At 36.9% G+C, this 144,179-nt stretch overlaps 11 protein-coding genes across 16 annotated transcripts in view; 6 read left to right on the top strand and 5 right to left on the bottom strand.

The window, feature by feature from the left end:
- The first annotated feature begins 25,918 nt into the window (after positions 1 to 25,918).
- Positions 25,919 to 42,884, top strand: LOC124630673. Of its 2 annotated transcripts, XM_047164640.1 has the most exons (6): positions 25,919 to 26,149; positions 35,501 to 35,567; positions 37,927 to 38,164; positions 38,285 to 41,194; positions 41,305 to 41,422; positions 41,642 to 42,884. In XM_047164640.1, exons 3-6 carry the CDS (start codon positions 37,975 to 37,977, stop codon positions 41,703 to 41,705), a joined length of 3,282 nt encoding a protein of 1,093 aa, XP_047020596.1. In that variant the 5' UTR covers positions 25,919 to 26,149; positions 35,501 to 35,567; positions 37,927 to 37,974; the 3' UTR covers positions 41,706 to 42,884. The 2 variants fall into 2 exon arrangements, with proteins under 2 accessions (XP_047020596.1, XP_047020600.1); XM_047164644.1 differs by lacking the exon at positions 35,501 to 35,567.
- Positions 42,885 to 43,791: 907 nt separating this feature from the next.
- Positions 43,792 to 74,218, bottom strand: LOC124646356 (dynein axonemal heavy chain 8-like). Its single transcript, XM_047186485.1, has 91 exons — positions 73,931 to 74,218; positions 73,742 to 73,852; positions 73,373 to 73,484; positions 72,967 to 73,109; positions 72,663 to 72,864; positions 72,032 to 72,195; positions 71,405 to 71,581; positions 70,801 to 70,904; positions 70,222 to 70,441; positions 69,886 to 70,032; positions 69,609 to 69,748; positions 69,241 to 69,325; positions 68,956 to 69,101; positions 68,593 to 68,737; positions 67,755 to 67,853; positions 66,084 to 66,210; positions 65,898 to 66,000; positions 65,660 to 65,825; positions 65,447 to 65,582; positions 65,266 to 65,377; positions 65,109 to 65,173; positions 64,855 to 65,014; positions 64,637 to 64,769; positions 64,439 to 64,556; positions 64,224 to 64,363; positions 63,945 to 64,125; positions 63,659 to 63,866; positions 63,455 to 63,584; positions 63,111 to 63,274; positions 62,855 to 62,998; positions 62,634 to 62,744; positions 62,370 to 62,524; positions 62,201 to 62,286; positions 61,924 to 62,123; positions 61,674 to 61,845; positions 61,300 to 61,548; positions 61,068 to 61,202; positions 60,840 to 60,968; positions 60,493 to 60,698; positions 60,283 to 60,421; positions 59,963 to 60,173; positions 59,528 to 59,684; positions 59,250 to 59,443; positions 59,019 to 59,184; positions 58,824 to 58,925; positions 58,529 to 58,751; positions 58,258 to 58,387; positions 57,960 to 58,177; positions 56,625 to 56,761; positions 56,499 to 56,551; positions 56,168 to 56,375; positions 55,821 to 56,082; positions 55,585 to 55,707; positions 55,378 to 55,495; positions 54,988 to 55,083; positions 54,732 to 54,838; positions 54,488 to 54,651; positions 54,214 to 54,414; positions 53,948 to 54,088; positions 53,769 to 53,873; positions 53,513 to 53,697; positions 53,311 to 53,444; positions 53,070 to 53,201; positions 52,766 to 52,968; positions 52,273 to 52,387; positions 52,018 to 52,194; positions 51,777 to 51,944; positions 51,424 to 51,524; positions 51,151 to 51,349; positions 50,869 to 51,080; positions 50,654 to 50,792; positions 50,273 to 50,457; positions 50,059 to 50,185; positions 49,669 to 49,804; positions 49,301 to 49,518; positions 48,973 to 49,215; positions 48,590 to 48,725; positions 48,350 to 48,503; positions 47,894 to 48,013; positions 47,658 to 47,718; positions 47,406 to 47,585; positions 47,214 to 47,326; positions 47,054 to 47,139; positions 46,717 to 46,978; positions 46,396 to 46,635; positions 46,154 to 46,321; positions 45,861 to 46,002; positions 45,594 to 45,783; positions 45,392 to 45,513; positions 45,145 to 45,306; positions 43,792 to 43,917 (listed from the first exon to the last, which is right to left on the bottom strand). The coding sequence occupies exons 1-91, from the start codon at positions 74,216 to 74,218 to the stop codon at positions 43,792 to 43,794; spliced, it is 14,004 nt and encodes a 4,667-aa protein (XP_047042441.1).
- A 485-nt stretch (positions 74,219 to 74,703) lies between these two features.
- Positions 74,704 to 82,667, top strand: LOC124632126 (DNA helicase MCM8-like). Of its 3 annotated transcripts, none has more exons than XM_047166823.1 (15): positions 74,704 to 75,032; positions 75,108 to 75,139; positions 75,405 to 75,492; positions 76,114 to 76,245; positions 76,372 to 76,487; positions 76,620 to 76,724; positions 76,808 to 76,954; positions 77,024 to 77,243; positions 77,324 to 77,466; positions 80,577 to 80,716; positions 81,305 to 81,395; positions 81,522 to 81,652; positions 81,891 to 82,119; positions 82,208 to 82,369; positions 82,449 to 82,667. In XM_047166823.1, exons 1-15 carry the CDS (start codon positions 74,816 to 74,818, stop codon positions 82,641 to 82,643), a joined length of 2,148 nt encoding a protein of 715 aa, XP_047022779.1. In that variant the 5' UTR covers positions 74,704 to 74,815; the 3' UTR covers positions 82,644 to 82,667. The 3 variants fall into 3 exon arrangements, with proteins under 3 accessions (XP_047022779.1, XP_047022770.1, XP_047022763.1); XM_047166814.1 differs by having other exon boundaries at positions 75,108 to 75,226; XM_047166807.1 differs by having other exon boundaries at positions 75,108 to 75,340.
- On the bottom strand, positions 82,652 to 84,950 carry LOC124632144 (protein-cysteine N-palmitoyltransferase Rasp). Its single transcript, XM_047166834.1, has 4 exons — positions 84,727 to 84,950; positions 83,856 to 84,643; positions 83,564 to 83,781; positions 82,652 to 83,489 (listed from the first exon to the last, which is right to left on the bottom strand). Exons 1-4 carry the CDS (start codon positions 84,824 to 84,826, stop codon positions 83,000 to 83,002), a joined length of 1,596 nt encoding a protein of 531 aa, XP_047022790.1. The 5' UTR covers positions 84,827 to 84,950; the 3' UTR covers positions 82,652 to 82,999.
- An 804-nt stretch (positions 84,951 to 85,754) lies between these two features.
- On the top strand, positions 85,755 to 90,553 carry LOC124633499 (endoribonuclease CG2145-like). The gene is made up of 7 exons (XM_047168742.1): positions 85,755 to 85,969; positions 86,691 to 87,723; positions 87,906 to 88,017; positions 88,822 to 88,906; positions 89,590 to 89,733; positions 89,829 to 89,917; positions 90,136 to 90,553. The coding sequence occupies exons 1-7, from the start codon at positions 85,909 to 85,911 to the stop codon at positions 90,367 to 90,369; spliced, it is 1,758 nt and encodes a 585-aa protein (XP_047024698.1). The 5' UTR covers positions 85,755 to 85,908; the 3' UTR covers positions 90,370 to 90,553.
- Positions 90,554 to 92,491: 1,938 nt separating this feature from the next.
- LOC124646345 lies at positions 92,492 to 98,563 on the bottom strand. Its single transcript, XM_047186473.1, has 5 exons — positions 96,986 to 98,563; positions 96,341 to 96,541; positions 94,059 to 94,293; positions 92,851 to 92,957; positions 92,492 to 92,590 (listed from the first exon to the last, which is right to left on the bottom strand). The coding sequence occupies exons 1-5, from the start codon at positions 98,561 to 98,563 to the stop codon at positions 92,492 to 92,494; spliced, it is 2,220 nt and encodes a 739-aa protein (XP_047042429.1).
- Positions 98,564 to 98,757: 194 nt separating this feature from the next.
- On the bottom strand, positions 98,758 to 100,054 carry LOC124633929. Its single transcript, XM_047169344.1, has one exon. It carries the CDS (start codon positions 100,052 to 100,054, stop codon positions 98,936 to 98,938), a length of 1,119 nt encoding a protein of 372 aa, XP_047025300.1. The 3' UTR covers positions 98,758 to 98,935.
- A 2,491-nt stretch (positions 100,055 to 102,545) lies between these two features.
- LOC124645748 (5'-nucleotidase domain-containing protein 3) lies at positions 102,546 to 108,872 on the top strand. Of its 2 annotated transcripts, XR_006986269.1 has the most exons (10): positions 102,546 to 102,926; positions 103,006 to 103,181; positions 103,381 to 103,608; positions 104,360 to 104,494; positions 104,587 to 104,744; positions 105,129 to 105,315; positions 105,594 to 105,734; positions 106,474 to 106,625; positions 106,965 to 107,682; positions 108,080 to 108,872. XR_006986269.1 is itself a non-coding variant. In XM_047185625.1 (9 exons), the coding sequence occupies exons 1-9, from the start codon at positions 102,758 to 102,760 to the stop codon at positions 107,167 to 107,169; spliced, it is 1,551 nt and encodes a 516-aa protein (XP_047041581.1). In that variant the 5' UTR covers positions 102,546 to 102,757; the 3' UTR covers positions 107,170 to 107,797. The 2 variants fall into 2 exon arrangements, 1 of the variants encoding a protein (XP_047041581.1); XM_047185625.1 differs by lacking the exon at positions 108,080 to 108,872 and having other exon boundaries at positions 106,965 to 107,797.
- LOC124645760 (endoribonuclease CG2145-like) lies at positions 108,862 to 115,568 on the bottom strand. Its single transcript, XM_047185638.1, has 6 exons — positions 115,135 to 115,568; positions 114,846 to 114,957; positions 114,644 to 114,728; positions 110,268 to 110,420; positions 109,803 to 109,891; positions 108,862 to 109,387 (listed from the first exon to the last, which is right to left on the bottom strand). The coding sequence occupies exons 1-6, from the start codon at positions 115,506 to 115,508 to the stop codon at positions 109,151 to 109,153; spliced, it is 1,050 nt and encodes a 349-aa protein (XP_047041594.1). The 5' UTR covers positions 115,509 to 115,568; the 3' UTR covers positions 108,862 to 109,150.
- Positions 115,569 to 117,951: 2,383 nt separating this feature from the next.
- LOC124645769 (alpha carbonic anhydrase 8-like) lies at positions 117,952 to 118,962 on the top strand. The gene is made up of 2 exons (XM_047185650.1): positions 117,952 to 118,154; positions 118,423 to 118,962. Exons 1-2 carry the CDS (start codon positions 118,106 to 118,108, stop codon positions 118,827 to 118,829), a joined length of 456 nt encoding a protein of 151 aa, XP_047041606.1. The 5' UTR covers positions 117,952 to 118,105; the 3' UTR covers positions 118,830 to 118,962.
- Positions 118,963 to 126,284: 7,322 nt separating this feature from the next.
- The window catches only part of LOC124633713 (cuticlin-4), a 27,863-nt gene continuing 9,968 nt past the window's right edge, over positions 126,285 to 144,179 (top strand). The window contains exons 1-2 of one of the 2 annotated variants that reach the window (XM_047169027.1): positions 126,285 to 126,424; positions 134,710 to 134,758. The gene's annotated coding sequence lies outside the window, so the exon portion shown is untranslated. Of the gene's footprint in view, positions 126,425 to 134,709; positions 134,759 to 138,750; positions 138,850 to 144,179 lie in introns of those variants that run through there. The other variant, XM_047169033.1, reaches the window with a different exon arrangement.

Genomic DNA, 144,179 nt, shown 5'->3' with positions numbered 1-144,179 from the left:
ATATTTGGCACAGCGAATATCATAAAATGGATGTTATTGGTAGGCAAAAAGCTAAGTCGGTTCAACGGGAAGTAGCACATACGTGACATCCGGACGGGGCCGCGGGGCGCACGAAGCGACCAAATCAATCGGAAGCGGGCTCTTCTTGTGGCTTCTAACGTACTTACGCGACGCGTCAATCATTTGATACGTGCTCAGTACTTCGCAGACATTCGCTATTGACAATGCTTACAAAATTATATCTCAATTTTTTATTTCATTCGTATTTTTATGAAAAATATCAAGTCATCCCGTCCGTTACAAGTAGGCTGTATAAACAGTCTTGTTGGTTTTATTTCTTGTTCTTTTAAGATAAAGAACAAGCTTTTTTAATTGGCTCGTTATTATAAAATCGTTAATATTGGAAAGTAACATTTCGTAACAGAGAAACTGCTGATTTTGCTTTTATTTTTATTATCGGTGTCAATATACATTTACTTTGCAATGAGGTGTAATAACGTTGGAGTTCCATCATCTTCGCGAGGACTTTCTTGTTCGCTAAGCCTAGGGTTCTCAACCCAAACTTGCGCTTCCACAAGATTTATGTGCACCCAAAAGTTTTTAACAGTGTTTTTATGTCTTTGATGTTGAAATTAGTTTTATGCCTTTCCCTGGCGGGCCTTATAACCTTATTTAATACTCCTAAGTAGATCCAGCGAACGTGAGTTGAAAGTAGAGCCTCTTTTATGGGGACTTTCGTGGATCCAATAAGAAGGAATGCTTTAGGTCGTTTGATGCGTTTCGGAGATATTGGTACCGGTACTATGTCAATAACATTTTCTCAAAGTTCTCTAAAGGCACCGCTGTTACTTGAGAAGCTTGTTGCTTTTGTTTGTGAGCTTTAACTTCAATGTGTTTATCGATATTGGAATAATATTTAACTAGCAACAAGGTATTTAGCCTGTGGTGGGTAGAAGCTTCCTACCGCGTAAGGTAACTTGTTAATAACCTTACTAGGAAGATCTAAGTTGTGTACATTTATAATATTTTCTTATGTAAATTCAGAATGTTATGTTTACAGTATTATTACCCGGCTTTCTGTAACTTAATTTACGTATAATATACAAGAGCACATTTTCTACCATATTAATCGATTTGAATCTGAAGTTAGAACTATAAACCTATATACATAATACTGGTTTATGTACTGTAGGTATTATGTATTAGCCAGTAAAACGTCTACTGTGATCCAAGGTTGGCGATCATTCGATTCACCACATTAGTTTTAATGTAGCGAACGAAGATTTAATGAGATCCGAACTCACGATCTCCGATTGAGTATTCTTGACTTAACTTTGACTTGATAATGCCTAATTCAAATGAACTTGACCTTAAGACAAACTATGTTTGTTATTTTAATTATGACCGGTTAAAAAAATACCTCGATTCAAAACAATAAGCACTTGGAACTGTATTTGGAATAAGTCCATGACGTTACATGGACTGACCTCGCCCTTTCTTGAGCGGAATGCGTTTCAGTTACTATTCTATATCAAAAGTGGGTATGTCTGTTAGACAGCCTGGCGCCGACAGAGGTTCACTCATCCATTTATCAAAAGTATCCATCTGTTATCGGCTGGCAGCGATCCACGGTCCACGAGCGTCCCGAGCGAAATCTATTCTATTGTTGACCGACAAACTCGTATCAATTGAGCAGATCCGATCAATTTCATAACTCGCATTCGGTTTCACGGAAAACGAAAACAAACAACAATGATACAGCATTTGAGATGAGCCACTTATTTCTGTTTGCTGTACCAATTACCTCGGTTATGTTTGCCGCAAGGGTCGATTTTAGGTCCATTTTTGTTTCTTGTATACATTAATGACTTGCCATATTATTTAAAATCATTGTGTGATGTAGTATTGTTTGCTGATGACACGTCTCTAATTTTTAAAGTTGATAGGAATAGAGTAGATTTTGATGACGTGAATTCTTGTCTTTCACTAGTAACGCAATGGTTTACAGCCAATAATTTAGTTTTGAATACGAAGAAAACAAAATGTATTAAATTTGCTTTGCCCAATGTAAAAAATCTCGGTCCCGGTGTAATTTTGAACAATGAGGAACTTGAAACGGTACATGCTACGACTTTTCTAGGGATAACAGTAGACTCCAAAATTCAATGGGGTGAGCATATAACTGGCATCACGGGTAAATTAAGCTCTGCTGCGTACGCTGTCAGGAAAGTAAGAGCTCTCACCGATGTAGCCACGGCGCGTTTAGTGTACTTTAGCTATTTTCACTGCATCATGTCCTACGGAATTCTTATGTGGGGCAATGCTGCCGATATCGAGAATGTTTTCGTACTACAGAAGCGCGCTGTCCGTGCTATATACAAACTTGGTGCTAGAGTCTCCCTTAGGGAAAGGTTTAAGGATATTGGTATTCTGACTGTGGCGTCTCAATACATTTATGCCAATATAATATACGTAAGGCAAAACCTAGATTCATATAGTAAAAACAGCGACGTACATCATTTTAATACTAGAAATAAACACAAGTTAACCGCACCTAATTATCGTTTACATAAGGTACACGGTTCATTTGTGGGGCTTTGTGTACGCATTTATAACAGAATTCCGGTTCATCTGTTGGAATTAACGGACAGTTCTTTTAAAAATAAAATTAAAGAAATTCTTGTTAAAAAGGCATATTATAATGTTAATGATTATTTCACAGATAAACGCAGATGGCAGCTCTGAAGTGGAACAAAAGTGCTTTATTTTATTTTGTATTATTCGGTGTTTTAAATTAATAATAAATAAAATTGAATTGTATAACTGTAAAATAAATTATATAATAATAATTAAATTGTAATAGACAGCTGTGTTGCTGGGAAGTTTGTTCTTCACCGCTTCTTCTTTCCAGCCATAACACTAGGAAGTGGTGAAAGGGGGGCGTTTTGGGGGTGCTGTCATTCTTGTAAAATTTTGACGTTAAAAAGTGCTAATCGTATTAGCCTATTTTAATAAATGATTTTGACTTTGACTTTGACTTTGACTTTGCCGCGGTAAAGAAACGTATCTATTAGCTGTAATTACACTTATTTATTTACAGATGTAGATTTTTTAAGGTTTTGCGGAAAACTAAAACAAATTACTTGTTACATAATTATTACCAATGTATGCCATATAGGCACCGCACACATTAAAAAATATAATAATCATGCAGCTATCTATTTAATACACATACTTTTTTATACATTAACATATGCTTATTTGTAAATAGAAATTGCTTAAAAGACGAATTTCTACCCCTCTTTTTTTCTTTTATATTGTATTTTTTATCTTTGTTATGTCTTTTTGTTTGTGCCGAATAAACGCTTTATCTGTCTATCTACATGTACAGAAGCTGCTATTTCTATATGTTAGTCATAAATATGTCTGAAGATCGCAGTAGGTTATAAGGGCAATGGTTTCGCTAAATATCAGTTAGCACTTACTCACTTATGAATTTGCAAGCCACTCGGTAATTCGACATGTTAGTAGTTGAGTGTCAATTGATATTGACCACTTCGGAATTCAGGAGTGTATTTATATAGTGTATCTAAATGGATCAACTCTATTTTTCGTAGGCATTCAAAGTAAATAACTTTCATAATACTTTTTGGTATTTTGATAAGAGGTTTCATTACTCATCCAATTTGATTGGTCAGGTTGAAAGAAATGTTAGTAAAACTCTAGTTTTAAGTTATAATTTCATACAAGCATATTATTTAGGTACAGTTAAGTAGTAAACCTACGTACGCACATACTCCTTATATAAATATGTACGTAGATATAAAAAATTTACCCCCATATCCTTATTTTGGTGGTCTATAATAAAAATGTTGATGTTCGTTTCGCCAATAAACTTGATAACGTCAATTCGTCGAAGCGAAGCGTCGTTACTTTACAAATGCATCGGCTTTATAGTGTCGCACTTAAAGTTCAATATTAGACAAATCTTGAATAACCAAGAAATTGAAAAGTGGTCTAAAAGTCCTGGCTTTTGCAGAAATCATAAAGGACATAACTTATTTTCTACGGGAAAATGGTATTTGAAGATACAATCGGACAATCTGACCTTATCAAATGTAAAGAAAACAGCAATTTTCTTTTCATTTATCTCCTTGTTTTGTCGTATTTCTGGTAAACAACCAATATGACATTATGTTTGACTTTTACGGTAACATAATATAAGTGATATTAACCGACCCATAATCATAACTCAATCATTCCCAACATAAACGTTTCACATTCATTTACTTACGAGTTTTATGAGAACAAACTTGCATGAATAAAATTAATGGCACTTATAACAGAAAAAGAGTTTATTGTTCACCTTCGTACGTAAATGCTAACGACATAGTAATACTGTTTGATAACTATAAATTATGGTGTCACTTCGGGTAGGGACTACAGATACATACAATGAAAGAACCATATCATTATAGTTCAATAATCTGTGGCAGCTAAAATAAGCTTTCAGTAATCACCTATAACACTGGTCAACAAATTAAAATATTTTTTTTGGTGCAAAGGTGAAATATACAATTTCTTGTAGAATATTTGACACGTAGTCAAAGTCCAGAACATAAAGTTGCACTAGCACGTAGGGATTTAGAGATATACCCCTCCTAAAGTACCAAAAACGCGTTTTTTATGAAATTTGATGTAATTTTTTGGGGACAGAAGAATTATATAGGAATTTCTAACTAAAGCATCATATAGTACTACTTTCCCCGCATTAACCCCATTTTAATTTATATTTTTGCGAGTTTTATTTCCTAATATATACCATTTTATAACTAAAGTGGAGTGTTTTCATACTAACAGGCCAAATAAAATGTAGGGAAGATCGAACTATCGTAGCTGTATACATATTTCATGAAAATTTAAACTCTTAGCGTTCGAAATAAAAATGAATTTCAATCGGGAAGAGTAGTACTATATAATGCTATAGCTAGAAACTAAAAATCAATTTTGCTGTCCTTCAAAAAAATCGTCAAATATCGTTAAAAAGCGCGTTTTTGGTACTTTAGGAGGGGTATATCTCTAGATCCCTACGTGCTAGTGCAACTTTATGTTCTGGACTTCGATTACGTATCAAATAATCTATAAGAAACAATATATTTCACCTTTGCACCAAAAATGCTGTTGACCAGTGTAATTGGAGAAGTAATTCCAGAGACCACATTTTTTTTTACAAATTTGTGGTAGTAAACGAAAAGATGTTTTGATCTACTGAAAATAAGAAAATGACGGCGATCTCTACCCAGGACCTAAAAGGCGGACTTTATTAGAGCTCACTTATATCATCGCACAATAAAATAAACGATAGGTGAAGGGAAACACTCCAGAACAGACTTCTAAATACTTCAAGTGATTACCGAAGCCCTAGACTATAAATCGATAAAACTGTCAGCACAACAGTTTGCTCTCAATATCGTTCACAGCAAATAACTTTAATTAAATAAACAGAAGTAGTTATGTTAATAAACAGACAATTCATTAAAGTGTCGAATCACATCCTGCGGGGGTATTTTATCGAGTGTTTTTGTAATCGACCACGTATCGACTGGGGCTAGTGCGAGCTCGATACTCGATGCCCGAGCCGGACAACGCACTGCCCACATAAGGACATCCCTGGGAAATAAATAGATACGAGGTCCTTTTAGAACACACGCGTACTATTGTCAGTAGTTGGTAACGATGTTTATTATTATTATACTATATCAGTGGATGTTGGCGTAGCGTGGCGAAAGAATATGCAAGGGTTGGACAATCATACTATCCTTTACTTCAACAATTTTGCTAGGAAAACAAAATACTTAAGAGAAAAGATGAAGAGAAGTGTCTATAATAAGCTCTTTAATATCTCGGTCCCAGTGTTAAAAAATATTCTGCCTACAATCCATTTAGCATTATATTTATCTATGATGAAGTAAGTCCCAGTTAAGTGGGATCCCAAGGGACGGGACGTTCAATCCTGCCTCACTTAAAAGGGACATACCCATCTCACTTTCCCAAAATCATATTTATTTCAATGATAACTCAATTTGTCAAGTGGTGTTAGGTGGCAGCTTTAAAAAAAAAGCTTTAAAGTGAATTGAGAAGTATTTACTTGTAATAAAGACAGTTTGAGTCATAATCTTTGCCAATGGACTATATATGCCAGGATGATTCATTGCAATAACCGGCTGATATTTCTCTGCAATAAAGCTGAGCAGTTCACAGCATAGAGCACGCGATCGCGCCACACTCGACATCATAATAAACAAGCCCAAAGTAACACTTTGTATGTCAGCGTTAGTCCGCCGACTGCCAAGTATGGCGAAGGTTCCGGGAACTTTAATGCCTCAACATCTTCTGCGGAATATAAAGTACATAACGTAACTCGTCCTTCCGCCTGTATGCACTCGAGACACACTACAATACATATTTTATCACATCAGCCACACCGCCCACAATAACTTACTATATCAGCTAAATTATTATCTCGTTTACAGAACAATTAATTGTTTTAGAATTCCTAATCGCCCGATTAAGACTACATAAATGGTAGCCTTGTATGACAGAGAGGTTTCTTAATCAAATAGACAAGCAGTTTGTTTAGCTAATTATCTATGAACATAAACTTCGTAATAGATATTATATGTAAATTAGTGGCAGCATTCTTTGATAAATTATGAGATGACTATTATAGGCATTGATATAGATGTACCAGAATGTCCAGACCCGCGTTTCATTTAGTACTTTGGACAAATAAGACCTGTTTCATAAAGTTGATGTGTGGATTTACCAAACGTGTTTGTTAACGTCAGAGATTTAGTATTAGCACTGTAACGTTAAATATTTGTTTGAATTATATTTGCCAATTCAGATAGAGTTTAAACTACACCATAAGAAATACCTTAGAATATTACGAACCGTTTGTGGGTACATTTGTCAAATTAAATTCGTAATGGAGTATTGTTTACCTGAATGCGCAAATGCAACAGTAACCGCGGTATGTGCAATATCATTCGAAGAATAAATAAGTATGAAGTGTCAAGAAACGAGTACCTGTGCCTGAGGTATGCGTGTAGGGTCCTGCAGTACATTACCGCGTTAACCATTAAAGTCCATAGTTTTAATAGTGGAGTCACGCTCCCGCGGCGCGGCACACGAGTTTGTTTTACAATGATGTTCACATACAGTTACTGGTTAAATTAAACGTGCACAGTATGGACACTGTATAAGTAATTAGTCAGGCGACTGTAATATTCATCTGTGAAACTTGTACCTACCATCAGGTAATTTATATTAACTACCGTAGCTCGGAACTGTTACAACTTAATTAACCATATCTATGACTTTATGAATTCTAATGGATTAATATTAAAAATGCTGTGGCAACGATTAAAAACGGCTTTTACCTTCATGTTTCTTTTTCGTTTTTCCCTCTAATCCTTTCCTGATTTCGTGACTTTTATTTTAAAGCTGAAGCTGAAATAAAAATGTTCAATTTAGCGGAAAATCTCTCTGAAAGGCGACGATCATAAAGTCTGACATTTTGACAAAGCAATTTAAAGCTTTATAGTAAAGTACGTAGGCTTTGTTGTCCTCGTCCTTGTCGTCTCTATAAAAAAATTAATTGTGTGTTAATCGTGGGCGAGAGATGGGAGCGATAAGATTCAGCCAATGATAATCTTGATATAAGTTAGTATTGAGCCATGAATAACTCGATTTATATTCGACCATTTTAGAATGCCGTCTAAACAAATGAATCCGATTGCACAGACAGAGAATTGGGGTAATAGTCGCTACGAATAAAAGGATAATAGCGTGTGGAGGTAATTTGGCTCCATAAAAGGCGAATGTATTCATCAAAACCAAAACAATAGAAACAATAATGAAATTCGCAGTTCCCCCGCGTTCCAATTCCGTGACAGCCCTCGCAATCGTTTGGTGAAATAAATGGTGCACGAAAAATTTATGTCGTCTGCGATTCTTTTCGGCCCAGATTTTGTCGGCCCAGTTCCTAACACCCTTCGCCTTCCCTTTGTCACAGCTTTTTCCTAACTAGTGCCACCCTTTCATATATCAAGTTTTTGGGTTCAAATGCTGGCGACTGGAACTTTGATTATTGAGCTTGGTAGTAGATCGATTCAGAATAAATAGCGAAAAAAAGTTCTGTTCTTACATGACATCAAGTTAAACCAATTTAACACGCCAGAACCAATAAGTATGTAGGTAGGGCAGCGCTCCCCAATATCGTGTTTTCTTTAGTTTCTTCAATAATATAATATAAGACGTTCTGTAATTAAAAACTAGTTCAAATATGGTGTGTGTGCGCTGTCACCGCTGAGTCAATATTATGTGTGGACGTAGCCCGACTGTTGTTCAAACAACTCGTACCCCAACCTAATTTATAACACACGTACACGTGGAGCCAAAATCAACTTAATTGTGCGTTTCCATTGTCGACTCTTTCCTTGAAGATCGACCAACTTGTGATCAATCAGTTACTATGGATCTGCGACTGTCGTCAAATTCCTATTCATAAGGAATTGGGTCACATGTTAGCTTATATTTCTCATTCTGGTTAATGTTTACTTTCGTAAAAGATACTGGTACCGTGGCAACTATTTTGATAAATGAATAAATAAATAAAGGTTAACCGTTTTACGCCGAAGAAAACCACACCGTGACCTAAAAACACAGACCGCGATACAAACTAATACAATAAGCACAAAAAATATCTGACCGTCACTAAGAATAGACGTACCGACGACGCGGTTATAAAAGGAAACCGTTCCCGAATCGTCTGTTGTATGCAGTTGTGTCACACGGCGCGCTCGCTGCGTGCACGCATGTTTACCCGTTGCTTTTAATTATCCACGAGCCGTAAATCTCGAGGTGTAGTTCAGCATTACCTTAATGTACAAACTCTTGATAAATATCTAACACGAAGCCGCATGCTAACATTATGTCATACAGAGAATTATGAAACGATGCAGTATCTCTACATAATACACAAGTCGCGCTGTTACACTTTTAACGAACTGGTTATCGGAACACAAGGCAGCTATAAGCGACCTGAGCCAGTGCATTTTTATCTTGTTCACTGATAAACCGAGCGGAGGACATCTGGTGTCGAGCAGGGTTTCGAGTGTCGTAACTTGAATAAAAAACTTCTCATACTGAGACTGTAACTTTAAAGACCTTGTGTTCCGATCAATTATCTCATTGGATACATCGATTAGAGTCGAATAAAATTATGAACGGTTACGGCTTAATTCATGATCATGTGAATATACAAATATCGATAGGTCTGTGGGCGGCATCGAAGAGTGAGTCACGCGCGTGGCTGCAGTGGGCCAGTAGGCGCGGTGATGAGATGGCACTCGTACCTGGCTGGGGAGTAGGCAGCAATTAGGAAGTGCAGCGCTGGTGGCGCGCACGCCAGGCGGCACATCGAGGTCGTCGCTCGGGCGCTGGCAGCGCGCCAACGACACACACTCTTCCATAATTTTAACAATTTGCACTTAAATCCCACCCCGCCGCGGGGACGTGGAATAACTAGGCGTACTACGGTAGCCTTGGTTGCCAACTAACGCAAAATTTCAGTATCGGTTATAATTACACTCGGTGCCAATTAGAGCCAGATGCTAGATATTATTTTTCCTTATTAGTACTAATTTGTCGCTTAAGCGTATAGTTTGTATGGGATTGTCGGGTATACCGATCAAGTTATTGCGACTTTTCACGGTAAATCCCGGCAGTCATTCTATCTGCATGAATATGAGAGTGGCCACATCATCCATGTTGAACATAATACTTGATCAAAAGCCGATGAAAGCATAATTGAAACCTGAGCTTGTGCTCCGTTCGGTTAGTGCAAATGAGCGCCTCTCCGTGTGTTCTCGCCTTACTGTAATGTTAATCTTGCTAAGTCAGGCCTCGGAATGTATTTTGATTACTTGTGCCAACATAATATTACTATTACACACGTCTTTTATTACTTAGGTATTATCACATAGTTTTTTATTTCGTGACATTGTACGTAAGTACTCAATCATAATAAAAACTATCATTTGCAAGTGAATAATTATTTGTAATAGTTATAGTTTGACATATTAGCATGCCATGTTTATACTTGTAGTTATCAATATTATTACCACATGCACAATAGGTTGTGCATGTGCATCGTTGGTAAATAATTCGCCTACGTTTACTAAATACTATTTCTATGGTTTTTATTATCTTTTCCACTGCTTCGTCTATCTACTCAACAAATGGCGTGGGCGTATAAAAGAATGATTCACATCTAACAATACATAAAGAGACTTGTATGTTTTGAGATACAATAACACAATGGTTAAGAAGAAATAATGGACGAAATTATTTAAAAAACTGTATTTATCTTACTTAAATTAGCGCAGATTAAGGTCGTGTTTCGTTCACAGCACATTGGGTCGAGTACAGCGATGTAACAGGAGTCCCGGGCTATTAGCGCACATGACTTGCCGGTTTACTGGCTCCGGAACACCATGGCGTTACAACCGACCCCACCGAAACTGCATCATAATCAACCTTAATGTGGACGAGGGCATCACCAAAATACCTTATCACTCACAGTCATTGTTGCACTCAGGATGTAAAAGCACGTGCGTGAGTACATTCAAATTTAAAAAAGATGTCGCATTTTATTCAAAATGAGGTTCTTTTCAAGAAGAGTGCAAGAGTGCAATATAAACAAATATATTCAACCTCTATAATGGGCTCGGTAATGGCTTGTCATTTAAGGCGAGCTGGCTCTTTAGTTACAGACGAAGAACAAAGACTCGCCACGCTCCTGTTAATTCCTCGACACTTTCCCAGTGCTCTGACGTTAAAAAGGAAGTCACGGCCCAAGGTTCGTTGCTCCGTGACTTAATAACCCCCGTCGTGAACCCTGTCACACATGAAAATGAAAGTCGAGTTCTGCTTAGAAGAAAGTGCACATGATTATCGCGAGACGCGGAAAAAACAAATGATTCGTTAACCGTCTTTTCATCATGGTTCGTTCAGATAACATTAAAGACAAGTAACTGTAAAGATTTGAAAGGTTTACTCAAAGTGAAAAAGTTGCAATGCTTTAAGAATGATATTATCTCTACGTTTTTATTTTATGTACATGTACTTCTGTTTAACATACTTTTATACTCGGCATAGACGGCGTTCAATATCCATAACAATTTGCATTCGAGAAGAAATAACACTGCAGTTAAAACGAAGAATTAAAATTGAAATAAATGGTGGTAAATTGATTCTAAGTATTCATTAGCATTATTTAGTTTATTCAAGAAATAACAGAGTGCCTTGTAAAGTACGCAAGTAATGTACCTACATAGTACGAATACAATCAACGTCAATTGCTATCAATTCTTTAAATTAGTTATTTCAATTACCTTTATCTGTACAGAAGTTATTCACTTAATTATAAACGATATTACGGCGTATTATCCATAAATTATCGGGAGCTACAGTAATCGTCTCATTTGCAGAATCTTACAGCTCAATGTCAGCGGGGAGTCTCGTAGTCGCCGAGCACGAGATGAATACAAATACACGCCTTGTTTTTGTTGGAAATCCAATGCTTCGATTTAGATGAAGTGTTTTTCTTGTAGGCGTAATTGATACACAGTTTTGAAAAAAATACGAATTGTGTTTTCACACGTAACAATATGACTTTATACAGCGCAGGTTTTGGTTACACTCACAGACACCGTAGGCGTTGCGTAGGCACCGCGTAAAAGCTTTTTGAAAATTGTATTCCCTCGTGCGAATTTTCGTGCATTAGTATTTTACCGTAGACTACAACCATTTGAGTTAAAACCTTTTGTGTCTCACATTGCAGTTTGGGCATTACATAGTTATTTTAATTTATTTAAGTTTGATTTTTTCCTCTTATTAAAGTCGACCCTGGATTAAATCTAGATTTCTGGTTAAAAAAAAAGTTATGAAAGCTAGTTATGCAACATTATTAACATGATCGTTTATTACCAATTTTACCTTTGCTCGTAATATATGTTTTACATTGCTGAATTTTATATTAATGTCGTATTTTGTTAACGTTACAAAATTAATTGCAAATAAATTTTGGAAATGTAGGCCGCGAGCTCAAAATTTTTATGAAATATTTTAGATCAAATATTTCGACTAAGCATATTTCATATTTGCATTCTGCAAGATCAAATCTCTATTAGCTACCAGAGATGAGAGATGAAATTGTGAGTTTAAATCAGGTTTTTCAGTAACGTAGCTCAGAAAATCTAAAATGAAATAGGTGGGGAAAAGCGAATTGTTAACAGTTGACACTTTGTTTTTATTGGCTATAGAAATTATCTTTTTATTTCACTTTACCACAAAGCTTTCACTATTTATTTCGTAATTATGAGCACTTTTCTCGCGTGTCAATATCAGCCATCAATCATATAAAGTGATTGTCATCCCACCTGATCAATATCGACAATAGACGGTAATTTGAAATTCTGAATACTGGCAAGTCTCATGTATTACTTGCAACATTTCCAAGTACTTCAACTTTTTATACACACTAATGTGATATCATGATAATATTACATATCTATAAGAAGTAGTCAATTGAACTTCTTCCCGCAGTTTCTCACAATTCAAAATCCTCTCCTGAAGACCTTTGGTTTTCAATTTTGTAAAAACAAGCTTTCGCCAGTGTCCTTAGGGACTCCGCCGCTTTGAAACTAACGAACAAATTGTTTAGCTTTATAATATAACTCTAGATTCACTCCAAAATTAGTTCGATATTATTGAGATGATGTTTAGTGTACCTACAACGACCATAATTTAGGTTGTGAGAGAACGTCGCTAGTTTGGCTAATGCGCACAGAGTGCATCTAAATAGCTATAGAAAATGCTCCAACTTCAAACGTTCAGCAACTTAAATGCCATGGGAATAAGAAGTGTTAGTTAGTGGCCTTGGGATAAACCGCAGCACAAACAACTTGGAACTAAATCAACAGTATTTCTCAGGTGTACAAGTAACAAGATCAAAGTGTTTAGCAGCAAACCAACAATTAACCGGTAGTCATAAAGCACTAGTTAGCAGCTGTAGGCGATTTAAATTATCCTTTATAATATCGCCCGTAGAGGGCAACTGGTTTTGTATACTCTTGAATTGTTATTTTGAAACAATTTGTTGGTATATCCAACTAATTGGTACTAAAATTAGTCATTTGTGTCCGCTCTTCGTATTATTCTATTATGAGAAATTGAATAAGACGTACTGAATCCCTATTTATGGCAGTCATAAAGTTATTACGCATGTTCTGTCTTTTTATCCTTTGGGAACCATTTTCATAAAATATTGTGGACATATTGATATCGAATCAGAGTATATGGAGCAAATTCCTTTGTGTCATTTTCTTTTGTTTGTTTACCCAGAAATCTGAGCCATGGATTATTGTGTTATGTGTATTGTAGGATAAATAAATATATAAGTATACATTACGTTTATTATTGATCGTTTCAGCGACATTTCTGGTGTGTAATTTAGTTAAATAATGCATACATTTTCGTCGTCTATGAGCAATGTGAAGAAACTTTGAGCACTGAGCTCGAAACCTCTCTATTTGTGCAACACTTAGATTTATAGACCTCCGGCATATCCAACATTAGATGATTTATTTATTGCAAAACCATTTATTATTAAGACTACGCTTAGGCTATAACAATCATATTAAATCTCTTGTTTGAAGTTTTTTAATAGATTCCATTCCTATTTCACGCTTTGTTTGTACATCAAATGCCGAAATTCATTTAATGTGTCCCCATCACGGAACAAAATTGAATGAAAGAAGTAATAGAGCGGGAAACCAAATTAGAGGGAAAGTTTCTATTTATTAACGGAAAGATGGTCGCCTCTCGAGTGTTTTCATCAAAATGACAAAACTTTTGAGATTCACGCAAAGGACTGTCTTTATTTATAACAATTGTGTGAAGTTTGTTATTTATAAAAAATTTCTTTAGATTCAAGATAGGACTTTAATAAAAACAGTGACTTCATACTTTATAGTACGTTTAAGTACTGTTATGAAAATGTTTATAGTCCACTTCAATCAAGCTGTGTCGTTTTAAACACCATCGTGGAAGGCATCGCCATAGAACGTGAGTGGACAACTCAGGAGGCTCGCTGAGGCTAAACCAGTACCCATTAGTGAGTGCCTAGCCGCAAAAACAACAGGGAACGAATCGGGAATGCGCCCTGGATCAGGCTCCACGCAAGTGTTGCTACATACTAACGATTATCCTTGACTGCTGGAAAATTTCTTGCAAATTATAAATATCAAATTATCTTCCAACTTCAGTTTATGACTTTTTAATTAAGGAACTTGCTGATTAAAATTTCTTCAGAAGAAAGACATCGTCGGAACTTTTCGGGTAGCTAAAAGTTGTGCGTTGAATATCAATTTTCGACAGATCGTGTCAGATATTGTCGAGTCATCTCCCTGATCGGACCCAGGATAATGAAGTTTCCTTGTGTGAGCAGCAGGGACCACCGAGCGCTGGTTAAATTTAGGATCTCGATTGAATACAAGTGACCTTTAATATTTTATTACATACGCATTCTTATCCACCAATACTTGAAGGATAAGAATTTAATTCCAGCATCATTTGAGATAACTAATTGGGGCTGTTAATTAAAAACATCGTTTAGTTAATCGAGATAATAAGACGAGTTCGGAACGTAAAAAGACGTGGACGACGCGCAAGAATTGGACGATCGCCCTCAGAATCTATGTTATACAGGACCTGTAGCAGTTATTTAATGGTTATTGCTGAGCTATAATCTTATCACTTAAGTTCGTAGTACTACTATACTACCATATCATAGGAGAAAAGTTTAGCTGGGAAGCAAAGTTTAGTGTTTAAATGTTTTTATAGGCTGGCACCCCGATAACGTTTCCATTAGGTAGTGAAATAGCACACGTCTCCGCAAGGACCTCATTTACGATGAATAGCCATCCGATCATGAACGATCCGGTTCTATGGTTTAATTACGCGTTCTTGAACGTAAGTTACGCATTGTTTCGTATCTAAATGTACTTGCTGTGAATAACATGGATGTCTTTGAGCCTTCACGGAATATAGAGGTATTGCTTTTTACGATGCAGCACTGCGCACAAAACTGCAGTCACTATGCATCCAGTCCCGCATTACTTTTGTACGCTGCGACTAAATGCAGAAGGGCTTTTTATATTTGTACTCCGGTTTTATCACTAAGTGCTCATTCTTCTTACCTTATTGATAAAGTAGCTATGTAGCTACGTTTTTGTACCGTTTATTTAAATTTTATTTTGCCACCATTGTAAACATTGCGCAATGATAAACCGGATAGTAGTCCAAAGGTTTCTTTAAGCTTCCTGCAATTTTTAATAAAAAAATATTGGTGTCTAATATGTATCGGTTACGGTGTTACGCAACGAATCGCGTAGACGAATCGAAAACGTTCGACCGAATCAAGTTGACGTTCCCATACATCGTGAGATCGCACAGAATCCAGCGAAGTGAATGACCAATTACATCTGAGGGCGGATGTGCGTCGGCGATTCCACTCGAAATGTAATCTAAAGGCGCCATTACCTTCACGTGGCTCCGGCTGCCTCATCAGCTACGTAATTCGTGTAATAAAAGCAATCTGTTGACACTCGCAACCCTTTACACCGAACAAATTGTTACTGGTCGGTGACCCTGATCGACTTCTAACGATCTGGCCTTATTGATTTCAAATGTTATAAGTTACATTTGATTTGTCATGTAACCGATGTTTAATGTACATGACTGGATATCCCTGTATTTACTTGATGAATGCTTCGTTATTAGTGTACCATTTAGAATAATAACAGGACTAATGATTTTGAACTGTGCGTACAGTTGTAAATCGCGGTAGAGGCGCGCTGCTGCCGAGGTAACTAATGTCATCCCGCTCAGAGTTCCCGGTAATACAACCATTAACAATAAATGATTTACTGGCGCCTCTATTCCTTGAAATTTTAATTAGTAATCAATCAATAACAAGTTGCTTGTTGACGGAAATTCCGGTGTTATGTTATGAGTATTTAGAATTTTAGTTATGTGGACGCAAAAATTATGTAATCTTGGCAGAAGCTACAAATGTGTGATGGTAGCAAAAAGATAAGAACATGGTGTAATTAAGTAATGTGCAATTTCTCTCGCTTGGTTGTTCCCATTACAGAGTGCGAGTGTAGTGCGTGGCGGGTGGAACTAGAACGACCTCGAAGGACGGAGTGCGCGGGGCTGCGCGCGCGCATTGTACTCGCCGCGGTTGCGCTATATCCGCATAACTCGCTTGACCGCCCGCCACAGCTAATTAAAGAGTTGTTACGCAGAATTGCTAACATCTAAATGTTTTTTGCTACATGGGATCATATTTTGTAAATTCTAGGAAATTATGAGCCGGTCGGCCCTAATTGTAGAATTGATTCTTGTTTACTTCTTCCTATTCACAGCCTACTTTAGGAATAATGTTTATAATGTACATTTCATTTCATCTTCAAGCTTTTAGTTCATACCTAAATGCTAAATAATTTTAAGTGCCAAGCTGCATACATGTATTAAAACAATAAGTAAAAGCGCCTGAAGAGCGCTTTATGTTATATTGAAACTAATCATTGCGTAACTTTTGTTCAATCAATTCTTCTGACAAATATCGCCTACTAAAGGCAATCAATGACCGTTTCAGGAAACTATGGCATTCCAACGTTCGGCTGAGTCACCGGGATGGACGGCGAACACGCGCCGAGCCTTTAAGACCTCAATCAAATGTCTTGCGCAGCTATCTACTATTTGCGGACAAGTAATAATTGCCTTATAATTCTCGGAAGAATTCTAAAGTAAGTTCCATCGCTTTAGACTTTCTTCTATCTAAATTGAAAAGAATTTACCACAAACGAGCGGCGAGCCATTTAAGTCTCAATGAACACGGCTCATAGATCACATTCTTTAGACTTAGATATCTCTTTACTTCCTTGTTAAAAAATGTGCGTGGAAATGTTTGTGAAGATAAACAGATGTACGGAGATATTTTGTCATTCTCAGGATTGTCATGAAAACAAACAAATGACAATAAAAATATATTTGGAGACCGTTACTGCGGTACGAGGGACGGATTGGGAAGATTACTCCCAACGTTTGGGTAATGTAATAACTGCATAACATAAAATATGTAGGTCGGAGGTTCTGCCAAATAGGCTGGTCTTCAGCACTACCGCTGTTTTATTTCCACAAATTAGGATTTTATGCCGATATAAAATGAACAAGTACTTTGATCTAATAAGATGGGTCTTGTAAAAGAGCTATTCTTATGATATATGAAATTCATATGTGCATACGAACTTTTTCCTGTGGTCAAACAAAGACTTTGCGTCAATGCAAAATAAACCTACGTCAATAAATGTATCTTTCAGGTTTCCATCAGCCTCATTTGATCAGCTGCTTGAAGCGTAATTCAATGTCAATGTAGAAATACGTCACGAGACCTACAGTCTGAATGAGAAGAATTTTACTTATCATCCACCATCATCATGAAGGTATGATGGCATATTTTCATGCATATGCCGCGTTTACATTTGCGGTAATTAAGTATAGGCACATGCACGTATAATCATACATTTGTAGTGAAAGTGCGGCACGTCGATATGACCAAATGCCGCAACAATACGCAACTTGAATACATTGTCTCAAATTATAATGGCAGCTAATAGCTCTGTGGTGTTACAGTAATTTCTTAAAGTACCACTCCTAAAATTAATTCATTTGGTTTGATTACGAGCGAATCTTCACGAGGCAAGAATTCGTTTTGTTTTTTTTCTTTCTTCGAAGCACGATTCACTTGAGATTTAGGTAGTCCGGATGTTGTTCGACATATCTAAAGGTTCTTGTTAAAGTTTGACACTTTCAGAATGGCATCGTTTTTTAATTCAGTTTTGCTGAAAACTTTTAGAGAAGTTTGTGTTTCCAAACGGAGTAATTGAAAAGGATTTCTAAGTCTAAACCAAGTACGCCTCGGTCGCAGTAATAATACAATGGCAATGAGTAGGATATAGTTGATAGCTAAATCATTAGCTTTTACTCAATAGTAGTAAAAGTGGTACACATATTCTTTCCACATATTGGAGAAACCGTCAGTCACCACAACAAGCATATCATCGGAAATGCTAATAGGTAGGTACATCATGCAATAAATACCATTATAAAAATTGCATGACTCGTAACAAGAGTAAAGTGTGTCGCGTGCGCAGACAAAGATGCTCTCCGCCCGCCAATCATTCTGTTAATTGGAGAGAATCATTGTAGAAAGTCCGGTGGTGCGCGGGCGCAGCGAGCGTCGCGTCCCCCGCGCCGGTCGCGCGGTCGCCGGGACGCGGCACGTCAACTGGTGACGAGTGCGGCGCAGTGTCAACGCACACGGCCGCGCGAGTGCAACAAACTACGCCGGACGGTCGTTCACGTCACCATTAATTTGTACACTGTAATACCTCGCTACTACGCTTGACACTAACCAAATTACTGAAACACTAACATGTTTGAAATGTGCGACACGTATGTGACACATGGCTCACGTGCGCTCAGTAATCTGTTTTGTCCGGTGCCAATATCGCTTGATCACGACCTCGTTCAAGTCAGCATGCCGCTGAAAATGAAAATGTACTACCTACCTTATTACTAGTGCGCAACAAAAGTAAATGGCAATTACAAATTCAAGCCAAAATAACTCTCGGATTCAGATTACATAAGTGATCTGTTTTGAATGACTGCGGTTATGTGGATGACAGGTAGAATCGCATAATACTCCACCTGCCGACACCTGACATGACCGAACAAGGTAGTGTCGATAGATGCAAATCAATAATGATTGCGTCATGTCGTTTGTAAAGGTCTATTGAGTATCGTGAAAGGCGCGTGGGGCGCGCACTGCGCTCATAAGGTCGCTGAGTCAGTGGCCCTTCCTGCGCGCGCGCCTTTTGGGGAAATGTTACGTGAGCGGTGGGACGCGACCAGCACGCCAATGCTACGCAGCATTGTCTGACGGGCCTTGGCTGCTAACGAACCACCCAACTGAACTGACAGGATCTGCACTAGGAATTCTTTATTGTTCTAGCCAAACACAGCAACAATATTCATGCATCTAGGGTACGTACCTGTATCAGTGTATTGAAGATTGTGCGTTAAAATTATTCCGTATATTCCATATAGGTAATGTTCAGTCCAGTAATTAATCAATTATGCGCATTAATCTTGCTCTGGTTGGTAAAAACAAATCGGTTATTGTTTACAGTGCAACACAGCAACATAAACAAAGAATTCCAATCAATGAGTGTGAAGTTTATTTAGAGATACGGTTAACGAAAGTATGCGCAGTGACCGATAGCCGAGTGTCTCGATTTTCGTAGCCTATCATGCGTTGGAACAGGTATTCACATCATAAAGATAACAGAGTAACTCGATATATCCTTAAATAGTTCTACATATAAACGACTACCACAGTTATGCATGCGTATAACCAGATAATTTAATTAGGGTAAATATCCACATTAGTACCTATACTAGATATATACCTAATGAGATTCGTTTGTAATGACGATTAAAATTAATTGTAATGTTGCCATTACAATACATAATTCTCGACACATGTAAAAGAGCCGTATCATCTCAGTAATTGCTATTAGGTATTCAAGTTCTTGTACAGGCATTCATACATATTGTACATGTTGTAGATATTTATCTTTATATAGTAAAGGCACGTAAGGACTGTAATGTCGCGATGTGGTCGTCTCTCGATTTGTCAACGTCGCGGGACATCGGAGCGGCTGTCAACCACAAATAATAAGCAAAGAAAACATCACAAAATGGATGAACTTGACGAGAAAAAGTATTGACACGTGATTTGATTATGTGTTTCGATGTTCGTCGGTAATAATGAATAATGAGATGCATCTACGTCTCGACAGTCTGCTCGGGAGGAACATTTATATGTTGAATTAAATTGCCTTGTTATAATGTAAGTCATTAATTAGAATACAGGTGACAGTAGAGACGCCCATGAATTAATTAATTGCTGTGAGAAGAGTGACTTATAAAACTAGTTCCCACAGTAATCCAAAAAAATCTGTAACAAGAATGTTTAAATAGTACGTACAAAGCTGAAATACTCGTTATTAGTCGCTTAAGAGCAGGACAGGTGGCCAGATATGTTTTATTTTCTGAGGATGTCGAGTGACATTTTTCAGCCGGTTAATTGTAGAGACTGTCGATCCCGCAAATAAACCCTAGTTTTTTGATGGACCACTGGAGGAATCCTGTTAACATTCGTACACCTGTCGCACCATGCAGCAAACAACCCTCACAGTTGCCTAATTTTATTTCTCAACCAGTCAACCAATACATTGTCTGACATTAACGTCGATTGAAATCAAAAACCTAATCTAGACGTTAATTGTGCGTGCAACAAAAACACTGGCGCAATAAAACGGACGGATAAAAAAATATAGGACTGCTATTTGAACATCGTACCTATAAATTATTTGAAACGCATTCCTCGTCGATCAAATAAACATCAATCTTTCGTCATTGATTTTTACGAACGTAGCCTCAATCCGACTGCCATTCGTTGTGCTGGAATATAACCTGACCAGCCGCCATGACGAGTGCTTGCGCATTATTAGAAATATGTACAATCACACGTTGAATCGCGAAATTGAACGCTTTGCGAGGTGTATGCAAACATGTTATGTTACACACAGATGGTTAATTACTGCTCCGACAATCTTAGTAAGCCATCTCATACGCATTGTAATTTGCGCACATGTTGTATTTATTGTTAATGCATTAAATAACGTAACTTGATATCTACTAACGCATACCGATGCATTAAGCAAAACGTGCAACACCTTGAAGACGCAAAAATTCGCAACTATCTCACGTGTACGTTGTTTGCTTATCCTTTGAGCGATAATTGAAATAATAAGAACAGTTAACATGCATATGTTGTGCAACAGTAAATAAATGTTATGGTGCCACTAATAAAAGGAACGTTATGCAATGCGCAGTGTAACCTTAGGACACTATTGCACCGGTAAGAGGCTTACAAAAGGCTTAGTTCATATTAGTATAATAACGCCTGTCCAAGTAAATTGGATTGTACAGTTGTACACAGTGCGTGCAGAACGGACATAAATCAGGATTTAATGCTTCACTTATCCTATGCAATGATGACCTAAATAGTGCTGCAGTGCGAAGTCGCAGACGTAAACACTTAAATTGAATTGCTCATGTTTGCCAATACTGGTAACTCGGTTCAGCGAATAGGTACGTGTACCTACTTGGGAAATACGCAGGATTTCATAGTACTTTATGTAGGTTGAGGAGGCGCCCGGACGGTTCCCATGGTGACACGAATAAATATTCAGGTATGCTAATAAAGTAGGAGGCCTCCATTTTTTCTTCACGCTCTATTTTGTGCCTCTCAAGGGATTAGAGTTTGTATACAAGATGTTTTATTGTTTATTATCTAGTCTTAACTATTGTCCCTACAAAGCAGTTTATGTAACCTAATGTACCTGCATAATGTTTACGTATTGTCTTTGTAACAACAACAATAGAAAAGGTTTAAATACAAAACAGCACGGTCAAACCGTTACTATATTAGGTTTGTTTCTTGAATTCCTAACTTTTTAAAACATCTGCTGACTCCGATCTTGATTTCGAAATCCTTTAAACATGTGGCTTCATTATAAACTCAAAATTTAAATAATACTTAAAATACTTGAACGATGAAGAAAAATAATTACAAAAATAGAAATTAATTTGTTGCAATGTAAAATGTAGAGGATATCAATATATCGCAGGCAAGGTGAGTCCGCGTCCGGAGTTGCAAAACTTTCATAGGAAGCCACCGTTAACATAGATGTGCGTTAAGCAACATTTGTTATTAGTGCTACAGTATGTAATTTATTATACAGATATAACTCTAATTATGCGTTACTGCACTCTGAAGAATTCAGTACGTCCTCGACGCACACGGTTTCCCAAATCGCTCGTATTATTCAGGATATTTACGATTATGTGTGGATGTCTTGCACAAAATTCCAATCGCAATATTGCCAAAATCATTTACACTGAATTATTCTCGACTGCGTGTGCGCAAAATGTTTCATGGTTCATTGCGTAAATTGTGTTTTTTATGTGACAAAGTTCAAGAATTTGTTAACAAACGAAAGCAAATATTAGCTAAAGAAATTGTGGTGTTTTTTGGTTGTCTATGTAGCAACTGTTGGCTCGTACGACGACCCTGTGGGTGTGCCAACTGGGTAAATACCATCATAAATGTAGCTGCCTAGGATAGCCGAAACATTCCCGTGAAATGTTATTATGAATGCGTGCATCACGGTGCTTTTGTCTTGTTACAGCGCGGTGTGGGATAAATGCCGGCCAAATTGGTAAAGTTCTGCTGTGCTAAGCAATTAGCGGAACATGCTGTTTTTTCTCTGTCGGCCGCGTTCCGTAAACGTGCCTCGTTCAGAAACGTGTCGCGTTTTATTGTACAAATTGAACATGCTCACCGGTCACAGTATTTCATTCTTCGTATAAACATCCAGTAATATAGTGCATTTTAATTTTATTTTACGTAAATATCGGGTCCATTACGTTCTCGTGATTTTATTATGCCTGTGCATTAAGATAAAGGTTTTATAAAAAGTTTCAAGGTAAGATAATCGCGTAATTGATATAAACGTAATAACTTATGTACTTCGAAAATATCAAGTTTATTGTTATCATTCACATCGGCTTTCAGACGTGCGGGCAAGAAATGCTTTCCAATACTTTATATTATTTTTTTGCTGTTTCTAGAGCTGGGCAACAATATGTTTTCACATTGCGCACATTTTTGTATAGGTACCTACCTACTGTAAGATCTAGGCTTCCTGACTATGGATTTCGTGGCAGAAATTGGCTGTTGGGTAGTATAAAATATGGCCGAGTACCGACTATTTTAAAATAATTTTAGAAAGAGCATTTGCCAAATATTAAATTTTTAGCCTTAAAGGCCTTGATCATCGTCATCTTAATGCAACTGGGTCACAATAGCACAGTGTTGAGAAAGTACAAACTGAATAAAAATATCACGTGCTAACAGCATCAACAACGTAGTAAGTAAATAATAGATCAAGGGTATGTAGTAAATCGTGTTAATGTATTAGCTTGATATTAACCATATCCGTGTCAAGCTCAAGCCGGGTGAGGGCCAAACAAATCTAATTACTTGAGGTAAACGCAGCTTTGATCCACTGCCTGTCACATAATATCATGTAGAGTATTTAATTAATAGCTACTTGCATAAAACTATGGCGTTTAATAATGTAAAAACTACACGTGCTTGGTTATGATCATTATGTATAAGGTCATATTATACGCAATTGCTGTACATGACTAAAAATATAGCTTTTCCTCTACTTCATTTCAATTTTCTAGAGACGAACACCATAGCAACAAAACTTACATTTACATTTTAATTTTATGGTCTCTGGAAAAAAATATTTCATTCAAATCCTCTTACATGGCTTAATATGAATTGAACGGGTTCAGTTGTGTTCAGAATCACAATACTTTGGTTATTTCCCAACATCAATCACTGCGACACTTGATAGAACTCCTATCCGGAGGAAATGGCATCAGTAAATATAATATGTCCGAGCTCCTGAAATATAGAAAGTAGTATTTTTTGGGTATTAAGTTTTTTTTAATATCAGTTAATGTTTCAGTGGTTATGTACTAGAACCTCAAACTTCCACAGTAACACATTGATGCACAAATAATCTTATGCATATTATTATGAATATGGAAGCATTAATTAACCGACCAGTTTACACTTTATGATAATATTGTTTTGTTTACTCGTAGTTTGTAACTGACTATAACTGTACACCGTTCCAGTTTACTTACGAATATATGTATAAAACGCAGACAGAATAAAAACTCCAGTCATGTTGGTTTTCCAAAATGTTCCAAAGCCGCGAGTTAGTTAATTCGCGGACTTACAGTTATCATCACCGTACGAGGTAAGAATTGTGAATTATATAAAAAGTAATTATTCATCTTACACTTGTTCGTATATGAGTGTGAGTAATTAAAGAATAACGGTTAAAAAACGCTCTGGACCATGTAGTTTGTGAGATATGTATGAAACAGAATTAAATTATAGCATTCTAAGACATATTCATTTTTCTCGAACACTATTATTTATTTCATTGCAAGTAGGTCCACCTACATAAGAAATAATAATGAATGCATGTGGCTATATCATTTGTGATTGTTAATTACAAATAACATTATTTCCCTATGCTCTGCAAGAACTTGTGGTTGTTTTGTTATATAGTTTTGATAAAAAGTGCAGACGACCGGAAAAACCATGGAGCCGCAAAAGCTGTCAATGAAAACATAGTATATACATATATGCATTTCCTACGTAATATGTATTATCTACTAAAATGTGATTTTCATTTCAAGTTGTTAGGTGAAAGGCATTTGTTAACAATTTCACACCAATTAAATGACACTAGGTCCGCTTAATTTGAATATTTTAATTAGAAAATTGGAAAATCTTGCGAAAAAGGAAACTGTAAACATAATCATCACTTCGAGCAGTTAACAAAGATAATAAAAGGTACTATTAAAGTATCATTAAATGGATGCTTAAGTTTAACGATCACTATCGTAAAGATTGGCTGCTGTATTAACTGCGGAAACTTTCTACATGTTGATTTAAGACGAGATATTGAAGCCTTATGTAATACTTTGGGAGAAGGTATCTAGGAAATCGTCACAATAGTACTTAAATATATTTATGAATGTTGTGAAAAAGGGTAACGTCTTATTTGAAAAGACAAAATAATAAAATATATTTTTTCATAAATTAGGGACGACGCCGATTTTGGATAAGACTACGGCGTAGCAGACTACGGCGTAGAAAATGTAGAAAAATGTATGTACACTAAATTAAATCTGTGTTATCTTTTTTATAAATTGTATAGGTAATAGGTATATAAGGTATATATAATAGGTATATAAGCCAGCGCCAAATTAAACGTGCGTATTGATTTATTAGATGAGAAGAATAGGTGCCTATTATATTAGAAGGGCTTTTTTTAAGTTTTCCTTTGTAAATGCTGGCTGTTACTGGGGTAACTTGGCTTTCCTGGATAACATATATGTGTTGTGTTTTCGTACCAGTCTATCCCTGATATCTCAATACTCATCAAAAATATTACGGGATCCATCAATTTTAGTTATACATAATGGCACATTACCTCACACTTAATTGACAATAATAACGAAGATATTTTTTAAAATAAAAGAAACTATTTTAGCTTATTAAGGAGTTTTAGTTATCAATATGCATACGTAAGCTTTAGTCGAATACGTGATCGTATGAACGTATTGTGTTATCATTTGTGGGAGAGGAAATATGTAGAATATAAACAACCTCGAAATGATTCATTATTCATATTTTATTCAGTTCTACAATACCAATATGAGTAATTAATAAATAAGCTGTCATTCATTCTGAAATGAATGTTGCGGTTGGCGTGAGGCTTGTTTACGAAAACACAACGCGCACCGAAAACAATAGGCCTAGGTCGTTATCATTGGCTTTATTCATAAAGCTATTGTTTGAATCGTTAAATCGGGGGAGTGTAACCGCGTGGAATGAATGGATGCACTTGTCGCATGGAGCCGGGCCGGCTTATCACGAGCTGGTGCGGCGGGCGCTGCGGCGCGCGGCGGCAGTCCGTCGCGCCGCGCGCACCGAGCCCCACGCTCCGCAGCGCCCGCCGCGCCCGCTTATCAAAACATTCCCGCATTGGGATCGATCCGCATGTCTTTACGCGCCGACCACTGATAATGACTCTGTGCCCCGAGTGCTGCTGGATACACTCCCTAAATACTGACGTGTTTGTGTTTGCCATGTGATTTGCCTTCTGATTTTTTAATTAGACAGTTCAGGATAATTACTGAGTTTCAAGTTTTATAATCAAGTATCAATGTGAGTACTTACTTCAATTAATTTGTTTTTAAGTTTCTTAATTGCAAATAATTTCTAAAGTAATCAGGTTGTAGCAAGGTAGGTTGCCAAGTTAACTAAAACATAGAAATAAAAAATATAAGTATTATTATTTTTTGCTTTAGTATCGTGCACAAAAGTAAAAAAAAAACAATAAGTAGTTGAATTTATAGGCACTGAAACGCAAAGCAAAAAATGTTACTGAGTTTTATTGAAAGCGTTTAAAAAGCACTTTTAACTTAAAACTATAGTTGAAGTTAATGTAGAACAATAAATAAAAAATATTTCACTCCTCAGTAAGTAACGAGGTCAAAAGATACGCTTTGGTAAAAATTTAAATTCAATGTCTCAAATTAAGTATAATGCATTTATTGCAAATTAGACTGTTAGTGAATCTTTCTGAAATTCCTAATTGTTTGTGGAACACTTTTTAACCGTATTTTTTTCACAAAAACGGATTATTATTGCCACTGAAAAGTAAGTACCGACAATTAATTCTACGCAGAAATTATTTAATACTCTCCTAAAAAAAATATATCAACGTTTGAAAGCTTTCAAAAGTAAAAAATCCAAGTTCGTTTTGTATCCCGTAGCACTCAGTAAGCATATCTTAGAAGGGAGGATGTTTCAGTAACATCACACGCGGATATTTTTACCCGTAGAGGAGACATTAAAGAGTTACTGAAAGGAACGGACCGAACAGCTGCTCCCAATGTTTGTTAAATACTGTAAAAATGTGCCTCTTTCATATTTCATAACACTCGACAGAAAGTAGTTTTAATTGAAACATTCAAGGCTGGAATTTTAAGTAAATAGCTGCTCGATTTAAGCAGTTTTTATTATGATTTTGGTAATTTCAGTTTAATTGTGAATAAGTATGAAACTGGCGATTTGATTAAAGAGTGCATAAAATTGAGTCACATTAATTAAGATAGTCATTATTTCAAATAAGAATTTAAGTCATAATGGCAAATAAAAAGAACAATGGTTAATTAATAAATTGATTCTAAACATTTAATGTGATTTAATCTCATCAATTTTTACTTTTCCTTCATTAGTCTGAAATAAATTATTGGCTGCAACAAATTTAATACTCTTTAAACGTTTAAGCAAATGAAATAACACCTGCCGAACCAGTTGCATTAAGTAAATCAACATTAATTGATATCAAATAAACGTCCCAATTTATAAAAAAATAAAATTGATAAATAGTAACGTGCGATTAGTTAATAAAACAAATAAATGGACACGTGTTCGGAGATAAAGTATGAGTGAGGATCAAGGATCAAGATTAAAGCAGCAATGCTGCAGTCATCGAGACTCGCATTTGATACCTCACGGATCCATTACTACACTTTGTAATAAACACTGCTATGGCCGTGATTATTTTCCGTCCAGATCCGAGACTGAGAGAATGCTCGGCCGAGGGTGATTGTGCTCGACTAAATGAACAAGTTTGTAAAATGTCATCGCGATCACACCCGGCGTGAGCTAGCGTACTACAATTAGGTGACAATCACCTTGGCGAATAATCGAACGTTCGTTTATTTATCACACAAACAAGGTAAAAACAATAAAACTAATGTTTGATACAAATTCTGAACTCGTTTGTCTGATGTCACTTAAACGATTCTCTTTAATTGCTCCACTATTTTGTAAGAGGTATAACTAGAAACGTTTTCTTTAACTTGCCTTTCTTTTTAACAAGCATTAAATTAATATCGAGCGACAGATGGTTAAATCATTTCGTATCGACATTTCCTCTACATAGTTTTCTATACATGCATAGAGCCAGGTTTAGTTTATAGTTTTATGTTATTTAGGTGTACAATTTCAAGTTATAGTGGTATCGCAAGATCTTTTGAATTATTGAATACTAATAATGATGTTGCATCTGGTATCGAATATCTGTGACTCAATTACGTCACTTTGGTGAGTCTGATGCCACTTTCAGAAATTAAAATAATTTAAATGGTGTCATAATAATAAAATCAGCTTGTCTTATTAATTATAGCTGTTAATCGATGCATGAAATGCTGCGACATTTACGTGTTCAAGGTAACAGTTGTGGCAAAACAGCCTTAAAACTATACTTTACGACCTATACTTAAATATGTTGTAAAGTACTTATAGTTCGGCCATTCAGAGAATGCGTTCCTGACACGTCGCGATTGAACTGACGACGTAACTTTGCAATGGCGTTGCAGTTACGATAAAAATATTTTTGCTGGTTGTTTACCGTTTTAACAATTGAGGAGCATTAAAACAACATTATTATATCAATAATCAATGAATGTAGTTACGTCGTCAGTTCAATCGCGACGTGTCAGGAACGCATTCTCTGAATGGCCGAACTATAGTTATATCCGTTGTGGGCCATCAACATTTGTGCAATAGCATAAATAACTTGAAATCATCCTGTGTGCTTAATTACATACCTTGATTTAAAATAATAATATTTTAAATCGGTACTTAACATCTTATACACATGATTAAGCTTAAAAAATCTCAACATCTTTGTTAGAAAGAACAAACATTTAAGATTTCAAAAAGCAAATGAATTTACATAAACTAAATAAATAAAACATAAATGTAGCCGCCGGTGCATTGACACTGGACACGGGCTAGGTATTTACCTACTGCTCACACTTGCCAGCTATGTACACACTTTTAGTGCTTACTACAGCTGAGTGTCATGGTGGCCGTGCTGTCCACGATATCATTTAAAGGCATCAGCATGCTACACGCTATCAAGGTTAGAAAATCAAGCAAAATAACGCTCATAATCATGAATCCGTGATTAAACACACCGCTTGCTAGAACCATGGCTTTGCGTAAATGTAAAACGTACACTTTAATCATCTGCGGTTTCCAGTTGTTAATGTTCAGAACATGCGCTATGTACAGCGTGTTACACTTACGTACAGTGTGAGCACACATCTCGGGCGAGCTAATCTGCAAACATTAAAGTTTTTACTTGAGATAAAACAGAGCTCATTGAGTTCGGCCGCAATGGGCCGTGGTGCGCACACGCATATGCGCCCTGGATGCCACCAGACCGTCTCGCGCATTAATATCTGGACAATTCATCAACATCGCCCTCGGTAATTAAACATACATATTGCGTCGGAGCATATTTTAGCAGAATTTATTGCCACTACGTTTGAAGTCACGGTCTCGAGTATCACTTTGGTTGCAGAATGCGGATGTTTTGTGCGTGTCAAGTATGACAGCTTCAGGAATATTAAGATTAAATTAATGTTTTTATTTTGTAAGTCAGTGAATATCATAATAACAGATCAGTTTGCATGATAAGTTATATTGAATAAAAATAACCTGCAAGTAACAATCCTTTCAACAGAGGATAGTACCTAAGTCTCAATTCCAACTATCATTTAAGGAAATGGTTTTCCGAATCCGGTTCCACTGGAAGCCGACCCCAACATAGTTGGGAAAAAGGGTCGGGAGATGATTTAAGAAAATGGTTTTAACATAAAAAATATTATCTTGTTTATATCCAAAGTCGAAGATGCCCAAATAGTAGGTACTTGAAAGATATGCTACTACATATTTGCATTTTAAAATACTTTTTAATGAAATCTGAAATATTCAAAGTTTGATTACCATTATCGCGATGAAACATTTATTAACATGCAAAATTGGATTCGGTAGCCGTTTCGCCTTCACGAATCGTAAACATGTTGGGTGTGGGCATGCGCTCTGCGAAAATATGCAAGGCTATATTGGAAATGTCACCGACTCTTTAATACGTCCTTGCTAATTAAGTTATTTCCAAAATAATTCGCTCAACTCTTACGTTTCTCTTCTTTTTCGTTAATCAAAATGAATCTTGAATCTATTTGAATAATACAAAATAGTCTGAAACTAAACCTTTTCAAACGTTAAATATTACATGAAACATCCACCAAAATGACCCGCCCTTCTCTATTTCTTATGTTTCTGTTGGGAAGTACTTAAAGGCACAGCAAACTCCCAGCGATTCATAAGATTATTAAATTTTAGCCGAAATTCATGAAAATAATTCGATTTTGACAACTGAGCAAGACATGCTATTACATATTGCTTTAGAGTGCGTGAAGGATCTCTAGCAAGCTGAAAGGCACAGGCGCAGCAGCTAGATATCTCGCTGAAAAATATTTATTTAGAGCACCTATAATAGTACAGATATTTAATGGAAGATAAATCCAATTTATTTAACATTGAGGAAATAGGTAAGTAGGTAGGTATGTTATAATTATAATATTACACCTGCATATATTCTTAACACGAATAAATTTAATGTGAGAACGGTGCTACTTGTAAACACAATGGACATACTTCAGACAGATTGGGCAAGTTTATAATTGTTATGTAATTATTGTCATCCAAATATAGAACTTTTTGTATGTTCCTATCAAATTACAAGTTCAACAGCGTCAATGTTTGCAAATAATTTCCACTTTGAATCGATACATTAAGTATCGGGTGATCATTTATAGTATTGGAGAAACACTTTAATAATGTATCTACATAAGTTATTGGCAATATAGTTTTTACCAAGATTAGAGCACGACGATCAGGAAATTGGTTTTATTGGTTCACTTAGCGAATACTTTGTTGCTAAATGCACTGCGTATGTAAACAGTTAAACATGTTACGTATCGGGGTACTTTCGACCGACCTCGCTAGGCAAGGATTATTGCAATTGTAAAAATCAAAAATATAGGCGTCTAGTTAAAAAATATGTTTTAACACCTACTCAATTACCTAATCGAGTAGTTACTTAATAAGAGAGCAGACGAGCCATTCAGACATTTTAAAAGGTGTTTTTATTAAGAACAAATTGGGCAGCGAACTGGTTTGGCGTAACTCCGGAAGCGAACAGGTTCCTCGAAGCCGAGATAAGTATTAATTGGAATTTTAATTTTTACTAATCAAAGATGCTTGTGAATGGCTCGCTGCCGGGAATCGGTTTTTCTGTACCTATTACGTATATTAAGTAACACGGCTTTCACTGGATCAAGTTATTCGTTACAATCGAAGCATCACGCAATCGTTTTTAGGTAACTAAATGGTTCGTCATACATTTGAACACGTTACCGTAGGTTAACCATGGAGGAGACTCTATACTACATAGGTTGTTATGAAGGATGTATTAATAGGTATTATAAATATTAGCTTTCATATCGGAATAACGTTTCGAGAGAATCACATACTTTTCCAGGTAGGTAGTAGGTGAAATCACGGGCGGATGCAGGCTATATTATATAGCTACTAATTAAACTGCTTCCTATCCTAGTCTTAGAGTTAAAGTGAAGGCTGGTTCATTGCATTCGAGACTATAATTTCATTAGTTGAAGACACACTAAATTACTGTCTCGTTATTCAATTCAAATTAATATTTTTATAGCTATACCTAGTTTCTAATTGCTCGTTAATTCTTTTTTTAATAGTGGCTTCGTAATTATGCTAATAAGCCTCGGGTTAAGGAACCAGGATGAATCATGTTTTTAATTCTTCTGTTTTGTATGAATTCACATTAAAGAATTCATTTCATGACCGTGAAGCATAACCAACAACTACGGATAATTGGTGAATTCTGCTGATCACACGTGGAACTAATCGAAACCGCGAGTTCCGGATAATAAAGTAAGATACGGCGATATTCTACATACCTGATGTGCTCAGGAAGTTTTAAAAATAGTCGTCAATGAATTAGAATCATATAATTCATTAAAACAGAAAATAATGAGTGACGTCGATACATTCATTTAAACAAGGTGCTGTTTTCCTGTTAATTAATTTTAAAGTAACATTTTCCTTGGTATTGTTAGGTTTCAGTCATTTTATTTAATTCAAATATGTTTTTATGTTTAATTTTGTTTGACTTGGATATTAAAAATCCTTTTTTAGTAAATATTAGGTCCAATATGGTAATATGTAATCGTAAATATGTTAAATGTAAAGTGGCTGGGTTCCAATTCAGTGACAGGAAACAGTCGAGTTTGTTTTATTGCTAGCTATTAATGTCTCATAGCTGGACGTGCTTGATTTACCTCCGCTTGGTTTACGCAAGGTGGAGCCACTTAACTTCCGATACCGTTGTACGGTACATCACTATTTAAAATATCAAATAAGAAGGTACTTAGAAACATCAACCTAATACCATCTGTTGAACATATTATTTTACTTAAGTAAACCCCTAGCAATTAAACAAAGGTCCCTATTTGCCGAAAAGCTGTAAAATAAACAAGGCTATTAAAGGTATTAGTAAAACAAAAGTGATTGCTTTCCCAAGCCAGACGGCATGTTTACCAGCCGTCTACATTCCTGTTATTGTTTGCTTTACACAAAGCTTTAAGGTGTTAGAGTTTTATAAAGCCGTGTTTTGTTGTAGATCGTAAAAGTGCATTCGGTTGTAGGAGGATAGATAGTTTCGAAGAGCATTTCTCTTGAATGGTAGGGTCCGCCCACGAGGCGCGTGCGCAGGCCCGCCCGCCCACGCGCTTGTAAATTGTTCCCTAACTGTACCAGCGACAAATTGCCCGTGCGCCAGACATAATAGCGGTCCTTTAATCTTAATATGATGAGAATCATATTTAAACGTAGGCATGATTGTGCGATGTAAATCAGAATCACGAGTTAATATCTCTAAAGCGACAAGAGAAATAGCGGAGCGTACGATAATGATAAATGGTTAGTTCACAAGCATTATAAACGCAGTAAAATTATGGATAATTCTCGAAAATTAGTACGGGTACGACATCCGACCATAGAGATTTTTTGATGATTTTCGCACCAACCGAAAAAAGGATTGCCACTGCATAATTACATATGTATGTGAACAAAGTCAATCTTGCTGGTAATAGAATGCTTCCTCAACTAATTGGTACCGTCGGCTGTGGAGCACCTGCGCATGTCGGAGATGTCGGCTTCTTCAGATTAACGGCACCGCACTAATGATGGGCAAATAACAAATACCGCACTCAAACAAGCCAGTACCACTAATGCAATAGTAGAGTTTACTCAGACGCATATTTTAATCATCAAATTTTGAGAATGATTGGGCGTTAAGATTCCATGCGTTGAAACACAGAATTGAATGAAAGATACATTAGTTTAAAAATCGGAGCATTGAAGCTTATCGTCATGTATTTTTAGAACCTATAGGTATGTAACTACAGTAAAGTAAAAAATCTACCGTGCATCTTATCTACATTCATTAAGTAGGCAAGCATATTATCTCTTACATACATTTCCGATATTATATACGTAGTTAAAAACAGTTACCGCTAGAAACTTACTTATTACAAAGTAAGAAACTTACATTACGATTTGCGGAATTACAATCTGCTGTGAACATTATAAACGTTACTTTTAAGTGAGTGAAACTTTATACTGACGATCTTGGCCCGGATAAAACAACACGTTACGACATTCATTAGTTGTCAGAAATAATACTTATCAATCCTTAAGCCTTGTTTATTCGTCTCTTGTACTTGGTAGTACCTAGCAGTAATTTTAAAAACAATAGCAAGAAGGCTTACTACTTAGCTTACGTTCCCTTGGGTTAGGGCTGCCATCTCGAATTTCGCCAAACCCGGACAAACATTAAAAAAACCCGGACATTTGGCGTAAATCGCATTTTCTCCCCGAACGAGGACGATTTTTTTTAAACAAAATAATACCAATTTTTAATCCATTTACTATTAACAAATACTTAAATTCAATGAGGTGCTTTCTTACATGAAAAGTGTCCGGGTTTTCCCCGGACACTTCTTGAAACCCCGCCCAGACGGCCCCCGGACGGCCTCCAAACGAGGACAAATCCGGGGAAACCCGGACGGATGGCAGCCCTACCTTGGGCGGATGACCGCGTTTTAATTTAATAGCATTAGCAACATACTATGATAATTATTAACATGAAATATTATAATCTAAAGCGCTTTACATGCAAGTGCTTGAAGCTTATGATAAATAGGTTCAATATCGGGTTATTATTTTTTATATAATACTTATTTGGTTACAAAGTAGTCCTTGAGTTGATGCCAAAACACGTTAAGATAGACTTACAGATTATCTGTGAACAATAACTCTTTCCAGGTTCCAGTAACACCAAGAAAATGGCTAGGCGACATGTTTAGTTAGGTGTTCCTTTGTGTTGTGCAGGTATCCGGAGAAATGTATGCTTCTTAAACATACAAACGAAACAGCATTGTCTTTACTCTTTTGAGCCCATGACCATCTGCCTCTACAAAATTAAAATTCATGTATCGGTATCTTATGTTACTAAAACGGGTTTAATTAACATCTGAGATTTTGATTAGTGCATTACTTATGTAGTTCTATGGTATTACTGGCATATTATGTTATCCATAAAAGAGATAAAATGGTCTGCATACACCAACTGTGATACCGTATTCGTACCGTGTGTTTAATCACGTCTCATTGCGAGCATATTTGTCATACGCAGCCGAGCGACGGCCCTTGCTGAAGATTACCTACGTGCTGTACTCTGCTCTGAGCGGCTTATTATACTCATACAAGTAGGCCGCTTCAATGAAAACCAGCACTCTCATTAAAACCTACAACTACACGTCTGTTTAAAATAGGTAGTTCTACATATTTTGTAAATTTAACGTCAACAATCGCACACATTGTTGCATTGTAAAAGTGTTCACAAAGAAATGATGTAAGTTTCAAAACAATAGAACCTCGTCTCACCCATTTTAATGTCGGACGTTTCTAATTTTACAGGTTGCGCCAAAGTATTTAGTATCAAAGCTTCTATATTTATTTATTAAGATAATGAATTTGAAAGTCGCTACATCTTAAATGTCGTATGGAATAAAAACATTTTACGTCTTTTTGATTTAAAATACCTAGGAAAAAGGTGCCTGTCTTTACCATTACTCTTGAGTTTGTACTCGGGTACCATATTCCTCCAACATATTTGCGTGTCACCTGTCACGGGCGTGACTCAATCCAGCATTGCTTTTTAAACACTTACAACGCCCGCCGCCCTATTGTCCTTCAATAGATGGCGATAAAAGTCTCTACGTGACGGAATTTTTATGTTTCCGATCCCTAGCCGTAGAATAGAAATGATATAACATTGTAGTTAAATCAACAAATTGACTGATATTTAATCATGCACAATCTGCAAGATCTTATTATTGAAAGCAGTCGTTTGTTTTTAATCTAGATTTGATATGGCACGCTAGCATGCGGCACGTGATTTGTGATATGTATTTTAGATAGTAATGTGAAAGTAATATTAATTAGTAGTCTAAGTAATGGAAGTTCCTAGGTGAAGAGAGTATAATGTTTCAGTGGAGCGTCGCGTTGCCTGCGCCCGCGCCGCCTGCATCGCTGTCTCCCCCATGTGCACTGGTATGAGGTGAGTCACCGCACTCGATTTAACTTCCGTCGCTAAGTTTGCACATCTGAGAAATCTTTATGCGAATGTAGAGCTAATGGGTAGACACATTAAAAAAAATGACATTACTCAGAGTTTTAAAGGTCAACTTTTTGCTTAAGTAAACAATAGAGTGGCACTTTCATAAAGCAAAATGTGCAGCATGGTGCGCACATATAAGTATCATGCGCTCGCTATTAGTTAGCGCTGCGCACCTGCCTCGCGACTCGATGTCAATGTCCGTCAAACGCGAGCCGGGAGCCTCTACTTACTTTACTAGGTACTTTATTATAATAACGCATACAGTAACCATACTCAACGTCATACACTTTTAACCAAGAATATGATTTGAGTAGCTACAATGCTTCGATTTGTGCGAAATACATACGACCTCATCCCTTGGTTCCAGAATCTTTATGAGCAATCTAATATTTTGGTACTAGGAACCATCACACGATTTTTTTAAAAGTATGGACTACCTAAATTAAAGGGACATGCGCTTTCTTTATGACCTTTGTAAATATGACCACATTCGTCCTTCAAGAGCGATCTCCGGGATTCCCCAGTGTCCAGACTCGCTTCCACCTTTTGACCCGAATCTTATTTTTCTTCATACCTACTTATATGATTTTCTTAAAATAAGTAAATAGGTGTGTATTCTAGTAAGTATCTAAGTATGTTGTGTTCTATTGAGTATGTATTTTTTATCAAATTTTCAAACTTCTCTTTTTATTGCTATAATGTTTCCCGCCGCGGAAAAACGAATACAAAAATAATTGCTTGGTAGATAAGGTATGCGTATGTTCATATCCGCGTTGGCGCCTGCGATGAAAAACATAATTGCCAAGAACGTATACAAATCAGGTCCAGGAATAGTGAGTCTGTCTGAAGCTTCGTGCCCGCTAGGAATTTTAAGAGGAGAGTAATCTAGTGATATTTAAACTATTAAGTTTCTAGGCTAGATTTGTCGCTGTCATCAGTGGACTGCAACTACTGCAAGCTTGCGACACACTCGCATTATGTAATTACCGCGTGGCTATTTATGTAGGACATAAATAATAACAGTACTACAGCAGCACAATTTTATGCATTGACATGCGCAATTTCTAGAGACATGACCTCATGGCATTTACAATTAGATTAAGTAGATTAGTGTTTTTTTTAATACTTAAGTGGGCTCTACCTTTGAACGCATAGCGTGAGATTTATTATAAAACTTGAAAAGCGGTAAACAAATAAATGAGTTTATCTATGTTCTGGTAGGACACATTAACGAGATGAAGTAGCTGTGTATCTTGACGCTGCTACTGACCGATAACCGCGGCGACTCGCTCCGGCTCGCTTCCGGCAGAAACGTTTCCTTTGCCATCAAGCTCTACATCATTAGCGTAGCTTTCCCAGGTTATTTTATTTTTGGAAGACGGTAGAAAAGGTTGATCTGTCCATTTAAAAAAGAAATTTTGTCGAATACACAGATTATGTACTCTTGGCGAGATTTAATCACACTATCATGATATCAAAGCAATGTATGGGTTATGATAGTTGTTAAATAATAATTTTATTTCTGTTACAAGAAAGCAAATACCTGATTTCTATGGTTCCTCTATTAGTATTACTAATTTTAATTAAACACGTAACAAGCGGTTTAAATTGAAATTTAAATATGTACTGATCTGTATCTGGCGGGTCAGTACACTACCACAGGGACTAGGGACCACTTCCAACTAGCTACGTTCAGCATAATCTATTAACATTTCCTGTTAACGGACTGACTACTGCTTTGATATTAATTATAATTAAAACGACCGTTTCTTGGGATTACCGCAAATACAACTATCGGAGAGAAGTTCTTGCGATTGAAAAATAACGTGGACTAGATTGGATCGGGATGACAGTCATTAGATAAGTCTAACGTCTCGAAGCCTGGGTTTCCGGCCATCCTGTAAAACCAGCTATGAGTCACTTGTGCACGCAATATAAACGTTCCTACTCTTTACCTATATTATGTTATTAGTTACCATGCTAGTATAATTACGCTGAGTGCGTCAATCACGTTCATCTAATGACAGTCAAGAACGGTTCACATCCTGAAAGCTCCTGTTTTTTAGTAGGCCTTAAGATAATTATTTCTCAAGAACTGATATTAAACATATAACAACTGATATTAAACTGTTACAAAATTAAGTTCCACTACCAGAAATGAGAATCGGATACTTCTGTTGCTTATCATACAAATGTACAGTAATAATTGCTTTGAAGCAAAATTAATTTACCTACTTTTTAATTTAGTTATTTTTGTCACCTTATACCCTATCTCACGAGTTGTTTTTTGCGATTTCAGAGCAGAGGGCGCGTGCGGAGTGGCGCGATGGTTGCGTGATCGGTCATCATGCGCCTCTTCCGCGGGCCGAAGCGCAGGGAAGTGACCGGGCCGCGAGCCGTCGCGACGCCGTCTCCGCGCAGAGACGCCGCCGCCGCAGACATTGCCGACACCGCGCCGCACGTCGCACACGACTTTACGCTTGTAACCGCATTGCCAGCCATGGTTATGGAAGATGATGTCAAGGAAATGAAGAAAGGTAATTTTTATGTCAAGTGTAATGTAATACAAGTTAGTAAATAAGTTGTCAATATCTATTCTTGTGGACAAGGGAAATGAATGATTTATATAGCATAACGTATTACTTCTGTCTTTTCAGTGTTTGCTACGTGGGGTCGCCGTATGGGGAAGAAACTTGAAATGTTGAAGAAAACAGATACTAAAGAAATTTTACAAGAAGACCAACCTAATGAGGAGTTAAAGGAAGAACCTACTGTTCCTACTGGACAGTTTAAGAAAAAACAGCACTGGAAAATGGGTCGTAGCAGTTCAGACTCTACTTCATTAAAAAGAGATACTGATACTGATTCTATCCGGAGCGGATCCAGAGATAGATCACCGAGCCCTTTTAAATCATTTTTTCATAGAATGGGTTCCACGGGAATGTTGAATTCTGCCAAATCGCAATCACTTAACATGCACAAAACACCTGAAAACTTTCCAGTTGCAAATGGTCCTTCTTTGTATCGCAGTTGTTCAACTTCACATCTTTCTACATACGTAAAAGCTGATGATCCATCAGACGATATTGACTTACAAAATGCGGACAATGAGAGCAAAACTTCTCCTAAAAAACACAACAAGCTGACGGAAGACACTTTGGTAACATCTTCAGCGAAAGCGGTTAGTTGTGATAATATTAACAATTTAAATGATGGCCAAACAAGCAATGGAGCTTCTAAGAAACCAAATTTTCCTTACGCATTCTTACGATCTAAGTTATCAGTTTTGCCTGAAGAAAACAGCATAGCTTCACAGCAAAGAACTAGCTCAATCAGACAAAGTATGTCTGAAAGAATTGATAGAAAATCTCCGAAATTCCGAAAAGATAGAATTTGTCTTACGAACTCACGATCAGAAGAACGATATCAGAGCAGTGATAGCATATCTATTCATGACGAAAACTTATTATTTAATAGTGCATTAAGAAAAGATTACGATTTTTCCCGAAGTTCTATGAGAAGTATCAATGAAATAGATGGCCGTATGTATCCGATTGGACGTAATGACGATGTTCCACGAAGATCCTCAATGGTTTCCCATAGAGCACCTTTAGATTATGATCCAATGCTTATCCCACGTAATAGGAATAGTTTACCCGTATATGAATATGGTTCAGTGCTAGGTTCTATGCGAGACATAAAAACCGAAATTACTTCATCTACTCAAAGCATTCACCATGGAACGGAAAATGTTGAAGTGCAAACCCATCGCCTTAGTAATTATGTAAGTTCCAACGAGTCTGGATATGATAGTGATGGTCGGCCCACCGATGACCATAGCAACCATTCTCCGCCAGGATATTCTTCTCATTTTAATCATGCATCGATTCGAAAGGAATCAATGGACCTGACTTGTGATGGGAATCCTGGAAATTTCTCAAGACAATATAGTTTGAACCAAAAAATTAACTTTGGTCGTGTACAAGTTCCGGTTCGACGAAGTTCCACCCCTTGTGCTTTATTTCCCGTAGAGAAAAGTAATTCTTATGAATATGAAAATGATAACAACCACAAATTTCCTAGTGATAGTATAAAAAATACAAATTTTGATCATATAGACTCAAAACCACCACCGCTTCCAAAGAAAACTCTCAGTAAAAAGCAACCTTACGTCTACAAAACGATAACACTCGACGAAAGAGTTCAAACAAGAAAAATAAAATTTCTACACTCACAATTACTTCCTGTTGAACAGGCATCAAATCAAGATATTACTGCTGATAGTCCGTCGCAAATGCCACAAGTTGCTGAAACTGATATTTTCGGTAGAGGACCTTGTACAAAACGGTTTAGAAAAATAAGATTACTAAAATCAAGGCTAGATGAGAGTCTTGGTGTTTACTTGGCACAGCACAGAGTGGATTTTGATAGCAGTGGTTCCAATTATGAAATACGATACATTGTTGTCAAATTAGATTTTGATGGAATAGCTCATAGAGATGGAAGATTGCGAATTGGCGATGAAATAGTTAATGTTAATGGTAGAGTATTGCGAGGACTGTCATCACTAAAAGAAGTTCAACACATAGTCAATTCTTGTTCGACCGAAGCAACGATAGAAGATGGTGCATTATTTCAAAGATACCAAGTCGACCTAGTGATGGCTCACGACGAAATTACACCCATAACATTAAGTAGAATAATCAACAACCAGCCTTTAGAACAGAATACTGTCACTATCCCAGCATCCAACGTTCCTCCTGATATAATATCACAAACTGTGCATAAGCCGTTGCCTTCCAATCAAATAACAATCGAGACACATTTTCCTGCTGAAAAACAATTTTATCACCGCGATGCTTCGAATAGAACCAAAGAACATTCAAGTGAACAGAAAAAATATGAGTCAGATCATCATAAAAAATGCGAAGTTGGTATTCAAGTAAACAACGGCCCGATGCTGTCTAACCAGAAGAGTGACGACGAGAAGTTGTTAGAGAGGCATTGTTATTCACAATCTGCGTCTTTGCAAAACATCACCAACATTGAAATCTCCCTTAGATCATCGCCAACACCGCGGTCAAACCAGGGAAATAACTATAGGCCAATATCATTTCATACCACTAGACCACCATCAACTACTGCGCCTTATTCTATCTATAATGACAACGCAACTAACGAAATCAAAGAGAACTTCTCACACTACATTAAACACGTGCCAAGGCTCTACCAGAATAGATCATTCGAAAGTATTCCAGAACAATTGAGAAATAGTAGTCGGAGTCGATTTTTCAGCAGAGTAGGATCTCAACGATGCTCTCCGAGCCCGGGCCCCCACATATCAAGGCTCCAAGAACACTCTGCAGCTTCACATCAAGATAACCAGCATGGCGGGCATTATGCGCACAGTTCTTTACACAGAGTTGAATTTTGGAAAGGCCAAGGACATAAAAGTCTTGGTTTTAGTATCGTTGGAGGAACTGACTCACCCAAGGGACAAATGGGTATTTTTGTCAAAACGGTGTTTCCAAATGGCCAGGCTGCTGACCAGGGCACTATTTTTGAAGGTGATTATTGCTTTTAACTTGAAGGTCTCATTTGTAAGGACTGAAAAAAAAAATAACCAAGGTAAATAATAAATAAGAAATATTATATCAACTATATTTGTCTGTTTCAGGTGATGAGATTTTGTCAGTAAATAGTGTACCGACACGCGGACTGAGCCATGCTGGTGCTATTTCACTCTTCAAGCAAGTAAAGGAAGGAAAAATAGAACTGACGCTTTCAAGACGAAGGTAAATGAAAACATTGATAACATCGCATTCGTAACCTGTAATTACTTCATTATTTGAATGTTTAAGAACCTATCCTGGAATAAAAGCTTTATTGCTGTCCTGCACGAATCTGTGTCCCGATAGAGTCTATAGAGATTTGTAAATTAATTTGTTGACTTGTCTTCATTTTTACGCGATGTTTAGGACAATGATTTTAAAATAGACCTTTGTTTTTTTCAGAGCACCTAGGTCGAGATCTGTGGAACCTCTCGGCAATTTTCGCGGTGACGTGAAACGGGAATAATATTATTTATTTATATCCCAAAGAGACAATGGTGTTTTCGAGTGCAATAATACACTTTATTAATTATAGCCAAAGGCAAATCTAAGATGCTTGTTTCACTGTCACTTAACAACATTGTGAATATTGATATTAAAATAATGGATATATTGATTAGGGTGACATTGTATCGTATTAATGTTTATCATCCGTCACAGTAAATGTACATCGCCTTACAAATAAAATATTCTTATGGCAAATAAAATAAATATTGGTTAAATGGGCTACTTCACTTGTGGTTATTAATTTAATACTGTTATTGAGTATATGAATGGTAATATGAAATGAATGCACGCCAACATATCTATTGTATCTACTTAATAACCACGTGGTATCGGAAATGAAAATATGTAGTCTCATTTAACGCCATTTAATGTATATCATGTTTACTTAATGTTTACGCTAAATTTTATTAGCTCTGTAAAATAAGACTGTATGTATAGCTATAGCTAATTTAATATTTTCGTTGTAGTCTGTTATATTATGATAGCTATTGTTAAAGTTGTTAGGAATGCTAGATCTCGTTATTTACTGTAACTTGTATATACTAGTAGTCGTAGAACATTTTGTTACAATGTTATCATTTAATGAAGACTAGACTTCCTAAACAATAACCACATGACAATTAGAAAGGCAATCAGACTGATATAATTAAATAATCATTGAGTACCTATATAACTGCCAAAGCTTTAGACTTAGCGAGAAATATTTCGAACACATTTCTCTCATAAAACAAATACCTATGGACGCAAAGCCGTCACCGTTGGACGATTACATCAACTTTGAAAATAAAAACAGCATTTACTTCATTCTGTTACAGGCTTGTAGTGTATTGTACACATATAAATTTCCGAAAATGTTATTATGTACTTGTGATGCAATATGTGAAGCGAATCAGCGAATTTACTCCGTCCATTAAGATTGTTGATACGGCCTATTGTTTTGGAATAACTTTCAGCAAGCATAGTTTCAGCAAACAACCAGTTGTTTCCTAGCGGGAACTAAATTTATGACATGATAGCATAGAGATCGTGAAACATTCGTAAGTTAATCCATCCATCCACAGTATTGTTCGTTACATTTACCTATTGTAAATAAATTGCAATACCTCAATGCTTTTAAAAATATACACGAATATAACTATGAACTTTTTTATTTATTTAATGAAAGATAGAAATAATAAAAACAAAAAATAAAAGAATTGACATACACTACTAAAAGCTCTAAGTGAATGGCTTTCTGCTTCTTTAATCCTACCTACTGCAACATGGTACTGAACAAGTTCCTGAATTGTACACCGCATTCACCTTGTGTCGATTATAACGAGCATCTAATGTAGCACTGGTCCACAAGAAGAGTGAATTTGTTCCTTTTATTGAGACTAGGTAAATTAAACACTGAAATCGAATTATTGAATTTATTTACTTGCTAGTCTTTATAAGACTCATGAGCTACCAATGTGCTCATAGACAATCTGCTCCTCCTCTGAACACCCGCGATACGAGAACTGACACCAAGTATGGCTTCGAGTGCTGTCTTATCCACTTCCACACGTTCTCCATCGGTAAGCGACATTTTACGAATCGATGACATTTTTTTGGCTAATGTATTGGATTTGGGTGGGACCGTAGCTGAATTCCTATTTACATGGTCGATAGACTTTCCCAGTTTCTTAGTAACATCGGTGTCAGGTGAAGTCGGACCTTCTGGCGGCCTTACCTCGCCACCTCCGTCGCCTTCCATTTTTGTACAATATTATTTAAAATTATAATCACTTTTCTCAATTATAAAACCAATATTGAAATGTCAACTTCAAAGTAGGTAATTGTCATTTATAATTTTCAATTTGAAAACGAAATATATTGTACTGCCAGTGGTATGGCTAAACCATCGGGCTAAACAGTATTTCCACTACACATTCAAAGAGTAAGAATCGAAAGAATGTGCTTATCACATGTGCTACTTACTTACTTCGATTAAAAACAATATTAAAAACGTAAACTTGGCAATATGAGAATTTATTGAATAAACACATTAAAATGCAATACAATTACTTAATGTCGCATAGAATAGCAACTCCTCTCAGAATCCAATGGTCGGGGTTCTTGATAGTGGGCAGCCAGAGCGGCGTGATGAACGTCAAGCCAGTGCGGACTGGCTTCTTATATACCGGGCACTGGAGGACGACAACGGCTTTGTATAAAATGTACCTAGATACTGACTAACACACGTCGATGTCTATGTACATAATATTTTATAGAGTTTCTCAGTAGTAACTGAACTATATTAAACTAAACTATAAAATATAATAGTTTAGAAGTAACTGCATAACTCTCCATTACCTTTAAACTGTACCCTACCGGGTCCATAATAGGCATGATGACAGTAATCAAAAATCATTAAAATAATATATTTAATTAATTAAACTTGAAGCTTGGAATATAAAATGCGCATTGTTTTCTTTATTAATAATGTGATTAATATGTATTTTTATAAAATAAAATTACGAAATAAGGCAATCCGCCATGATATCTTGAACACCAATCAGAGCTCGTGACGTCATCTCTCAAAACAACTCGCGCGAAAGCGCGCGAACGTCACATTTCGTTATTGTGAACTTCCACTGCGATCTTTGTTTTTAATTAATTAATTGTTTACAACACGAGTTATGGAGCCCGGATTTATCAAGGCAAACAGCGCTAATTTGCCTAGAATTGATATCATAATGCTGGGAAAGTTTTTGGCATCAAATAAAGATTTTTGTTCAGCTGAATTTAGAAATGTTAAAACTTCCATGTAAGTATACTAGTTTAATTAAAAAACAATGCGAGATGAAACCTAACCTCGAAATAGTTATTTACATTATAAACTATGCTAGAATCTAGAGAACTATGTAATAACTTACATCAAAGTGATCTTCACAAAAATAAAGTTGTACCCTGGGCAATATTGTTTTTGAATCTCGCCTTGCAAGTTTAAGCCACTTGTTTCGTATTTTTTTATTGTGAGGAACGTACACAAATAACTTATCAGGAGTTGTTTTGGATGTGTTCTTACACTGGGGGACCCCACAACACCTAGAATTCATATTTAATAACACAAAAAACTTAATTATTGCACGAGCGTTGTTTACTTGCGTCTTGTAATTTCAGTCGTGACGTCACAAGTGACGACATGACACTGACAAGCGTTTTCGCGCCGGATTCAAAGTGGACAGAGAAAAATGCAATTATTTGATAAAAAAACTTCGCATTTTCTTAAAATTAATAATTTTTCATATAAAATAGACGTATACCTACATCATACAAAGGAATTTAAAAATTTGTCATCATGCCTATTGTGTCCATCTTATACCTACAACATATGATATAGAATGCTTATACAGAATTGAGCATTGGCTTACCTGATACAGCTTCGGGTCCTTGGGCGCAGTAGAATTGATAGCGTACACATGAACCACTGGCAATACAGTATACACCATTTTAAGAGCACATTCACACAGCCGTAGATTGCGCCGATCCCAGCCAGCACCGTCGATATACAACCCATGAATATACACACCTTCCTAAAATTGATTAAAGACAACAATACTCATTAACAGTTAAAGAATTATCTGTTCTGAACAGGATAAATCCATCCACGAATCTCACCGGTGGTGGAACTTTGATTTCCTCATAAGACAATTTCGTAACTTCATTATGTAATGTAACCATGTCGAGAGCCCATCCCTTATGTGCACGGGTAACTTCCTGGCGCATAGCCGTCAAGAAACCTTTAACAAGCCAAACAAATAAATACTTTTTGGTTTCCAAAACAGAATACTTCAGTCCGAACATCAAAAGATATTTGTACCTTGTGGATTAAAGAACCCAGTCATCCAAAAAGAGTTTGGTCTGGCCTGGAAGCACCATGTAGAAAACTGAATAGTTCGCTCCAAAAACTCCGTAAACCAAAAGCCTAGTGTTGACGATGACCAGGAGCTTCTCAACCAGATACTTGGCACTTTCGCATCATAGATGTTGTCTAATGAGTCTCGGAGTGCCTAAAAAGTGTACATATTCATTGATTTAATTAATAAAAATCCACCTAATTATTCGTTGTAGTAATTGGTAGAATTACCTCATTCATTATGATAGTGCCATCAATAGCGAGTAATAAGTCCTTTAAAGTTGTTCTTACTAATACAATAACTTTCTGCATTCGATCAATTTCTTGTCTTAAGAAAATTACCATTGAATTGAGTACACCATAGAATTTTAATCTGAAAAAGATTTAACTTATATCTTATGCTAACACATCAGCTTTTATACACAATCTTAACACTTGCTATGAGGTGATTTTAATCAAGAAAAAAAAAACATATGGTTTTTACATTTTCTGGCAATGTTTGAAATAAAATCAGTAGGAATTACCTATCTAGCACCTCATGAGGATCAAAGTTAGGTGGGACTTTATCAAGCATTTCTTTAGCAAGCCTGTAGACCGATGCCTCTCGTGTCTCCCCACCTCCTCCACTGGACTCTTTCGGTTGAATGGACAATATCGTATCCAAAAGCTCTTGGGTGGTGTTCCGCTGGTAACTAAAGGGTACAATTCACAAATGAAATCAAAAGAATAGAATTTGTCTTCTTAGTCAGAGTCAGCATCCACTAACGTTATATCCGCATTCGTGTGTAAGCCGTATGCTTGAGGTGGATCCACAGTTTTCATCTTTTCGATTTCCTCGAGGTACTCCGGTATATTCTTGAACTTGAAAATACCATATCCTTTGTAGAACTGGTAGTCATCAGAAAAGATTTGATCTGAGAACCAGACTCTGCAGAAGGTGGTTAGAAGTCGCGTGTCATAGTCGTCAGTCACTCTTCCTCCGTACTGCACAGCTGACACCATGTATCTACAACATCGGTGTGTGATAAAATAATATATTTTCAGACATGGTAACAACTCGATCGGAAAAAGCATTAGATAAACTCACCGCACGGTTGTCCAGCTAACTGGCTGTCCTGGCTCCAAAGCATCTAAATGGTTTTGTACAAACATGCAAGAAGACAGCCAATCAGCTGAATTAAATTCATAGGGAATGTTCCAACCAAGAGGACCGAACTTCCTTCTCTCTTGCACTACGGTGTGCAGAAATGAAATCGTGTAAATTAACGGCAAATAGAAAGGACTATCGCTGTAATCGAGGAAGTCTTGATTCATCGAGTCATATGTTCTAAGGAGACCTGCTTTGATACCTAAAAAACATATTTTGCCGTTATGATATTTATGTTTAAAGTGATTCAATTGCATACCGTAGATAGTCGACTTACCGAAAGGTGGCTCACAAGTGTATTTTATAGACATTTGCAGAAGTGTAATAGGGAATTTTTCATGAACCTCTGTTGTAATCCACAACCTAGAAATTAAATGTGTCTTAATTGTAAGATTAGTATTACATAACCAATAGTGAGCAGTATATTTTACTATTACCTAAAACATTCGTGTATCTGCTCTGGATTCTTTTCGAGTTCAGCAAACTGTTCCATAACTTCCACCATGTACTCCAATCCTAAGTGACAGTTTTGGAGTAGCACCCACAGACCCTAAGCATGGGTAATTGGTAAATTTAATTTAATAAAATGGTAAATATTTCATTTTCTTATTTCTAAATATTTATCATACCTCTTTTAGACCACGATCAATAAGTTTTCTTGCATGGATCTCTTGACCTTGACCCATAGATATGGATGAGCAAAGATTCTCCATTCGCTTAGCTGTCACCTCGATAGAGGGCGTCGGATCGGAACCCATAGCCAAGAAACCAATCAACGGTACTAATGGACGCGATTCTAATACCATTTGCTAAAACAAAAAAATATTGCGTTAAAATTCTAGGCAGTGCGAAACTTTAGAGTAGGAAGCTAAGTAGGTCACCTCGTAGTTGACTATGACTGCCTCGGAGTACCGTGTGCCCATGGAGTTGACGACGTACTTCCTGTAAGACAGACACACACAATATCAACATTTGCACACAGGAGGCACATAAGGGTCTTTTCACAAGCAGACGGTTTTCACACGGTCACGGCATGGCTGACATAAAAATATATGTAAAATTAATCAGCACGGTCACCGTGACGAAGGTGTCACGCAAACACACGAGCGGCACTCACAAGCTCTGCGCGAGCGTCCGGTCGGGGCACCAGGCTCGTACCACCAGCAGCTTTCGGAACACGTCCAGACTCTGATAGCCATCAGGCAATGGCTCATCCTCAGGAGCTTCCTTATCAAACCTACAAAATTATACCATAACATATTAACTGATTCGATTCCAGGTCAGGCAAGTACCAATGCAACTTTTCTAATTTTGTATGTACTTTCTAAGTATATCTTGGACACCAATGGCTGATAAAAAGGTGAAGGAAAACATCTTGAGGAAACCTGGACTATATAGTCTGAAATCACCAACTCGCATTGAGCAAGCGTGGTGATTAATGCTCAATCCTTCTCCGTGTGAGAGGAGGCCTGTGCCCAGCAGTGGGACGATAAAAAAAAAAAGGCTGTAACAGTATTAACTGAAACTTTAAAAAAGTACGTATTCCGTCTAATAATTAATTTTGGAAATTCACCAAGACTTCCATCCCTTCTCGTTGTTAGACACTTGATTAAGTATGTTCGTGAATTGACGCAAACTGGACAATTGCACTAAGTTCAGCCATGACATATCAGTTATCCATTTGTAAGGTTTGGACGGACAAGTGTTGAGATCCAACGCTGCACCACCTATACAAAAATTAATTAAGTAAGAATAGTTTTCATGTCTAGAAGATCTGAATTCTTTTAATGAACATGAAATGAAGGTGCTTTACCTTTAATAAATGTCTGGAATTCTTCAAATGTAATGTATTCTTTCTGTAAGTCTATCTTCAAAGTCAGCAAAACCGTAAACAAGTATTTGTGCTTCTCGTAGAAACCGCGACTAATGTACTTGAAGACATCGAAAGTCTGAAGTATATAAAAGTATCGTTACAAGCCATGCCTAAAACGTTAATCTTTACAACAATTAAGCACAGAATTAAAAGCTTTTACCTACCTATTTGATAAATGCTGAATCATTGGGAATGCTTCTCGTCGAGATGGGTGTATCGTACACAAAATCATACACAGACATAGGTGCACGTGCATTCACGGTAACTCGAAATGAAAATTTTTTACCGCAAATAACTTTATAGCTTCTAATATAAAGTCTAACCAAGAAATCGATTATGAAACCAATCCTCCTCAATGTGATGGGGCTCTGCGGTGAACGCTCCATAGAAATGTCGAAGCGTTCGAGGAACTGCGCCAGCGAGGTCTGGTACATGTTGCAGACGAGCGACATGTTCGTCACGAGGAAGTAAAGCACAGAGCCACGCGTCGCCACCGGTCGGTACTCCTCACGAGCCGCGTTTATCTTCATCTCTGTCTCCTTTGCCACGTCCAATTTCTCTTTCACCTAGATCAAGAGTAACATACGGTTTTCTTTAACTTATTTGAATGGCACAAAGATCAAACTTTGTCAACCTTAAAAGGAAATTAACCTCGGTGGCTGTAGCTTTTGTGGTGTTTAACACTTGAATGAGAGACACGTCTTCGACAAGAGAGCCCTGTATAGTGGTAAGCTTTTGCAAAAGATTTGTCTCTAACTCCTGAATCTTGCGTCTGTTAGCGGTCACGTCCATTATAAGTTGCGTTCTTTCTGCTTCCATTTCTGCCTTTTCTGTAAGAATCACGCGTCCCAGGAGCTGATCTTCTAAACCTAAAATGTGTGTAACTATTGCATATTACTCCAAAACATTAACATTGTTAGTGAATATGAATTGTCTTGATATTCACCAACAATGTCTTATTTTTTTTTTCAGTAATTAATTTTTTATGTAGCAAGCTTAAGTAGATGCCAAAATTTTACCTTGCATGGTTACAGTAAAATCTATAATAGAAGTTCGTGCAGAAACCTCAGGCGTGTAAGCTGGATTAGGTAGTTTTGTTGTTATGTAGATCTTATGGCTTTTCATCACATCTATTTCTTTGTCTCCTAGTTTAACCTAAAGAAAAAAAATATATTTATATTTTTTTTAACGCAACCATACACAAACATATTATTCAAAGTCAAATCATTTATTTCATTTAGGCCTTTACAAGCACTTATGAAAGTCAAAATTATAACTAAGTTTGATTCTATTTGCCCATTCCAAAAGTAGCTTCCTATGGAGAAGAACGGGCAAGAAACTCCATGGTTATATATTGGTGAGTAGGTTTTAGTATACCAGCTTCTTATTTGCCGGATAATGAAACAAACCTTAAACGTGGTACCAATCTTTATGTAATTCTTTTCAAGAATGTGATCAAGAGCTGGGTCTAACTCCTCAGCAACATCTTCTATCAGCATAGGCCTACCCAGGGAAACACAGTCTTCTACATGATTCCTGTGTGATAAAGGCATGTTTTACCTAAGTGATCACATTTAACTTTCGCGGGTCAGGAATACTATTTATTGGATAGTAGGTAAGCACCTGAAGTATTTGTGATTAAGAGTAGTGACAATTAAATCGTTGAATTTCTCCATATTCTTGATCCAGATTTTTCCTTGGGTCTGCGGATCGATTAGTAATGGAAAACGAGCCGCTTTTGTCACAATAATACCATTTTGTATCGACAAATCATCTGTTGGCAATCCGTATAAGTTCCACTCGCCGATCTGGGCAAAATTACTCACTATGAAAATACTGTGTATGAACAAGATAGTAAGGGGCAAATAAGGGTATAACGTATACATTCCGAGAACAAGTTACATATTTTTAAATATGTCTTATTTTTTTTTTAATTTGAACGTCTACATTATTTATTCTACAAAAACAAATGTGAAATGAGAATAAGAATTTATGAAAACTCACTGTAGCAGTATCGGTAAGCTCATTTATAATGTTCAAATTCATAGATACAGGTATTTTTCTGCGCAGAAGTTCACTCTGCCAGTTGCCAATGAGCAGTCCACGGAACTCTTGGTTAAATGGCCCGGAATACGACAGGAATCTGGAATAGTTTGCTCAAGTTGTTTAAGTAAACGTTCGGATGAGTTGGATCGGCTTATCTGGTGCCAGACACTCACCCAGTCAGTAGCAAGATATCACCGACCAGGCGTTCGATTTCTGACTTGAAGAGCGCAGACTGCTCGGTCCACCGCACTCGCTCGCCGCTGAGACCATTAATAAGCGCGGTGGCAGCGTCCATCTTCTGTTGGCACTTGGCTGCGTCGTCCAGCACTGTTTGCTTGAGCGACATCGCCTCGTCGAACTGCCGCTGCACTTCTGCTAACTCTTGCTGTCAACAGTAATCGCGTTACTTGTCTGCTCGCTTCTGCATCTGCTAATGAACTACAGAGCTTCGGTACCTCCTTCGCCTCCAGCTGCGCCTCAGCCGTCTCGAGCTCGCGCTTGGCGGCTTGGTACTTGCCCTGCATCACCGCCAAGTTCGCCTTTAGTGGCAGCACGTCCTTGTTGACCTCGTAGAACTGCGCCATTGCTATGGTCCACGATATCAGACCCGCCACGTTACCGCATGCCAGTTTCGCAGCGTTGAAATTGTACAGACTGAAGATTGCAAAAAACTAATCTTGAACTTCTGTCAACTATGAAGTTCTGATCAAAGCAAGTAAGTATCTTACCTATATCTAAAGTATGGTATCAATAAATCAACCATTTCAGCGTTGATTTCATCTTTTGGATAATTCTTTAAGTTACTGAGAAGCCTTACATCCGCCATCACCTATTGTGGATAAGTAATACATATATAAAACAAATCTTCGTTAATGAGCGTACATTTAGAAGTGGGTACATAGTTTCAAGAGGTTTTGCCAATGTACTTACGTTTGAATATGTTTTATAAGTAGTGTTAAGCCATTATTTTTGTCATAAAGAAGTTAACAAATACATAAGTAATATGTAAATTGCATTATAAGAAATTAACTATGAACATGATTAAGGGTTTCAAGTTGCCTAGTGAACATTTAAAACTAACCTTTAAGGACTCTGACCACGAAGGAGTTAAAAATTGTTTTTCGGGATCTGGTCTGATGGGATCGATACGCTTTCTAAACAGTAATATGACAGCGTCCATAATGAGAGTAATAAGATGAGGTGGCTTGCCAAGTTTCCTGACAGTGGCAATATCTGCAGCATTAATAGTCTGCAACAAATGCCAATATGGATAACTGCGGTCTTCTTCCTAGTAACTGGGCATACTAGTAGATTTATCATACCAGCAAGGCAGCTTCGGCAGCGTCGAGCGCCGGCTTCGCGTCGGCGAGCTTTTCCTCGGCGACGGCGGTCTCCGCCGCGATCACCTCGACGAGTTTCACGGCGCGGTCCTTAACTTCCATCACCTCTGCCTTCACCACCTCGGCGGCCGCCTGCGATTCTGCCACCACTCCTAGCACCTACAATACCACACAATTTTCGCATCGAAACAGTCTAAACACTCACACACCTTGCACAAGATCGATAACGATAAATACCTCTTCCGCTTTTGTTGTGGCTTCCTTTATTTCCAGTTCCATTACTTCCAATTCTTTTTTCAGTTCGTCAACACTTGCAGCAGCTTCACCTAATTTCTCGAGCCCCGTTGTCATCCTAAATGTGTCAACATTGTAGTTTTTTTGATTTTATTACTAAGGCTGCCCGCCGCGGATTTTTCGTAAGAGTTAAAATAGATCATACTGATAGCAATAGTGCAACGCACACGTCCTACAAAAAGTCGATCGGAAAATCTTAGTCAGATGGTCCTCCAAAAAATCGGCCCGATTCTCTTTCCTACATAAAGTCTGTCATGGGCGGGCAGCCTTATGCTTATAATGCTAAATCTACGTTTGAGCCCAAAATGGTTCCTACAATATTGTTTTTCTTAACGTTATCATAGCCATGGCTATGTACCTAAAGGTGTAAGTTTGTGTAAGAGATTTTTCTGGAAATTGCATCTCTTTGTGATTGATTAGAGAACTGTGATGATACCTTTTTGACATCTCAGCAATATAACTATGCTTTGTTTTGTATAATGTTTTATAGCCCTCCAGAAATGATAAGTATGACTTAGGAGTGACGTGCGTCTGCCTCCTAAATCGATCGTAATAAGTTACGCAAGTTTCTGCTACATCGTCCTGTACGATGCCCATCATGTCGATCAACTGCTGCTTTGTTCCTATGGAACAAATCACCTGAAAACCAATGGTCATATCTACATACTCTACGAATTAACTTACATAAATATACTCGTAAGCACTAATGTCTTATTTGATCATAATTGTATGTTGCAAACCTCAAACTCCCACAAAAAGTGATGCGCTACTTCTACAAGAGCTTCCTTAGGCCATTTTTGAAACCAATCTATCGTAGATCCCGATATAAGACCCGGGAAATTCAACGCCCTGCTTCTGAATTTTTCACCCACCTAAAACAAAACTGCAGTATTTAGATTACTGAATGATTCACAACAATTTCAGCGATTATATTTTTTTATAAGACCCGTTGTACAGAAAGCTGTGAGTATTTGGGCTTACCGGCGAAAAGCACAGGACGACGTGTAAATTAGCTCTGGCACGTATAATAAAGTATTCATACAATATATCGGGAACCGGAATCCTTTTAGGTGCGTTCTTTTTCATTATAGGAATCAATTGATTCAGGATGTCATCTGGAAGCAATTCTATAGTAGGTATCTAATGACGTTATATCGAATTATGTACAGTGTACGTGACTTACCCAATTCATCCTTAGGGAAAAGATTAGCAATTTCTCCGGAGCTCATGATATTGTTGAGGTATTCTAAGAAGTGTTCATCTTTGATGTCGTTGTCAGTAAATATGAAGGAGATGCCACGACCCTGAAGCCCGGCTACGCGGTACAATACCTTTATGTCGTCCATGAAGTTGTTTACGTTGTAAGACCTGAAATAATTTGGGAGAAATAGTGAGTAAGAAGAATACCAACCTGTTTACTTCTTGCAAATCTTTGTTACCTTGATAGAGTTATTTGATAGAATGAAAAGTTAGCTATAAATGATGCTAATTTCGTTAAACTTTGCTTTCCAGAGCCGCCGACACCCACGAGCAACGCATTGCCGCTGAAAGAATAAAAATCGATTTTAGTTTCAACATAAATGATATTCATTGACAAGTATTATTTAGCTAATATTACCATGGAGTGTTAATGATTCGAGATATTATGAACAGATGAACCATCGCATCGTGGAAGAATACCAAGTCTAGGTGAGCTCCTCTAATCTGTTCATTGAAGAGTGATTCGAATCCAGCAAGTTTTGATAGAACGAAGTCCCAACTGTAAACATGATTATTTTCAGTACCTATCTTTAGAAAAACAACATGTTTGTTCCTATTAGGTATATCTTTTAAACCAACACTATATTATTATTCCTGAAGTTGATTCAGTTTATTTCTACTCACGAAGGTAGTTCCTCGTAAATTTTAGGAGCTTCAAGACTGAAGTCTTCGTCTTCTTCGCCAGTTGGTTCTATCGGCTCTCGCAGAAAGTTAACAAAGAACGTTTCTTCATCAGGGAATTCGTTAACTAGATCCGGTAACTCTTGACTAGCGGTTGCCCAGAAATTCGCTTCGAACCAATTTTTATCAGCGAAGGTAGTGAACCTGAAATAAATTAGCTTTGAAATTGTAGTGTCTGCTTTATTTTCTATTTCATAAAATACAAGAAAAGACCTACCTATCAGAAATAACTCGCAAGCACTCATGGAACCAAAGCTTTAAAGCCATGTTAATGGACTTAAGTTCCTCTCTCTTGATGAACAGAATACCTTCCCATATGCGAGATAGATCTCTTAAGTTAAAAACGTAATGGAACTTCGCCGGCGTCGGTAACATTTTAACCTGTTTAACAAAGACGGTTTTTCTTAAGAAAAATCCATTTTCCGTATCCAGTTTTTTTTTTACTATGATCTTATACATACTTTGGTTTGCTGCCAAATGACTCGCGTTATCGGTACTAATCGGGGCATAAACGCCACTATCACTTTATCGAAGCGGGATTTACAAAAATATCCAGCACTTATTGTTTCTGGAAAAAAATAATTATGTAAAAATGTATTCAGAACATCGTCACAGTTCATTGTAGATAATCGGGATAGTGAATAGTTTTATCCATTTTTCAAGTATATCACAGATATGAAAAAGGGATCGAGAATGCAGTTGCTTTGATGTTTTTACCAAAAATCTTGTCCATTGAAATGTTACTGGGTAGCGTGCAATTAAAAATATTAAACTGTCTCTTCAGACGCGGAGGGATATCATTTCGTCCACCACCTGTAATGACAAGAAAATATATTGAGATCTTCAGAAAAATTGAATTTAAATTTTATTGGCTTTCTAGAGAAGATACAAATGCTTTGCCATGCATACATATAACTACATATAACTAAGCAAAATATTAAGTTTTAACTATTCTTAGAATATATTTTTAAAAATCAAATCAAATCATTTATTTGCTAGATAAGGTATATAAGATCTTACAAATAGATATAGAGTGCACTGTATCAATACCTTAATAGAATAGATATACCTTAATGTGAATTCCTAATAGTAAAAGTAAAAGTTTACCAGGATGTATCATAGCGCCAAACATCTGAACATCAGCAACGATTGTGAAATCACCGGGCTTGTCTAACGAATAGAAGCCACCAGTTTCCATCAGTTGTCGTACTATTTCGTTAGTAACCTTAAATTTATGAAACAAACCCATTATAAGTCCTTTAAATCCTCAGATTGTATTGTTGTGCTTTGATAGTATTTTTTTTTAAACTGTACCTGATCACCCCATTCGTTGACCACGGGCATATTTATGTCGTCTACGAAGACCGTCATCGCTCGTCCACCCGGAGGCCCATACGTCATGCCTACTCGCTTCTCCATGTAAGACTCGATTATCCTCTGAGGTAAACATAATCAGCGTTACATATATCTTAGGTTAGCTTGGTTGATCTATGTGCCTATCAATGTCTTTGAATAAATAAGCTAACACTTAAATATGGAGGACAATTCACCTGGAACATATTCGGCGTAGTAGCGAAAGAGAAGTTGACTATTTTAAACAGTTTGACCTCATTATCGTACTTAGACATGTAACTCTTCATCATAACAGTCTTGGCGGTGCCTTGTTCCCCGATCAGTAATACCGCCTTATCCTGCTTTGCGATGGTATGGATCAAAAACGTAATACACACGTTGTCTATATTCGGCACTAATATGGAAGCATACTCTGGTATGCTGTCGGGGGGGTAAATGTAGTCCTCCACACTCTCAGACCTATTGAAATGAAAGTTATTATTTGTTGTTCTTTGACATAACTATGTCTAGAAAGAAATCTTGTAAAATATGTAGTAAAACTAACCAGTGCTCCCACGCGCCACTGGCATTAACCCTATATTCGTAAGGCATTATAAATTCCTTGGATTTTGAACCAGGCCAGTCCATTTTAACTGGGAGCTGCGTCATGAACTCAGCCATGCGCCGTCGCATGTCTAACTCCAAAACAGCACCCAGTGACCACATCATTGCAAAGATAAATAAACGCTCGAGATGACGTTCTGAGTGAGTCTCTGTAATAGATTTTTGCGAATTGAAGATCCTTCACGTATTCAACTCATGAAAATGTACATTTATTGGTAAACTAGACTACTTTCATTACAAAATGCAATTCTATGATTAAACTTTGTACTTACTGCCACCTGGAACTTCAATCTGCAGTAACCCAGAAAGAACGTCTACGCACTGCCTAAAAAAGAAAAAAGTATTAAGTATACTACTTGTGTACAAATAACTAGCAAATACTAACAAATAAAACTTACCTGATATAGATAGCTTCAAGAAGCTTCATTTTAGCTGTTAATTTCGTCTGCACGAAGTTATGAACGTCACCATAAACTTTGTAGAAAGTTTTACGTAGAACATCACACTGTTTCGGTTCCAAAGTTGTTAACCAGCGCTATTATTGGAAATGACAAAAATTAAATTATAAATTTAAAAAAACCCCCGACCCAAAAAAGTACGCAATAATTATGACAAAAGGTTTAAAACGCTAAACCCTATAAAAAGCAAAAAATAACTTTTAACACTACGTAAACTAAATTTTTTCGTGTCGGGGGACCGCTCTAATTCATTACTTTAGATACGTGTTTTTTTTTTTTTTAACGAATGTTGTAATTAGGTAGGTATCATTTGATTTATGTAAGTATTTATGAAGGTAAAAAGCGGTCCCCCGACACGTCAAAATTTAGTTTACGTAGTGTTAAAAGTTATTTTTTGCTTTTTATAGGGTTTAGCGTTTTTAACCTTTTGTCATAATTATTGCGTACTTTTTTGGGTCGGGGGTTTTTTTAAATTTATAATTTAATTTTATTTCATGCTTTTTAAAGGAGCTCCTTAATTTTCCCTTCTTTCATTTAATTTATTTTATCTTAAGATGGGGTCGCTATATGCGATCTCGGCCAAAGGAAGCTGTTTAACAATCCTCATGACAAACTGGCTCTGGGAGAATTGCACAGATTGAGAAACATTTGGACATTCTAGATTTTCAGCAAAAATATAAATCGGTTTATCCGTTTCATTCCGGCATTTCAGGGTTTCATCCGCCACATCCCATTTCCAGCATCAGGTTCTCGTCAATCAGAAACATGAAGAGAACTTGTCAAGACAAATTCAACGAGCCCAAACTCGATGGGTTTACTAAAAGGCAGTTCAGGGTTACGTCTCCTACCTTCGTGCCCTAACAGCAGACCAGCTCAGTGGTTCCAAAAGACATTAGTGTTTCAAATTTCAGATCCCACATATACTTGCAAGTAAACTGATCGTGTAACATTCCTATCACATCTAGCAAACGAGCGATGACCTTGAAGACCTGAACCGATTTCCACCAAACATAGCTAAGAACACTCCCGACTGACATACCTTTTAAACAAAAAAAACCGCATTACAATCGGATCATCCGTTTGGGAGCTACGATGCCACATACACACACACACACACACACAGACATGTCAAACTTATAACACCCCGTCGTTTTTGCGTCGGGGGTTAAAAATAGCATGTTCTTTGAAAATTTCCAAAATAAAGTTATACTGAACAATAGTTTAGGTACTTATTCATTTAACTCCATTATATGCTTATATTTCCAATACTCATACCTCTAGTATAGGTTGCCATTTGAGCACCGACGAAGATAGGAACACCATGCCCATGCGACTGACGGTGGCTGGTGACGCGTTGTCCACGTTATCCGGCTCAAACACCAGCTTACTGTTCTGTGCCATCGTGATACGGTCACCATTGGCCAGAGTTAACGTCTTATTGTCGTCCAGAACCGAGTTCAAGTTCTCAATCCAGACGGCATCTACCGGACCGTCTGAAACAACAAACGCACTTCCACTTGCACCTTACTACAAGTTCTCTTCTTTTCAGCTATCATGAAATTCGAGTACAAACCCAAGACAATCCAAGTCGTGTCAGACTTTTTCACCTTTAATGCCCTACGCCATAGCGTAGAGAAAATACCATCAGTCCAGTCATTGGTTGCAACGTCCAAACGACCGAACATTTGTGGTGCCGTGATTGCCTAAAAGTTTAGATTTCCAAATTAAACATTGCTGCACTACTTGACTGTTCTCTTAATTGTACAACCGATTAATGATAATGCCCCTGTGAACAATTTAAAGTTGAGAATATATGAAAACTATCCACTAAATGGTCTTGAAACCTTAGGATTCATTCTCATTTCCCTGTGTGGTTTGCCAATTTCAGTGAGTGCTGCCATCAGCGTGTGTATGCAGGTGGTCTTGCCCGCGCCGGTCGGGCCCATCGTCATCAGGCCGTGCCTCACTAGCGACGTCTCATATAATTGGATGATCTTCAAGTTCCATTCTGGATGATTAACCAGCCCAGTACGTGTTGTAACCGTTTTTATCGCGGTTTGCATTACTCTGAAAATTATCATCTTAGAAACTCATAACGACAATAGGAAGCATAACTAAATGCATAGTTTAAGTTCATACTTTTGGACCGTCTGAGTTATTTTAATTCCAGGGAACAAATCTTCAATCAGTGATATAAATAGAGGCTCGTCTTCATCTACTAACTTAGAAACATTCATCTCCCTGTAAAGAAATACATTTTACATATAAATTTGCAAATCATTTCATGAAAATATTCTATCACAGTTTAATTTTCGAGTTTTTAAGTTCACTAACTTCATTACTCTCATCATTATGTTTTCCTCGGTACTGTCCGGGTTTGCACGTTTTTGTGCACCCATAGTTCGTAAAACGGATAAAATATTCCTCAATCCGAAGTCATAGTGAACTTGCTTAGACAGCTGCTCCTCACATAGTTTGTATAACGTAAAGAATTTACGAGCTGTAACATGTAACATACTTAGTTTTCAAACTTTTCTAAAACAGAGTATTAGAAAAATATGTTACCCAGAACAATGTTCTCTTTAAAACCACAACTGGCCAATTTTACTCTGATAATTATTTGTCTATCTGGGACCATCATAGCGACAGAGCGAAACTGGATCTTCAAATTTTCTGGCAATTCCTGACGACCAGCATAGCCAGGGTTCATAGTGATGATGAAAGCAAACTCCGGGTTCAAACTGACTGTGTCACCATCACTAGCAAACGAAAGGAAATACGATGAAATATTTACGTTTATTGTTGTGTTATAATTTAATTACAGTGTCGGGTAAATCATTAACCTGAATATAAAGAAGTCATTTTTCTCTCTCCTGGCATTAAGACAGATGTAGATCTGTTGCGCCGCAACAGACAGCACGGGCAGTTCTATGCGGTTGAACTCGTCAAAGCAGCCCCATGTGCCTGACTGGGCCAAGCCCTTATAAATACGGCCCAGACCTGAGAGAGAATTAAGTAGTTAGTGAAGTATACTACATCGCTGAAAAAGTGGTGGGAGTGGCGTGTATTAGATCTCGGCTGTCATTGAACATCCATGACAGTCGTTACGGGTAGTCAGAAGCCAGTAAGTCTGCCACCAGTCTAACCAAGGGGTATGGGGTTTCCCGGGCGACTGGGTTGAGGAAATTAGATAGGGTACAACATAGTTGGCGAAAAAAGACTCGGAAGATGACGCTACGTCGCTGAAACACGTCTGGATACTAATGAAGTGAATCCACCTCGAAAGTCCATCTGGTCAGAGCAGTTGAAGACTATGACGAGCTTGCCGAGGGTGCGGCCCATGTCCTTGGTGGTCTCGGTCTTGCCGGTGCCGGCGGGGCCCGCGGGGGCGCCACCCATGCTCATTCCGATGGCCTGCGACAGCGTAATGTAACACCGATCCGTTAGCGGTGTGATTACCAGCCGCTCTGTTATTCCAAGATATTCGTTCTGTACCGAAATAAAAACTCATATTATGGCAATATTACTATACGTACTCATACCTCCTTAGTTTTATTTGACTGGTTCAGGATTCTATTACACAAACACTAAAGCTTACCTGATACAGGAAGTCCACGTCAGTTATAGAAACTAAACAATCGTCGCTATCCTCAAAATAATAGAAACGAGCTTGCTTCTGCCATTCAAAATCGATTGGCGATTTAACTCTCATTCTCACTAAATCATCAAAAATGTCTCTGTAAACGACAGAAGTCAGTCAAGTACATTATTTTAACACGAAGGTATAATTTAAATATTTATCTCTTGCCTTTGGTGAACATGCACGGTGATCATTGTTTCAATTTGCGTTCTGTCCAAAGGAGTTAGTTCTTTAACTGTCTGATCAATAAGACCATTCAATAAGTCTAGTAATTTCTGATTGGTGAACCGCATTATAAAACGGTCCACTCTCGATTTTTTCAGGGCGTATTCTGAATCACTTGTCCAAAGTATTTGCATTCCTAGCAAAGCAGCCTTAAACAATACTATTTATTAATTCTACAGGGCTAAGAAAAAATTAGAAGCAGAACGTATTTGAAAAAATAATACATCAACATTTTATGTAATATAAGTGCTCCATTATTGTATGTTTCAAAATTTCTAATATATCGTTACCTGACCAGGGAAGTTCCAAAATCCAACCAAAAATTCAAATTCTGGATCGCCAGACATTGTTTGTGCTATATTAGCAATAACATTTTTGACTGTATCTTTCATGGTATCAAGAAGAGTATTTAACCATATCTATAAATAACAAGGTTTATTTATAAATTCAATCGAGAGGACTATCAAATATTTTTTGACATTATCATTTATAATTTATACTTTCATTAACTAATTTACCTCTACACCTCCCAAACACGGTACAGGTCTGTCGAGAGGAATGGACTCGCCGTTTTCAGAATTCATTTTCACAATATTTTCTTTATCATCAAAATCAACTGTGTATATTGCATCAAATATACTCGGTAAATGTGGCTAAAATAATTACATTTCATTAAAATTGTTACACTTTTAACGTGGAACGCTAGGTTACAGAATTAAACTATGATGTTGCAAATAGAATGGCACTTACTTGTATAGAGTGAGGATCCGAAGCCTGTCCTAGTATCTCTAGTAACACAGGATCGGAAACAAAAAAGAACCTGGGAAAGATAAGACGCTTGGTCTCCAGGTATCCAGTGAGAGACTTTTGGCAAGCCTCAAGCTGCTCAATCAAGTATGGCAAGACGTGCTTCAACGTATCATCCGAAGTACACGTCTCTACGCAATTAACGATATCCCGCGCTCGGTACATTATTTTCACGTATGCTTTATCAATACTCTGCAAACAGGATGATGCTTTTTACTCAACAGTTTCCAACATTCAAAAGAGCTCTTATAGAAAGAAGGCAGTCATTTCAAAGTTAAATTGAAGTAGAAATGTGAAAGTTAAGGTATCTTTCGTACCGCAAACCGCTTTGCCTCCGCAGGCAGCTGCTTAGCGATGTCACCGCCGACAAACACGGCCTCCAGGTACATCCACACATTCTGAACTTGAAGCCACTTCTCTAAGATCTCGCTTGTTGTCACCAATTTGTATATCCAGTGCAAAATATCTTTCTTAAATGGCGGGTTGTACCTTTATTTGTCAAAAATGGGTTTTGTTATCTTTTCATGGAAAAATTTAAAGAATGTATGAGTTTTGTAATTCGCACACCTATTGGAAGCTAAAGAGTTGAGGATCATCAATGAGTCTTCGAGCAAAGTGATGATGTCGAGCGTTTCCTGTGGCTTTATCAAGAGTTCACCTCTGTTCTTGAAATTAGCAAACGTTAGGTCGATAACTGCCCAATCCGCACTTACATTCTTCAATTTTGCTTCAATATCTTTTTCTTTTACCGCACTTATGCAAATGTCCTACAAAACAAGTACTAGTAGTAAGTAGTGTAACTTAATAAAAGTCATTTTTTTAATAATTCGTGTTTGGCACTAACTTCAACGTCGTCTTTATTTTGCAACAACGGTGCCTCCATGACCTTTGCCAATGTGAATGATTCAGATTCGACATCCAACACACAATCTGGATTAATATAATTAATTAAATCATCGTTTATAAATTGTACGTAAAACAACAAAATAAACGAAGATAAAGGTATATTTTACTCAGCAGGTTTTCTAGTCTCTTCCAATGTCTTTCCTTCATAGATTTATCTGCCATCATCTCTAATAGTGGACATGTTTGGTTAAAGTCATCAATTTTGCTCTTTAAAACAAGGAAAGCAGGCCAATCTTTCATGCCTTTTGGTAATCTTCGACATCTAAGAAGGAAATGGTGTCAAGAAATGTATAACTTCTTCTAATTACTCCATAAATATTTTAATTGTGCTCTGCTAAAAGGTTTTCTATTGATTTAGCCACAAGCCTTACCTGACATCAAACTCCGCCAACTGTGCAACGATTTGTTCAATATCAATGTCAACCCAGGGCGTTTCAAAATAGCCATCGATGGTGTTCACTACGGATAGGTATAAACTGTAACTGAAAAATAATAACAACCTTCATGTATTAGAAAATAAATTAGTTTTCCTAGTTATTGTATATGACAAACCTACAATCCTTTTACAATCCAAACACTGTCATATACTTACAGTTTATTTAAAAGGTTAAATTCCTTTTTCTTCTGATGCAATATAGGATAATCTTGTACTTCCATTCCAAACAGTTTTTCACCATTAGAATACATTTCGAATCTTCTCCACAAGTCATCAAATCTTGATTGGAACAGTATGACCCTAGCAATAGTAAGATTGACAAATATTATATAATTAAAAAACCAGACTCCTTCCGAAACCAGAGAATGACGGGATTTTATGACGCGTGCACAAAAAATCTTCTCAATTTTACCTGTCACTGGCTTCCCTCGCAGATAGACCAGGAGTCATTGGTCCGGTTGCATCATAGTCAGCATCAAACTTGAGCACGTCAGCTAAGAAAGTCGCCACTCCCTCAGTGAGCTCTGTTTGAAGTGGCCCTTGCATATCCACTATCTTTTGCTGTACTTGTTGAGACTACGATTTCAAAATGAAGATGTAGATAACAATTTATGTAATGGTTGACTATTTCTATAACTCTGAGGGTTAGTGATTTAACAATTTTATTTGGTGGAGGTACCACCTCACTTTCATTTGCAATAACTACTATAAAGACTGCGTGATTAAACAAGCAATACAGAACACAACATCTCTTACTGCTAATAACATATTCTGAAATGAATGCCGTAAACTGAACACCAAAGCAGTATCCTCTTTGGGTATATCGATATTGAATTGGTTAAATGTAGCGTAACTTTCTTGTAAGGTATCTAATTCCATATCCATGCTGAAATTAAAAGAAAAATATTTATATAAAGTCTCTAAAACTCTGTCGATAAACAAGAGTAGCGAATTATTAACCCAATGAACTTTTCTCTTATAAGTTCGAGGCACATCATAGCAACTCTAACGTCATCCAAATCCTTGATTTTCTTGTTCATTGTCTTCATACGGTCGCGAATGAACTGCATCAACTTCTCCGCTCGCTCCTTGTAAGCGTGACATAGCAATTTACCCAGGATTCTCTTCCATTCAATGGATTCCACATGCAGTGCCAATTTGAGGTGTTCTAAAAATGCCAGTTACAACAGTTTATTGTTTTCTACAAAAGCTTAGTGATTGATGAAATTTCATCTAAATATATTACCCAGGTTTATTTGAATGGAACCAATAATGTGGCGTTCAGGCAAATTTAAAACTTCCTCAGTTTGTGCCTCATATTTGTAAAACATGTCCTTGATTTGGACATTCAGAGGATTCAAATCAACAAATTCTTTCACTTGATGCACTCTATCTTCAGCCCACAGATACGAAAATCTTTTATACCCCTACAAATTAAAGTAGGTAATTGCCGTTGGTAATATGTATTGTAACTGTCTTAAACCAAATTAAAGTAACAAGTATACATGTATCCTTTTGTTTATACCGTTAGAAGTTTTTCTATGTCGGGTTTGTACATGTACATCATTCCTTGCAACGCCATCACCGATCTTACGATATCCTTGTGTTCCGACACCATTCGAAAGTAGCTTCTCACTCCTCCCATGTTACTACTGGATTTAGATCCTATGAAATCAAATTTGATATTCTTAAAACCTGAGCATTAAATTAGATTCCTTTATTAACATTTCGCATACTGACCTGTCATACTGCGTTTGGTTGTTAGCAAAGTACCGGCTAATTGTTCTTTCTTTATTTGTTCTTGTTGTCCCCACATGAATACATTGCGATGAATATCCATGATACAGTTTAACACCACCTAAAAACCCATCATGGTTTAGATAGAACAACATATTACATGGCTACCACGGCTATGATTTCTCTAAATTACATTTTTACCTGAGAAAATGATGCCTGTATATCTTCTAAAGCAGGTTTTATTAATATTCTTGGTATTTGTAAGTACATTTTTGTCAGCATAAGAGGATGTAGTTTATTTTGTTCTTCAGGATCAGTCGTCATAGTTAGAAAACTGAAAGCAAGTACAAATCAAACCGTTTTTTCAGCAGCAGTTACGTAAAGGGCCTCGTGTAATCTGCTGTTAAAAATTAAGTTACCTTGAAACTGAAGCCCGTCGTCTAAGTTTATCGAGGCTTTGTCTGGTACATTTGATTAGTGCTTCCAAACATTTGGTAGCAAAATATGCAAATATTTCATTACATTCATTTATAGTGGGTATAACATCATATCGGTCCGTATTCTCTATCTCCATAAATGCTGTAAATTCACTAGAACTTGTAAGATAAGCCAAAGTAATAAACATTGTAAAAATATTGGTGTATTGCAAGAAGATTGGTCACAATAACTTTACCTGCATCTTCGGGAAAAACCCGAGTGGCTGATGTAACTTGCTTCAATCCTTTCTCTATATCCAACCTAAAAATTAAAATCGAAATATAAGCTTTACTGCCTTTACATACAAAACACACAAAAAATAGGTAGGTACATGTAGACTATTCATCACTTACCAGTGATTTTTTAAATTTCGTATTTCTGCACAAGGCACACTGTCCAAAAACTTATGTATGAGTTCCACGACAGCAATTTCAACATTCCACGATTTTAGTTGAATTTCGGATGCTAGGGAATAACAAATTATCAGTTTACTTACATTACGACAGTTAGTGCTACTTGTGGGCCGATACATACCGATATCATCGCGCCTCAAAAGATTCTCCTCATACAGGGTCCAGGGATCTACTGCATGATGGGGCAAATACACTAGCATTGTTTCAGTAATAGATTGCAGCATGGCATCGATACGAGCTTCCTTCATATCTATCACCTGCAACAATTCATCTGTTATCCGTTTCTGTTTTAGTCATCAACCACAGAGACGGTCCAGTTTTCGTTGTTTAGTACCTCTTTAACAAATAAATCCACTTCATCGAGGGTTTTTTCAATGCTCTCACAGTACGACGGTATCTCTAGGGAAGTCCATGTGATTGTTGACAAACCAGACTGAAACGCTTTCTCCAACTTTATTAGTTGCGCCCGAAGTAGCGGTAGATAGAGTTTTGGCATGCTCCTGTACCAACACATAGATTACTTTAAAAACAGAAGTAAAACAGTCATATGAAGACAAAGGAAAGACGCTTACCTTCTTATTTGATTGTTTCTCTCAACCAAGGATGTAATTTTCTCAAAATATCCAAATATTTTGGTTTTGCAGAAAGCAACTAACTGTGCACTAGTCGGTACACCTTAAAATAAAATAAAGCAATAAATCGAAGAAGCATTTGGTTTTGTGAAAGAATCATCAGGAGAATGAACACACAAAACTTACGGAGTCCTAACTGCCACATATACTCAGCCTCTCTTATACACTCTGGGATATACGGGCTGAAGTTAACTATGTACATGTTTGTCGTGGGGTGTCGCATAAGCAGTGGTGCAATTAAACCCATCCGTACCTATAAGTGGAAATAAAAGAACAGTACTATATCATACAATATCGTTTGAATCTGCTACTTCTTGATTCATTATGGATATGTTATGGACCAAGTGATAAATTGGGCAGTATACATAATGCCCGGTCATTATGAATAATGCCCAATACGAGAGTGCAATTTGATAATAATTAATCAAATAATCAAATTGACCGGGCACTATACATATTGCCCGTGAACTTTTGGGCAAAGTAATACAAACATATTTAATTTCATTTTTTTTATTGTTATTGACATTTAACTTAAAATAAACTAAATATTAAACCACTTAAATAATCAGCCTCATGATTTGGATTAATTATGAAGGACTTCTGCCTTAAAAATCCACTAGTTTTTGCATTTAAAAGTTAAGGAAAGTCATATTAAAAATATAACATAAAATATGTATAATTAAATTTAAAACCAAAAATTTACAACGTATCTTTGTTTTATACAAATGACTTATTATTATAAAACAAAATAAACTAAAGTTTAAGCGATCGGACTCATTATTTGGCATAATTAACTTTTATTATTTAGCTTCTCTAAATAAAAGTCACATAGAAAATATAATTAAAATAGGGTGCTATTTAAACAGGCTTCTTTTTAATATCATTACTCGCCCCCAAAAATGTATGTTGCCTTCTAAATTACTAAGTCAGCCACAATTAAATTTGTAGCATGCTAAACTAAAGTAAACTTCTGAAATACTATTAAATTACATCATAAAATATATTTAGCTTCTAATTTTTTTACTCAGTACGTTTAAAATATAACACATCCCATATCAATTGACAGAGCATGGAAGTAAGTATGCAGCAAGCATGGCTTCTGTCACGGCTCCGGCGCTGCGGGGCTCCGGCGGTCCCATACGAGCTTATCGTCGCAGATGGTTTTCACGCTCACCACCGCAGCTTCGGCTTGCTGGCCGGCTCCGACGGCCAGCCTCAGCCGCGGCGGCGAGCGCTGAAACTACCTGCGCCTCAGCTCGCAGGCCGCCTCGCCCCTCCGCGCCTACGCGGTTTTGAATTGCACTCTAGGGGTAGGGCAGACAAGACTACGTGGAGTCGGTTTTGCAGCGATTCGTTTTCGTCACTAATTCAGATTTTAATACAATGTTTTGAATCCAAATTAAATTCTACCATAAAAAAAAGGAGCCAAGAAAAATGAGATCAAGAAAAACGAGGCCGAGTTAGTAAAGTGGATGACAATTGTCCAATTAATAATTTTGTGGCTAGACTTATCCCATTAAAATAGAACATATAATTTAAAACAATAATCATAAAATATGTAGCAAGTAACAGGATTTATTTATTAGAACAACTGCCACCGTCGCACCGCATAAAATATAGCTTTATTATCAATTTGCCCATCATGTAGCAATATAATAATGCCCGTGCAATGTGATAAATAATGAAGTTAAGATAGTTATTAATCACTTGGCCCGATAAAGCTAGACATTATTCATAATGCTCGGGCATTATAAATAATGCCCGAATTAATCACATGGTCCATAACAGATACATTACCTGTCCCACATTTTCCGCCCAAGCATAATGATAAATCAATTCGTACTCAGTGAACACGATAGTCATGACATTATGTAACTTTACGCATCGCTGGCTTTTCTGTAAAAATGTTTTAATTTCGTATTTTTAAATTCATTTGTTTTAAGTTCAAATCTAAGTCATGGTTCATGGTTGCATGATTTCATTAGGTCTGATCAAGGTGTCAAAGATTTCGAAAGAGATACCGCGGCCCTGGCACATAAAAAGGCCTACGACGGAACACGACGGTTTTTAATCAGTAAGAGTCTGACACTTCCTTACCGCTGCTAACCCACATCGGGAGGGGTCATTTGATGATTTTTGACGTCGTTAAAAAAAAGTCATCCATCCTCCGAGCCTTTTCCCAATCATGTTGGGGTCGGCTTCCAGTCTAACCGGATTCAGCTGAGTACCAGTGCTTTACAAGAAGCGACTGCCTATCTGACCTCCTCAACCCAGTTACCCGGGCAACCCGATACCCCTTGGTTAGAATGGTGTCAGACTTACTGGCTTCTGACTACCCGTAACGACTGCCAAAGATGTTCAATGACAGCCGGGACCTACATTTTAACGTGCCATCCGAAACACAGCCAATGGTGTCTAAGATATACTTAGAAAGTACATACAAACTTAGAAAAGTTGCATTGGTACTTGCCTGACCTGGGATCGAACCCGCGCCCTCATACTCGAGAGGTTGGTCCTTTACCCACTAGGCCACCACGAATTCCACTCGAATTCGGAATTTCACGTCGTTAAAAAAAAGTATCAAAGATTATATTAAGAGAATAAAAATGCAAGAAAATATGTAAGTGTGCAATACCGGGTGCATAATAACGTCTTGATGTTGTTTAAATATTTGCATTGGTACTTTAATCTTTTGATCATATAATCTTATCCAAACGAGGCGGCCTGCTACTGGTGGCATATTCCTGGGTAATTGAGGATTGTCTCTTTCTTCGTTATATCTAAATATGAAATACATACTTATTTATTTACATACATCTGCAACTAAATTATGTCTATGTCTATCTTCTTCTTCTTTCGTGTCGATGACATGTCGTATATTGAGACTACATACACTATGTCAGCCCAATATGCCGCCACAGCGAGAGCACGGTCTATCTAGGTAATTAGTTAAATGAATGACAATAATTTTAATACATATTTAAAACCAGTGGATTACCTGTCTCGTATTGCTTCGATTTCAGAAGTATAAAGATTAACTAGATCAAAATATCGATCTTCTATGTACAGACAGTCCAGTTCCAGTTTCTCAAATCTCGCAAGGAGATGCAACGCTATTTCCGTGGTCGGACATTTCCCGAGCGTCTGTTAATAAATATTTATATTTAGACGTCAAAAATACCCACATGACAAAGGTCCAAAATTCTTTAGAAGACACGTTACTTTTCGAATAGAATTTCGCAAGTTAATTGGACAATGTTACACTAATAATGAATATCATTACACTTATTATAAAGTTTTCCAGTAACAACTCCTGGTTAGCCACTGCTTCTTTGTATATTTTGTAATCATTATCGAAATCAGGCCGCCTGAAAGGATTTTTCATTTTAATAACCAAAGGTTTGTTCAACGAATGTTGTGAATCGGTATTATGTTTTCATTTTGCCCATTTGCGTGTGAGCAAACATTTTACCATAGGCACATGAAACTTTCTTCGATTTCCATAAATATCTCAAAACTAAAATTAGTCGATTAGGTAAAGGTTTCCAAGTTGTTCCCTATGCCGAAGTTTCAATGAAAAATTAAAATAAGGAAAATAACTCCAATAAGTTCAATTCATATGAAAGTGTGAACTGCTTAAGTATATCTTACCTGTGATCCAACGCATCATACGGTTTCGTTGATATAGTTTTAAACAACTTATTGAAAGTGTCAGCATATTCCTTAATACCCCCCAAAGTTGTTTTATTCAGAACATAGTACGTTATATATGTTTCAAATAGATCTATTATCTGCAACAATCAAGAAACTAATGCCTATACTTATAACTTTTTTTTTTTAATATTAAGTACTTATTCCAATTGCAAATGATACGCTATTGATATTACCTAACTGCCTTGATGGCCATAATTAGAAATGACTGAATTACCTTTAAAAGCCTTTTTTTGAATGTTTCGAATTTGCCGAATATGAACATTTCTGAGCAATCAAATGGCTTTTCAGCAGCTGCCTCTTTCATTTGGTTTTGGGTATCAGTGTAACAGTCACGATAGAATTTATACAGACCTAGACAGAACTGCGCAATAAAAGTTAATACATAAATCAAACTTTGATCAAAATTTGCTGCAGATAAATCTGGCGCCTACTGCCAGTGTTAATCTGATTTTCTATGTTAATAGAAATATACTTAAATTACACATTTGGCTGGCTGGCTCTGGCTTTATTTATTACTTATGTATTTTCTAATACACTATATAAAACTTACTTCGGCTTTGTCTATAAAATTCAGTTTATCCTGATTCCAAACGTTCTTCTTTCCGTTTTGCGTGAGGAAATCCATGCACATGTTAAGAATTTGATTGGTCACTTTAACTAACAACGTAGATATCTGTTTAGTGGTGTTATAGTATCGCGACGTGGCGAATATCATGCGAATACTGTACAGTAACCCGGGAATATGATGTTGCATTGTATAGGGATCACATCTGTAAGTGTTAGAAGTTATGCTGCTAGACTCCTTATCATCTTTAGTCTGATAATGGTCTAAATAGTACATTATAATTAGCTTTAAGCCATTAAGTTTTTATCTTAAGCAATTTCTGAATCCTTAACTAAGCTGTCATTAAGTATAAGGGGCTGCGGGTTGTTCGAAAAAGATAAGTACCGCGGCCCTGATACATTAAAGGACTACGACGGATCACGACGGTTTTTAGTCAGTAAGAGTCTGACACTCCCTCACCGCTGCTACCCACAGCGGGAGGGATCATGCGATGATTCCTGACGTCGTTAAAAAAAAAGCTGTAATTATAAGGGTAAAACAATTACTGCAATTTACAAGTCATACCTGTACAAAGGCTCGCAATATTTCTCTAGAGCGTACAAATACCTCACGTTGTCAAAAGCTTCATTGTAAAAATCTGTTACGTTATTGTCTAGCTGTTTCCATTTCTGCAAATGTATAAATTCAATTTATCATGTAGTTTTTCATGAACATGTACAGAAATAACTCACAATCATTCATAGTAGGCTTTGATAGTAGGCATTATTATGTATGTAGGCATTATAGTTATCGGCACGAATCTTGAGCTCTGACCTTCACCTGCGCAGAAGTAATTTATTGGGTTCCTTTTGTGGCATGAAGTGAGGCGCGGGGGCGGGCTAAGGCGGTGATTGACCCGCAGTGCATCGCGTCATAGCCGTGTGGATTGGTTCTTTGCTAATAAATCACTTCTGCGCAGATGTAGGTCAGAGCTCAAGATTCGTGCCGATAACTATACCTAAATATATGTGTAAATCCATATATTTTTGTGAGTGATATGTATTATATTTATTTAACAATTTTACCACTAAATAAAAAAAGAAGCTTTGCACCTACCATTGCCAGGTATTTCTCCACCACCCAAAGGTAGACTGGTCGAAAACCCCAAAGGCGTTAGAGTTGTGCTTACCTTTAACAGTTTGGATTTCGCTGTGATAAGCGTATGTATGTACATAATAGTAGGTTCGCTCTTGATGTGCTCAATGATGGACGTGAAAGTGGTGAGCTGTCGGCGCCAGTGGTCCAGCTCGGCTAGCGGGCCTATGTTGGCGGGTTCGCGACGTAGCTGTTGACTCTGTACTAGAACCTATAAGTTCCACAACATTTCTTGCAGTGGATGCTGATTAGACTATTTTATTCCTTATATTTATTAAAACCAGCTCTTCGTTATTTTAGATCGTTTGGATTGCACAAAAATAAACATAAAAATGATGGAAAGCAATCATGTTCGTAATGTCTTTACCCTGATCGCAAAACGTTTTACAATCCGCTATTGATAGAAAAGGGGACAACCAAAAAATACTAAATTCAAAATTGTTTACAACATTGTATTGTACACAAAAAACTACAGGCGTAGAAAAATAAATATGATGCTTGCTACAAGGCTATGATGCTTGCTACAAGGCTACGCTACGCCTACGAAAGCATAGTCCTGTACCTACACGATGTCACCAAAAATCTTTAATTTACAATAATTTATTTTTACCTACCTTAGCTTTAGACAATCACACTTACACTATCAACATTAGGTACTTGCCATGGTTATCTGCCGAATCCATTGCCTTACGTAAGAGCATATTTCTTCCAGCACATGAGTCTTGGTAACAGCAAGTCTCATTTTTTCCTGATCACACAACTCTTCTTCGTATAATGACAAATTGATCTTAAATCTTGTACAACAATCCAAATCTATTTTGGTCTCTAAATAAAATATAAAAAGATGTTACTTTTATATTGGAATATTTTTACATTACATTAGAGGAAGTCTGAAAGTAGCGCCAGTTACAGAAAAGATGAGAAGTAGAAGATTGTCATGGTATGGGCATGTAATTAGGAGGGATGATACGCATGCAACAAAGTGTGTGCTAAGTATGAATGTAGGAGAGGAAGACCTAAGAAAAGATGGATGGATTGCCTGAAAGATGATATGAATAGGAAGGGAGCGAGTGTCAGCGAGTGACAGGGGAAAAAGGAAGAAAATGACATATTGCGCCGACCCCAAGTAAAATTGGGAACGGGGCAGGAGAAGGAAGAAGAAAAAAGTCACAAGATGTTGAATTTAAATGTAACCATGTCGGGATAGGATGTTGTATTCCTACGGTACCTACCACATTATTTATTTCTTCTCGTAACTAAATAGAACTTATGTAAGTATATAATAAACTTACTAGCAAGATAATCAACAAAGAGCATTATCTTTGAAATGTAGAACTTTACGATGTCATCACTTTTGGGATTGGGAGGGTTAAGGTGACCCCAACCCTTGCAAACCTGTAACGCTGGTAGATACACTCGATGCAAAGTCTTGTAAATACCTGACACTACATTTTCAGTCTCTTGATTAATATCAAATTGAGCCAAATAATACTCCTGAAAAGTATGGTGCTTAAATATTTCAGATTGCTACGATAAGACCATCACTGTATGGCCTAATGAGATCCATATCATTTTGTTCTACCAAACATTACTTACATTTGCAACATTTAAAATGTCAATGGCCACGCTTCTCAATCTGTATAAGGCAACGCACTTGCCTGTAACTCCGATAGAAGAACAATCAGATATGTAAGTCCTTTCCATTTTACCTTTCTGATTAGGAACGTAGCGACCAGATTCTGCAATCAATTTGAACATGCGTGCAAACAATATTAACATGAATATATTGATGGGCCCAGAACCACTTTTGAGGGCTAGATTTAAAACTACGATTCAATATCAGGTCTGAGAGAATCAGTCGGGAAAGGCAACTTAAGAATCTCAAAACAAAGCCGAAAATTCTTACAATATAGAGGTAAATGTAATCCGATAATTAGAACATATCTCATTAACCTTAATAAACTGGGATCTAAAGTATAAAAACATAAGTTTATGTACCCACCCATCTCGACATGAGGTAGCATCGCATCGCAGACGACAATACAATTTCTACCACCGGCAGCCATTGCGCTTTCTAACAACTGAGTATGGACGTCGGCATCACAAACACCTTCCTACAATAACATAGTAGGTATAGGTAATTATTATGATTTAAATCCCATAGATACGTAAGAAACTATGAACTAGGTACTCGAGTGTAGTAACGTGTGTATGTAAAAGTATAGGTCAATAAGGTAACTACTATGTTTTTATTTTTCCACCACTAAGCCGATCATTCGGACGATCGTTTTGATTATATTATGAGCTTACCGGTAATAATTATCTTATTAAACTATTTAGTAATTCATGAAATTGGATCGATATTTCTTACCAATACATATTCACTTGTCCGATTTAGTACAGTAGCTACATTATCAAGCAGAAATAAGTGATGCTGCCTTATGCAGCCGATGCGAAAGTTGCGTAATTCTTTCGCTCTAGCCTAAAATACAAAAAAAGTAAATTTAGTTACATATAACAAATAATAAAACAATACAATCTAATCATTCAGTTTATTTACTTGCTTGTCTTTATAAGACTCGTGCACCAAAGCTAATAGGCTCATAGAAACTCTGCTTTTCTTGCGAGAACCCCGTAGGCGATGACCGACATCCAATATTGCTTCAAGAGCAGCTCTGTCTACCTCCACGCGTTCTTCCTGGTCGGATGGAATAGATTGATCTGAACTGTTCTCGGAATAATTTCCCGCAGACTCATCTAAGTTTGGTCTCTGGAGCTTAGAATTTTTGTCGGCTTCATTGTCACTGGGCAGAGAAGCACCCGATCCTGCAGAGTCGTCGTCCTCCATTTTGGTAATTGATTAATATGATAAATAACTTTATTTTATAATTATTATGCGTACTTCAGTAACTCAATATTTTTAAAGAAGTAAAAACAATTGTTTCAAATACTTAAGCCCTAAGGATTTCTCATTCGAATTTTGAAACAGTTTAATTACACACCTCCTATCCTTGTGGGACTATAAATAATTAAAAACACGACTAAGTACTTACATAGTAAAATAGTGCAACTCATTTCATCAAACTTTATAAACTTTTATTGTTACGAGTTATTTGAGTCCAATGGTTAAATATCCCGCCATTTTTTATTCTTTACACAATTTTTTAAAATTTTTCTGTCCTTTTCGTGCAATCATAGATGATAGACGATGGTAACTTGGCGTTGGTGTTAAGCGCTCCCCAGACGAGCAATCATACATCACACGGGAATCAAAACATATTTTTATGACATTGATGGCGTTGACATAACGAACTTGACAGAGACACTAAAAGATAAATAAAAATAGGTATTCAAGCGGGAAAGGAAAACAAACTTCGAAGTTGTGCAAAACTTAGGATAAGCTGTTCTAGAAGTTATTTAAGTATTTAATTCTAATCGCTAAATAATGCGGCGTAACTGGAGAGGTCGCTATCGTAACAATTGGTATCGTCCACGAAATAACAACAGTTCAGCTTCAGACAGCCAAAGTTTCCAAAATGCGTCTTCTCACAGAACATCATCAAGCACAGCAGGGTCTTCAAGAGCACCAGCTAATCAGCTACCTACTGTTTTGCCCATCAATGATAATAAAAATATATGGAAGCTTTACTTTCCCACTGAAGGTTTGAACATGTTTTTCTCAATATAACAAGTAACGTCTTACACTGTTACTAAGCGATTAATGTATGTATTTTCAGATCAACATGCTGATCCTGACTTAACAAACCACGTAAAATGTTTCAAGCAGTTTATAGAGAAAAACAAAAATCTATTTGATTTGGAGAAAATAGATCAAACTCGCAGTGTACCCTTAGATGTAACCAATTTAACAAATGATACAGATTTCATTGGTGCCTGGCCAAGTTTCAGTACAGAATTATTTGAGTACCCGGACAAAACTTTGAGGCTCCTGGAATATTCTTTACATGAAGTATGTACTTTTATTTTATTTTCCTTATATCCATTGTACATGAACAAATCTTTTTATGTTGCAGACTTTCAAATTTGAATCTAAAATAAGAGTAAGAATACTTAATCATCAACCAGTCATTCCACTAGCTAATTTAAAAGTTAACTACTTTGGTGAGTAGAAAAAAAGCTTTATAGCCAAACTATTCTACAGCAAATCAAAATTAAAAAGTCAAAACAAGATTTACATCTCTTACATACTTACCTATTATTTATATAATGTGAATATGTAAAACTATGATTGTTCTAAGCTACTGATGTAATAATCTTTGTCTTGTAATGAAGATTATTTTTTTATTTATTTATTTAACAGTTTATGTACACACACAGAATACAGAGAAGAAGAAAAATAGAACAGATAGTACAAAGGCACAGCTTATTTCATTAGAAATCTCTTCCAGCTGGCCCTTTATGAGAGAGTTAGAATAGAAAGAGTTGCAGATAGAGTGCGTAGAAAGAAAAGAAGCTATAACTAAAATAAAATAATCACGAACTTAACCTAAATATGTATATATAAAATATATATCAATATATAATATATGTATACAAATATATAAATACACTAAATACTATAAGCATCTATGATGACAAGGAAAGATAGTGTTCCTTCAACTTACGTTTGAATAATGCAACAGTCTGGCAGCTCCTCAGCTCAGGCGGCAACTTATTCCACAGCCGTACAGCATGCACGGTGAAGCAGTAGGAGTAGAAATCTGAAAATTTTATTATTTTCAGGCAAACTAGTAACAATAAAAGGCACAGTTATACGAGTAGGAAGTGTTGGACTCATCTGCACATCTATGGCATTTGAATGTTCTAGCTGCCATAATCTTCAAGCTGTTATACAACCTCAGGGTGTATTTACTGGTACATAGTCATTACTTACTTTCACAAGAAATAATATATTCCCATCTAAAACTTGTTTTAATGGATGGATGTTTTGGTATATAGCCAGTAGCCTTGATTTTCATGAATACTCCATTCTGATTACAGCTCCTACAACCTGTCAGAGTTGCCATGGAGGGTCCAAGTTTGAACCTTTGCAGTCATCTCCTTTCACAAACACAACAGACTGGCAAGTTGCAAAAATACAGGAAATTCAGTCACAAGTGAGTTTTATTTCAACGTTCTTGCAGCATGTTTCAAAAACTTTGGAGTATAAAACCTCCTTGGGAGCACTACCTACCCAACATGCTAATACATGTTCGTTTGTTAAATAAGGTCCTTTTGTAACCTTTCAGAGCCTCTCTGGAACTATACCAAGAAGTGTTGAAATAGAATTGCAAGGTGATCTAGTTGGCACTGCTTGCCCTGGAGATGTATTGTCTGTCACTGGTATAGTACAGGTAATAACAAAACAATATTGCTAAGAGCAAAGATGTTAATCAACCCATTAGTGGAATTCATAGAAATCATTCCTTCTTTATAGGTTCGCGGTGAAAGCAAAGGTGGCGAAGATGGAAAACGAGCAGCAAGGCTTCTCCAACTGTATATTGAAGCTGTTTCAATTCACAGCCACAGGAATCTGAGTAATCCAACATTATCATTTACACTGAAAGATTATTACGCCATTCAGGTACATCATATTGAAAATGTAAGTTCATTAAGCAATTGAAAAGTACCTCCATTTCTCTTGCTATTTCAGGAAATACATGGATCAGACGATGTGTTCAGACTTCTTGTCCATTCCCTGTGTCCTACAATATTTGGTCACGAGGCAGTGAAAGCGGGGCTCATACTTGGTCTTATAGGAGGCACTGAACATGACAATGGTCCTAGGTCCAACCCTCATGTGTTGGTTGTGGGTGACCCTGGGCTTGGGAAGTCACAACTGCTTCAAGCTGCTGCTCATGCTGCACCAAGAGGTGACTAGATCTTTAAAAAAATAAAATAGATGGTAGTATCAGGGTAAGTTGTAGTATTAATTTTAAACCTACTTTTTCAGGTGTTTATGTGTGTGGTGCTTCTGCATCAGCGGGTGGTCTCACAGTAGCGTTGGGGCGGGAAGCGGGCGGAGATTTCGCGCTCGAGGCAGGCGCATTGGTTTTAGCTGATAAGGGCGTATGCTGCATAGATGAGCTTGATAAGGTAACATTGCTGTCAGCTGTGATTGTGGCAATTTTGGGACAGGCACTAAGTCCATGCCTATTAGCCAGGTCAAAATAGACATTTGAAATAACAAAAATTCCCAGAAAGCTGATTTTTGGTGGAGAGCTAGATTTGATCATTATAAATAAAATACTAAAAGTCCCCATCGATCCCATGTGTGCGTCAAAAGTTATTCGAGGTTAAATGTCAAAATTTTAGGTTTTTTGACTTTTTTTCGAAAACGGTAAGTTTTATCAAAAAAGAACATCAGGCCAAAGTTGTAGATCTTAAAATTTTCTACACAAATGGCATCAACAGTTTTCTCCTAAATGTTACCATTCCTAAGATATCGCGATTCAAAGAGTTACACTACACATGATATGCACATATAAGCAACGTATATACGAGGGCTTTGAGTGTCAGACTCTTACTGACTAAAAACCGTCGTGTTCCGTCGTAAGCCTTTTATGTACCAGGGCCGCGGTAACTCTTTCGAAGAATCCCACAGCCCCGACAAGCCTTGGCCCTGCTGGGCCCCGCTGGGCCTGCTGACATGTCTCTGAGGAGCGCGTGGAACAACGCGCCGCCGACACGGGTTTTTTGTCTATTAACTAGACATGAGCGATGAGCCACCCGAACTCACCGCACAGAGACCCACGCCTACGGTGGCCGGGAGTCGTCTCGCGACACCCGGAGCCCTTGGTGTCTACCAGGTCCAGCGCGGCGGCCGGGATGAGAGGTGCGAACTCTTTGTCGTTCCGCCTCCTCCTTCTCGGACGCGAGAGGTCGCCGCCGCCTAAAGCCACGACCAGGACCCGACGGTGCTCTTCCCACACAGGGCACACCTGGACTGTGTGGTCCAACGTGCCCTTGGGGCTGTCCGCACAGTGGTGACACCCGGGCGCCTCCTCACCACCGATTCGATACAGATACAGAACAAACGTATCCGGTGAGCCGCCATGACTCCTCCCGAGCCACTCACTCCTCAAAGAGGGGACTTACAGCCACTATGGTAGCGTGCCCTAATTTACAACATCATGTGTAAAACAGAGATAAAGTTAGGAGTTAGGAGTTTACAGTTTAACTTTCAGTTGCATTGTATAATTTTGACAGCTTACTATTGTTAGGTAATAGACTGTTTGTGAAAATATTACTTTTTAAAAGAGTGTCTATGGAGTTTTTTGCCGGCTCTTCTCCATGAGACCAACTTTTTGTTTCATAGGAGCCTGCAAAGGCCTTTTTGAAATAAAAGAAATTTTGATTTAGAATTAGAATTTCAACGTGGGCACTCTAGCTTCAGTAACAAGCCACGTGAAGGTAGTTCAAAACCCGCCATGACCCAAGATAATATCGAGGCTAAGCGGCAGTTAATTCTCGCAGACCAACATGAAACATACCGTGACATAGACCTGTGGGCATAACGATTATTTTACATTCCCCAAAATTAAGCAAAGTCTTCGTGGTCAACGTTTCAGCACACCTGAAAAAGCTGTTGACTCACACAAATCGGCCATTTTGACTACCCCCACTTCAGAATGGAATAAATGTTTCAAGAACTGGTTTAAATGCATGCAAAAGTGCATTAAATGTCGCGGAGAATTCTTTGATAAACAATAAATGTTATTATAGTAAGTTCAACTCAGTCGTGCGCGCGGCCCTATGTGTGGGTAACCCTTGTACATATACAGTGACTTTGTGTGCGTGACAAGAGGTACAGTCGGGTACAAATACAGTTATTTAGGGGTTGTATACGGCTGTTTAAAGTACAGTTATTACGTAATTTAGTTTATTTATTTATAATGATTCTGTATCGCTACTTGAAAAATCAAATGATGAATTTTCGGATTCGCTACTTTCACCAATGTTAATTATAAATTCTGACTCCATGTCAAAATGTCTATAGTATTCTTCTTTTTTCTTTTGTACATGTCGACAAGTATTACCCAACATCCCTTCATCAATTTGACTTAAACGTTCATTTATGAGTTTCATTATTTCCGTCTTATTTTGGTCGACATTATGCGAAGCAATATAATTTTTTAAAATTCCCCACACATTTTGTTTCCATTATTATACTAAATTATAGGTCTTTTACATTCTTAGTCCACACATTTATTTATTGTCCGCGTACCCCGAGCTAGAAAATATGTAAGGAGTATTTAATTCATCTTAGATATTTCACTTCATTTATTTCTTAGATACTGTCAATGTCAATTTGAAAAGCCGTATGAGAAAATAATGATAAACTGTAAAATGTAATAATAAAAAGCTTTGAATGTTGTTTCATTTTTTTGAAACGCTACCTGACTCCTTAAAACATTTTCTCCGTGAAGAACTAGACATTTTCGTAAACGACTGTACCCATAACAAAAAGCGATGAGAACACGTCATGCTCGGACGACGTCACTGTCACACGAATGAAAGTTGTATATTTACAAGCCGACGCACACATAGGGCCGCGCGCAAATCTGAGTTGAACTATCTATAACCTATTAGATTGTCTACACTTATTTCAAACGACAAAACTTAAAAGGCAGCCCTCATATATACGTGGCTCATATGTGCGTATCATGTATAGTGTGACTCTTTGAAGCGCGATATCTCAGGAATGGTAACATTTAGGAAAAACTGTTAATGTCATTTTTGTAGAAAATTTTATAATCTAAAATTTTGGTCGGATGTATTTTTTTGATAAAACTTACAGTTTTCGAAAAAAACACAAAAAACCAAAAATTTTGACATTTGACCTCGAATAACTTTTGACGCACACATGGGATCGATGGGGACTTTTAGTATTTTATTTATAATGATCAAATCTAGCTCTCCACCAAAAATCAGCTTTCTGGGAATTTTTGTTATTTGACCACTACTTTTATGTCTATTTTGACCGGGCTATATGTCCAAAATAGACATGCTGACTTAAAAGAATTTAAAAAATAATTGAGTTAATTTTATAATAAAATTAAATATTGGACACATATTTTTTTTTAAATTTTTCCGCAAATCTTTCATTATTTTTGCCTAGTAAAGTCCAAGTCTTCATTTTATTTGTATTTACTAGTTTGAATGCTAACGGATTTTATTTTTGCATCTGTAATGACGTGTTCCAGATGACGGCCCACCACAGCAGCCTGCTGGAGGCGATGGAGCAGCGGCGCGTGAGCGTGGCGAAGGGCGGCGTGGTGTGCAGCCTCGCCGCCCGCGCCACCGTGCTGGCCGCCGCCAACCCCGCCGCTGGCAGCTACAACAGGTACCTTGCCTCCACTCACGCTCTTTCTTACATGGGAATCGGCATGCCAGAGGATTTTACCACTGGTCCGCTTAGCTACTGCAGCATTCTGCCTACTAACAGGTCTCTAGAATGCTATACAAAATACAGTTTTATTGATGTCAATCGCGCGCGCAGTCAGCAGTAGCAGACCCGAATATTTAGTTTCAATATTAACATTATTATAAAATTAGTTAACCATCGGTCACCAAACAAGCCTCATAGTGTGTTTGCTCATACCATTAACCATTACCATTTTACCCAATATACAATATTTTTACCATACCAGTTTTTACTATTTGTTTGAGTTACGCCAAACAAATGCCATATAATATGTAGGTTTAAAAGTCTCTTGACAAAAGTTCAATCCTGTGCCATACAGTCCCAATGCACATAGGCTTATAAATGCTTGTAGACAGTCTACTGGCCCAATATAATTTAGCTCGGCGCTATTTTTCCATTGATCTCAAAGATAATCGAAATAGCAAGATCAAGCTACATAAAGAAACAAAATGTCTAAAATAGTGGTAGGTTTATATTTTTTATGAAAAATTAATTCTTTCTTTTTAGATCCAAGACTGTTGCGGAAAACCTGAAATTGAATTCGGCTCTCCTTTCCAGATTTGATTTAGTTTTTATTCTTTTGGACCAACCTGACGAGGTAATTCAAATTAATTATATAGGTACATTCTTAGTTTATTTTCAGGAACCAAACCAGTACCAAAGACTTATAATCGTCAAGACTTTTAAGTATCCTATTCTAATGAATTTTTATTATTTATTCCAGAAAATGGACGCCATGTTATCAGAGCATGTATTAGCGCTCCATACTGGCCAGAAAGGAAAACAATCAACCAAAACTAGTAATTTGAATGCTAGTATAAGTACAAGCCAAACCGCAAATGAAATTTCGCTCAGGTAATTTGTTGCACTAAATTACTTTTGTCAATCTACCTGCCGCATAACATTGATTTATGTTCCTAAATCAATTTTATGGGCATGAAACTAGATTTAACGCCAACGCCAAAATTCAATCTAAATGCAAATCAATTCAACGTAAAGATTATCAGCGTGTAATATCAAAGCACTATTATTGCATGTCTCATCCATATATGAGATCTATAATTCTACCAATCCTGTATATTATCTCTTTCAGTCAACGATTACGCCTGAAGCCTGGAGAAGTAATCGACCATTTACCTTTAGTTTTGCTTAGAAAATATATAGCTTACGCTAGAAGATATGTTCACCCAAAAATAAGCACGGAAGCAGCAAATGCATTACAAAACTTTTATTTAGAACTCAGACACAACCATCAGGGTGGATCTCACGACGGCACACCAATCACGACTCGACAACTTGAAGCTTGCATACGACTGACCCAAGTAACATTATACTACTAATATCAATACCTACTATCTTTTGTATTGTTTTAGCAAATTATTATAAAGTAACTAATGTTTTGTATTCAAGGCGAGAGCTCGCGTGGACTTGAGAGAAGAAGCTACGGTAAACGACGCAAACGATGTAATAAGTTTATTAAAACATAGCCTAATAGACACATTTAGTGATGAATTTGGGAACATACAGCTTTCTAGATCAATAAATGGCTCAGGTGTTAGTTCTAGAAATAAGGTAAATAAATGATTGGTGTGTGTTTGAGATAAACGTAAATTCTTAATGAAACTGCAATGACATGTCATTAACTTTTCAGCTTAAGAAGTTCCTAGATGCGTTGACGAGGCGATCGCATCAACTAGGAAAAGATATATTTACAAGGCAGGAGATGGTACAAATACATAAAGCTGCTGGTGTAGCCGGAGATCCTCATGATTTAATTGAAGCAATGCACATACATTCTTACTTATTGTTAAAAGGATCAAATACATATCAATTGATTGCATTATAAATAAATTGTTAGATTTTTGTTTTATCTTTATTTTTTACTTCCATATCAAAAATATAAGTCATTAACATGGGCATTTCAAACTGAACAACTAAATGTATAAGTCTGTATATATTAAATAAATAACAAATAAATGTGATGTTTTTCGAGACAATAGTCTATTTATAGCTATGCTATTGCAGATAAGCAGAATTGAAGTAGTCCTTGACTGTACACAAATTAAGATCGCCTATTAATATTCTTGTACTTCAGTTATTATGTAAGAGTATTATTTATTGTGATTATATGAAGATAATTAAAAATACTGGCCCTAATTGATAATACTGATTTCAGTCAAATTATAGTATGTATAAATATTATTAGAATACAGTCTTACTTTCTTTCTTTTTTACATCAGTTCTTGATGGAACATCATGTAAAGCAATAGCAACATGACAGCAACAATACAAAGACATGTAGACTATAAAACAATTGTAAAATGATGGCCACTTAAGCAGCTCAAAATATAGATTACCAACTTCACTTCCTGCAAATAAATAGAAATTTGATATAGCTGATAAGCCTAACAGTGGTGCACATAAGAATGCAGTGAATCTGACTTCCATTGCGTTTGTATGTAGTACATTAGCTCTGAACAGTTTGTATCTTTCACTCTGAGCTACAGCTTTACCAATATACTCAATTACAATGCCTACATAATTTAAAACTGACCATACAAATATATTCCACATGGTCCCATGCCACATAAATATGAACATGAATGTAATAAAAGATGAAATCAATTTGTAAGTAATCTTAGCAACTTTAAAACTATTAGACAAAGTGATGAAAACTGGTCTGTAGATGTACCTGGAAACAAAGTTAAAAAAAATAAGAGAAAATTGTTTGTGTATTAAATATAACTTCTTTGAATGTAAACTTACTTCAACAAAAACCTGTACAGGCCCACATCAAAGTATCTCCACATTTGTGAGTAAACATGGATTCTGAATATACACCTGGGTGTTGGTGGAGGGTCAATATTGTCTAGTCTTGAATATGCTGCAGTCGTTCCATAAGATATGACATATTTCATGTGAAACTCTAATCCCATCCACAACCCTCCCCCACAAAGTGCGAGCGATGGCAACTTATTTATAGCCTGAAATTAAATATACAGTTAGTAAAATTAAAGATATGAATAAATCATTTTATTAACAATAAAAAAATTCAAACCTCAATCTGACTCTGCATCGCAAAAAAGTAAACGTAGTGGAATGCAACTTCCAGTAAAATTGAATAAATTAGAAATCGAATCATATCCAAAATAAAACTTTTTAGCCTCATCTGCAAGCTTTTATTGCTGACATGGAAACTTCTTTCAAATTCTTCATAAAGTATTATTGGCCCAACAAATAATAAAGGCAGGTACAATACATAACTGAACATATCTATGAGATCTTTATATCTTGTGGTTTCAATTTCTTTTGATTCATTTTCAGCTTGCAAGCACTTTTCTCTTTTGTCTACATAATCAAGACAGAAACTAATGCATCTTAATTCAACCCATGCTATTGCATAAAGCATCACAAAAACTTCTTCGTCTTCCAAATTTTCGGTGTCCAGAAAGTGCCAAAAGAAATACTTATACTTTAATGAATTGTACCCAGCCAACAGAAAAATGCTTGTCAACCATATGCTGATCTTTTTCCCTCCAGAAAAAATAATAGCCAAAAATATTACAGGTTGGGCAAGAATTATTGCCAACTGCCTCACACCCATGTAATTTATTATAAAAATTATACTGGATAAAGTGTACCAATATTTTATTAAGGCGGCATTGGTTCTTCGAATGATTTCCGATACAAAAAATTGAATTAATAAATAGAACCATGAAGTCTGTATGAGGTACTTCCATGTACTCCACTCAACATCAGACTCATCTTTCTGCCTCGATATCAATCGCCAGCCTGGATTTAAGTCCCTTATTTCATACCTGAGTTCCGGATTACTGTCTATAATTTCTAAAATGAAACATCAAGACACAAATTAATGAAATGAATTATTATAATTATAAAAACGGTTTCGTTTCATCTTTTGGCCTTACCTGTCTGCGCGTGAAACAATTTAAACAAGGAATAGAAACATGCTAATATCCATAAACTGAAGTGGATACAATTTTCGATACTATTCACTTCGTTTTTCATTGTCCTTTAATGTCCAACCAGGCAACCAATTCAGCCTCAAGTAAATAAAAAAATCAAAACATGATTCAGAAACAAGCACTAACAATTTTACACCTTTCAAATTTGACGGCAAATAAGTTGAGTGAATGAAATTCATTCATTCAATGAATGAAATGAGGAGTAGAACTAGTGCTGGAGTGCTGCTCAGACATAGACGTAATACGTCTATGAGCCATGACATGGTCAGAAGACCATAAAAAATATGAACATGCACAGCCACAGATAAAAGATAACAATTTCCTTCTGATCGTCTAGATGACACCTAAGAAGTTTGTGTTTAAGATTGAGTTTGAAGCTCCCGGAAGAACTCGTCAAGACTGGATGGAATCCGCGGACCGACCGCGCTAAGCGTTGCTTAACATGATGATCGATCGATCCGCCCGGCTTTGCCTTAGCCATTTGCTTTTCATGTACCTATATAGAATATTTCAACTTAATAATATAAAAAAAAAATACAACGTGGTAGGTAACTGACTGATGTTTGGTCGATGCTTATTGCTAAGGTATAGTGGAATGCACTCTGGCTGCTCTGTACCTTGTTGTAATTTTCAATTATTTTACAATCTCTTCAATCATGAAAGTATGCATTGTTGGTTGAGTGTTTTTATAAGTCAACCATTACATGTGTTTCCCACGAACCAGTGCCTCTTTTGATATAATACCTAAATAAATAACATCCCTACCTATTACCCATATTAAAATAAAAGTTAAGTAAACATCTCAAACGTGAAAGCATGAATGACATCAGCTGTTATGAATAATGAATAAAAGTAATAAAAAATAAACTTTGTAATTGCAGTAGTAAGGTCGAAATTCGCGATAGATTGAATACTAGAAATTAGTGGTCCCACTCCAACCAGGCTTCTCGAGTGATATTGAGGCAGAATTGAACTGAATAATCTCAGCTCGGTAGTACGGTCAAGGCGTTCAGTGTACCCGTACCTACTGTGCTGTAACAGTATCAAAATAATATTAAAGTAGCATATTGGTACAAACACGGATGTTGTTTTGAGAACGTGTTTCTTTACATAAACAAAGAAAATATGGAAGAGTGTGTAACTAAAACTTTGTGTGCAATATTATTAGTCTTGCAAATTACTTCAGGTGAGATATTTTTCTACCTTAATCGCTTAACATTAATTTATTTAAAAATTCATTGAAACTAAGCCAAGTTAAGGAAAAAAAAGTACACATGCATTCATCTGCAACATGCCTTCGAGGCAGCAGCTAGCATATTGATACAAGTAATTTATATTGAGAACTACTTTTTTGTAGTAATTAAACCCTGTGCCTTTTATTAAATATAGAAGCTTTAACTAAAACCACAATGGGTAATTATGGTTTTTATGAGGAGTGGCCATAATTTAGTCATACCAACCGATGTACGTTCTACTGGATTTTCCCGCGAAATCCAAACCAAAAGCACAGAAACTTTGTTTATCGTCTGCTTTAATGTAATAAATAGGTACCTATATTATGTGAAGATAACTATTGTCGCTTGAGGTCAAATCCGCAAATGTTTAAGCTTAGAGCGCTACAGATAAGTGTAAGATGATTCGCATTACCTTCAATATAAGTAGGTACATCACTGTATTGTTATTGTAACGATCAATAGTAGGCGATTGTTGGAATGGTAAACATAATTTCAATTTAAAAACACTCGTTATTTCCCCCAATTTACAAAAGTGAGTAATCTTACGTAGTAAGTAACTATTAAGTAGTGTCCAAGTGTTCATAATTATGTTATCGTTATTTGCATTACGACGAATGTTTGGCTATGTTTTTTTGCTAATTTCAACCTTTGTTTTCACATTATTTATTTCAGGTTTAGAATATAATAAACAGCAAAGGCCTAATGCGAATATTGACTTTTTACTGCACGAAGGAGGTGTTCAAACGAATGGAAATAAACGAGATTATGTAGGAACACAGTCATATGGTAGTCAGACGCAAACATCCAGTAGCCAAAATGGAGGCAGTCCTAATTACGCATCGCAATTTCCAGCGCTGGGCCCTCCACCGTCACAATCACAGGGAACTGGGGTGACGAACATACATACTGGGCGAGAAGGCAATAGCCAATCATCTAACGGAAAAAGGGACTATGTTGCACCTAGTTTCCCAACAGTTAAGCCAACACAGCAAAATAACCAAAACACAGGTGGAAATAGCCACATGCAAATTTCTTCAAATAGTCAAAATGGTGGTGGATCTAATTTTGCCTCACAGTTCCCTTCACTCCGTCCTCCATCTTCGCCACAATCGCCTTCAACACAAACGCAATCATCTTCTGGTAAAAGGGACTATGTGGCACCTCAATTTCCAACCCTGAAGCCCACGCAACCAAATAACCAGCCCACTGGGGGAAAAGTCAAAGATCTAATAAATTTCTATAATAATAAAAATCCAAATCAAGGAACATTTAGTTACAGTTCAGCCGTACAAGGTAATAAAAATGGACCAACGTCTACTGCGACCTTGCCACCAACAAGATTCACACAGCCGTTGACTCAGTCGACGATGTTAACAGGTTCGGTTTACACACCAAAGCCAATGAGCTTCAGCTCAGTTGTGGCAGGCAACAGACCTAATTCTCCCACATTTACGACATCTAAACCACCAACGAGAATGCCTGGTTCTCCTACTACTCGTCCAGGGACCCCTGTTTTGCCGAGTTCTATAGTAAATAATAATAATAGAGGATCAGGAACAAACACAAACACTGTAACTGATGCTGAATTAGAAGCGCTAAGTGAAGAGTTGTTAAGGAAAGACACTAACAATGCCGCTAAATATATAACCGTTAACTACCAAGCAAAAACTACTTCGCATACAACAGAAGACAAGGCACCTTTACCGTAAGTATTCTCCAAGCAAAGAGATATACTTAATGCATTTATATTTTTGTGCTTAAACATCTTCAATGTAATGACTCAGACTTGAGTAGGTACCTACATATTTCGTCATACAAGCTAAAAAGCTAGTGCCTTGGAAATATTTTAGAAATTTGTAGGTAATTATTATTAACTTTATGTCACAGATTAATCACCATATCTCCTGAAGTGTGGGACCTTCCGACAATTCAAAAATTTGTTCCATTGTTGGACAATTACGAAAGGGACACATTGGTCAATGAATACGTAACACCTCAGGTAACAAACTTTTTATGAATAAACTAGGGTACTTAGGTAATCTATACTAATATTTTAAAGAGGAAAACTTTGTTTGTTTGTAATGGATAAACTCAAAAACTACTGGACCGATTTTAAATATTCTTTCACCATTAGAAAGCTATATTATCTGCGAGTAACATAGGCTATATTTTATCCCGGTGCGGGCAGTAGCTCCCACGGGACGCGGGTGAAACCGCGGGAAAACGGCTAGTTTCCTATAAAATAAATAGTTAACGTCTAATTTCTTTCCGAATCCTACGATTTGACTCATATTTTCTTCTTGTTCCTGGTGGAATTATGACGAGCTAAATAGCGTAGTAAAGGTCTTTCCGCCAGATTAGAACTCTCCTTCGACCCAAATAAATACAATAACATGGTCATAAACACTGACAATTGTTATTGAACTGTTGAACTCGACAAAGATAAATCACTTTATTTACAATATTTACTTAGGGGTATTCTCTTCAGAAACAAACTTCACGAAATTGCACAAAAGTTGGGTATTATAATAATCCTAAAAAAATCAACAAAACGATGATGTATGATGTGATGATAAAGATGTTTATTTTAGTGGAGGCTGTTTATCAGAGTATCAATATTTTTTTAGGAAGAATTTATTTATTGTATTTCTATGTTTTAACCTAAGGACGAGAGGAGAATCGCTGGATATAAGGGTTTGAGTTTGATAGATTAGGGTTTTCAAATACAAATCCTGAAAACTAAACTCGTGATTTGATAATATAATTGCGCTTCAGTTGAAATTGATGTAAATTATTATAACAGGAAAGAAACGAAGAAAACGCTTTTATGGATGCTGTGATGTCTACAACTGTTATGCGACATTTAATGACGTTCCTCAAAAATAAAGGTAAGGAATAAAACTTCAGTGGTGGATCTGTCTGTCGTAATTCTTTTATATTTTTATGTAATTCCATTATACTTCTCTATGTTCTAGCCCACTGTACCCCCTTATGTACATCACTAAAAACTCTCTTATACACTACCTATACAGGAATGAATTTTAAGCAGTGCGCAAAAAAAACTGGTGGTCCAGAATCGTTAACAGAACACATCTGCATCATCAGTAAAAAAAATATTTAATTCTTTTGTCCGCCCTAAAATCAGCAAAATATGGATACCAACTATTCTTACGCGCGCCGAGCGGAGCTCCGTCAGTAAACCGGTTTCGCGTTGCCGCCGTGCATACTGTGACGACTGTGACCGTACTATCGGTTACAAAATAAACATCTTTCGATATCAATAACTTTTCTTTTTTGTACTAAAACACTACAAAATAAAAATATACGTATCTATAAAACTTATTTAACTATAGGTTGACAAAGTTTGCGCACTGGATAAAATTCATTCCTGTATGTAGGTACTCTCACGATATAGTCCCTTATGTACTTAATTGATGTGATTGTATCTACCTATGTGAATTTTCAACTATATCGTTTGGATGTGCCTACAACGTGTTTTGAGAGTATCCGCCCCCGTTCGTATAAAACACGAATCCATATCTTAAACATGTACCTGACAATATGGTTACAGGTTACGTGACTCCAGACCCGAGGCAACAAAGAGACTTCCTTAAGCAGCTGTGGTTTAGTTTATATTCAAGAGGAAAAGGAAAAATAAGCAGCTCGGGCTTCGAACATATCTTTGTATCTGAACTCAAAAATGGAGATGTTTTAGGTAAAAAGAATATACATTAACATACATAATAAAAACATACATTTAGGTACCTAATAATTTCAAGAGTATGAACATATGTTTTCTACATGTCACAGGTTTACATAATTGGATTTATTTTGCAAAAGAAGAAGCAGCCAATAGAGCTAATTACCTGGGATATTTGAAATACTCAGAACTAAATGATGTAAGTCTAATTTCAATTTCAAACTATAGGTAGCATTACCACATACGTATGTATTTATGTACCTACCTCTGCGTGCAGCATTCTTTAATACACAAAAATCATGTATTTTCTCGAACATTCCATGATTTTTTTTACTAATAGACATTCATTACGATATACTAAGGTACATTCTACTTTAGTAAGTTACTGAAAACAATAATATTTAATTCTATTTCCAGAAAGGGACCGTCATGAAGTTCCATTTTAACCAACAAGGTGTCGACAAGCCTGTAAGCACTATCTTCATTGGTACTTCGCCAGAGCTGGAGATGGCACTTTACACCCTCTGCTTTGTAACACGCGCTGACAACGACTGCAAACTTAAGTTGGGAACCAGAGACGTTAACATTATCACACATACTTTCCGTTACCGCAGTAAAAATTTAATAGGAAGCGCTTTCCCACAAATATAGAACATCTTTAACAATTATGATGTTCTAGTTTAAAAAGATTGCATTTTGTTGTAACTCCTCGCAAGATTTTTGTGTGATTTTCAGGAAGGCTTGCAAAATACTCTATTACCTCACAAAATTTTGTTTCTTTAGACATTACTTAAACATATTTTTTTATTAGATAAATAAAATAAGTTTATTTAAATTGTCTTTCAATTCACCAAAAAAAGACCTGGGGCCCGATTCTCCTAAGTTAATAATGACAAAATCGAATAGAAATCGAATCGCAATATGATCGCAATAGCAGTTTTAACCAAATCGGGCATTCTGCTACTAATAAAAGACCAATCGTATTCGATTGACATTTGATTGGTGTGCGATTGGTCTGCTATTTTGGTGATTTTGGTCTATACGGTAGTTTGCTGTACAATCATTTTGCAATCTTAAATCATTTGCAGACAAAATGATTCATTATTGAATGACAGAAAAGGATAAAAACGTTTATTTCAGAGAAAAAATAGCGGAATGCCACATACGCTTCAATCGTAATCGAGTCGGGATTGGATCTCAGTCGAACCGAGTCGAACGTGAATCGTATGACGCTTAAGTAAAATTAGGAGAATCGGGGCCCTGGTGGCTATGTAACAACCGCAAGGATCGACCGCTCATAAGGTTAATTAAGCGATGCTTGGCATGCTCGGTCCGTGGATGAAAGACCAGTTTGTCATAACGAGGTTCAAAAAAACCAGAAGTGACCACTAGTTTTACAAAGGGGGCAAGAGGTCGGTTGGCCGGGTAACTGAGTTGAGGTAGTGAGATATTTGGTGAGACACTGTTACCTATTTATTTGTATTCTATAATAAAATTGCAACATTAAACAATAACGAAATTGCCCCCAAAAATCAGTTAATAAAGGATAATTCATTACACTATGCAATTTAATTAAACGTCTAAAGAGTGCCTTACAATGATAGGTGACTCCAGAAAAGAGCGGCAATTTAAAAATAAAACTCTCAAAAGGACAATGCTCAAAAAAAACCCAAGCCCGGCGCAAACGAAAAGTAACTCAAATTATAGGTAATAATAAGTAATGAAATACTGCATAGGAGGCATCATCGAAATCAATGGCTAAATGTATGAAATTGCTATTTGATTTTTTAAAGGGGTAACATGAGCAGCTGGGGCTTATAGTTTAATTAAAGTGCTATCTGAAACAACAAACAAGTAATATGGCAAGTAGTTAATAAGCTTCTCCAAAAAGATAAATCAATACCGAAATACAGGCTGCAGCGCCCACGTCATCGCGTCATGAGCGTTTTACATTACTTAGGGTGGGCTAGACATGAGGAACAGTTCGCGCATCCCGCAACATTTTTGGATCTCGTCGTGTTAGAAATAAAGAATCGATGACTTTTAAGCGTTATTAGATATTAAAATGAAAAGTGCATTCATATCCTGTTTTAGTTCTATCATCCTATTATTTTGTAAAAGTAGGTAGAATAGTGGAGAAGTTGCTATAAAAAAAAAAAAAAAAAAAAAAAAAAAAAAAAAAAAAATTTTTATTTCTCACCACAAGGATACAAGTAATAAGCTAGTATAGTAACACATAATTTCACATTATATTATAGTGGTTCATATGCCACAAACGTTACACCCTATCCCCTGAACTAGGTATAGCCTGTATCTCAGGAGATAGTTTGTTCAGTACAAGTCTCAATCATAATTGATTAACTTTTGTGTGTCACTGCTCAGATCATGTCATTGCTTTATTGATTTACGATGAGAGAAATTATTATTATTTTCTATTTTTATACAAAATTTAAAAAAATAATGCATGCAGAAGTAGTGTTTGGTATGTGATGTGTGAGGTGTGTTGGTGTAATTGTGAAGATATATATATAGTACATGTGTGGTGTAATATGTATGTGTATGATTGTATGATGATGATGTGTATGATTATATGGTAAAGGTAAGCAAGTTTTCAGTCTCTTGGTAATTTAGTTGTAATAGGTACTTTTTAACTAAATTTTTAGCTTCATGTGTGGTTAGATTTTGGATGTTACAGTTTTTGTTTATTCTATTGTAAAGTTTAGAACTCATGACATAGTAATGTCTTTCTGCGAAGGATGTTGTATGTGAAACTCTAGGACAAGGTGGGGGGTTCCTGCGTCTGTTGTTGTTGCACTGGAGTGGGGAAACTGTCCTGTGTCTTCTCTGAATAGATGCGAGCACATAAAGCTGCCTGATACTTAACAACTGACAGTCAGCATAAAGGTGTGTTGTTGGATATTTAAATGGCTTTCTAGTCATGACTTTGAGGACAGCTCTTTGAGCCCGCTCCAACTCAAGGAATCTGATTTTTGACGCTCCACCCCATACTGGGATGCAGTAATTGATAACAGATTGGCACAGTGATACATAGATTTTTTTGAGGAGCTCTGGCGATGCAGATTCTCTGAGGGTCTTAAATAGAAAAATCATTGTTCTCAGTCTGGCCATTACCTTGTTCAGTTGTTTGTCCCAGCGAAGATGTTCATCAATTTGAATACCCAGATATCTGACTACAGTAGCAGATGTTAGAGGTTGGCACTGACAGTTCTGTGACTTATCTGGACAAGAGTGTGCTATTATGTTAAATGAATTGGACGGTTTTTTATTTTTCCTTATCGTGAATGTTACATAGTAAGTCTTATTTAGATTTAGAGTTAGTAGGTTAGCATTCAACCAAGCCATCATTCCAGCAAGGCAATCCTCAGCCATCTCTTTAACAGATTCCCAACTAGGTCCATGTATCACAATCGCAGTGTCATCTGCGTACGTATACAGGGTTACTGGTAAGTAGACCGCATCCTTTCAGGAGGTGATAGTATAGGTCAATACGGACAAATTTGACCCTGGGATACACTGGGCAAAAGTTAACCCGTTTCAAGATAATCAAGTTTCAAGATCAGTCGTCTAGGTACACGTATAAATTTTCATTATTAGTCAAAAGTCTCGTTTTTGTGGATTTTTGTGTGTTTTTGGATAGAAGATGAATCATTACATAATAACAAACCATAAAACTGCACAAATCACAGAGGAAATTATAGCGAACAGCAATTACTTTTTTAGTAGATATTTTCTCAAAAATATTACTCTTCATTTTTTTGTGCAGAATACTTAAAAAACATCTACATTTATCTAGCTATCCAAACAGCCACAAAACACACAAAAATCTGCAAAAACAAGACTTTTAACTAGTAATAAAAATGTATACATGTACCTAGACGACTTGTAAAGAAAAGATCTTAAAATTCGATTATCTTGAAATGGGTTAACTTTTGCCCAGTGTATCCCAGGGTCAAATTTGTCCGTATTGACCTATACTATCACCTCCTGAAAGGATGCGGTCTACTTACCAGTAACCCTGTATATATTTGTATTTGGTGAGGAGATTTTACAGAGGTCATTTATATAAATTTTGAATAAGGTTGGACCCAATACACTCCCTTGAGGCACACCAAACGTTACAAGCTGTTCGTCGCTAAGGTAGGAACCGATTTGAACTTGCTGTGTCCTATTTGTTAAATAATCTTTGAATAATAGAAGAGGGTTTCCTCTGATACCTATAGTCTCTAGTTTAGATACAAGTATGGGAACAGAGACTGTGTCGAACGCTTTCGCCATGTCTAGAAAAATGCCTAAACATTTGTTTTTGTCGTCTAGTTTACTTGCAACGAACTGTGTTAGGTCCAGTACAGCATCTTCAGTGGATACACCACTTCGGAAGCCATACTGGTTATCGGCAATAATGTTGTATTTATTTAAAAATTCGTTAAGTCGGGTATTCAAAAGTTTTTCGAGTATTTTAGACAATGCTGATAATACTGATATAGGTCTGTAGTTGTCGACACAGTCTCTGTTTCCTCCCTTGTGAATTGGGTGGACGACTGCCTTTTTAAATGCCTGGGGAAATACTCCTGTTTTAATGGATTGATTGAGTATATGAGTTATGGGTCCTATCAGTGATTTTCTACAACACTTTAATAGATTGGATGATATTTTATCCCATCCCGTTGCGCAATTGCTACGTAACTGCAAGATTACAGATTCCACCTCACTTTCATTGGTTTCAAGGAGAACAAATGAGTTTACCGAGGGGGGAGATTCATTTTGTGATAGATCTGACCGTCTGTTTTGACTCTCAGAAATTATTTTATGTGCTAAGTCCTTGCCAATATTAGTAAAATATGAACATACCTGGCCAACAGCTGTAGCAGGATTGTTATGGATATTTAAGAGTTCTGTAGGCGATTTTTTATTTTGTTTTGTATGGGTTATGTAAGAAGAAAGAAAGAAAGAAAGAAAGAAAATACATTTAATTACGTAATTGAGGACGCATACATAAGTACCTACATAAACAATCAATATAATAAATAAAACAAAAAAGGGCTAAAATAGAAAGAAAACAAACATGAGGGGGTAGTATGCGTCACAACCACGCAATACGGCCCTCGCTCAGCATGATGCTGCGACCCCGTGCGAGACAAAGTCCCAGCGCTGATTTTCAGCGACAGCCGAAACTAACGTTATGGCGTCCAACGGGTGATTATGCGAATATGTGTTAAATAAATTGTGTTTAAATATATATTAAATAAATAGTGTTTCTTTGAAGAATATAATAGAATATAATTAGTTTACTCCATATGATCAAAATACATGTGGTCGCGCCATTAATTATCTATGCCTGTAAACCATAGAGGTCAGTGCTGTAACTTAAACATCTGTCAAAAACTATTTCAGCTACTGAAAATAAAAATGTATTTTTAATGGCGACCGACGCTTTCGTACTTTATTATAAGAGGGTAATATGCTTTACAAAATATTGTATAGTGTGTATGTATCATACGAGATAAGTATCTTGAGCAACGAGTGACTAAGTTTTATCTTATCCCAGTTTGGGATCGTGCGAGGTGTTATAAAATATGCTTTGTCATGACGGTGGGTGAGTAGAAGTTACACGTGGATTGCGAATAGTACGTAGTAAGCAGCATTCAACTTTAATTAAAAAACAACATTTTAGTTAAATTAGGGAATATAAAAAGTAAGGAATAATAATGATTTAATTAAATTTAGAATTAACATTAAAATCGTAATGAATTGATATCACAGGTACATAAAAATATATGAGGACATAACAAAGAACACAGATGAAGGATATTTGGAGCAATATGAGCCGACACAGCCCCTCCTCCAAGATTGCTCAACGATCAGGAGCCACGCTTCTGCTACAAGTGTGCCTCCAATGCATCCCACGCCTCAGGAAATCCCTACACCAGCGCATGTACGCCATGACCCCGTAGGTAAGTGACAATACAAACAGTTACCATGCGTATCAGCCAGTTTGTTCCCTTAATAAATGTTTTTTAAGTAGGTATTTGAATGGTAACTTTGATTTCAGGCGTCGCAATGGTGGAGGGATATCATTCCAACAGCGTGTGGCTGCAAACTTGAAACAACCTCGGAATGCTATGGTACGATGCATTGGTACCACCAGAGGGCATACCACGGACCGGAGACCATGATCTGAACGGATGGGTTTCCAGGTCAACTTGCTATATAGGTATTCTGGTTTTTTTGAATCAATAACTCCAAAAAGCAAATTGGCCAAGTGCAGCCTCCTCCTGGCTGCCATCTTTAATATATCCAGATTATTTATGTACGGAGTCACGTGGCTTCTTCGAGGAATGTTTGTGCAGAACCGAACACAGGCATTTTGAATACGCTGTATAACGTGTTCTGTCCTAGAAAGAAGGCATGGTCCATACACTATATCACAATAGTTTAGCCTAGATAGAATAAGACTGTCAACGAGTTGTTTGCGCAATGGGATGGACAGGTACTTTCGTATTCCATACAGAACCTTCAGTCTATAAAAACAGTTACGCAGAACATTATTGATATGGGCCTCAAACCTTAATTCGGGATCCATAGTTAAACCCAGATTGCATACTAGCTCAACTCTCTCAATGCTCTCGCCCATGACTGTCAACGCAGGATTAGTGGTCAAGATTGTACGCACTTGGTTCCTAGAACCCAGAACTATAAACTTCGATTTAAGGGGGTTAAGTACCAGAGAGTTCACTTCAGACCATTCAACCACTCTCTGCAAATCTTCGTTGATTTTCTGCACAGCCACAGATGTTTCATCAGCCTTGAAAGAGATGTACAATTGTATATCATCGGCGTACATATGGTAATTACAGTGAATGAATGACTTTGTGATATCTGCACTGTACAGTATGTACAACAGGGGCCCCAAAATCGAGCCTTGAGGAACGCCCCTCGACACGCGGAGGGGGGCGGATGACACCCTTGACCCATCTTCTGTGTGCAATTCCACTAACTGAGATCGATCGGAGAGGTAGCTTCTAAACCACTCAACTGCATCAGGGTCAAAGCCGTAGAAAGCCAATTTGGACAACAATAGAGTGGTGTTGATTGCGTCAAAAGCGCGGGAAAAATCTAGCAATGCCAGGATTGTACCCTCCCCCCTATCGCGCGCTTCAAGAATATTCCCTACAACATCAGCCAAAGCCGTTGCAGTACCCCTACCCTGTCTAAACCCTGATTGCAGATCTGGAAGAATTTTATTTACCTCCAGAAAATTTACTACTTGGGAGTAGACTACCCGTTCTAGAATCTTGGAGAGGCAAGGCAGAATACTGATAGGTCTCAAGTCCTTTGTACTGACTGGATTATTATTTTTGGATATAGGTCGGACGATAGCGCATCGCCATAGTTCAGGGAATGTACTCGTGGTAATAGAGCAGTTAATTATATCAGTAATGGCTTGCAAGGCATTAGGCAAAGCAAGGGATATCATATCAAGGCTGATACAGTCGATACCTTGTGCATTAGATCCCAGGCTCTTAATTATCTTAAGAACAGCCTCGGCGTTGGTCGTTGTAAGACTGAATGTGGCATCACCAAAGCTATGTGTCTCAAAGTAGGACTGCTGTGACACATTTAGATGACAGTTGCCCGGCACATCCAGGAACGCAGCATTAATTTCATCAGGGTTGTTGAAATGTCCTGGTAGTAATCTTTGCGTGTGATCTGGCAGCACATCAGACTTTAGGTTGCGCCATAACAGTTTAGGGTCCTTAATATGGTCATTGATGCTCTTTGTGAAATATGATTTCTTCTCGCTAGCCAGGGCCGTAATAGCTTGATGCTTGAGTTGAAGATAATATTGCTTATGTCCTGGTAACTTAGTTTTGCGAAACCGTGCCCTTGCCTCATCTCTCATCTTCGATATTAGCCTAACATTATCAGTTATCCACGGAGTGGGACGGGTTTTAAAGGTCATGCTTTTGAGAGGAGCATGGAGATCAAAAAGCTGATTCAAAAAGAAGTTAAATGTTTGCACCATATCATTAACATTACTCATGTCACCAACCGATGACCATGGTATATTCCCCAAATCCATTATGAAGTAGTCCTCCAGTATGTTTTTGAGCGGACGAAATACAACCGACCTGGGTTTGAACGTAGGCTTTTTAAAAATTGTCTCGCATGTGATAAACGAGTGATGGCCAAGCTCACTAATATGATTCACAATGACGTTACGAGTAGGAGCATCTGTGCAGACAACATCAATTAGCGAACTACTGTCTCCCACATAGTGTGTGGGTGTTTGCACTAGCTGTTGAATATTCAAGTGATTGAGAAACTCCGTAAGTTCTTTCGTTTTTGTGCTATCAACATCTAACATATTAACGTTAAAGTCTCCCAACAGAATCAGATGATCATAAGGTGCCAACCCACTAATGCTGTCAGTCAAGGCGTCCAGAAAAGTATGTAACTCTAGCCATGGTGGACGATAAGCAGTGCCAATAAGTAGTTTTTTTTTATTGACATTGAGGTTCAGCCAGAGCTGTTCCACATTGCTGTGCTCAGGATGAGGTCTGATGCGCGCAGTGATTCCATTTTTAAGGTAAAATGCGACCCCTCCGCCTCGCCCACCACGGACAGTCGTGGGACGCGGTATGTGTTTAAGTCTATACCCAGGCACACTAGGCGCGCGGCCATCCTCACCCTTGCGCAACCAAGTTTCGTTGATAGCCATTATATCCACGGAATAGTTGCCCATGGCTATCAGAAATTGATCTTGATTAGTCCCCAGTGAACCTGCGTTTAACAAACCAAACTTGATGTATTTAGCTGGAGTCATTTGCATTTGTTATGTACTGTAAATTTAATTATGTATATAGATTTTGTTTGTACTGTATATAGTTTTTTGTGTATAATGTATATAGCTATTGTATAAAATATATATAGTTTTTGTAGATATTGTTTGTGTATATAGCTTTGATATATAATGTGTATAGCTTCTATATATAATGTATATAATAATAATTTTTGTGAAATGTTAGTGTAAGATTTAACGTGTTTATATAATATAGTTATATAGATTTGAAACAATTTTGACTCACCATATAAGCAAAATATGATAACCCCCTGATAGAAAAGAGTGTGACGCATATTCCCCCACTCATGAATGCTAGACACACACAATGACAAAAATAATAAAAACAGACAGTAATCAAGTTGTTTCATTGACAGATCCAATAATCGCAGCAATGTCCTCGTCGGTGCGGATTCTTTGGGTGGAGTCACCCGGGCCCTTCCTAGCCAGTATGCGACCTCGCTTCGTCCAAACAAACCTCCAGCTGAAGAGGCTAGCAGCGTCTCGCGCCTTCCGAAACAACCGGCGATTAGTTTTAGTGAGGCGCTCGTTAAGGAAGAAACGCTGCGGCGGGCCAGACATGTCCAGGTCAGCAGTCGTCGCGCCCCGGCGCACGCGCGCACTCGCCAGCAGCTGGTCGCGCACATCGCGCCGCGCCAGGCGTACCACTATGGCGCGCGGCCGCGGCACCGCCGGACCGGCAGAGCTTGTGGCGTTGAGCTGCCTACCGCCCACCCGCTCCGCACTGACGATGTCACGTTCCTCCAGCGTGACCCCCAACTTGAGGCCTATTACCTTGGCAATGTGAACCGGGTTGTCAGCTGTGCTCTCGGGAATATTTGAGATTTCGATGTCATTACTGAGAAGGTCTTGATCCCTGTCGTTCAGTTCCCTCCTTAATTCTTCCACAATCCCCTCCACGGATGAATGTGTGGAAGGGGAGGTCTCCCGCCGCTGTTCCAGTGCATTAATTCTGGCCTCCAGGCCGTCAATACGGGTATTGCAGCTCTGCATGGATAATTTAAGATCCATCATCTCCTCCAGCATCTTGCTGCGGAACTCCAGAAGGTCAGCACGCATCGCCCTCAACTCCTCCACTAGAGTCAAGTCGGAGCCAGCTTGCGGCGCAGGAGGAACAGACGATAGACTCGCAGATTGTTGCCCGACGGTCTCAGGTAAAGGGCTGGAACAACTAACAGTCCTGGTGTTGGGTGAACTCGGCACCACGCTTGTATGTTCTACAGGGCTGGTGCTAGAACAGGGAGGGCTTTCCGCAAGACCTCTGACTGGAGTATCCGCCCTATTGTCCCTTAACAGGTTCTTCTTACACTCTGGGCAGCGCCAGCCTGCAGGGACAACGCCTTTTGCTACAACTCCTACGCACCCTCTGTGGTACGCCATTTTGCATTTACCACATTTAGCGCCCTCTGCCGGTACCATAAAGCGACCGCAACCGTGGCAATTGACACCAGGCATGATGGTAGGCAAATAGGTAACTTGCGTCTGAGGTGATTCGCCGTTCACACGCTAGATGGCGCTGTTAACTCGATGTCGATCGTTGACAGATAACGAGAATATCAGCCCTCTGTCTATGCCGTCGGTCTGTCAAATCGAGAGAGACGAGAATATCCGACACTTATTAAAAATAGAGGGTAGAACTCAATTACGCAAAGTCACTGTAAGTATTGTTTTGTATAGTTTAGAACCTTAAGCACTGTTTTTATTAACCACTTTAATATATGTCACTGTATGTTTCACTGTGTTCACTATAAATAAAGTCACTGAGCCGAAACAAGTGTTTATTATTTTTTAAGAATTAAAAGTATGGACACAGATCTACACCGATAGACGTCACAACTGTCAGTTGTGACGTAGTCTCTGATTACGTTCCATAAGGCTTTAGGATTGTTGCCAGCTCGACGAATTTCAGATTTTTCGTATTCTGTTTTTAGTCTCCGGAGAAGGCGATTGCAAAAATTGCGATATCTTGTATACGTTATCTTTAAAATTAAATTATCAGGAGTCTTGGCTGTCTTTTTATGAAGTCTGTCTCTGTTTGCAATGCAGCGCAATAGCCCTGGCGTTATCCACGGCTTAATATTTCTTTTTCTTCTAGAGATGTTAACTATTTTTGTATGTTTTATTATTACCGATGTTAAGAATGAGATAAACTTATCAGTGGTCACATTGGCATCTTGTGATTGCAGAATATCAGAAAAATCTGAGGTTTCGAGCTCTTTTTTAATGGCTTCATAATCTACTTTATTCACAATGTTGTTTGGTTTTTGTTTTGAGTTAAGTTTTTCTATGGACAGCAAGATCGGTATATGGTCAGTGATGTAAGTTTCAACTAGTATGGATGTGGCTGGAAGTGTAGATTTTAGGAAAATGTGATCTAAGCAATTACCAAGCCTAGTTGGAGAGGTGTGAGTTGGTAACAGCCCATATGTTGCATTTAATATTAGATACTCATTGCTTCGTTCATCTTCATTGTCAGATTTTATATCTATGTTAATATCTCCTATTAGGGCAACACTACCATACCCCGTTAGGTTTTCATATACATTATTTAGACTATCCAAGAAATTTTCAAAATTTTGCCTATGCCTGTAGGATGGCGATCGGTAAATAGTAATAAGTGCCAGTTTGTTTTCTATACAACAGATAAGACAGTTAGCGTTGGTAAACACGGGCTCATTAATAGTACAATTCAGTTTTTCATCAGTGTATATGATTATGCCATCGTTTTGATTAGAAGTGTTTTTGGTATAGTGAGAAGTGTAGCCATCCAAGATAGGTATTTTGCTGACTTTACTCAGCCAGCATTCTGTAAGAACGATAATGTGAATGTTAGTTTTTATTGTAGATAACAGTATTGTTAAATCGTCGTAGTGTTTATTTATGCTTCTTATATTTAAGTGCAATATTTGTATAGATTTGTTATGTTGTGGTAGATAGATATTACATTGTTCCGGAGTACATTTAATTGATTTTGCTCGTGAGATCGATTCGAGGTCTTCGTTTAGCTTAATTATATCAGTCATTATTGAATAGCAAATACACAAAAGAAAGTTCCCATACAAGTCTGTGTACTTATACTCATGCTGATACCTTTATTCCGTAGTTTGAGTGATGTCAAGTGTATTAAATGTGTGAAATAGTGTGTAAGTTGTATGTGTGATATTTGTATAAACATATGGATTGATATTAAGAAACATGCATGCAAAAACAGAGGATTACCAGAAAAACATGTTATGTTTAGCAAGTATGTAGATAAACATGTCATTATGTTGCTCTTAAACCACAACTGTATCTGTTTGCTGTTCCTTTTACTAATACATTATGTTACCTCTAAAATCTTGAGTAGCAATGTACCGCAGATGTTAAAATTCGAATAGCAATTTCACGCATATAGCCACTGATTTCGATAATGCCCCCTATGTAATATTTAATTACTTATTTTTACCTATATTTTGAGTTACATTTCTTTTGCGCCGGGCCTGGGTTTTTTTCTCATACTTCATGAGCATTGTCCTTTGTTCTATAAGTATTTATATAGAAAAAAATAACTTTACATTGATGGATTTCAATCGATGGCACTGAAAAAGAGTAAACTCTGTATTTCGTCTGTAAAATGCTCAGACGGTGTTATAATTATATTCCTTGGATGGAAGACTGTTTTTCTATGGTCTGGAATAAAAAAAAATATAATAGGTGTCACGGATTTTATTTTAAAACTGGATTGATACCTTTGTAACAATAATTTCAAAAGAGTGGGTCTTTTTACTTGCTACGTTGCTCCTGACATGATTTTTAAATAGATGGTTCCATTATTTTATTTATTAATCATTTCTACAATTAAAATTAGAAACTATTCTAGTAACAAAATCTAAAACTAAAAGGCGTCTAAAGATGGTTCCAGATAGCTTACAATTCCCAGGTTGAAATGGTTTGTGTCAGTATTGTCATTCGTCAGTTGTTTGTCACTGTCAGTATAAAAATCAGGCACTGAAGGGTAGTGTGCGTGATGTTTATTCGAATAATTATGCAACGATTTTAAATTAATAATAAAACCTGAGAATCAACTAATCTATTTTTGTAATATTAATGCGTAAAACACTAGATCCATGTGTATTGGCTTTGTTTTAAGTGATACGTTATACGTTGTATTTTATAAAAATGACATCGTTGATGAGTTTACGTAGTAATTTAACACTTGGAATACGAAAATGGAAAAGCAGTATAACACAACTACCGAAAAAAAGTCCAGAAAATGGGTTATGCAGGAGTTTTTCAACACGCGAGTTATTAAAAGAGGCATATTGTCGTACGAAGTTAAAATTTAAATGTAAGTATAAAAGTATATTATGATTCGCGAATTTCGTGTAACTGCATGGTTTAGGCGCTAATAAAATATTATTTTTCAGCAAAAAAATTACCTCAAGATGTAAATCCAAGAGGCGTATTTGCCTGCAATGAGCTGGATCTTTCTGAAGTCAAAGTGTATGGTTTTGACTATGATTATACTCTGGCACATTATAAACCGAGTCTGGAGCATCTGCTCTATAATCTCGGCAGAGAAATACTATTAGAAAAGTATAAGGTTGGTGTTTGTGTATGTATATTTAAACATGTGTTGTTAATTCCCAGCGCAAAATGTTCAATACATTTGCTTTGAACAATACTGCAAACTCAAAGCTTATATTGTGGACTCTCTGTTATTGTTAACTTACTTATCTATTCTTGGTAAATATCATAAATTATAACTTGAAAAAGTGTTAATGATAAAATTTCGTTTACAGTATCCTCCAGAAATATTACAGTTGGAATACAAACCTAATTTTGCTGTAAGAGGTTTACATTATGATATAGAGAAAGGCCTCCTTTTGAAACTGGACTCCTTTTTACAAATACAATTTGGGGCTGTGTACCGAGGGCTCTCGCAGGTGTCTTCTGAGGAAGTGCTTAAGTTATACAGGAACAGAATCATACCCATCGCATATGTTGAGGGAGATACTAGAGCTCATAAAGTATGTACTAATTATATTCCATCTATATCTATACTAATATTATAAAGATGTAAAATTTGTATTTTTGTTTGTTTGTTTGTAGTCCAATTTAAAACATTATTTCACCATTAGAAAGCTACATTATCTATCTGCTATTTGGCTAATTGTTATCCCAGTATAAGCGGTAGTTCCCACTTCCCACAGGACAAGGGCGAAATTGTGGAAAAATGGCTAGTACTAATATGCTTGGTTCACTTTGAGAAACAGCCAGTAATATTTTCTATATCAAAAACAGACTTATATTACCCTTGTGTTCTTAGCGCTAAGGTTGAAACTACTGTTATCAATAGAACACAGATTTGTAGAGTAGATAGCAGTCAGTAATCACTGGCACTTGTAAGCAATCATTCATTTGTGCTCCCCTTTGCAATGTTGACACAAGGACCACATATGTAAAGATACTCATGTATTTACATACCAATGTATGTTTTATGTATTGAGGTTTGTCAAGCTATAAACACCCTTTCTGTGACAATTCATAATATGAAGACGATGAAGTAAAAAGTTTTATTGTTATCATTGCAATAAATGTTATTACATATTTTTTTATTCTATCTCATAAAATATTGAATTCTTTGAAATAGATGCAATTTTTCACTTATTATGAGAATCTTTAGATTTATATATCCTCGTGTTACAAAGCCTTTCACAGTTACCTGTAAAATATAACATTTGAATAGTTTACACTAACATAAATATCCTTTATTTCCAGCCGAATAGAGCTAAGATGGTGCATTTAGCAGATTTATTTTCAGTTCCTGAAATGGGTTTACTGTGTAACGTAGCCGAGTATTTTATCAAAAATCACATTGACTATCATCCTGAAATTTTGTTCTTAGATGTCAAGGTAAATTACATAAATACTATAAAATTTACATCTAACCGATTTTTAAAAATTAAAAAAATCAAAGGGTTTAATATTGAACCTATTTATTCTAGAACTCGGTGCAAAGCTGCCATCCTATAATGCACAAGATAGTTGCTCAAAATGTTAAGGAGTATATAAGGCCCAATGCAGACCTGAGGAAATACTTTCAAATGCTGCAGGATAATGATAAGAAGCTCTTCCTTGTCACAAATAGTCCCTATCATTTTGTGTGAGTAAAATACACCTTATGTTTCAGTTTACTTCTGTAACATTTCATAGACATAACAGATTGATCTTATGATAGTTAACACATGGCAGTTGATAGTTACATGTACATAGGATATATGATTACATCTATCTTCTAAGTCATATGACCTAGTAAACTACAATGTAGAACGTAAGACACATGTTGTCCTATTAATTTGCACAATGGGAGACTAATAGTGTGTATGTATATGTATATATATGCGTGTGTAGCTGTATACTTCGTCCGTAAATAAATCGTTATTGATTTGTTTACAAAAGATGTGCAAAAAAATAACAGACATCAATATTATTCTCAATATTCATTTATGTGGGGTTTGCAATGATTTTTTTATTATTTTTTATTCAGTAATGCAGGCATGGAGATGTTGGTAGGCCATGATTGGCGAGATTATTTCGACGTAGTGATCGTGAACGCGAATAAACCCAAGTTCTTCACGGAGGTGTCGCGGCCCATCCGAGTGTTTGACAAAAACGCCAATACACACATTTGGGAAAAAGTCACATCATTAGAAAAGGGAATCATTTATTATGAGGTCAGTTGGCAACATGGTTCATAGCGCTCTAAAGCTAGTGGACTTGGTCTATCGTAAACAGAGCGGATTTTCCGCTTGATTGCACGGGGGCTGAAAATCCGCTTAGGTATATGAAACGGTCTTAAATAAATAAGCGACGTTTCATATGGAAATGATATTCATTGATAAAGCTTATTAAAAAAATCGTACGCCATTTATCAGCCTAATTATGAAGGCTAATTAAAATCTTAGTCAACGACGCGAAAGCACTAATTCAAGGCCACGTAATAACATTACAGGGTACGGTGAAGCAGCTACAAGACCTGACGGGCTGGTACGGGCACCAGGTGCTGTACTTCGGCGACCATCCGTACAGCGACCTCGCTGATGTCACGCTCGAGCATGGCTGGCGTACTGGCGCTATCATTAACGAGTTGACGGTAAGATCAAGCATACTTTGACCTTTTTTTTTTGGTGGGAAATCTTCAGATGTATCAGGACCGCAATCAATCCAGCAGCCCCAGCAGGCATGCTTTGTCCTGTATTAAACAAGGTCCTCCCCCATAGGATAATTTTGAAATGAAAATGTTTCTATATAGCTGTAAGTCTTCCATATTGAATTGAATAAATAAAATAAATTTACCCCGATACTCAGGGCAGGTTGCTGCTATTGGCTCTATTCAGCCAGATGGTTCTGGTTTTTAAAGTCAAGATTTTTTTTTTGTATTTTCTAAAGTCCCAAAAGTCCAAATCTGGGCAAAAATCTTCCCCAAAATTTCCCATCGTTTTCTATGGAAATATTGATATGGAATAAAAATTTGTTTACTCCATGATTCTATCGTTTAAACATGATTTGACGTTAAAGCTTTGCAATGTCCTCTGTATGTCGTAGTATTATTAGTCTAAGATTAAAGTTAGTGCCAGAAAACTGAAAATGCTTACCTATTTCGGTTTCATACTTGGCAACTATTCAGCAAAGTTTTAAAAGAATTTCTACTAGCCAGCGAGCACGAGTATGTTTTGTGTTCCAAACGATTTGGTACTTCGATTTTCATTACTATAAATTTCTGATAACTTTAACGGTTGGCGCACTATTCGACACTATTCGACTTTGAAAAATCGACGATGTCGTCTTTGTAATAGAATCTAAAATCACTTAATACATTTTTCCATTGACAGCACGAAATCAACACCTTGAACACACAGTCGTTCAAGGAGAACGCGAACTGGCTGCAGATGCTGACGCAGCTCATTGAAGATCATCAGGACTACAAGGACCCTGAAGCTTTGGAGGTCGTCACCGAGTGGATGGCCGAAAGGGACTACCTCAGGTTGGTTAACATTTATGTAACTTGATATGGTTCTAGCTTTCAGGGACTTGGGTAAGTAATAAATGTTCCTGAAGTGATAAATGCTTTTGCCATTTGCAATACTGAAAAATTGCCGTTATAAAATCTTTGTTTATATGTATAACGGATATATTTGGAAAAGGGATTTGTGCATATTTACTTTTTAATAAATTTAACCATTTTTTTCAGAGGATAAATAATGTTTACTAGGACTAATTATAAGCTAATCCAAATTACTGTAAGTGCTAATTGGCTGTAAATAACGCTCTGTTGTGTTTTGTTTTCATGCTTCCATTGTAGGAGTTGTTGTATCAATTGCAGGAATGAAATAAAGGCAGTGTTTAACCCACAATTCGGTAGCGTGTTCCGTACATACCACAACCCGACTTACTTCTCGCGGCGTCTGTTCCGCTTCGCCGACATCTACACGTCCAACATCTCCAACCTGATGAACTACTCGCTCACGCACACCTTCTACCCGCGCCGCGGCGTCATGCCGCACGAGTATGGCTCTTATTTCGTCTGAGTTAAGTGTCATTGTTATCTAGCTAATGTAATCACTTCGAATAAGATTAATTTTATTTATGAATTAGTTTCGTAGCAATGTCACCTGTCACGTTTGCTGCGATCTAGGAATCTGTAAGAATAAGATACCTGAATAGTTAAGCAAGAATACTTTGAAATATGAACCGATTGTCATACGATATGAATTATAAATGTATTATCAGTGGTTTTAGATATTTTCATGATGTTTGTAAATATTTTTAGTTTATTGTTTTAGCAATTTAGTATAAATATACAATGTAAGACTAATATATCTACACTGTGGATATACTGCAAATCATCCAACGGTATTCTAGTCAGAAGTATTTAATATAAGTCTTACAATAAGTTCATTTTATTTATTTTCTTACTATATACATATCTTTACTGTCAATTGGTCAGCTAAAACATAGGAAAATGTAGTGGGTGAATTTCAATTAAATATAAGTGAAGTGCAGATTAAGGCCTCGTCGTCTCAGCGAACCCATGTATGTCGACCAGGGGCCCGATTCTCCTAAGTTAATAATGTCAAAATCGAATAGAAATCGAATCGCAATATGATCGTAATAGCAGTTTTAACCATATGGGGCATTCTGCTACTAATAAAAGACCAATCGTATTCGATTGACATTTTATTGGTGTGCGATTGGTCTGCTATTTGGGTGATTTTGTCTATACGGTAGTTTGCTGTACAATCATTTTGCAATCGTAAATCATTTGCAGACAAAATTATTCATTATTGAATGACAGAAAAGGATAAAAAAGTTTATTCCAAAGAAAAAATAGCGGAATGCGACATACGCTTCAATCGTAATCGAGTCGAGATTGGATCTCAGTCGAATCGAGTCGAACGTGAATCGTATGTTGCTTAAGTAAAGTTAGGAGAATCGGGCCCCAGTGACGACGCGGCTTTAGTCTGCAAGCAATTGCATACAACATTGAAGTATTTAAAGCTAACTTTTAGTATTCTTTAAAGAGGTATTACGGGTTCATTTTGATTTTATCGTGGTTTATTTAAAACTTTTGCTATTAATTTGACAATTGTCGGTACATCTATCATTATATACCTATATTATATATTCAACCAGACTTTATAATGCTGGTAAACTGTAATCGCAATAGGTCAAAGTTATACATTATTATCTCTACAAAGAATCTTATTTTTATTAAGCATTTTGAAAGGTGTTTTAACGAGTGATTGAAATGATTGCATTAAAAATCGGCGACTTAGCTTGTACCGGGATTTTAATATTTTATGTATATAAGATTGGTTTTTGTTAATATTGTTTGCAGTGATTTATAAGACATATTTTACAAAAATATTTTTGTTGCTGTTTTTATATAGGACTTTATTGTTGCTCGTATTGGTTGAGTAAGTGTAATATAAATATGCAGGTCTTGCTATAACTCATATAGTAGGTAAACGTAATTATACATACTACCCTTAGAATGTTTAATGCTCGAGTATTACGACTTACCAATATAACCGAAGACTAGTGGCTAGTGTGTTTCACCTGTGCCATGTTGAGACAATAACATAACTGGATGCACGTCTTGTCGTCTTTCATAGTTATGATCTGTAGTAAACCGTGTTTAGATAAAATTAATTACGTATCAACTATGAATATTTTGTCTAATCGTCAGTGTTTAAGAGAAATGTTGCAATAAAAAAATATTTACACTGAATTGGTTTTATTATTTTATCATACATTATCTCGTCTTAAAATGGGATGTTGCGAGATTTCACATTTAACAACATGTTTATCAAGGGGCAAGACCCGCGGATCGGGGCCTGATAACTCGCTTGTTCTAGCGTTATCTTTGTTCTAAAGTTTATAAATACATAACTCGTGTAATTATCGTTATCAAGACTATTGAGAGAGCTTAAATTTGCCTAGAGAAGCAGTGTGAGTGTCTTAAAATATTGTTCATAAATAATAATAATTACAAAGAAGCTTAGTATCTTAGTAGAAGGGGTATGCAGTGTCGATGAGGAGTACATTTTCTGACTTTAAGGTTTTGGTCTGTATGGAGAAGTTGATGTTGTTGTATCGCAGCCGGCAGGGCCTGTCGGGCCGTGCCATGAAGCACATGGTGTACAGAGCTACCTCCAGCTCGGGAGACGTGCCCACGAACATGGTTACCTCGGGCGCGTCCTTAGTCTCACTCAGGATTGAGTGCTGCTTCAAGATCATTCCTTTCTGTAAAACATAAGCATTTGGGTTTAATTAGCTGACCTATATTTATCCGATTGGTGATCTTCTGCCAACGTTCACGTATTTATTATCGGCTGTTGTGCAGTCAAAACTTAATATGACCCTTAGATAACTCTAGGCGATTGGGTTTGTATACCTACAATTGGCAACTGGCGAGCAATTACTCTCTCGGCCCACATTGACCCGTTTCAATTCTGAAGTAAATATTTTATCGATCTTTGAATTTCATTTACGTGCTACGAAACTTTCCTTCTTACTACAATCATTTTTAATTCTTGTCGATGTCTCCTTAACAAGATTAAACTTGAACGAGCTTAGTTGCACCTGATCCCATTTAAGCCCAAGATAGGTATTTAAATAAGAATATATTTTACATAATTATCACAGAACGCTAACTTACCCCGGACAGATCTAGTTTATCCAAGTAGCCCAAGTAATTGGCTTTGCGATCTTGTTCGCGCTTAGCGAAGAACAACCAGCTGTGGAGGCCTGTAAGTAAATATAGTCAATTAGCTATGGTTAGCAATTCATGTTCAACAGTGTACATTAGGAGTCAATATAGTTGGCATAGTTAAGCTAATTTTAACCAACACACCTCTGTCGTCATGAGTAGGTAGGTACTCTTTCCGGGAAAACGAAAAGATTTTCGCCAACAATCGAAAATGTGAGTTACAAGATTTTTTAAAAAGTTCTAAAGATGTTGACTGGTCCTTGAATTGCATCAAAGACCATACCTAATTTTAATCGACCAAGAGGATCACTCCTGAACAAAGTCGTCGCCTCAGCTAGGGGCTGCATACTCACCGCATTGGACATGCGTGCTAGTTAGCAACAAAGTTCTCATTCCTAGTTACAAGATACTGACCGAGCACGTCGTTGGACTTGAGCTCAGCCATGAAGATGTTCTCGAAGGCGCAGCTGCACTTGCACAGCCCCGTCCAGTGCCGCGCGTACTTCGTGAACCAGATCTTCTTCAGCAGCTCCACTTGCTCGTTGTACTCGTTCATTTGGGTAAGTCCTGGTAGAAAATATAGCTAAGATAGACGACCTTACAATTCTTAAGAAAGAGGAACAGGTATGTGTACAAGGTGGGTGCCTTACAATTCTAAGGATGCATCACACGGTGCATGTAGTTGGAGCAAGTTAACATGCGTAAGTGACAAGAGCACGCGGGTATTTTGCTTTGGTACATGCGCGAGTCGCTGGACGTTTGTAAAATGCATGTAACTGTACTTGCACCGTGTAGACCAAAGACTATAAAACCACTTGATTGCGCATACAGTGCCCCGACGCTCGCCAAACATTAGAGATTTAGCTCTTATAAGGCTACGATCCTAGTAAAAAGATTTAGTTGTGACCAAGTCTATGACCTGCGTACACGCTAAATTATTGTGGATTTTATTAAGTAAAAAAGTTTAAAGATGCCCACATGCGCGGTGAAATGGTGCGAGAAACAATCCAGGACATCTAGTTACAAAAATGATGGCATTAGTTTTCATCGGTAAATATTAATACTAAAAGGACAATGGGCGATTCCGGTCCAAATGTCCACCACGAACGAGACCTATATGGCTAGATAGCCCGTTAAATATAGAACATTTTTTGTTATGAAAGTTAAAAAAAATAAAATGCCAGAAAAAAGTTATAGCAAAATAAAATAAAACATTTTATAGATTTTTTTAATTTCATTTTTTCAATTACTTTTCGTGATGTTCGATTTTCGTACTTTCTGTAACTTCTGACAAAATAGAATTGTTCATTATCAGAGAGAAGACACCACCAGTTACATAGAACTTTCTTAGATCCAGGCACCGCTGAGTATATTCAAGCCTCAATTGGTTAGTGATTCGTACATCCATCGGGCAAAAAAATATGAGCTGTTTATATGCAAATGTGTCTTGCTCATCTTAGTTTTAGATAAAGTGCGGAAATGGAAGTGGAATAAAATAAAAAATAATAATGATAACATACAAAAACTACCGAAAATTAAGAATACATTTTTGGCTATAACTTTTTTTTGGCATTGTTTTTTTTTTCACTTTCTTAGTAAAAGTTACTCTAAATTAAGTGGACTATTTGATTATATAGGTCTCGTTCGTGGTGGACATTTGGACCAAACTTCATACATTCTTGCCCAATCTCCTTTGGTTTTGATTTAATTATATTACGAAAATACCACAGGGGTCTATTTAAATTGGTGGTTGGTGAACCGCGCTTACGCTCGTTGATGTCTTTTGGGAAAGTCCCTTTCTTTCATTAAGAAATTCTAATACGTCCATCTCTTTCTTGCCCTTTGTATTCCTATCGAAGAAATTTGGGCTGTTACCTTAAAGGATGAAGTGGATATCGATAACAGTACATTTACATTAATAAAAAAATATGTTTTATTTTGGCCAATGAGTTAATTAACTGTTCATAGCGACGTTACAGACGGCTGTTCCTGGTGCCTCCACAAGTTACTTTTAATGTAATCGAAAAAATATATTTTCATTTTAGATTTCCGAAGATTCCAGAAATAAAAGGGAAGTGGATAGATACTATCAATAGGGAAAATTGGTTTCCAACAAAGTACAGCGTTGTTTGCTCAAAGCACTTCACCCCCGACTGTTTAAAATATTTAAAACAATTCCGACGTTTATTTCGTTCAGCGATTCCAAAAATGAATACAAAATTAATACATTTTATGAATCAATAATTTTCTTGTACATAGTTCTTTTTTGTAATAGACAGATTTTTATTAAATATTCTTATAAGATTTTTATTGAGTATTTATTGTTACGAAGAAATACATTTTATCGATATTTTTAAATTGAAAGAGAGCCATCCCTTGCTGGGTGTACTCGTGCAACTCGACCTTGAACTGACCAATAGTAGCCGCGGATTATGCCGCGTCCCCCGGCCCGCAGTGGTGAGTCGTGTTCTTAGAAGAAATTGGCGAGTGCGCTCTCTAGTGGTTATTTACTTTATGATTTTAAACAATCTGCCTATGAGATATAACATAGAACAAGTACTTAAGCAATTATTGTGTTATTGAATAAGTACCAAAGCTCTTTAACCTGCGTTCTAAGTAGCTATTAAATATCGCTTAAAGAACAAAACGTAGGAAATATGGAATATTTTTTGCAGAAACAATCATAATAACTTTAGGCAAGGGCGGATCCAGCTTCGGCACCAGGAGGGGGTCACACAGTCGTGGTCAAGTCGCAAAAAATATTATATTGTAGCGTATAGATCTGTTAATATTAAAAGTAGTAGTATAAATACAATAAGCGCGATCGTAGCGAGCTCGAAATTTTTACGAATGTGAAAAAAAGTGTTTTCATGTAGAAAATGGCCCGAGCAGAGTGAGCGCAATTTCTCGTATTTATACTGTGTTAAACAAAAAAGCGCGAGCGAAGCGAGCGCGAAAATTTTTGTTCAGGTCGAGGACTAAGGTTAAAAAAGTGTTTTTATGTAGGAAATGGTCCGAGCTGAGCGAACGCGATTTCTTGGACAGAATCACAGACGTGAAATTGAAAAAATCATAGACGTGAAATTGAAAAAAGCGCGAGCGAAGCGAGCGCGAAAATTTTTTTTTCAGTTCGAGGACTAAAAGTAGATGAAAACGCTTTCTTGCTGTATAACAAATAGACACCACAAATACAAGAAAGTGCGATCATAGCAAGCGCGAGAATTTTTTCAGGTTGAAGACGTTTGAAAAGTATTGTGTACGTAGAAAAGGGCGCGTACGTTTTTTTTATTGCAGCAACAGTAAAACATTTTCTGTGAAAACTTCAATTGAAGGGCACAGGGGAAAATCATGGTTCATGAGATCAGGGCCGTCTCTAGCTCATGTAGCGCCTCGGTGCAATCATCACCCAAGCGCCACCTATGTATCTATTGAAAGATTTTGAGTAGTACATACAATATGTACTACTCAAAATCAAAAGGAATATAAATAAGAACGTTCGAACGAAAGTCACTTTTTTGGTAGGTAAAGGACTTATAAAAATGTTTCCGTATCATTGTAGGCTCAAACTGTTGGCCAGATTTAAGTTATGAAAGTCGAGACAGGACTACGTCATTGTAAAAATTAGCGCGAGCGAAGCGAGCGCGCAAATTTTTTAATTTTGGGACACAAAAAGTTCATAAGTTTTAAAAAGCGCTGTAAAGTAACAAGCAGTCGGAAGCGCAAACTGTTTTGTTTTTGAGGACTCCATTAATATTTTTTTTTGTTATATTTGACTTATGAATTTATCAAGGCAAGGTATATATGATATTGCGCGAGCGAAGCGAGCCCGAAATTTTTTGAGCCTACGACACAAAAGCACCTGATTAAATACATTGTAAAACAACAAGTAGCTGCGAGCGCAGCGAGCGCGAACTTTTTTAAATTATTTGTTTGAAGACTCACAAATCAGACTGGGAATTACGTACAAATAAAAAGGAACCGGGATTAGAGCGAGTGCCATTTGTGTTCGTTGATTCGGTGCGTCATTAAAAATAATAAATAATTAGAAATACAGTACAGACATAGTCATTTACTAGAATTTTTTCACTTAGTTGGAGGATGTTAAAAGTTAAAAATAATCGAAATGATCGATCCAACAAAGCGAAGGCGACTTTTTTGTCAGTATCATGATACAATGTGGAACTTCCTTATCGAACGGGTGTAATTTCGTCGAAATTTCCTGGTGGTGGGGCGTCCCACGGCGCCCCTGAGACCGAGGCGCCCGGGTTATTCGCACACCCTGCACCATAGGTTAAGACGGCCCTGCATGAGATACAGCATGTAATGTAGACAACCCGGACAGCGGATTCTTAGTAACAGGGTCCCGTTTCCTCCTTTTGGGTACGGATAAAGAATAAATAAAGAATAGAGAGCGAGCGTTGCGAGCACGAATTCTTCAGCAAAACTACTCTACCTGTAACTATGTAGGTATCTACCTATTCACTCGGAATAAAAATTATCTTATACTTATAACAAAAACTGAAAACATCGTGTTTAACCATTTCAATTATTGGTCCTCTTAGGTCCTGAACCTGGCCCAGGGGGGGGTCATGACCTTGTGACCTACCCCCTGGATCCGCCGTTGACTTTAGGAACCTATAGTCATATGTATATCTATACAAAATTGTTAAGAATATCATATAGGCGATCAGGATCAATAATATCTCTCATTCGATCGAGTGTTAGTCGGTTATGTACCTATTCCTAGTGTGAACGACTTCTACAAAATAGAATAAAACAGGTTTCCTTACCTTTGCTAACCAAAAAGTTCATCAGACTCCTAATTGGCCCGGTCGCAAGGATCGTGTTGATAAAAGTGACTTGTTCCGTTTCCTCCTGCAACATGACATCATCTACATTAGTTTACCTTGTCTGATGCAGGTGTGTAGCTGTTTATGTACGTCGGAATTATTCAATTGAGACGTACTTACTTAGATATAAAAGTATACTCACATTGGGCGTGACGAACTCTGGTCTTATCACGTTTTTGTGGTAATTGTCGAAGAGTGCAACAAAAGGTCTGATTGTTGGTCCACTCCACACGTTCTCAGGCACGCTCAGGAGGCTACAATGTTATCAATACTTTAGTTCATGTTTAATTGAATCTTTGTTATGTACCTACATATGTAGACTTAGGTGGTACCTTTTTCAAAATATAACGTTTTCAATATTTTAATTGCTTGGATCTCAGAATTTTACCTACTGTTCGGTCAAACACTTCGATCAAATGAAAATAACTTACTTTTGTGGCGCTTGGTCGTCCTTCGATAGAGGGCTGGTCTTGCCTTGCAGATTAACTTGGATGTACGGCAAAGCATTGTTGATATCCGCGTTAAACATTTCCTCACTCACACGCAGAATGTCTTCATCTGTGGTGGAGTCCTGCACCTGACGCAGCAGGTCCTCGTAGCTCTTCTTCTTGGCATAGTCCACGACGCCACCCACCACTGTGCCTATTTGCTGAAGGGTGTTCGTCGCTGTGTTCCCTTGCTGGCCGGTCACAGAGTTGCTGATCAAGTTGGGCAAAATGTTGTTGAAGATTTGGCCCGCGGCATGTGCCAAGTCGTCGGCGCGACATATCGCCACACAAACTAATAATACTAGTGCAATTTTCATTTTGGATAGGATATAATACGTTGTTCGTAGCGCGATCACGACGCACTAGTGATCTCCGAGCCCGCGCGAGCAGGCGATACTGCGCGACCTTTGGGTGATGTCATGCTCACGTACTGTAGATACAGATAGGTATGTTGTTGTGATTCTAAGTGCGGACAAGAAGTTTTTGCGACGTCGACGACGGTGATTGCCCTGAATGTGTAATATGAGATGCAGACTAATTCTGTCTTGGTAAACAGAATTGACCTCCACGGGTTTCCGTTATTGACACCTCAGGTCACGCAACCTGTATATTTGTGTACGCTACTCGCGTTGTTTTTATGTATGGATTTCCTAGGCGTGCTTTGCTATTATGAATACTTGTGCTAGGATACATTTTTAACGGTTGCAGTTGAAATTAGTCCTCTCAGCTGTTTAAATCAGCCATATGATGAATGTATTTTTCTCTATTACGCCCAATATGATTAATGAGCACAATGATTTCATCCTAGGTACCGGTACCTATTCATCAAGGTGACCAACAGTGACTAACAAAATGAGTAGCACTGCCTTAACAAGGGTATGTATGATGTGATGCAGTCACCACCTCTACAAACCACACTACATGGATGTATTGGATAGGTAATCCAACATTCGAAACTTTTCAATAGAAAAGTTCAACTCATTTTATTAAGTTATATGGAAAGCATTAGTTAAAATGCGTAATCTAAAAGCCCATCTTCAAATTATCTAAGAACGAGGTATCTATAGTTAATAAGCGTCCGTTTTCAAAGAAAAACCGAGGATATGGAAATAGGATGTAACAGTAGTATTTATATCCTAAGAATAAAAGAAAGTCATCAGAAAAGAGACATTATCAGAAGCGCATCGTTGCGGGCGAGCGCGCGTGCGCAATGCAAGAGTAGCGTGCTGCGCCCGCGCACTGCGGGAAAATCGTATCTTACTCTATGTTTAATGCATTAGGCTCTCGTCCGAGCTACGTTTCGATACTTGTACGGTGCTGTTAAACAACTGTACATACTACATAGCAACCGTTTAGAATGCTTCCAGTTCTGAGGATATGCGTTGATGATGCTCTAATGAACTTTTGTAAGACAAAGGTCGATTTTTAATACCTTGATACTTCTTGTATTTTGGGGCATAGGTAGGTATGGAAAAGTAGTTAAACTTATGATAGTCATTGATAATTTCCACTTTCAAAGTCTCAATAAGTTGAGGTTGTAGTGCGTAACAGCATGTTTATATTTATAGAGTCTATATCACCTTTTGTGACAATTGTTTGCCATTGTTTCCAGCCAATTTGCTAGAAAGTGTGTAAAATTAAAGTTACTGCATAACATAACTCCTTGATATAAGTATGATCTGATCAGTTTAGAATTATCTAATTTTGTTTGAAAATAAAAATTTCTTGTGCTTTACACCATTTTCTTTTTTAACAATTTTAAATTTTTTTGCAAGCCGCTTAACTATCGGTTTTTACACGACAAAAGGTAACATATATATAGTTTTGTTGTCCCAAATAGACGTTCCTATTTCATTGCAGTACAGAAGTGGTAGTTAGTTAATTGAAACAATAACATGACTGCTCACCTTGTTTGCATGTCCGGCTGTTGCGGTTTTTCTTATCGCCCCCACAGTTCCAACAATAATATTTACTAAAATATTTGCTCCTGGAATAGATTAACAATCGCATGGGTTCCCTCATTAATTTGTTTTGCAATGCTTAAAGTTAGATTAAGTGGAAAAAATCTTCGTATTATGTAGGTATTTATTGACTTGTAAACAAGCAATTATAGGATAAAGGGTAGGCATGAAACATTACGAAAATCTGACATCAATCATCTTCCATTGCTATGTTTTTGGTGGTAGGTACTTAGTTATTTTTTTGATTTTACAAACTGATTGTAATCAACAGTTTAACAGAAAAGGGTAGTACCTAAATTAAATTATTGGACGAAGAGGCGTTTCTGGACCTGCTTTAAGAGAGAGCTTTAAGAGAGTTTACTTAAAAAGATACTGGTCATAGGTACCTAGTCGTTTTCTTACGCACCATCATGTCTGCACAAGGAAACAGCGATCATGCATACTGACGAATTATTTTTTTTACTTGCGAGGTTACTGCCCAAGTTTACGCCAAGGTTGATCTGACTTCTTATACCTTTGATAGCGAATAATATATTATAACATAGGTATGTTCTTATATGAATTACCTAAAATCCTAATTGATGGCCACTACAGCATTGACTTGAAATAATTTCAACATGAAAGTATTCAAAATACATAATTAACTATAAATATTATAAATTCGTAGTACCTAATCTTTCCAAAATGATTGTTTATGAAAACATAAACATTCGTATACCGAGAACATGTTATCGATGAGGTCACGGTACACAGAGGTCGCTGACGTAGTGACGTGACCAGTTCGCTTGAAGTATATCAAGTTGGCCGTTTCGATCCTGCCATTGCCAATTGTCGATATCGACCAATCCGCGGAGCTGTTTAGCATCACTATTCACACTTCAGTGTTCATCAGCCCCGGAGCCGTCAGTACGCGAAGGCAACGAGTTTTGAACGCTAGTCAAATTGTGAGCAATATGAAGGCTGCCGCGCTGATTTTGTTGTCCGTCTTCTGTGCGATTGAATGTAAGTAAACCAATATTATATCAATAAGTTAGTAAACAAATTAATGTAAAAGACAGTCAGGGTTAAAGATATGTGTTTTACAATTGTTCTTAAAGCAAATTATTTTAATAAGCGTTGTTACGATCAGTTCAACTTATCGTTGTTTACCTACTAGTCTTACATTCCATTCGATGATTAGAACGTATTGATTTCAAAGTATCTCTACCTACGGAACCTACATTGTAATATTTTCTTTGTTTTCTTTAAAATAGGTAATTTTAAATTTCAGGTCGGAAGATCGTGCCGATAAACAAACATGCGAACATTGACTTTATCAACATGGAGAGTGGGGGGATGAGGCCGGCGGCGCCCGCTGTGCAGCCTCCCAAGCAACCGGTGCCTCAAGCTGTGCCTAGCCAGCCAGCACCGGCGCCCGTCGCACCCGCCCCTGCGAAACCCCAGACACCTGTGCCTGCTGCTAAGCCTGTCCCCGTACCCGTGCCTACGCCACCGAAGCCTGCACAACCCACTCCCGCTCAAATCAAGCCCGTCCCTGTCAACCCTCCACCTGCATCTAACCCGATAACCACCCCTGGACCCGGTAGCGTTAAATCACTCATCAACTTCTACGACAGCAGAGGCAATGCCAGTCCCATCCGGCCTTACAGCTATAGCCAAGCCGTCAAACAAGGTTAAAACAATATTTTTAAGTAATATTTTGTGCCATTCAGATGAATTTCATGCATATTGTTTTTAGAATTAAGAATGTGTTCTGTATGAATCATCTTATACAATTCAAATGGAATTGATTAAAACCAATGTAAACCTTTTTGTATTCATTTATCTACACCATTTTTTTACCTCTTTGTAAAGACTTATGACAATTATGCCGGGAGCATTGTTCTTAAGTAAAGGGCTACTAATATCTGAACAACAATTTTTAGGGATAAATTCAATGTAAATAAATAGAATGATAGAAAGGAAGGTACCTATTTCCTTATCTGCTGAAAAAAGTGATATTGTGAAATGAACATCATGTCTGACTGAACAACAATGACATTTGAGGTAAATTATATAACAGGTCGTGATTCACTTTCCTAGTTCACTGCATGACGAAAAGTCAACGAGAATAAATAGGTGGTGATTAAGAACTAGTTGTAGCTATAGGTGATTCTTATTAACAAAGTATATTTAAGTGTATAAAATATACATTTTCTCATTATTTATTAAGATACGCGCAAGCCATACATAAAACGACAATTGCAGACAGCAAAGAGATATCGGCTTAAACCCCACCTGCTGAATAAAAAGTGGAAAGAGAATATGTAATCTTGTAGTTAACCACAATTAGAAACGGAGTCAACGGCCGTCACATCAGCCGGATATATCTAGATGCGACATAAAAGGCGCATTAACAAGATATAAACAATCGCAGCAAAGCCTATTCCCGCCAGTGAAAGTGTTCGGCGGCGCGCGCGCAGAGCGGGGCCTGAGCGCCTGCGAGCATTGTCGCTCATTCATCGCCGCCGCAGCTCTCGTAATCTCACGATTTTCAAACACAAAACACTATTTTATAATAGCTGCAGCACAGCTTCATTAAAATATACTTCTAATCAATTAGCAATATGCCATGGTAATTGATCACATTTTTTTACCTATTAGGTACCATATACCATACGTAATCCTGATCCTTACAATATTAACGTAAAAAAACTGCCGCAAATTGTTATGAATGTACCAGTTGTCGTAGAATGTAAATAAGAATGTGCCAAGTGGCCTACTTTATAACTTTTACATTATGTACGACGACGGTAACCGCAGTGGCATTTACATAAAAGAAAAACAAGTGTAAATATTTTTTCAATTATTCCGGCTCTGCTTTGAATCAATATTTTCTATGCCAATATATTTTGTGGATGTTGATGGAGTAACCTCAGCGCAACGTGAGCAGAGCTTTCACAGAATAATATTTGCAATGTACGTCATACATAGTGCGAATATTTAAGTCATGATAAGAAAATTTTGAAGTTATATAAAGTCAAGTTATTTACAAATAAAAATATTCTATTCTATCCAACTTTTTTGGGTTGGGCCGATCAAAAAAAAAACGCCGATACATCTTGATGGCTTTTCTCGAGCTAAGTAACTAATTCTGTGTCTCGAAAATTACATGTCTTTTAACAATACAAAACGTAAAAGGCTGGTCAATCAACATTGATACTATTTAATAGCAACATCCCGGACCTAGCTGCGGATACGGCAAGCTGCACGAGTGCACAGATAGGGCTGCGGGCTGGTCACGAAATATGTGCCACTTTCACTGCGCGTGAATCAGCGGTTACGTCGACAGGATGCCTTATAGCTCTTACATGAGGCGTTCGCGACATATTGTGCAACCGCGTCCGCATTTTGAGCTTATAATAACAACAATGAGTCAACGCCCTTGCCAAAATTTTCGTAAAAGGACATATCCCAATTTTGGAATGCTAAAATGATGGTTTAGATGTTTATGACTATAATTTCTAACTTTCTTATTTCGTAATACATATTTCTAAATATAATTTTGATGAAAAATATTGGTGTTAGACAAGTTTTGTTTAATACGACGAAGAAATATCGATAAACTGAAAGTTTACTTATGTGATGCTATTACATTTAATTTCAACTAATTATGATAGAAGTAGTTCCTGGTCAAGTAATGTCCTAAGTCCTCTACAGCTAAGATCTGGTAACTTGCCAAATGTACAATAATTATCGTGAAAGCGTTAAAGATAGGCAGACGGATGAGATGACAGCTAGAAAGAGTTACTCTTGAACTTATAATAAATAAACTACCTAGATTTGAATTAATTTAATTACCGTAGGACGTCTTAGAACCTAACTCATTAGTGCAGCCTGTAACTAACCTAGAAAATAATTCACTTAGCGACGTATGTAGGATAGTGGCCAGCAGTTATTTTCTATCAAATAAAATTATTAACTTTGATCTGTTTATTACATTAGCCAACTTTCTACGGATAAGAGTTATTTTATGTGTATCAACTTTCTTATATTGTGGGGGGCAGGTGTAGCACACAATAAGTGGCGTTTGTACGCAGCTACTTACTTATAAATTAGGCATATTAGTTGTAACACAATGGGGTACTTACTCGGCTCCAAGTTCCCATCGTGTTGCTATGAACGTATTCACAGTCACAATAGTTAGGCGAGCCCAGGGCTGTCTCCTTCTTCACGTCTTCGCTCTAATCAAGAAAATGTTCAAACGGATACTGTATTTTATTTAGTATTTTTTTAAAATATTCATCTTACTGACAACTTAAACGTTCATCACGCTATTAGACTCAACTTGCTTTACAGCTGCATTTCCAGCGAGCATTCTTTCACGATTATCCTAGCTTCCGTTTGCAGAACGTACAGGAACCAAGGTATACTGTCATGTACCCGTGTAAAGGGAGATACATGATGGTGATTATTTTAAAGTATTTTTTGAATGTGGCAGTTTCATTAATCAACCCTAGACGAAGCCGCGCCTCACAATATACTTTGTCAAGTAATCTGCACACAATGACAAGAGAACATTTTGTGGTTCCATAAGTTTACACAATCAGACAGCCGGGCGAAAGTGCCATTACATTTTGTTTGTGAAATTGCAATATCACTATATTCAATAAATCCGATTATTAAAGATACAATAGCTAAATATAATAGATACCCAGTATATTTCGATATTACGGTATTTTAATATTTGTGTTTGCATTTGATAGTATAGAGAAAATCGCTTTCATTTAATAAATACACTACTCAGTCTTAGAAGAAAAACAAAATCATCGTCTGTATTGAGAAACCTGTGTAAGTCTGAATGATATGAAGATCACTCATACTCTCCTTTATTTATGAATCAAAACTTTACTGAAATTAAGTAGTAGGTGTAAGTATCACTGTTTTATTGCTGAACTTAGGTCTCTACGCACAATCACATTTTGCAACAAAATATCTGCGTAAAACACGAAGCTGCACTAGTCATGTTTTGTCCGGTTGTGGCAATAAATTGCGAATTTCCCGCATCCGCCAGACTCACTTTCGTCGAAGTCCTACGTCCGCGTTATGTTATGAAATAGTGACCGCCCCCATTCTGCGCGCGTCCGTATTACCGGCCATTGAACAACCTGCGCCTGCGTCTGCCCCATTCTAATGACCACATGACGTACGAGTTACAACTCCATATTTTTTCAAACAAAGGTCAATGGCGTATAATGTTACGTTACGTCGGTAAGTAATAATCCGTCTACAATCAATGATTTATAGTGTTTTGTATGTAATGCAAATGGTATTCTAACTATTTCTGTCAACTTTCCTTTTCTGAATGATACTAGGTTTGTCGATAATAACACAATAATTATGTCTAATTTATTGTATGACATAGTTGTTTGGACTGGATTAGAAAATCTGTTTATATGGCATGAGTCCTGTGAAGGTTTGAGCGTAATTAAAATTTACACTGTTTTAACTATGAAGATTATTTTGACAAGAGAATTGAAGTTTAACATGGTTTCCCATAATTGCTGCTACTACCGCTATCTGTTCTTAGTACGCATGTTATAATTACATGCTCAATATCTTCTTGTTGTTAATTAACTATTTAATAAGTAGGTAGACTATGGTACAATATATTTTCAAAGCCAGGTTTTCGTTGCATTATGTATTTTCTTGGGAATTAATTAGAAACTAAACCAACCATTAAAATAAGAAAAAATCTTACATAACTTTCTAAAATTCTTGCTCGTTCGGACATTAGTTGGTATGACGGAGCATTTAAATTTTCGTGAATGCAAGCGAATACTACGACATCTTTTTGAAAGCACAACGTATGACGTTAAAAACATTTCCAGCTCATTTCTACATAATCTGAAATAATGTTTAAAAATTAAAGCAAACTTTCACTTTTCGATCGATACATAACGTCGAGGCATTATTAAACATTGCAATAATATTGATAATGTTTTGTAGGTAAGCCTCTTATGTAAATCGGAACATCGGAACACTTGGCAGCTTAGAAGTGACTAATCCAACCCGAATTCAGATCGTGTTCCGTTTACAAGAAAGTTGTGACACGGCATTGTTATGCAAAGCGGATCTGTACATCAGATCTGCCAGCTGCAGGAACAACCAGCGCAATGCACTCGTTGCGAAACTTGGCAACTCACTGCCGATCCTCCTATCTCATGTATTTTTATAAACATGATCAGCAATGCTTTGGAGGTGCATCCGCATATAAAATCCTTCTATATTTCTTGACATTTAACGTCAATCTTTTATAACTACTACAATGAGCGCGCAAAATGACACTTATGCAGTTAACAGAGTTTCAAATCTTTCTTCAAAACTTTCTTCGCTCATCAATTGTATAAGTTAAGAGAATTTCCAATCATTGTTATGCTGGTTACGTATCCATTAAATCTTTCTAATTAGCGAAGAAAAAAAAACAATTATCACGTGGCTAAGAGTGGAATAGCAAATACGTGTAATAAGACAGTCACCGCGGTAATGGCAGGGCGGGAGCTGACAATTAGCCGAGATCATTCACCTGCGGCGCACATGTCGAGATGAAAACAGAAAGTAATACGAGCCGAATTCGTGCACCATACTAAGACAATGGGCAATTTATTCGATTTCACTCTTTCCGTAAATTTCATATTTGTGCGGGCGCAGCCGCCGCGGTGAGAGAGCGTGCTTAAATTATGACGGTTGACTCTGAATGGGCATTGCTTGTAGTCATACGCTCTAAAGATACCGACAATATACACATTTAATCACTAATCAATCAATAATAATAATTGCGATAATGGATCGTTTTTTACTATTGATTGATTTTCTCTGCCAGCCAGTCAAGATTACAAGAATATTATTCTTGCAGTCCAGGCAGAATATAACCCAACGAGGTGCTTTGAAAGTAACAAATGCATGGGAAAACTCACTATTACTAGCTGTAACATTGATCTTCAACATGAAATATATTTTAAACCAAATTTTCATTTGAATTAAATTACATAAAAGAGAACAATCGAATGAAATGAAAATTACATAAAAGACGTCGTTGTTGTAATAATCATTAGTGCGTGTAATTTCCACAAAAAATGTTGTTATGATATATTACGTAGGTAGGTAAATAGGAAGTAGGTAAATTGCGGAAAGTTTCTTAATTATTTTTAATTGGTTGCTCAATAAAGTTACAATATGTTGCTGGGATAAAACACAATATAATATACTTTGTGTTTAAAATGCTATTGTTTTTTTTTATATTATTATCTCTAAAAAGTTGCACTGATGTGTGATCACGTTATTGCTAGGCTGTTATTATAAGCGAGGACTTTTAATTGGCTCTCTATCGACTAAGACTTCCTTTTTTATTTTGTTTTTGTTTAGCTGTAAGTTCTCCATAGTGTACTAAATAAATAAATAAATAAAATAAATATAATCTGATTACTATTAAATAAAATATTTTATTCAGTGTTCAGTAATTCTTAAAGTGTGTAAAACATAAATTATACTATAAAAATGTTGAAATGCATATACACGAGCAATGCAAAACATTGATCAAAACAATCAACTTTAGTTCTAAAACAAACCTTGGTGTATAATAAAGTCAAATTGTATTGCGTTGAACTCTTTTGTTCGACGTTTTCGTTTTCAATTTATTTTCAGCTATCCGCTTTCTGTCGGGCTCTAAATTAACATTTATTTATTTCGGATTATATTTTCATTGGCTTTTGTCGTTAGTTATATAGTTTTTGCGTATTCATGTTGGGAAGTCGAGATTGCTACTGCTAAGCCGCACAGGTTCGGCTACTAGGTTCGATCTATCAGCGGGAAGAAGCTGCGGTTTTCGCATGGTATTCAGATGTGCTGCCGTTCTTACAATGAGCTGCACAGCTACACATAGTTTTATGCTATCAACCAGTGGGTATTGTGAGGTTTTACTGGGAGTCACTTGCATGGGCACTTCTATGTGCATTCGATTGAATGCGAATCCACATTACATCTTATCACCGCATTTTTTCATCTCAATTTCTTCAGTCGTAAAACTTAACTAAGTATTTAATTAATAAGATAATTAAGATGAAAATATTATATTGCTATTAATACGATTGAAAACTAATTTGATTGAACTGTTCACTGTCGAAGCAATTTCACAGCGCAGTTAGCTACAGTGGCCGTTACGAGACTATTGCGGTTTTAACCTCTGACATTGACATTGTATAATCGCCCGTAACTGAACACAAAATGTAAATATTGAGTAGACTTGGTACATATATATCCTCCGAGCCTTTCCCAACTATGTTGGGGTCGGCTTCCAGTCTAACCGGATGTAGCTGAGTACCAGTGCTTAACAAGGAGCGACTGCCCTATCTGACACCCTCAACCCAGTTACCCGGGCAACCCGATACCCCTTAGTTAGATTGGTGTCAGACTTGGTACATGACTTCGTAAATAATAAGTTAAAGAAATCGTTTCAGGAAATAAAATATAAAAGCTGATTACTGCTGTTCTAAGCTTTGTAGATCTTAACTATAGTTCTAAACTCCTAGTTATAAAATCATAATGTCTTTGAAAGTTCTATTAATTTTCATGAGCAATATATCACTGTATCAGTGAAAGATTTAATTTAATTTCTCGATGGAGTGATGTCTCGCCGAGCTGTGATTACAGAGCGAGCACTCAATGAAAATTACGTTAGTTGATCTTTCCAGTGAGATGTAATTTCAAAGCGTTTTACGCAATTTGATGAGTGATTCTGGGATTTTTATTTTTAGAAATTAATTCTAGAAAAGAAGGGATACTAGTACCTCCGGGTATTGATATTCAAATTGTCAAACCAAAATCCAAATACCAACAACTGACTCAAAACTAAACAAACCAATACCGCCAACAGACCCCAACAAGAAAGGAGCCATTTCGTAACATCAACACAGTCATAAGCCATTAAAACATCAACAGCCCCAACAATGACATCAATGGCGTCATCAAAGGATTTCAAAATTCGAACAGACGTCAGCTCCGGGATAGGTCGTTCTGCGCAGGCGCGGAACTTTCTCGCGTATAAAAGGGGCGGTTATGCCGGCGCCGCGACCAGTGCGAGCTCCGGAGCACGCGCGCGCGCACATCGCGTCGCGAACGAAAGTGAACAGACTGTGACAGTGATTGTGAACTCTGGAACAGTGATCGGTAGCTGCCTGTGTTATCCTGAAACTGTTTCTTCTATCCCGATCTACTTTTTGCGCTCACCTGAAAAGGTACAGGATACGTGTTTGTTGTGGGAAAGGATTATTTTGTGTTTGGAAATTGTGAGCAAGTGTGCAATGCAGTAACGTATATTATTTAAATTTGTACAGGATCGTGTGGATTTCCATTCAGGATTTTTTACCTTGGTGATGACTACTAGTATACAATGTACTCTGTAAAAGTTAAACCTACTGCAGTCCATCATATTACCTATTTGAATTAGCATTCGTTTCTAAATGCATTCGATCATCTTTCTCATGATTTTTATAACAAGATGAATAGTAAAATTATTTTATATATTTTCATAATATCATTTAATATTTTTAGAATATCATTTAAATTTAATAAAAGTTAAATTAAATCAAATAACTTAAATAATTCCGCAAGTTTTACACGCAAGGCTTTTGTGAGCGCACGCGCTTGCTACGCCGTAACGCTCACTGCTACGCCGTAACCGCGGGCCTACACTAACCAAATAATGCGTATTTTTTCTTATCTCTAACAACATTCAGTAGTAGAAAGTTGCATAATTTTCACTTTCACTTGTACTCGACGAAATTATCTCCTCGCATATCGCGAATATTTGAACATACTCAATTTGCATGTTTTGTGTTCAACGATTTTTCTGTACGCAGCTGGTGTTTTTTAAACTGATATTTACTCAAGGAAATTTAGTCTTTATTTTTGTGGCAATAAGAGCTAGGTGGTGGCGCGACATGTGGTGAAGCCGGCGGTGGAAAGTAGGCCACGCGTCACAGAGCTCGCATTTTATACTTCTCATGCCGGCAGGGGTTCCTCATTTACGTTTATACTAATATCTAAGTTAACCAACAACTATACGTCTCTATTGGTTGTTAATTTCTATGTGGAATTTAATGAGCACCTCATCCAAATGCAATTTACACGAGGCACGTTTTTATGGCTGGTTACAGGCGTAGTTGCTTAATGGAAACCTTTAAAGTATGGAAACGACTTCTTCCTGTTCCGGTCGAAGTTTTCGTCCCATGAGATTCCCTAAGCGTAAAAAACATAGAAACTTATTTAAGGTCTAATTAGGAATGCATTTTTTGAACCCATTTAACATAATAAACGATGCTATTTCAGTTTAGGTGTATAAGGAAACATCAATAAGACCACAAAATGCAGAAGGAACTAGTTGTATGAGAAAGATAGTATCAGAAGGGAAACATTATAATGTCGATTACATTAGACACGGTCACACGGATATGACTATATGATACATGTTAATGCTTTCGTTCTCTAGATTTCTTTTCGACGTTACAATAGTTAACGTTATCTATGCTGTGTTTATAGTTGCTTCGTCTGTAGTCATTAAGTCTGAAATGGCGGGCGCTTATCTGTAGACCAACTACTATTATTGGTAATGAGTTTGCTGCAATACAACCAATTGCCCTTACAGTTGAATTTGGTTAGCGGTTATAAGAGCAAGTTGTTGCATAAAGGCAAATGTATTGCTTCTTCATAGTGAATCAGCCATATAATATGCTTTAATATGGTGAGCATAAGGGGAATTAGCTTATTACATATATGGTAAATATATAATCATTGCAAAGCTTTACACCTTATCATTTGGCGCCCAAATGCAGTCTCACACATGGTCTTCATAAAACATATTTTTTTGGCTCTAATGACTTGTATAAAACAACATTTTGCTACTTGGGTATGTTCGTCTGTAGTCATTAAATCTGAAATGGCGCATTGCTTATCTGTAGCTTAACGGATGCGACTATGAATGTTCACGGTTATTACTGTAGTTGTTCAGGGCATTGCGAAATTCGTCCACACACAGTAGGACTTCCCATTCCATTGTTTGAATGCATCAAGATTTTGTAAGTGAGTGGTTTGCGTCACGGTACCTGCCATCTCCTGGGATTGTTGAGTGCGGGATTGTGAAACATGTGTCGCAAATATAGCCATTAGTCGGTAGCGCCTAAATGTTCTGAGATGACTGGTTTGATATTGCTTGTCTTATTTATTTGAGTTAGAAACTAATTTCACAAAAACACTGAAAAAATCAAATTGAATTTCATCATCTTTCAAGCTTTTTACTTGTTATTTTTACACAGTTACGTGATCTTAATGATTCTTAGCATTTCATAACATTTACCACATTAAGAGTCACTAAATGGAAACTCTTTATGCGTTGTCCGCGTGAATGAATGGAGCTTTCTTTGACGTGAGCTAAAAATAGCTATTTCGTGCAACTCGCGTCATGTTGCGTAACGTCCATAACTTTAAAAACTATCTACTTATACTTAATGCCATGCCATAATTAATTCGTCACGTCATTTTATTTTCACATTAGAAATTGTCGACCGGGAAAATGATGTGATGTTACAATTTAATTATGTATTTCATATTTATTTATCAGATACTTTCACTTTCATATAGGATTCACGTTAAAGAGATAATGTCCGAATGTAACGGAAACATCGGAGTGAAAGCGTTAATGAGCATGTCCAGTTTTAATTTCCGTCAAGACGACTTAAATCTCAAAAAAATAAACGAAATGAGATGCTCCGATGCGGAATGCTCTTATAAACATAAATATTAAAAACAATTTGCACGTTTGCACTTAAAAAGTTTTCATTCAATTTTAGTCGTATTTACCTTAACTTTCTATAAGGAGAGGCGTTAATTTTAATGTCAACATCATACAAAATTTTAAGTATTTATCTGACAGACATCATAAGATAACAGTTGCATTAAAATTTAAATATTTGCGGAAATTGATACACATTCGAGGACGACAAAATTAAGGATAAGAAAACATTAAACTACTTTTTACCCTATGATGTAATGATGACCATATCATGATTAACTCGTAATGTGGACATCATTAATTAAATCAAATTCACAATAGTAAGATGCGTGTGTAATTTACGCGGGCATAGATACGGCATGCATCTCGCTCGGCGCAGGCGCAAGCACTCGGGGCGAAAGCGAGTCAGTGTGTCAGCACCAAGGGGCACTCCTCGTCCGCCACCTGATCAATGTTTCAATAATACCCTTATTAATAACTGCCGCGTAATGCTGACCGACTTCTGATTCTATTGTTGATCTCGTGTTGAAAGTCGACGAGCGCCAACATGTTTTGGAACGCGACTTAATCGACATTCTTTATGTCTATCAGTAAATTGTTTCCCGGTAGATCGAAACTAAATAAATCCCGCGATACGGCTGCAATTAAACCTTAAATGTATTAATATAGTTTATCAGTAAATTGCTGACAATTTTAGGTCAAAAAACTAGAGCGGCGAGGAAGAGTAGAAGGGTGAGTTTATATCTGAGTGGCATAGGAAGCAGGTTAGTTAGCGCAAGGCCGGTTCTGCACTGTCACCCATAAACTGCTTGTAATTGCGCTTACGCACGGATTGGGAACGGTGACAAATATTGCACTTAGGGCTTTCTTTTAACCACCATTGAAGTGTTTACGAACTTTATGGACACTAATGAAATTCTTACATTGTTTCACTTGCGAACATTTTTATGAATTGTAACTTTTAAAATTAACCCAAAAATAATGACGTATTATTGTAACAATTTTCTTCTCTATTGATAGCATATTTCAGTTCCTTTCCTTGTATGAAAACATTAATCCTAATTCTCAAGTGATTGCCAATAAACACGGCCGTTGGTCGCGTTCATAATTAATGTTGTTCCGTTTTATGGTCGTGGCCCATGCTTAAGTAAACACGTCGGCTGTAACATGTCAAATAAAATTAACTCTCGGTGTGTGAATATGTTTATAGTAATAAATAACTTTTGACTAATGAAAGCTCTATACATTCACAAATAGGCTTTTTCGGTCAGTTAAAATATTTCCATTTTAGTAGAAAAATCCTGCCTGTAGGACAAATCTATACTAAGGAACTGAAAATAGTTGGGGTTTCGAAGGTTAACTGAGCTAACTACGATTAGGTACATACGAAAAACTTGTTTCTACATCTTTATAAGTTTATAAGTAGGAACCACTCGTATACCTACATATCTATAGACATCAGATTCTCAATTTATCAAATCTCTAACTTATCTCAATGAAAATGGGTTGTCATATCATGTCAGTCGATCGCGAACAGATATATTACTGAAAAAAACCTAGTGTTTGTAGTTTTGTGTGTTACGTAGGTCCGTCGTCTGCGCGAGAGCACGGTATTGTTCCACGAGGCACACATACAAGCGGAGCCGTTTTCTTTTGCCTGGGAAATGAGTCAACCCGCCTTGTTCTCGTTAACAGGGTCAAATTATTTATACGCCAACCATTTATTTGTTAACTAAGACTTTTATTTCGATAGCTATTTAGGTTAGCTAGATTCGTTAATGAGAAATATTTTAATGATTGACGTCCAAAGTGTGAATGTGTCTGTAAAAACTATTCTGAACTTCACAAATTGAGCTAGATTAACGTGGAATGGCCTATAACCTTTTATTTTATAGTTATGGGTAGACATTGAAAAATTAATCGCAGTGTTTGTTACGAATTGCAAAATTTTAACTGTCTTGGTTCTTGGAATGCTACAATAAAAAAGTGGCGAGTGGCAAAAATTCCAATATCGACTTTAATTTGTCGAAATTATAGCACCACTTGTGGGAAACAGTTATTAAGCTACTGAAACATCAAGCACTATTTTCAAACTATAATTGAATAAAAATTAATATTAATAGAAAGAAAGAGGAATATTACCTTTAAGCACCTAACATCCGCGATAAAGCGAGTTGACGTAATTTTTTTCTTTTTGTCGTATGATGAGACTCTCGAGGAATGCGGTTATGCGAACAGTGGTCAGCCACCAGCAGCTTTCCACTGATTGTTTTGATCGATCCGAGTGTCGCCCCGAGGCGCCGATTAAACGCTCGTTATACTACAGATACACCAACAGATATTCGCATTTAAAAAGCTATCCATTTTAAATTCGCAAGAGTAATTTGATGTGTAACATGAAACCATATAATTATGTTGCTACGCTTCTGTCTCAGATTCGATGCGAATAATTTAATTATCGATATTTGGATGTTTCGTAATAACAGCTTTAAATCATTAGAAAGCGCCAGCATGGCTCATTTATGGGCTAACAATGTAATGTATGTAATAATCAAGCAAAGTGACAAAGTGGCCCGTATGCGAGGAGTAACGAGAGTGGTGATAGTGCCCCTATCGCTCCCAATCCACGTGGCGGGCAGCGTGCGCCCACGCCGCCGCCGCGGGGAAATTCAACAGATTTCACTTTTGTTATGCACTTGTTTCAGTGATTAGGCGGGACACTTGAAAGTTTCCCCTTCACGTCTACTGTGACAGCTCCACTTGATAGTTGAAAGGAAAATACCTGTTTGATATATTTATATTTTATTTAGGGATAGTCATTTGTTGAATTTTAGTACCGAATAGGTGCCAAATAGTTTAGAGATTCAAACAACTGTTCTTGAAAAAGGCCCTGTACACACTTATGGTCATATGACCATATAATCCTCTAACTAAATTCGACCCATCTTGTAATTCTTTCTTATTATATTGTTTACTTTTTTCAGAATAACTAACGTTTTGGTTGTACAGGAAGTTTGCAATACATCTTGTTACAAATTATCTTGTAATATTTAATTGGTAGACGTACGTTACAAGATTCCTCACTATCCAAACAATCTTCACTACCTTTCTATTGTTGCAGTTTTAACGAGTATCAAACTTATTAAACAGAAACTGACAAACTAGTTCCGCTTTGTACTTTTAAATATTTTAATTTTCGAGTAGAAACTGAAAGTATTAATTAAACACATGCATGAATATGCGCGAGTAGAATGTTTGAAATTTATGAATTATTTAAACGTTAGATCGGAGAAAGTATATCAAATTATTGTGCTCCAATTATGACGTGAGATTTTGTGTCACGCCAAATGAGTTTGTTGGCGCGACGGCGGATGTGGTGGAGAGGTGACGGCTGCGCGGGCGCCACGCTGCTCCCAAGCAACACACTCTTATTGTGAACACGATAAAAACCATTTCGAAACCAAAACAAGTCATTCCAATTGAATAACTCCGTCCATTAAGGACCGTGGACAGCGACACTATAGATGTCAGACAGTAGTCAGATGCCACCACAATAACTCATTTCGCATGTCCATAATTAAATTGGACATTAATAAAGAGATTACAATCAGATTTAAACTAACATGACAGCTTTAAATCTGAATAGAAACGAGTTTATACACAGATATATTGGTGTAAAATTATTTTAAGAAGCATGTTAGTGTCGCAAGATTAAGATATTTTTGAGCTTGCTCGTGCGGATAAGTTCCTCTTTGAAATTATCTATGGCCGTTTTGCTATACATAAAAGGTGTCATGTGCAATCAAAAATAATACCTTTTGGATTACATTATTGCTCTTTGAAAATAAACTATTTCTTTAGTTATAATATCTCAAACTCCACTTATGCAAATTACGAAATTGGTTACGAGTTTAACTAAGTATCTAAGTAGGTTCTTCGTTGTTTTCTCTTAGACACAAGATTGCATCACCCAGTTTATCGAAAACAACATTAACATTTTCCGCCAACAACTACTCTGTTTTCTCAATTTAAAAAGTGAAATTTGGTATAATAGTAATTGCTACGTTGAGTCATGATTAATTTTCTTAATCTTACGTATCATAGTTAGCAAAGCTTATCGACTCTATTAATCTAATACATCTTCCGGTAATTATCTAAATAGAAAGGTACTTAACTATATTCGGCTGCACCTAAACGGGTACTGTCAATATTTCTTGTCGAATTACGAGTGTGGAACCAGTTGGTCGGTGTAAGGGCTTGCGGGACTGAACTAGTGCATTATTTATTACGCGGCGATTTCTCGCAGCCCGTCTAAAGATTTCACCACTTTCATCTTGTATTTACGAGTAGTTGCAGACCACATCCATCCCACGATCGCTCCACATGGGATTAGCCTAACTGTCGGTAATATCTGTAACATAGGTACGTGCCGCTGTATAAATATAGTAATGCTAGTGTATCAATTACATAGGCATCTTCTTAAAAAGGCTTCTCTTTAACATAATTCTTGGAAAGCGTGTTTCTCATCACTTCTGAAGAAGTTGTTCCTTATTTTTTTGTGAGTTAAGGTGATCGGTTGTTAATTATTATTTCAGTTATTAATGTTTTGAAAGTAGAGTTTTGGTGGTAAACTATCATTCAGGAAAATACGCGATTGCAATAATCGCGAATATCCGCAATTGTTTCTATCCTGAAATTATTCTTCAGTATTCCGACTTTTTTAAGTCTTACAAATATTTATTAGGATTCAGATGAAAAGCTTATTTAATATATCGTCATCGTAAAAACAGTGATATATCTAAAGCATAGTAAGAAATTGTCACATTTACTGACATAAAAAAAAAACACTAAAAATAACAAAACAACCAACTAATTAAAACCATCCATTGTTTAATTAGCTGCGACAAGTTACGATCCCTTTCAGCAAAGCGTTCGTGTGCCTTAGTTACATGCTTTCACTTTCGCGAAGTTCCGCCGGCGGGGTCCCGGCAGGAAGCTAAACTATCTTATTGTCTAACTAACTACCCACATTGTACAAGGACGATTTCACTGCGATACAATGCACGACACAGATAACTCACTTGGGTAATAGAATTATTATTGTCTGTTATGACATCGTAAAAGAACAATGGACGAGCGTAGTTAGAATGTAACCTATTACGTTGATTGGTCAAATATAGTTACCTACTTGTTTCCAAAATATAATTCCTAAGTAGGTGTATAATGTAACACATAATCATCACATAATACAATGGATTTGTGGTCGTTAAAGTTAGGTAAGATATCGGAGTGGACTAATTCACCGCCTTCCTGAAACTGAAAATTATTTAATTCAGCAGCAATAGACACTAAAGAACTTACAATTAACTTGCAACATAAAATTGCTTGCTAGAAGCGTAAGTTGTAGTTTTTAACCGACTTCAAAAAGGATGAGGTTCTCAACTTATTGAAATGTTTAAATTTTTGTAAAGTTTTTCATACTTTCCTAACGAGGAAAGTGTAGACAGTAGACGAAACCGTGACCAAAGGCAATGAATGTTGGCAATGACAGAGTATTGTTTTCAAGTTGAAGGAATGGTGTCACAATCAATATGGCTGGGTGATTAACCGATTAACAACCAATACTTATTGTCTATGTAATATTTATACCCTGATTAGAATTCAAGAACTATTCTTAACTGTACGTGTAAGTATAATTTGTATATTAACGGTGTTGTTTTTCTTTTGTTTTAGGCTTTCCTGACTTGAGTCACACTTGAATTTATGTCACCAAGATATTTCGGTAAGCATACATTTCTCTTCAATTCAGTTTCTAATCTTCCAACTTTTTATTAGAAATTCCGCAATGCTAGAAACTTAACAAAAAAGAGGATTAAATTAGAAAGAGAAAAATATTTAAATAACTTTTTCGAATTTCATCAATTTACGTAACAGTATTTTCAAATGTGATTTCATCTCGGTGTTACGCAAAGCTAATAATGAAGAGCAGAAAGTGATCCATAGTTTATGTTCACTCGATCATTTCACGCCGAAATATATCGACTTTCTCCATAAGTAATTACCTATGCAAGCATGAGGTACTCGAGAGCGGTTACATAACAACTGTAAGCATTTTGTGTACAACCGAAACGAGAGTGAAAGTGCATTAAGGACATATTGCCATTTTATTGAGCTCAATTTATTTAATTTTGACTTGCATTTAAATTGTTTGTCAAAATAATGTGCGTGATTAAATGAGTGTAGTAAAATACGGTTTTAGGGGATTACCAAAAGATAAAAAAGAACATAAACTGTCACAACGTCTCTCAGTCATTCGTGAGAATTTAATTATGCTCCATATATGTAGCTTAGCTTGCACTCTCGCCACAATCTAAGTTATAATTGTGGTATCCACACCCACACCTCAAAATTGTACCCTAATTATTGTCATTAAAAATAATTTTAGGTTCCAACTTCTAAAAATTTTATAACAATTTAAAAACTGAAATAGATGCACTTACGCCAGCTATTTCACAGTCGAATTTCTCACGGCGGAGAAAGCAATTGCCTTGGGCATTTTGATGATAGTTTACAAAGTAAATTGGAGTCATTGTCCTTGGTCAATGGTCATGCGCACGATTGTTTCGTCATGAGTTCGGGGTTGCGCGGGCGCCGGTGCGTAATAACGATCTCACGGACGGACATTGCGCAATGTTCGGGAGCGACGCCCTCGTCCTTGGCCTGTAAATGTGCTCAACTTTCTCTCGTCGTCGCGCACCACATAAATCATTCCTTCCCACTGTTTGTTCCGGCTCCAGCGGAGATCACTCACACCGATAAGCCTTTGTGTTTCCACTGCGTTCATTATGATTACTTTAGTAATTGTTTGAGTTTCTTTTGTGCTGCAGTATGTTCTAGTAAAATCTAACATCGGTACGGTATTTGTAGCGTTTACTCGCTGTTCCGCTAGCTTTATAGATGTTGTTTCATTCAGCAACCATAAGAATTTTCACCTAAAAAATAAGAAATATGGAATGGAATGGAATGGAATAAGAAATATACCTAAGTATCAAAACAAAAAACAGTTATTAAAATAGTATCATAATTACCGATACAATGTGATCAATCAGGTTTATCTCGGCCGACACCTAAATATAGCCCAACTTGTTAACCAAAGAGGCTACGTTTTAAAAACCAGCATTTAATTGGCGAGATTTCCATAATGCAGTAGAGTGGACACGGGTTAACGCGCGCTGCATGTATTAGCATAGATAAAGTTAGTCGGCGATAGCTACCGGCTCGCAGTCACTGGGTCACGCATCACTATCAGATTGACATTAACACTCAACATTGTACAACATACATTTGATTGCCATAAATACTTTTAAAGGCTTAACTACCGTAAACATGCTTCTAATTCCATAGACAAGTGGTAGAAAACTCTTTAATGCTTATGTTGCGGAATTAGTCTGCGTTTATACATTTGTTTAAATGTTCGAATAAGGAAAGTTTATTAACCTCGAGAAAGAAAGTGCAGCATAATTTATTCCATTGCATTATACTGTGAAACTTTTGACTGCAATTCGATTGAGCAACATTAAAATGCACCGTGATTCATCACCATTATATAACTTTGTTTTTTCAAGGGTATTGTGCAACTTTTCCTTTACACTAAATTTTGATATTTCCCCAACTATTCATTTGTGAAACAAATTAATGAAAGACATTTTTTAAATATTTTGTATGACCTAATTGAGACTAAAGCCACATGAAAATTACTATAAAAATAAAAGAAACTTCACTAAAAACAAGTGATAGGTACATAAAGAAAATCACTGAAACAAAAAATGCTAAAAGATTTCACTGAGCATACAAGTGCAACCGCCATACGATAGCTGGTATCAGTTGTCGAGAAAAGTCTTGGAGCGAGTCCGACACGTTTCTCTCCGGTTCCGGTTTACAACCAAAATATTACGAGGAAATCCCTCACTGAACTCAAATATCTCAAATAAATCAGCACAACTTGTTTTGGATAACTCACTTTCCTTTTTAAAGTAATTTAACTTGTTCGGTGTAATTTATTATGTTCTTATTTTGATTATGTGGTACTTACTGAGGCTGGAGGCGTCAATCTTTATTATGGTACCAACGAGAAGCTGCGTAGGTAGGTAGATAATGATTATGTATAACAATAGTCATAAATAAGACTATAGTTTTAATTGGTGCCCATAAAAAGTCATTAATCTCAGCTCTGTTCTACGGCTCATTTACATTGTGTGACTACAACCGCGACTGGCGGTCGCCGATATACTTTTTTAACCACCACCTTCAAGTTCATGCAAATAAGGTAATTTTCTCAGAAAACCGGGTCAATTTCTTCGAGATACGGAAGCTGAACTACCGGCTTTGCATAGAATAACATCGACACTGGATTGCGCTTATAAATGCATCTTAGCGCGGATACGTTTAGTCTATTCTAGTCGTTTTATATCCAATTATGTGGTTTATAACAACTCAATATATTTAATTATTTTTTTATGATCATGCTTACGCAGTTGATGGATGGTTTTATGAGGCGATAATGAAGCAGGTTCATCTTCTGTGTAAGAGAAAATTTTTGCTCTCTAGTGAAAATTAGACTTTAGAAAAGAGTAACTTAATCATTAATAATAATCATTCATCCTCCGAGCCTTTTCCCAACTATGTTGGGGTCGGCTTCCAGTCTAACCGGATTCAGCTGAGTACCAGTGCTTTACAAGAAGCGACTGCCTATCTGACCTCCTCAACCCAGTTACCCGGGCAACCCGATACCCCTTGGTTAGACTGGTGTCAGACTTTCTGGCTTCTGACTACCCGTAACGACTGCCAAGGATGTTCAATGACAGCCGGGACCTACAGTTTAACGTGCCATCGGAAACACAGTCATTGGTGTCTAAGATATACTTAGAAAGTACACACAAACTTAGAAAAGTTGCATTGGTACTTGCCTGACCTGGAAACGAACCCGCGCCCTCATCCTCGAGAGGTTGGTTCTTTGCCCACTAGGCCACCACGACATTTTTTTTTCATTCATCAATAATTATTAATAAGAGTAATTTAATTCAATTAAAATCATCATTAAAACCACTGGACTGCGTAATTAAGACAAACATATTTTTTTCTATATAAAAAAATGTACAAAAAGCTTTTTCAACGCTTTCAAAATGCTCTACATTTATTAAAATTAAAAATACCAGACGTCGAAATCAATGCTAATTAGATTACCTACCGCATTTTTTAGGCAGGTTAAACCAGCTAAATCCGTATCTAAGAGATGAGTATCAGTTATACGCATGTAAGTCTCGATAAAGATCTTCAGGAGTTATTAGAAACGTGTCATGTAGTTATCTGCCAGTGGTCCGGAGCCGTGCGCCGCCGGCGCAGTGACATATCTAGCACAGATAAATCGCTACATGCTTGCATTACAAGTACTACTAATAAGTATTTAGTACTTAATGCTTGTGTTGAAACTTCGTCACGGCATGTTAATTTAAGTTGATTGAATTTAAATATAAAAAATCTACAAAAGAATTTCCATATTTCCCAAGTTAGACACGGATCGAAGAGACAGCTCATATCGATAGAAATTAACTTATTTTCTCCGGGTCGTGCATACCAAATCGCATCAACACCGGCTCAGCGGTTGAGGCGTGAAAACGTAACAAATAGACAGACACTTTGACAGACGGATCCGAGAAATGTCAATTAACTTTCAGGTGAAGTATTTTGTGGCAGCTTACAGTTGTGTAACTTTGATTCGGGTCGCGCGTAATTTTGTCAACTGCGAATGTAACCTAATGTGAAAATAATAGAGTCATTTTACGCTAGCGTAGTTCGAGGTTTACATTACATTAGGTACGTATCTATGTAATTAAGTGATGCCAGTAAACAAGTTCCTTTGTCCATGGATAAATAAAAAACAATAATTTTGTAAATTTTTATTTAAATCCTGAATGATTACGCAACTTAATATGACCTCCAACTGATAAAAGGTTTTTAATAAAAAAGGCAAAATAAGCTGAAAGCTTAAAATCAGGACAATTGAAGGTCAATTTTACAAAGGTAATTTATAACTTAATTTGCCAGTTGGAATTTGCAATTTGCAAAATTGGAAATAAAACCTAAAGATATCGCCAATAAATTATTTGCGTATGTTCTCAATCGTAGGCCAACAACTACTTTCTGTTACCGCACTGATAAAATAATCGTTATGTAACCATGAAAGACCGGCTAATTGTAACGTAGCCGCGGCCCGACCGGCGATAATGCGGCCCGCACGCTCACACGCCGCCAACGAAAGTTACCGGATTTTGAACACCTCCAACGCCAAGTGCGCCGAAGAAAGCGAGCCCAGCTTCCCCGACGAAACATCTTTAAATACCGCCATCTCGCTCGCTGGACACCACAATACCAAATCAAGAAAGAGACAACGTGTGCTTAAAAGAGAAAGTGGGCCACGTTACGTTTCTCGGTACCATTAACACGGGCATTGAACGTAAACGTCAACGGATAGCATCTTAGAGGCGCACCGCCCCATTCGGAAGTGACTGCTATTGCCATGGGGTTTGGGTGTAGTTTCGAGTGCGTTGTTTGGGTGTGTTCCAAGGTACAAGGTTCGAGCGGATGGCCATTGATACTGAGTGGAGCTGAGAGTACGGAGCCGCTGAATTCGGAGAGCAACGAACTGCAGGCGCTGGTGAAAGTGTTGCGTGGCGTAACCTTGAGCCCACGCCGCTCTTTAGCGAATCACCTAATCAATACGTCACCGCGATATGTTCGATACGCAAGTGTTCAGTTACGCTCGTTATCAATCATTTGTACGGATTACACTTGAGAGGCTTTTCTTTTTATTGCACATTTGTCATACATATCTAACACATCCATTGATGATGATCGAATGCTTCTGACACAAGGATTTATTGCTGATGCAAAGCTTATATACAGTCTTATGTAATTAAAAATTAAGTTCCTTCTTCAAATTCGTATTTTCCATCATCAGCACTGAATAGTTTTTGTGCAGAAACAGTGCAAAAACAATGAAAGGTGTAAGCACTGGAAATAATGATAGAAAAGTTATACTTTCAAATCAAATACTTGTGGTTTATCGACGTCAATGTGTAACAACCATGGATTACTACGTGGTGTGGAAACTTAAGTGAGAAATTTAACACGATTGAGGTATTGGGGCAAGAATTTTAGATACAAACAGATAATCCGGTCACACGCCGTGTGATTAACGATTAAGAGAAGACGTGAAACAGATTTTGTTTAAAGGTTTGAAGTGTTGTCGTTTCACAGTCGATTTGATGAGAACTAGAAAAGTTTTCTCAGTCAATAAAAACTAATAACCTCAGAACAATTATAGTAATAGGTCATTATGAAAGCACTAGCTCTATATTGAACCCATCTTCATCGTGCCTTTTTCAATCTCTGCCAGACTGCTGCCCTAAAAATATCATAATTACTCAATCTCTATCAAATTGCAATAAAGGCTCTCTAAATAAATCAATTGGCATGCAATGTTATCAACAATTAAATGACAAATTAGAAATATTTTAGATAAATGCAGCCACTTATGTAATGTGAATTGGAAACAATCGACGATCAGTTTCATTGTATGTTCCCATGCGTCTGATCGTTGACCCCGCAAGTGAAAATCAATCATCGTAAAAATATAACAATAAAAATTACTCGCAAAGTTTTTCATTAGAAATGAAAGCTACTAAAACAATTCAATAGCTTGTTTTACGTACGTTCACAGATTAATTCAAGTCTCGTATGATTGGAGCCGCGCACGCGCATGTTAGCAAATCATGCCTTTTCTTGGAAACGCTTCAATAGAGATAGATTATTTCTCGTTTTTACGAGTTGTGGGAGAGATCCGTTTTAGTGAATGTTACGAATGCAGCGTTTAATTTACTCGGTAATTCTTGAATAATAAGCCGACTAAGTGCTAACAATAGCAAACAAATCTCAATATAAATACACGCTCGCTTTCTAACTGCAATGTATGCTAATATAATAATGGAGAAGAAAAGTTAATCTTCTAAGCAATTCCCATTCATTAGTTTAAAAAAACTTTCAGCTCGTTACCAGCCAATTAAAAGTCACGTCAGTTGCGCCCACGTGTCGTTTATCAGACCCGAAAGTGACTCGCGACCATCAACATGGTAATTGCACTTCTAACGAGATTAAACATTTACAAAGTACATACATGATAAAACGATACTCAATGATTAATCATACTATGATTTCTCGCAATTAAATTGTCGTTTGCAGAAAAATTAAACAAAACTAAAACATCTACGTTAGAACGTTTTAACTCGTAATATAAATTCGATAGTTAAAAATGAATAACAACTTCAAAATAGTATCAATAATATAATTTGCAAGCTAATGGCTAAAATAAAACTAAAATTTATATCAAATGGGTATACAGTCGTTAGATGTAAATTATAGTCAGTTAGCCGAGTTTCATTTTTCAGCTGCGATTGTTCCACCCCAATTAAACCAAACTTTTATATTATACTGCGAATTATTATGCATCTCGTGCAGATGAAAGTATCACAGCATAATTTATATATGAAACTGTAGTTTATGAGGCACTATGTCATCCTATCGACAGTAACAACAAGCTGTAAACTAGAACTTGTCCGGTATTTTTTTTTGTGAGGATTCAAAACTTGAAGGAATTTTCCTTAAATGTGTTTTGACTTGCTGCTGCAGCACTTTATGCATTAGAAAATTATTTGATACATTATTAACACGTTACTAAAGTTACGAAAAAAATCCTATGAAGAAAAACTTCATGGACGTTTATATTCAAATTGCACAATTTTCTTTAGATTTTCCCGTAACAATTTTGGAACAAGCCATTCATTTATGATATAAATCTTAGTTCAATGTGCAACAAATTTAAATATGTACTAATATATCGTGACCACAGCATGTGACGACCGCGAGCCGAACTTTAAGGGAAATCCCTTTTGGTTCACTAGTTTATCAATTCACTTTCACTTTTCCCACAGACCGGTTGTGTATACGACTGCGTCTCCCGGTGTATCATTTACACAAACGTGAACATTGCTTCTATTTCCGATATTTTTTCACTTTCTACTCATTTGTCTTGTAAAGCAACTAAATCAGACCTTCGAGCTTGACGTTTGTGTTTCATAATAGAGAAGAATAGGAGCAATCATTATTATAGGAGATATTATCACAGATATTTGATCACGGTGCGGTGGTGAAGACAATAGAAAGATGAGGTGTTAAGATGATTATAAGGATAAGACGAGCGTGCGCCCCCCGCTCCGTGTAATTGCTTTACGTGACTTGGCAGCTTTCTCGAGCAGCGAGCACATCTAGACCTCGCCGGCAGCGACACACGTGCTCGCCGGATACCCGGAAATATTTTAAAATAACATAAGTACTAGCTACGGAACTTGTTATACGCGTAATTTGAAAGTGGTAAAACTCTTAGAAAAGTGCTGTTTAACTGTCGTGTTGTCACAAACTACGAATGTCGTTGTGGCGATGTATGTTCAAATTTTTTAGAGCCCAAACACTAATTTTCCTTCTTACATATATACATTAGCTACAAATGAACACATAATCAACCTATTTCTAACGCATATTTGGCACTACTTTAACCGCACCAGTAAGTTTATTATAGTTAGTTATTTCCAACAAAAAAGTGATCGTTGCGAAAATAATAAATCTTCACAATATTGATTGCATTGACTTGCAGATCAGTTCTAGGCAGAAAAGGAAAGTTCCACATAAAGTTTCGACTCACGATACTTTTTGTCGATCATCTCGTGTGAAATCGTTTCAATAGTTTTTATGTATTTTAATATGCGATGCCAACAGAATCAGTCTCACGAAAGGTGGCAAGGCTGTGCACAACGGGCGACAAACGCGCGTAGACGCGCCTCAGCCAACGTCACGCTTCATCACGGACGTTTTCTTGTCAATCGATTTATTCGTAAAATTTTAATTGGCATTTAATTCTTAATTGTCACCTAAGAGTACAGGGAACATCACGGAATTATAATGATCTTTGCATAGCCCCATCATTTTGTGCATAACCCGTAATGAAGGTCCGTACAGACCAAAGCAAAAATTGCCTATAATGAATTACACACATCAGCCATAGTGGAACGTAAAGAAAATTAGAACCACTTTCTCAGACAGTGCGTAAGACATTTATTAATGAGTGTAAAATTGGATAACACTCTAAAGTTGCTTGATTAATATTTTGACAGAGCAATTAAGGTATTCTAAGACATGCGTGCAAATAAATGATGATGCCCTCCGGTACATGGTCTTCATTAAAAGTAATGTTAAAAATAATGTAGTTACTTTGTTTGAGTGGAATTTAAATTAGACTCCAGTTTGAAAAGTAGCAGGGCGGATCAAGCGTATGCGGTAGACAAACGATGCGGCGTTATCAAATTGATTGTGTAGTTACAATGTAATGGTGTGTGTACACCGGCGGAGGTGGCGGCTTCGCTCCGATGTACTTAATTGAACAAACCACCTGCTATAACAGCTATTATTATAGTTTAACCACAGATTACAGAAAATAGAAAATGCTCGAGGGCCCGCTTTCTTACGAGTGACTAGCCTAGTTATAGGTGGGCGCAGCCGCAACTAATGTGTATCGGTCGTCTTCTTTATCTACCGATATTTATAGCGTCGTTACCGCCAGTAAGGGACTTATTGTCACCTGCATAGTATTCTTTATTTTCTACTAGGTGCAGTTTTGTTTCTAGTATAATTGCAACCACTTTTCACACAGAATATAAAATCCATTCGTTGCAAATTGTAGTCTTAATGCATACAATTTTAATCAGATTTGACATAAAATTATACAGTTTTCACGTATAATGTGTCTGAAACGCCCTCATGCAGATATAGTATATTCTGAGATCGACAGATGAGACTTTCTGTGCTTTCTAACCGGCGAGCGATCGAGTGTCTGGGGTGAAATCGCTAGCGCAGCTGCCGGACAGACCGACTCAGCTGCACGTGAGCTATTCAGCGAATTAGCTGCATTACATACCTAGTAAAAATTTTCTGATAGTCTTAAACAAAATAGATAAAGTACCGAAAATCTTCAACTTTTATAAATTCCTGAAAATTGGAAAGTTTCAGATAAATTCATAAGTTTTTCTTCAGTAGTT

This window comes from Helicoverpa zea, chromosome 1, assembly GCF_022581195.2.
Source record: "Helicoverpa zea isolate HzStark_Cry1AcR chromosome 1, ilHelZeax1.1, whole genome shotgun sequence".
Taxonomy (NCBI): domain Eukaryota; kingdom Metazoa; phylum Arthropoda; class Insecta; order Lepidoptera; family Noctuidae; genus Helicoverpa; species Helicoverpa zea.
Note: the sequence above shows the minus strand (reverse complement) of the source record. Positions and strands in the feature narration are given on the sequence as shown.

Bases quoted from the DNA above. Each gene is read 5' to 3' on its own strand.
- LOC124645760 (XM_047185638.1), bottom strand. From the start codon at position 115,508: ATGAAAATTGCACTAGTATTATTAGTTTGTGTGGCGATATGTCGCGCC. The intron at 109,892-110,267 runs GTCAGTATCTTG...ATTTACTTACAG, and splicing joins CAAGTCCAACGACGTGCTCG to GCCTCCACAGCTGGTTGTTC. The intron at 109,388-109,802 runs GTAAGTTAGCGT...TATGTTTTACAG, and splicing joins ATAAACTAGATCTGTCCGGG to AAAGGAATGATCTTGAAGCA.
- LOC124632126 (XM_047166807.1), top strand. From the start codon at position 74,816: ATGCGGCGTAACTGGAGAGGTCGCTATCGTAACAATTGGTATCGTCCA. The intron at 75,493-76,113 runs GTGAGTAGAAAA...TATTATTTTCAG, and splicing joins TTTAAAAGTTAACTACTTTG to GCAAACTAGTAACAATAAAA. The intron at 77,467-80,576 runs GTAACATTGCTG...GACGTGTTCCAG, and splicing joins GCATAGATGAGCTTGATAAG to ATGACGGCCCACCACAGCAG.
- LOC124646345 (XM_047186473.1), bottom strand. From the start codon at position 98,563: ATGACTCCAGCTAAATACATCAAGTTTGGTTTGTTAAACGCAGGTTCA. The intron at 96,542-96,985 runs GTAAATAAAATT...ATCTCTTTCAAG, and splicing joins AAGTAGTAAATTTTCTGGAG to GCTGATGAAACATCTGTGGC. The intron at 92,591-92,850 runs GTAATGGCCAGA...GTTAAGTATCAG, and splicing joins GGGACAAACAACTGAACAAG to GCAGCTTTATGTGCTCGCAT.
- LOC124632144 (XM_047166834.1), bottom strand. From the start codon at position 84,826: ATGAAAAACGAAGTGAATAGTATCGAAAATTGTATCCACTTCAGTTTA. The intron at 83,782-83,855 runs GTTTGAATTTTT...ATTTAATTTCAG, and splicing joins CGATGCAGAGTCAGATTGAG to GCTATAAATAAGTTGCCATC. The intron at 83,490-83,563 runs GTAAGTTTACAT...CTTTGTTTCCAG, and splicing joins CTGTACAGGTTTTTGTTGAA to GTACATCTACAGACCAGTTT.
- LOC124645748 (XM_047185625.1), top strand. From the start codon at position 102,758: ATGACATCGTTGATGAGTTTACGTAGTAATTTAACACTTGGAATACGA. The intron at 103,182-103,380 runs GTTGGTGTTTGT...TTTCGTTTACAG, and splicing joins TACTATTAGAAAAGTATAAG to TATCCTCCAGAAATATTACA. The intron at 103,609-104,359 runs GTATGTACTAAT...CTTTATTTCCAG, and splicing joins GAGATACTAGAGCTCATAAA to CCGAATAGAGCTAAGATGGT.
- LOC124633929 (XM_047169344.1), bottom strand. From the start codon at position 100,054: ATGCCTGGTGTCAATTGCCACGGTTGCGGTCGCTTTATGGTACCGGCA.
- LOC124645769 (XM_047185650.1), top strand. From the start codon at position 118,106: ATGAAGGCTGCCGCGCTGATTTTGTTGTCCGTCTTCTGTGCGATTGAA. The intron at 118,155-118,422 runs GTAAGTAAACCA...TTTAAATTTCAG, and splicing joins CGTCTTCTGTGCGATTGAAT to GTCGGAAGATCGTGCCGATA.
- LOC124646356 (XM_047186485.1), bottom strand. From the start codon at position 74,218: ATGGAGGACGACGACTCTGCAGGATCGGGTGCTTCTCTGCCCAGTGAC. The intron at 62,287-62,369 runs GTAAAATATACC...ATATTAATCCAG, and splicing joins GAGACTAGAAAACCTGCTGA to ATTGTGTGTTGGATGTCGAA. The intron at 58,388-58,528 runs GTTTCAAGACCA...CTAAACTTTTAG, and splicing joins AAATGAGAATGAATCCTAAG to GCAATCACGGCACCACAAAT.
- LOC124633499 (XM_047168742.1), top strand. From the start codon at position 85,909: ATGGAAGAGTGTGTAACTAAAACTTTGTGTGCAATATTATTAGTCTTG. The intron at 85,970-86,690 runs GTGAGATATTTT...TATTTATTTCAG, and splicing joins AGTCTTGCAAATTACTTCAG to GTTTAGAATATAATAAACAG. The intron at 87,724-87,905 runs GTAAGTATTCTC...TTTATGTCACAG, and splicing joins GAAGACAAGGCACCTTTACC to ATTAATCACCATATCTCCTG.
- LOC124630673 (XM_047164644.1), top strand. From the start codon at position 37,975: ATGCGCCTCTTCCGCGGGCCGAAGCGCAGGGAAGTGACCGGGCCGCGA. The intron at 38,165-38,284 runs GTAATTTTTATG...CTGTCTTTTCAG, and splicing joins TGTCAAGGAAATGAAGAAAG to TGTTTGCTACGTGGGGTCGC. The intron at 41,195-41,304 runs GTGATTATTGCT...TGTCTGTTTCAG, and splicing joins CCAGGGCACTATTTTTGAAG to GTGATGAGATTTTGTCAGTA.